Source organism: Salvelinus fontinalis, chromosome 3 (assembly GCF_029448725.1).
Source record: "Salvelinus fontinalis isolate EN_2023a chromosome 3, ASM2944872v1, whole genome shotgun sequence".
NCBI lineage: Eukaryota > Metazoa > Chordata > Actinopteri > Salmoniformes > Salmonidae > Salvelinus > Salvelinus fontinalis.
In genome coordinates, this window is record NC_074667.1 from 34,008,585 (window position 1) to 34,152,763 (window position 144,179).

At 41.9% G+C, this 144,179-nt stretch overlaps 6 protein-coding genes and 1 long non-coding RNA gene across 14 annotated transcripts in view; 4 read left to right on the plus strand and 3 right to left on the minus strand.

Moving 5' to 3' along the window:
• The first annotated feature begins 2,556 nt into the window (after positions 1-2,556).
• Positions 2,557-18,342, plus strand: LOC129845063 (chymotrypsin-like elastase family member 2A). The gene is made up of 8 exons (XM_055913114.1): positions 2,557-2,642; positions 16,069-16,157; positions 16,494-16,591; positions 16,760-16,894; positions 17,162-17,298; positions 17,460-17,605; positions 17,823-17,975; positions 18,286-18,342. Exons 3-8 carry the CDS (start codon positions 16,569-16,571, stop codon positions 18,301-18,303), a joined length of 612 nt encoding a protein of 203 aa, XP_055769089.1. The 5' UTR covers positions 2,557-2,642; positions 16,069-16,157; positions 16,494-16,568; the 3' UTR covers positions 18,304-18,342.
• A 2,332-nt stretch (positions 18,343-20,674) lies between these two features.
• Positions 20,675-33,863, plus strand: LOC129845111 (uncharacterized). Its single transcript, XR_008758030.1, has 2 exons — positions 20,675-20,805; positions 33,486-33,863. It is a non-coding gene; the product is annotated as an uncharacterized LOC129845111 (long non-coding RNA).
• A 1,392-nt stretch (positions 33,864-35,255) lies between these two features.
• dnai1.2 (dynein, axonemal, intermediate chain 1, paralog 2) lies at positions 35,256-67,812 on the minus strand. Its single transcript, XM_055913116.1, has 20 exons — positions 67,598-67,812; positions 66,823-66,888; positions 63,631-63,726; positions 63,325-63,405; positions 63,012-63,138; positions 62,854-62,900; positions 62,549-62,704; positions 62,366-62,425; positions 62,127-62,252; positions 61,871-61,955; positions 61,651-61,768; positions 61,434-61,477; positions 61,107-61,354; positions 60,847-60,936; positions 58,954-59,041; positions 58,782-58,861; positions 55,072-55,220; positions 46,391-46,490; positions 44,044-44,229; positions 35,256-35,728 (listed from the first exon to the last, which is right to left on the minus strand). Exons 1-20 carry the CDS (start codon positions 67,637-67,639, stop codon positions 35,627-35,629), a joined length of 2,091 nt encoding a protein of 696 aa, XP_055769091.1. The 5' UTR covers positions 67,640-67,812; the 3' UTR covers positions 35,256-35,626.
• Positions 67,813-70,064: 2,252 nt separating this feature from the next.
• On the plus strand, positions 70,065-91,724 carry LOC129845122 (protein FAM219A). Of its 4 annotated transcripts, none has more exons than XM_055913117.1 (6): positions 70,065-70,373; positions 75,843-75,942; positions 82,778-82,880; positions 83,714-83,797; positions 85,136-85,211; positions 88,866-91,724. In XM_055913117.1, the coding sequence occupies exons 1-6, from the start codon at positions 70,311-70,313 to the stop codon at positions 89,022-89,024; spliced, it is 585 nt and encodes a 194-aa protein (XP_055769092.1). In that variant the 5' UTR covers positions 70,065-70,310; the 3' UTR covers positions 89,025-91,724. The 4 variants fall into 4 exon arrangements, with proteins under 4 accessions (XP_055769092.1, XP_055769093.1, XP_055769094.1 ...); XM_055913118.1 differs by having other exon boundaries at positions 85,136-85,190; XM_055913119.1 differs by lacking the exon at positions 70,065-70,373 and adding an exon at positions 70,544-70,810.
• Positions 91,725-92,463: 739 nt separating this feature from the next.
• Positions 92,464-101,127, plus strand: zgc:109965 (Nicalin-1-like). The gene is made up of 15 exons (XM_055913121.1): positions 92,464-92,630; positions 92,879-93,069; positions 93,246-93,390; positions 93,606-93,703; positions 93,874-93,951; positions 94,046-94,149; positions 95,583-95,671; positions 96,010-96,149; positions 96,256-96,434; positions 96,596-96,683; positions 96,832-96,870; positions 99,864-100,033; positions 100,159-100,212; positions 100,465-100,543; positions 100,771-101,127. The coding sequence occupies exons 1-15, from the start codon at positions 92,486-92,488 to the stop codon at positions 100,825-100,827; spliced, it is 1,656 nt and encodes a 551-aa protein (XP_055769096.1). The 5' UTR covers positions 92,464-92,485; the 3' UTR covers positions 100,828-101,127.
• An 8,203-nt stretch (positions 101,128-109,330) lies between these two features.
• Positions 109,331-119,893, minus strand: LOC129845185 (GTP-binding protein REM 1-like). Of its 4 annotated transcripts, none has more exons than XM_055913123.1 (6): positions 119,538-119,893; positions 118,880-118,995; positions 117,565-117,898; positions 115,277-115,359; positions 111,184-111,391; positions 109,331-110,682 (listed from the first exon to the last, which is right to left on the minus strand). In XM_055913123.1, the coding sequence occupies exons 2-6, from the start codon at positions 118,889-118,891 to the stop codon at positions 110,405-110,407; spliced, it is 915 nt and encodes a 304-aa protein (XP_055769098.1). In that variant the 5' UTR covers positions 118,892-118,995; positions 119,538-119,893; the 3' UTR covers positions 109,331-110,404. The 4 variants fall into 4 exon arrangements, with proteins under 4 accessions (XP_055769098.1, XP_055769097.1, XP_055769101.1 ...); XM_055913122.1 differs by having other exon boundaries at positions 118,880-119,124; XM_055913126.1 differs by lacking the exon at positions 118,880-118,995 and having other exon boundaries at positions 117,565-117,923.
• Positions 119,894-139,194: 19,301 nt separating this feature from the next.
• LOC129845231 (purine nucleoside phosphorylase-like) overlaps positions 139,195-144,179 on the minus strand; it is an 8,212-nt gene continuing 3,227 nt past the window's right edge. For both annotated transcript variants that reach the window (XM_055913128.1, XM_055913127.1), the window contains 4 exons: positions 143,652-143,755; positions 141,118-141,293; positions 140,665-140,855; positions 139,195-140,358 (listed from right to left, as the gene is read on the minus strand). In XM_055913128.1, the coding sequence (XP_055769103.1) occupies positions 140,141-140,358; positions 140,665-140,855; positions 141,118-141,293; positions 143,652-143,755 (689 nt within the window). In that variant the 3' untranslated portion in view covers positions 139,195-140,140. The remainder of the gene's footprint in view (positions 140,359-140,664; positions 140,856-141,117; positions 141,294-143,651; positions 143,756-144,179) is intronic.

Sequence of the window (144,179 nt, forward strand, 5' to 3'; positions counted from 1 at the left end):
TTTTTTTCCAGCTGTCTTGAATGCACTTAACTGAAGTTGGAAGTCGGAGATTTCCAAGTGCCCAGTTGTTTTGAACGTGACATTATTGTGCCACTTGGGATGTTTGATGTATCAATCACATAACTGTCGAGTGTTTACTGTCATAAATGTCTTTCGCTTTTTTACTTGATATTACATCTGCCAAATATGTACAGTGCATTCTGAAAGTATTTAGACCCCTTCCCTTTATCCACATTTTGTTATGTTACAGCCTTATTATGAAATGTCATCCTCAATCTACACACAATACCCCACTATGACAATACGAAAACAGGTTTTATTTTTGCAAATTTATTACAAATAAAAATCAGACCTTATTTTTACAAGTTAAGTATTATAAGTATTCAGACCCTTTGCTAAGAGATTCAAAATTGAGCTCAGGTGCATCCTGTTTCCATTTATCATCCTTGAGATGTTTCTACAACTTGATTGGAGTCCACTTGTGGTAAATTATATTGATTGGACATGATTTGGAAAGGCACACACACCTGTCTATATAATGTCCCACAGTTGACACTGCATGTCAGAGCAAAACCAAGCCATGAGGTTGAAGGAATTGTCTGTAGAGGTCCGAGACATGATTATGTCGAGTTACACATCTAGGGAAGGGTACCAAATGACGTCTGCAGCATCGAAGGTCCCCAAGAACACAGTGGCCTCCATCATTCTTAAATGGAAGAAGTTTGTTACCACCAGGACTCTTTCTAGAGCTGGCTACCCGGCCAAACTGAGCAATCTGGGGAGAAGCGCGTTGGTCAGGGAGGTGACCAAGAATCTGATGGTTACGCTGACAGACCTCCTGAGTTCCTTTGCGGAGATGGGAGAACCTTCCAGAAGGACAACCATCTCTTCAGCACTTCACCAATCAGGCCTTTATGTTAGAGTGACCAGACGGAAGCCACTCCTCAGTAAAAGGCACATGACAGCCTCCTTGGAATTTGCCAAAATGCACCTAAATTACTCTCAGACCATGAGAAACAAGATTCTCTGGTCTGATGGAACCCAGATTGAACTATTTGGCCTGAATGCAAACCGTTACATCTGGAGGAAACCTGGCACCATCTCTAATACATAGTGGTGGCAGCATCATGCTGTGGGGATGTTTTTCAGCGGCAGGGAGAGGGAAACTAATCAGGATCAAGGGAAAGATGAACGGAGCAAAGTACAAAGATATCCTTGATGAAAACCTGCTTCAGAGCGCTCAGGACCTCAGACTGGGGCCGAAGGTTCACCTTCCAACAGGACAATGACCCTAAGCACACAGCCAAGACAACACAGGAGTGGCTTCGGGACAAGTCTATGAATGTCCTTGAGTGGCCCAGCCAGAGCCCGGACTTGAACCCGATCAAACATCTCTGGAGACACCTGAAAATAGCTGTGCAGCGACCTTACCCATTCAACCTGACAGAGCTGGGGAGGATCTACAGAGAAGAATGGGAGAAACTCCCCAAATACAGGTGTGCCAAGCTTGTAGCGTCATATCCAAGAAGACTTGAGGCTGTAATCGCTGACAAAGGTGCTTCAACAGAGTACTGAGTAAATAATACTCATGTAAATGTAATGGCAGTTGTTTATTTTTTACAAATTTAAAAGCAAAAACCTGTTTTTGCTTTGTCACTATGGAGTATTGTGTGTAGATTGATGAGGGAAAAAACGATTGAATGAATTTTAGACTAATGCTGTAGCGTAATAAAATGGGTAAAAAGTCAAGGGGTCTGAATATTTTCCAAATGCACTGTATGTGTAGGAGCGTTTTCTTCTCATGTAAAAAAAACAAACAAAACAGAATGACAATACAGGAATAAAAACTTTATACCGACAGAATGTAATATATTTGAATAGCGACATAATAAAGATGAATTAGTATCAAATGTCTTTAAAAAACCCAAAGATTTTTGGGTTTATGTTCATGTTTGCCATTGACAGGGCATAGCAAGATGAAGGGTTTAGGAGTTGTTCTGAGAGTTTTTTAGTTTTGGTCACAGATAGCTCAGGTTGAACACAGATGGTCTTAATTACTGCCCACAACCTGCTCTGGCCCTCATTCACCCATCTCCCATTCCCCCTGGCTCTCCCCTAGTCCCCTGCAATCTGCCGAGTCGGAAGGATCCTGTAGTTTGATATGTAACAGTATCACCCATCACTGGCTAAATATAGGGACAGATGTCCCCCTGTGGGCTGGTGTTGGGCTGCATGACACACTAGCCTGCTGTGTTCTGCCAAATGTAACTCACATGGACAAGAGCTGACTCAGCTACTACCTGTTGAGTCCCACTATCACACTGGCGCGTTTTGGACTAACCCCTTTAAAACATTGTGTGTTTGAGCTACAGTCTTCTAGTTGTACCATTGGATTTGTCTATTCTTCTGTATCCGCTGATACCAACCATTAGTATGTGTGATTAACGGGGGCTGAGTTAGAGCAGTGTTTGTGAGACAAGCGCAGAAGGGGTCCGAGGCGGGGTCAAGGGGCGGTTCTTCTCACAAAAACGTCTGTAGAGTCCGAATGGTGAACTACAAACTATTATGAACCATCTATGAAAAGCTGAGACTCTGAAGTTTTTCTCTATGGTGCTTACAAGCTACACAAGAGTCGTTAGAAGGTAAGGGGTTCTTCTACATAGAAGATCATAGGAAATCCCAGGAAATAATGTCTATAGTACTGTAATAAGCTCACATAGTGGCTGTAACAAACTCCAAAATCCACACAGTTGTCACTGACTAGTTGGACATTCATTACCCACCGAGTAAACAATTTCTGTACTTACGGCATTCTTGTAAATTCATTTTTTTATTCGGATTTTGCTTGGCAGACCTTATTTGTTTATTGACATTTGTCAATAAAACTCATGAATGCAACTGTTTATGTCAAATTATTTTGTATTCTACTTGTAGGCCTGGTTGTCCTGAAAAGAAAATGGTAAAACGCTTCAATGTGAGGCTACATTTCAGCTTGTTTTGCTGTGGGAGGCCTGTGGCATTGCAATGACAAGTGTCTGCCTTGTAAAGGATGACAATGTCTATAACAGGCTAGTGAAAGTTGATGGCCTGTGCAAATGATTTTCTATTGGCCAATGAGTTTTTAATGCATGAAATAATCACACAAGTCAAAACTGATGTAGGCTTCTGTTTCCACACAACCAAGTTTCACTGTTGTAACCTATTCGGTCCACTTGAGAGTTTGTTTCACTGGACACTTCTCAATATCATGCTTCCCACGCAACGCAGCATTATAACCTAACGGTGATGATGATGAGGGAAAGAGGATAGTCCTGAGAACGTGTTAAGACAAGTGAGGCACACAGGCAGTCAGTGGCTTAAGCCTGAGAGCCGTACGGGAGACGGTCAACGATGGTCTGTGGCCCGGGTAGTTTGACAGAACCTTTGGTAATAAGATGCGCTGGACTACACTGCCCATGCATATTCCCTGCTTGACCTAAAATGGCATGTCATCAGTGCATATCCATCTTCTACCTTTAGAGACTGTCAGAAGAGTAATGAGATGTGGAGTTTGGGTAGTGGGTCACAGAAATCCCCAGTAGTCTGTGGATGTTCAAGATGCCACTGCTAAGACCTCACACACCAACTAATCTGGAGGGTAGATGTAGGAAAGCTGGGGTAGGATCATCTTTTCACAAGCTACCAGAAAATAAGACATACTGATACGTTTTATGGTCGTGTGGTTTCGAATTAGAGCCTAGTGGGGTCAAGTATGATAATATGTTTTTCTTTATGGAAAATAAAACATTGTGTTTTTCAAAACTAAAGGGTATCTCTCTGTTCGACATATCTTGTCTATTTTATCAAACAAATTGTTATCCAAGAAGTGTTTTGCTACAAGTTATAGGTGCTTTTGGATTACATAATGGTGCCAACAAAGGGTACAAACAAAATGTTTGGTTGTACATACTGTATGTATGCCACGAGATGGATTGGTAGATAAGTGGATAAGTGGGTGGCGGGGCTGGTGTGATCAGACGTACATCTAGCGAGTTAGCTAATCAGAAGCTGGAGATTGACTGTCATTTCCATTAAAAGCTGTGTGTTTTGTGGTGTTCGAGGCTGGGAGTTGAGCGGAGAATGTCTCTCTGTGGGGATCGGTCCCCTATTCAAGAGATCATGTCTTGGACCATTGCTGTGATCACACTGGACCAGTGTCTAGTGGTTTCCCTTCCGTCTGTCTTACTCTCGTTTAGCACCGGAGACGGTTCCATTGGTGACGTCATCAAGCTGAGTCTCAGACCGGGCGCGTTCCAGGACAGGGAGCTGTGCGGATCTGGATATCGCCATACAGAGATGTTTATTTTATTTTGTGGGGATATGATCCTTGTCAGACCCCAGAAATCTAAAACCTATCCCGACCCTTTCTGTATGTTGTCTGTCTTTCCCCTTTCTTATTTTGTCCAATGGCAGTAGTCTGTTAACGGGGATCGGCAGAGTATAGCAGGGCCAACCAGAGTGAGATTGCAGTGCTTTTCAATATATTGTTTGCAGTGTCTTCCATTAGAATAACTACAGTGGCTTGCGAAAGTATTCACCACCCTTGGCATTTTTTCTATTTTGTTGCCTTTCAACCTGGAATTAAATAGATTTTTGGGGGGTTTGTATCACTTGATTTACTCAACATGCCTACCACTTTGAAGATGCAAAATATTTTTTATTGTGAAACAAACAAGAAATAAATAAAAAAATGAGAACTTGAGCGTGCATAACTATTCACCCCCCCCCAAAGTCACTACTTTGTAGAGCCACTTTTTGCAGCAATTACAGCTGCATGTCTCTTGGGGTGTCTCTATAAACTTGGCACATCTAGCCACTGAGTTTTTTGCCCATTCCTCAAGGCAAAACTGCTCCAGGTTCATCAAGTTGGATGGGTTCTGCTGGTGTAGAGCAATCTTTAAGTCATACCAGATTCTCAATTGGATTGAGGCCTGGGCTTTGACTAGGCCATTCTAAGACATTTAAATGTTTCCCCTTAAACCACTCAAGTTTCGCTTTAGCAATATGCTTAGGGTCATTGTATTGCTGGAAGGTGAACCTCTGTCCCAGTCTCAAATCTCTGGAAGACTAAAAGAGGTTTCCCTCAAGAATTTCCCTGTATTTAGCACCATCCATCATTCCTTCAATTCTGACCAGTTTCCCAGTCCCTGCCGATGAAAACATCCATTTACACATCCCTGCCGATGAAAACATCCATCCGAGTGTTCTCGGGGTGATGAGAGGTGTTGGGTTTGCGCCAGACATAGCACTTTCCTTGATGGCCAAGAAGCTCAATTTTAGTCTCATCTGACCAGAGTACCTTTTTCCATATGTTTGGGGAGTCTCCCACATGCCTTTCGGAGAACACCAAACGTGTTTGCTTATTTTTCTTTAAGCAATGGCTTTCTTATGGCCACTCTTCCATAAAGCCCAGCTCTGTGGAGTGTACGGCTTAAAGTGGTCCTATGGACAGATACTCCAATCTCTGCTGTGGAGCTTTGCAGCTTATCTTTGGTCTCTTTGTTGCCTCTCTGATTAATGCCCCCGTTGCCTGGTCTGTGAGTTTTGGTGGGCGTCCCTCTTTTGGCAGGTTTGTTGTGGTGCCATATTCTTTCAATTTTTTGAATAATGGATTTAAAAGTGCTCTGTGGGATGTTCAAAGTTTCTGATCTTTTTTTAGAACCCAACCCTGATCTGTATTTCTCCACAACTTTGTCCCTGACCTGTTTGAAGAGCTCCTTCGTCTTCATGGTTCCGCTTGCTTGGTGGTGCCCCTTGCTTAGTGGTGCTGCAGACTCTGGGGCCTTTCAGAACAGGTATATATATACACTGAGATCATGTGACAGATCATGTGACACCTAAATAAAGTCCACCTGTGTGAAATCTAACTAATTATGTGACTTCTGAAGGTAATTGGTTTCACCAGATCTTATTTAGGGTCTTCATAGCAAAGGGGGTGAATACATATGCATTTTTTTGAATTTTTTGAAACAAGTTATTTTTTTCATTTCACTTCACCAATTTGGAGTATTCTGTGTATGTCCATTACATGAAATCCCAATAAAAATCTATTTAAATTACAGGTTGTAATGCAACAAAAGAGGAAAAGCACCAAGGGGGATGAATAATTTTGCAAGGCACTGTGTCTTGTTGCAGTGCCATATCAGAATAATTCAGTGTGCAGTATGTTGCAGTGTCACTTTTGCATGCCAGCTATTTACCTGAGGGAGTCAGGCGGAGGGTAACCTACCTGAGGGGAGGCTCTATTATGTCGACACTATCGCGCAGTCTGCTGTGGGAAACGGGGTCCGACCCATGTTAACCCGTGAATGGAAAATTAAACGTACCTGTCTTGGTCTCCTGTGTTGGGGTTGTGTGCTGGAGAACATTAAATCCTGTGTTGGGTGGAGTAAAAAGGGGTTCACACTTAACTGTGACACCTCTTTAACTTCTTGTGGATAGCGGGCAGAATTTTCACGTTTGGATGAAAAGCATGCCCAGAGTAAACTGCCTCCTACTCATTCCCAGATGCTAATATATGCATATTAGTATTAGTATTGGATAGAACACACTCTGAAGTTTCTAAAACTGTTTGAATCATGTCTGTGACTATAACAGAACTTATTTGGCAGGCAAAACCCCGAGGACAAACCATTCAGATATTTTGTTGTTGTTGAGGTCACTCTCTTTTCAATGAGTTTTCATTGGGAATCCAGATTTCTAAGGAACCTTCCTGCAGTTCCTATAGCTTCCACTGGATGTCAACAGTCTTTAGAAATTGGTCGAGGTTTTTCCTTTGAGAAATGAAGAAGTAGCCCTGTTCAGAACGATGGTCAAGTGAAGTGTACTGTTTGTTAGAGGCGCGTGACCAGAAAGCATGCAACACATTTTTTTCCTCCTGGATTGAACACAGATCATCCCGTCTTCAATTTTATTGATTATTTACGTTAAGTGGCGTTGCGTCGGCACGATTTTTCCATGCACACTTCTCTTGCACAGGGGGCTAATGATCAGCTAGGGGATGGAGCACAAGGGGCAGAATGCTCTAGTCCTTCAGGGGCACGCCCACTACCTCAGTACACTCCTGTAGCAATGCCTTGGTTCATGTGTTCACCCTGAGTTCCCAAATTTGCTGCTGAGAGTAGTGTACTGGGAGTGGTGAGCACAAATGGAAGCAATATTGAGGGTGCAAGGAATGGCAGAACAGCAGCAGATTGATTTCATCATGGGGGCTCTAGATGGCAGTGCAAAGAGAAACCATGTTTAGTTAAGCCCAGAGGAACTCACCTGCTTCTTTGTGGGCTGCAATACAGGACCGATTTGGCAGCCTCTGACCCTACACCAACTCACCAGTCCCGCTTCTTTGACTGTAACCCGAGGGGAGATGAGCCTATAAGAGACTACCTCCTGTGCACATGGGAGTTGTTTAGCTGATAGCTCCAATCAGATCCGGCCGGATATGCCAGGGATGAATAAACTCTTAGAGACCAATTCGGTACAGGTCTAAAGGAGGGCCCTCTGAAACAGGCGCTCCAAAAGTATGCCTAGCGACAGCAAGGGATGACATTAAGGTTAGTCAGAAGGCTGAGTCTCTGGCCAGAGAGATGGGGGAAAAGGACTGCCAGGTTTGCCGTACTGTTCCCCATACAAGTGGCACCCCAGCCGCTGTGAACCACTGCAGACTTTGAGCAATGGAAGGAGGCACGCCCCATGGCCGAGGGAGGAGCCAAGGGGCGTGTAGTAGGCGGGCAATATGTTCCTTTCTCTAATGTAAGGAGAACCCCATTCCAGTGGGACTGACAGGGCAGACCCATTTGTTTGGGGTGTAGACAGCCTGGCCACATCCAATGCTTCTGCTCCACCCAGAGAGATGAACAGGCCCTTTTAAAACAGGAATCCCCTGGCCACTGTAGGGCTAGATGTCGGGGCTACAGGCACCAGGCAGGAGGAAAGCTCTGAGAAGTCAGCTGTTGTGGGAAACTGTCCTCATGTAGAAGTGGAGGTGATCAAAATAAAACAAAACATGTACAGTTGAAGTTGGAAGTTTACATACATCTTAGCCAAATACATTTAAACTCAGTTTTTCACAATTCCTGACATTTAATCCAAGTAAAAATTCCCTGTTTTAGGTCAGTTAGGATCACCACTTTATTTTAAGAATGTGAAATGTCAGAATAATAGTAGAGAGAATGATTTATTTCAGCTGTTATTTCTTTCATCACATTCCCAGTGGGTCAGAAGTTCACATACACTCAATTAGTATTTGGTAGCATTGCCTTTAAATTGTTTAACTTGGGTCAAACGTTTCAGGTAGCCTTCCACAAGCTCCCACAATAAGTTGGGTGAATTTTGGCCCATTCCTCCTGGCAGAGCTGGTGTAACTGAGTCAGGTTTGTAGGCCTCCTTGCTCGCACACGCTTTTTCAGTTCTGCCCACCAATTTTCTATAGGATGAGGTCAATACCTTGACTTTGTTGTCCTTAAGCCATTTTGACACACTTTGGAAGTATGCTTGTGGTCATTGTCCATTTGGAAGACCCATTTGCGACCAAGCTTTACCTTCCTGACTGATGTCTTGAGATGTTGCTTCAATATATCCAGATATTTTTCCTCCCTCATGATGCCATCTATTTTGTGAAGTGCACCAGTCCCTCCTGCAGCAAAGCACCCCCACAACATGATGCTGCCATCCCCGTGCTTTACGGTTGGGATGGTGTTCTTCGGCTTGCAAGCCTCCCCCTTTCCTCCAAACATAACGATGGTCATTATGGCCAAACAATTCTATTTTTGTTTCATCAGACCAGAGGACATTTCTCCAAAAAGTATGATCTTTTTCCCCATGTGCAGTTGCAAACCATAGTCTGGCTTTTTTATGGCAGTTTTGGAGCAGTGGCTTCTTCCTTGCTGAGCGGCCTTTCAGGTTATGTTGACATAGGACACGTTTTACTGTGGATATAGATACTTTTGTACCTCCAGCATCTTCACAAGGTCCTTTGCTGTTGTTCTGGATTGATTTGTACTTTTCGCACCAAAGTACATTCATCTCTAGGAGACAGAATGCATCTCCTTCCTGAGCGGTATGACGGCTGCGTGGTCCCATGGTGTTTATACTTGCGTACTATTGTTTGTACAGATGAACATGGTATGTTTAGGCATTTGGAAATTGCTTTCAAGGATGAACCAGACTTGTGGAGGTCTACAATTCTTTTTCTGAGGTCTTGGCTGATTTCCTTTGATTTTCCCATGATGTCAAGCAAAGAGGCACTGAGTTTGAAGGTAGGCCTTGAAATACATCCACAGGTACACCTCCAATTGACTCAAATGATGTCAATTAGCCTATCAGAAGCCATGACATCATTTACTGGAATTTTTCAAGCTGTTTAAAGGAACAGTTAACTTAGCGTATGTAAACTTCAGACCCACTGGAATTGTGATACAGTGAATTGTAAGTGAAATAATCTGTCTGTAAACAATTGTTGAAAAATGACTTGTGTCATGCACAAAGTAGATGTCCTATCCGACTTGCCTAAACTATAGTTTGTTAACAAGACATTTGTGGAGTGGTTGAAAAATTAGTTTTAATGACTACAACCTAAGTGTTGTGATGGTTGTGGGTTGTGATTGTCAAGGATGACTGTCTGGGGGCTGACCAAGTAATCATTGGGATGACCGTCATAGGCTAATGCTGGAAGGAGCTGTTCCAAGGAGTCTGACTGGGTTCAACGCCACTGTGGGTAGCTGCCAGAAAGGAGTGGCAGAATGTTTTCGCTGTCTGCAGACGAGGCATGCAGACCGATGAGCATGAGGGGGGACCAGGTATTGCATGCCTGTCCAAGAGGGACTCCAATGGAATCCCAGCTAGCAGTGAAAAGTTGCTGTGGGCTGGAGTTGTTGGTGGGACTTCCTCCAAAGACTGTTAAACCCTGGTGGAGGATCCTGATGATGGAGTTGCGTGGCAAGAGTGCAAGGAGAAAGGCTACCCTTGCGACTGCTGAATTCCCCCTTGTGACCCTCTTGGAGCCTTCTCAGATCTGTGGAGAGTGAAACCTGGTGCTACGCACCCAGACACCAGGTAAAGTTGAGGTGGATGTGCAGACAGTTCAGTTACAGCCTGATGGCCAACCCCCTGTAAATTTCCAACCGCTAAAGGGAGCCAACACAGCAACAAAGGCTCCATGCTCTCCTAGCCCATTGGTCAAGTGTGTTCTCTGCCCATGAGGAGGATTTTGCTAAGTCTGATGCTGTCCTACATCACATTCCCACAGGTACTGTCCGCCCCCTTAGCCTAGAGCGACACCAGCCAATATCACCAAGCCTACATGCAGAGCTCAGACTCCTACTGGCACGGATGCTAGTCTAGGGTAATCACAGAAAGCTTGAGTCCCTGGGCTGCAGCAGTAGTACTTCTTTCACCACGCCCTTTGGGCTGTTTGAGTTCTCTGGCATGCCATTTGGACTCTGCAACGCCCCTGCCACCTTCCAGAGCCTCATGCAGAAGTGTCTAGGGGGCAAGGTAAACAACTTTCTTTTGATCGACTTAATGTCATTATCTACTCAACTGACTTTTATACCCATCTAGACCATGTGTTCAAGAGGCTTGCCAAGCATGTCCTGATATTGCAGCCTACAAAATGTCAGCTCTGGCAGAGGGAGGTGGTCTACTTGGGGCATGTGGTGAGTCAAGCAGTGCCCCAATTCTGGCGTATGCCGACTTCAGTAAACCATTTCTCGCCTACACTGATGCCAGATTGGGGTGCCTTGGGGCAGTGCTGTCCAAGGTGACAAGGAGAGAGTAATTGCCTATGCCAGACGGAGCCTGTCTCCTCTGGAGAGGAATGATCAGAACTATAGTTCATTCAAACTTGAGCTACTTGCCCTTGTATGGGCAGTGACTAAAACGTTCAGAGACTACCTGTGAGGGGCGAAGTTCACAGTTTACACAGACAACAACCTGCTGGTCCACCTCAACACTGCAAAACTGGGGATAGTTGTGCAGCACTGGGTGGCCCAGCTGTCCAGCTTCCAGTTTTCTGGTGAAGTACCACCCCAGTTGCTCTACCAGACTGATGATTTTCTCTCCAGATTATCCAGCACGGACGGGCAGGTGTGTCTGATTCAACAGGAGCATCAATACCTTCTATCATTAGCAGAGAGGGTCAACCGAGGTGAAAGGCCCAACGGAGGCAACGGGCCTGTAATCGGTTTAATCAAACATTGTTATCTCTCCTTGGGTCCCTGGGGCAAGATGAGAAGATGGGTTGGCCAGAGCAGTTACCTATGCTTCTCCAGGCATACAAAAACACTGAAAATGGCAGCACCAGTCTTACCACATACTTTGTAATGAGTGGCAGGCATGCCGGTCTTCCTGTTGATGTGACTTCAGGTGTGGAGGCCACAACGCTGCAGATGGACCTTGATGGATGGCTGAGGCACCATCATGACCAGCTACGACTGGTCTACAGTCAGGTCGAGGCATGGACCCGACATTAGCTGGAGCGAGACAAACAGCGGTACAACAAGCGGGGAAAGGACCTTCCATTGATGGCTGGTGACCGGGTGCTCCTGCAGAACTTCCGATCACATGATCAGGGTAAACTAGCCCCCCGATGACAACGGCAGCCTTTTGTCATTCTAGGACACCTTCGGCCTGACTGGCAGTCTTTCGTATCCGACCAGAGGGAGGAGACCAATGCGAGAATTCATCTGAACCATGTGCAGCCTTGCCCCTATCGACCTTCAGATCGCTCCCAGATGCAACTCATGGGTGGTTTCCCTGATGACGAACTGGGGCTGTGGAGTTGAGTGGCGATCCGAGAGCAGAGGACAGAGAGAGGCGTTGGTACGACACAAGTAAGGGACGTGATTCTTCCCGTGTTCCATTTACATTACTCTTGCTCTCTCTGGGCCGTTTTGCCCTGCCGCTGAAACCCACTATTGTTGGCATGTTTCCCTGCTGTCTGTCTTCCTCTTGTTTAGCACTGGAGGCGGGTCCATAGGTGACGTCGCCAAGCAGAGTCTCAGACCAGGCGCGCTCCAGGACAGGGAGCTATGGAGCTCTGGATATCGCCATACAGAGACGTTTATTTTATTTTGGGGGGATATGGTTCTTGTTGGGCCCTAGAAATCAAGAATCTATCCCCACCCTTTCTGTATGTTGTCTTGTCTGTCTTTCCCCCTCCTTATTTTGTCCCATAGCAGTAGAGTCATTTAAAGGGGTTGGCAGAGTCGAGCAGGGCCAAGGGTCGGTCCCATATTGTATGCAGCACCAGAGCGACATTGTAGTGCCTTTCACCATATTGTTTGCAGTGCCTTCCATTAGAATAACTATCTTGTTGCAGTGCCATATCAGAATAATTCAGATTACAGTGTCACTTTTGCATGCCCGCTATTTACCTGAGAGAGTCAGAAGGAGGATAACCTACTATGAGGGGAGGCTCTATTGTGTCCGATCCATGTTAACCCATGAATTTAAAATTATTTACCTTGAGCATACTTACCTGTCCTGGTCTTCTGTGTTGGGGTTGTGTGCTGGAGAATATTAAATTGTCACGTCTACTCCTGCAACTCCCCTCGGCGTACAACGTCGCCAGAATACTAACCACCGGTCCTGGGAACCATCATTACGCACACCTGGCACTCATCATTACGCACACCCTGGACTCCATTACCTTCCTAATTTCCTCCCATTTATATGTCAGTCTCCCATGTTCACTCATCAGTTGGTATTGTTCTTGTTTATCGGCATACTGCCTTATGTTAGTGTCGTGTTCTTGGTTTTGTTGTTTTATTAAAACGTTTCACCTGCACCTGCTTCCGACTCACCGCCCCATCATTACATACATCCTGTGTTGGGTGGAGGTTCACACTAAACTGTGACATTTCCTATCTTAATTTGACCAGTTTCTCAGAGGAGGAAAATAATTCTGCAGCAACAGGGAATTATTATGTGGTTTATAATAAATTGACAATTTTGTAGGAGTTGATACATTTTTCATTAGGGCAAATCTATTTTAAAGTGGAAATTATAAACTTTAGAAGCCTTTTTAAAGCTTGAATAGCCTGCAAGTTTACATTTCCTGCTGTGCAAATTAAGATATGACATCTGTACATAGGAAGGGATAAATGTCTTATAAAAATTATGGCACACTGGTAAACAGTTCCCACCCCACATCCGAGTGTCCTCCACTGTCTAAACCCTCGGGATAGAGAAACTATATCCATGAGCTCAGTTCTTGAAAGGAACTCTAACTAACTTCCTGGTTCAGACACCACATCACAAATAGACACACCTCAGGCACTCGAAATGAAAACAGTTTTTAGACAAATCGGTGTGATTGATGTTTTTTTGTTACTCCTGGGTTTGTGATGTGGAACTGGCAGTAAACAGAAACCTGAGACATGGGATCTGCTGCTGCTCCATGCACATATATGCTTCCTGTGCCAGAGGCAACTTAGACTGACAGGGAGTTGTGTTGTCTTCATTTGGACTGAACCACCAAACGTAATTGTTCACTCAGAAATGTGACGAAGGTTGCCGCCGAAAAGTCTCTTTGTTTTGACCTCTGTTGCAAAAAAATAAGCCACTAAAAGTTTTCCCTCCTTCCAGTACATGCCATTTGAACCTAGCACACACATTTATTGTACTGCGAATATTTGAGCTGAGCACGCCAATTTCTCTTTCTATCACTGTGACTTGTTTCTCATACATGTAATTTCAGTAATCTGTAGTTTCTCATATTCAAGTAAAAATAAAGATTGAATTGCGTGTCATTGGTTGTGCTCTCGTGGTTAAACATTTGCAGTGTGGATAGGAAGACTCTGGGAAGTAAACAGGTGTTGCTGACCCTTGAAAATGAAGGCAACTGTATGTTGGTCTTAGAATAGTGCTGTCTGGATGTCCTGTTCCACATTACACTTAAGGACATAATAAATTACCAGTAGTTTTACATTTAGCAAAAAATAGATCATTACAATAATTGTTAGAACAAATCTTTGCTGCTGCATCTCTTTTACATGTGTAGTGAATACAATCAAATCCTATTAAATCCGTATACCACGTTTTCCAAGTCCAGAACATGATTATTCTAAGGCTGCAAGAATGCACATTTGGATTTGGGTTGTCTTTGGCCTGACCGGATAGCAGTTCAGAGTAGGCCCACATGACTTTCGAAGCCGGACAGTTGGAAGAAGGCCAGAATCAATATCTCTGGCCTAAGAGCAATAATGACAGACACACGTTTCTCACACCTTCTGTACTTATCAGTTGGCTTATCAGGCTTATCAGTTGGACAGAATGGGCAGTTTTTTCTAACTAAACCAGTTGGATGAAGCTCACTTATCAGTCACGAATAAGAAACAAAAAGCAGTATAAAGGAGTTCCAACAGCACTCATGACAGCAGCAACATGACTTCTATCATTTTGGTCTTGGCCCTTGTTGCCAGCGGTAAGACCTTTTTGCATTTTTAACAGACATGGCAAGTAGATTATTGTGTTTAAATTATCATTATATCTCAAGGAACAGTGTTTTCAAACGTTTTATATCGACTGACAAGCTATGGTTTTTCCTCCAGCTAGCTAACCATCTCAGCATAGCTGCGGGAAGTAGTTTGGGGGTGGTGGTGCCGCAATTATTTTTGCCAACGATGCAGAAGAAAAAAATGTGCCTGTGCTGAAGACAACTAGATTGGTCCGCTACTACAGGTCTACTTATGTGACAAAATGTAAACTAAATGTATTCGAGTGTTTACCAGCATTTGTAACTTGAGTCTGATAATTATCTGTACAAAACAGTTAATCTGATAATACTTGTAGAATATAAAAATACTTCATTGATATATGTTTTCCAGTTTCTTGAAATACTTTGCAAATGCAACTTCTTTTTAAGTGAAAACTGAAATGGTCTATTCATTCCTTTTGCATTTGAGTAGACACTCTTATTTTTTACTGGTCCCTTGTGGGATTCGAAACCCACAACCCTAGCTTTGCAAGTGCCATGCTCTACCAACTGAGCCACATCCTCACAAACCACTTGTCTAAATGTACTCAATTACTGTATTGTGCAATGTTTTTTTTCTCATGGTGATGGAAAGTCATCAGGTGCAAACCAGCCTATGGACAATACAGTAATGTACATTTACATTAAGTGATTTGTAAGGATGGTCAATTAATATTGAACAAAATACTGTTGTTTTCCATGTTATTTGATCAAGAAAAATATTTCATTTGATGTGGATGTTTTGTGTCTTTGCCCATAACGTTGCACCTTTTGATGTAAATGTTTGAGGACAGGGTTTCGTTCTTTCAGGATTCCATTAGAATGGCAATCACAGAGAAAGGGACAAGGCAACAACTCTTACAAGTACAACTACTTGAATCCTGCAAGATACTGTTCTTAATTATGCAACTACCTTTTTTTGCCAAAGCAGAGATGCTGAATTTTTTGTTGTTGCCCACCTTACAGACATCTATATCAATCCGCTAATACTAGTAAAGTCACAGTGCACTACTTTTGCGTATTAATATATTATTTCTATTCAGATTTTCCCTACTACCCGCAGCTATGCATCTCAGGGACACTGGCCTAGAATAGGAAATCTTGACAGCCCTATACATAGCCTATAACAGGGTTGGGGTCAATTACATTTAATTTCAGTCAATTCAGGAAGTACACTGAAATTCCAATTCTCTTCAATGCTTTTCAATGAGGAACATTTGGAATTGAAATTTGGTTCACTTTCTGAATTGACTGGAATTTAAATGGAATGATCCCAACCTGTAAATGGATCTATGTGCAACACTCCAAAGCTGTTATATTTATGTATGCGTCTCTTTAACCTGTATTTAACTAGGCAAGTAAGTACAAATTCTTATTTACAATGACGGCCTAGGAACAGTGGGTTTACTGCCTTGTTCAGGGGCAGAACGACAGATTTTTACCTTGTCAGCTCGGTGATTCGATCTAACAATCTTACTGGCCCAACGATCTAACCACTAGGCTACCTGCCACCCCTTGTGTAATAAGTCCTGGTTGTCCCTCTTCCTCGTCTGCAGCATATGGCTGTGGAACACCAGCCATTAAGCCTGATACTACCCGCGTGGTCAATGGCGTGGATGCCCGCCCCAACAGCTGGCCTTGGCAGGTGAGGATGTCGAGACATGGGTTTTGTTCAAGATGCTTCAAATGTTAACTAAATGTTTAAAAATGTAAATGGTGCTGAATGTAACTTTAAATAGGTAAAGTGATGGAGGTGCTGACTGACCGCAACTTTTAATGATAATGGACCTAACAGGAATGTTTAGATAGAACAAACTAAAGTGTTCTTTGTATCTACTGTAAATCATTGATAGTTTTGAGTAAAAGTGAAGTGTTTATGATATTGCCTGTGAAGTGTTGATGGAGCGGACTCTAAAATGTTAAGTTTAGGTTAATTAGCTAAGTGCTGTAAGAATCTACTGATCATTGTCAGTCTTTGTAGATCTCTCTGCAGTATGAGAGGAATGGTGAATACAGACACACCTGTGGTGGATCCCTCATCGCTACCAACTGGGTTATGACTGCTGCCCACTGCATTGAGTAAGCCAGCACACACAGACACACTGCGGGTATTTTTAAAGGTGTTAACCAGCACAAAACAGTGAAAGAAATAAGCAATTGTGTTTGACCAATGGGAAGAACGGGTAGGCCTATAGGTCTACAAAATGATGCTTCATGGGCAAGTTTTTTCCCCATTCCTCCATACAGTCTGAAGCTGAATTATCGTGTGGTTGTGGGCAAGCACAACCTGGCAGAGGCTGAGCCCAGTGCTCAGGCCTACTTCCCAGCTAAGAAAGGAATCATCGTGCACAAACACTATAACCCTGTCCTCCTGTCAGTAGGGTAAGTTGGGCAATGGCATGTAAAAACACAAGTGAAACTTTACATTTACACTATTAACGCAGAATATTCAGATTTATAAGGAATAAGGAGTTCATAACCTATTAAGTATTAATTAAGTATTAAATTGTTTATACACATTGGTGGGAAATGTTTCTAAATACTGAACTTATATATGGTTTCAATGGCCATAATAACAGTAAACTAGTAATCAGTAACAGTTTCTGATCTATTCTGATCCATTCAAACTCTAATTTCCCTGACGACCAGCAATGACATCGCCATGATCAAGCTGGCAGAGCATGTGACTCTGAGTGACCAGGTCCAGCTGGCTTGTGTCCCCGCCCCCGGAACCATCCTGTCCAATAATTACCCTTGCTACATCACCGGCTGGGGAAGACTCACCAGTGAGTGATGAGTGGTGTGTGTGTGTGTGTGCGTGTCCGTGCATGCTTCTGTGTCTCTGCCTGTATGTAATTGCCTGTATGTAAGACCAAGACAGCATACTGTATGTCTGTTCTCTTTCATTACAATCATGCTCATTATCCCCCTGCTGTGTGTGTTCCAGCCGGAGGCCCCACCCCCGACACCCTCCAGCAGGCCCTGATGCCCGTGGTAGACCACAATACGTGTACCCAGAGCGACTGGTGGGGCGTGTCCATTCGCAGGTCCATGGTCTGCGCCGGAGGGGACGGAGTGGTAGGAGGTTGCAACGTGAGTCAGACACACACACCCATAGGGCTCTGGTATAAAGTAGTGCAATGTAAAGTGCATAGGGTGTCATTTGGGGAACAGACAATTAGATATACAGGAGATACAAGCAAAAAAATTAAGATACAAGAAATTCAAGCAAAGCTGATGAGCATTATATTTTCATCAACCTGTGTGGTAAACATTTCAAAGATATGAAGTGTTTTGTGTTCTGTTTCAGGGTGACTCTGGTGGCCCACTGAACTGTAAGAACTCTGCGGGAGTATGGGAGGTGCATGGCATCGCTAGCTTCGTCTCCGGCCAGGGCTGCAACTACATCAAGAAACCCACCGTCTTCACCCGCGTCTCCGACTACAATGAGTGGATTGATGAGGTAACCAGAGTTGCTGATGACCAGATCACTAAACACATCGCTATACATCACCACACAGGGTTGAGGTCAACTCCATTGCATTTCAGTCAATTTAGAAACTCAAATTCCAATTCCATGTCCACATTTTCCTCATAGAAAATAATTGAAGAAAATTGGAAAAATTGGAACTTACTTCCTGAATTGTTGAAATGAGCTTGACCTCAACCATTTCACTGTTTGAGTGTTTTGGTGTTCTTCTTTAGTTCTGTTTCAAATGTGTTTGGTTTGCCTTGTGAAACTCATCTGAGCCTGTATTTTGGGTTTCTTTCAGACCATGATGGACAACTAAGACGTGTCTGTGTGCTCTTCAAATAAAGACCTATAAATACATGAGAAAATATGTTATTTTATTGAAATATTGTCCTCAATGTTTTGATTAACGTCAGCTTAAAATATGTGATCATTATTTCTTACAAAGCTGAGAGCAGGGCATATTCCTTGTTCTAGCTTGAAAGTTAGGCCCCAAAATATAGATATTGTCTTGACCAGTAGGGGGCCTCAGACACTAGTGAATAAACATCTCAGATGGTACAAACCATTTGAGGTTTCATTAAATTGCAGAAATTTCTGATTCAGATTTCCTCCTCATCATGCCAGACACTGTGTATAATCTTAATTTCTTCATTTGAACATAATTTCTTCGTGGCATCAATTAGCTCCCAAATAGGCCTATTTTTCTAATGGTTTAACACTTCCAACACTTTTGTATCAGGGTTGACATTTGTATTATATAAGGTCATGGACTACTAGTGAAGCACAGTCCTCCTCTCAAAGCATTATGCCACAATTCAAGCATATGCGTGTCATTCCACGAATAGAGTGCCTTTTGGGTAACGTACATTTTGTCACCTAGTTATGTCACCTAATTTTAACGTTCTGTCATAAAGAGTACGTTCAACTTCCAAACAAACATGTTTTCCGATCTCAAGATGTTAAATTAAGAGAAAAATTACTATAAAAGTTGACATAACAGAGTTGACGATTTTATCCTAAATCAGCCATAACTGTTACGCGGAGTGGAACAAGGGAACCCAAGAGCAGACTCAGACGAGAAGACTAGGATGATGTAACCAAGGTATTTATTGAAACATAGGGGGGAGATGGAGTGCAGGTCAGGGGAAGCTCGGGCGGGTTGCTGGAAACCAGGTGCGGAGGCTGAGGCTGGAGCGAGAGGGGTTGAGACAAGGTAAGCAGGTCCGTAGGGGAATCCAAGGGAGTAGTAGAGCAGGGAATCCAGGACAGAGTAGCAGGATGATGAGACGTGGGACTGGAGACAGGGACCAGAGTCAGAGCGGGCAGAACTGTAGCGGAAAACAGCGTCAGGCAAGGAAAACAGGCACGACAGAATAACAGGATCTGAATAGTAACAAACGGCTAGAACCGTAGACTGACTGAGCAGAGATTACAATCTGGCAGCGTGGAAGTGGCAGGGCTGAGTATTTGTAGAGGTCTTGATTATGGAACAGGTTGCAGCTGGTGGGGATCTGCTCTGACTCCAGCACACCTGTCTCCGCCCACACAATCACACACACAGAGAGATAGAGAGAGATAGAGATAGAGATAGAGGGAGAGAGGGAGGGGGAGAGAGAGAGAGAGAGAGAGGGAAGGAAGGGGAGAGAGTACTGGGGGAGTGGCGGCAGGTCAAGGAGACACAGGATGATCAGTAGAGGGTGTTGCTACCACAGCATGCATATTAAAATGTATACAATATTTTCCTCAGAAACTGCCTTGCCTTGCAGAGTATCTTGCAGCCAAATGCCACATATCCCCATTCAAAAGGGAAAATGTAATTAAAGGACATTGCATGCTTCTTTTCATTGGCTCAGTCTCTCCGGCTATGTTCAATTGAGATTGCAGCCGCACACCTGACACCAAAACACCTGTGTCTGTCATAATGAAATCCAATTCCTTTTCACTTTGGTCCAAGACAAGTAGACATTTTGTATGGTTTGTAATGTTGAGTTGAAGAGAGAGGGGTAACAAGCGAAGTAGACTAAGAAACAATAGCAAATATGAAGTGAGAGGGCCTTATTTGTGAGGCCCTCTCGGTCCTTGTCAGGGATGGGCTATTGCAGCAGACGACCACACTGGTTCCACCACTATCAACTAAAAACATGAAGAAGCGGCTCCAGTGAGCACGTGATCACCAACACTGGACAACTGAGGAGTGGAAGAACATTGCCTGGTCCTACAAATCCCAGTTCCTGTTGCATCATGCTGATGGCAGAGACCATGGCCCCATCCTGCCTGGTGTCAACGGTACAGGCTGGTGGCGGTGGTGTAATGGTGTGGGGAATGTTTTCCTGGCACACGTTAGGTCCATTGATACCAATTGAGCAACTTTTCCTTTTCTTGTAATATTTAATATTTTAATTTAACTTATTCCCCTGTTTTTTTCTGACAACAAACAAAAAACATACATAGACAATTGAGCAATGTTTCCATGCCCCGAATAATTCAGGTTGTTCTGGAGGCAAAGGTGTGTCCAACATGGTACTAGATGGGTGTATATTTGAACGAAATGTTCTTCTAAAACATTTTTATATGTTTTATAAGAACACTTTCATTTTGAAGAGGAGCTTTTATTTTGAAGAGAAATCCAGAAATTCCCTTACATTTTCTGGCTTAACATGTGACAAACCATGTGACTGAGAGTAGGTTACAGGCATTTCACTGCGCAGACTGGAGCCAGACAGTCCCTGTGTCAAGAACAGTTGGCATTTCATCTGCTTTGCTTTGAGAATGAATTCAGATGCCTATCCCGAGAAGAATCTGCATCTGTGTTCAAGAGGTAGGCTATGTGCTCTTTGTTTTATTCTATTTTTGGTCTCCCTGTTCGGTTTAGTTGTCTGATAGTAAATTGATTATATTCCAAAGGCTGTAGTGTAGTGGGTTGAGAGATAATGCCTGCACACATGCTTATCAAATGCAATATTTACAGCTGTTCAATGGCATTTTATTCTTCAAGAATATAAGTTAAAGCTTCATAATGGTTACACCTGTCTTATCCTATCATAACCCAGAGTATTGATAGAAATATATGGTTTTACTCCATTGTTTGCAAAAATTAACAATGTCTTTGTAAAAAAAAACGATAGTTTCCAAAAAATAAAGTCTAATTTCATATCAAATGTATTCGTCAATATGCTTCGTAAACAACAGGTGTAGATTATCACAGTGAAATCCTTACTTATGGGCCCTTCCCAAGAATGCAGAGAGAAAGAAAATAGAGAACTAATAGAAAAGTAAAACATAATAATAAAAGTAATAATAAATGCATAATGAATAATGATAACTTGGCTATATACACGGGGTACCAGTACAGAGTCGATGTGCAGGGATACGAGGTAATTGAGGTAGATACAGTTACATTCGGAAAGTTTTCAGACTTCTTGACTTTTTCCACATTTTGTTACATTACAGCTTTGTTCTAAAATGGATTAAATAAAACATTTTCCTCATCAATCTACACACAATACCCCATAATGACAAAGCGAAAACAAGGTTTTTAAGAAATGTTTGCTAATTTATTACAATTAAAAAACAGAAATACCTTATTTACATAAATATTCAGACCCTTTGCTATGAGACTCGAAATTGAGCTCAGGTGCATCCTGTTTGGATTGATCACCCTTGCGATGTTTTACAACTTGATTGGAGTCCACCTGTGGTAAATTCAATTGATTGGACATGATCTGGAAGGGCACACACCTGTCTATAAAAGGTCCCACAGTTGACAGTACATGTCAGAGCAAAACCCAATCCATGAGGTTGAAGGAATTGTCCATAGAGCTCTGAGACAGGATTGTATCGAGGCACAGATCTGGGGAAGGTACCAAAAAATGTCTGCAGTATTGAAGGTTTCCAAGAACACAGTGGCCTCCATCTTTCTTAAATGGAAGAAGTTTGGAACCACCAAGACTCTTCCTAGAGCTGGCTGCCCGGCCAAACTGAGTAATCGGGGGAGAAGGGCGTTGGTCAGGGAGGTGACCAAGAATCTGATGGTTACTCTGACATGTCTCCAGAGTTCCTCTGTGGAGATGGGAGAATATTCCAGAAGGACAATCATCTCTGCAGCACTCCACCAATCAGGCCGTTATGGTAGAGTAGCCAGATGGAAGCCATTCCTCAGTAAAAGGCACATGACAGCCCACTCAGAGTTTTGTCAAAAGGCACCTAAAGACCCTCAGACCATGAGAAACAAAATTCTCTGGTCTGATGAATCCAATATTGAACTATTTGGTCTGAATAACAACCATCACGTCTGGAGGAAACCTGGCACAATCCCTACGGTGAAGCATGGTGGTGGCAGTATCATGCTGTGGGGATGCTTTTCAGTGGCAGGGACTGGGAGGCTAGTCAGGATAGAGGGAAAGGTGAACGGAGCAAAGTACAGAGAGATCCTTGATGAAAATCTTCTCCAGAGCGCTCAGGACCTCAGACTGGGGAGAAGGTTCAAAGTTATCCCAGTCAAGCATGCATTTGACTTGCTGAAGAGGAGACTGCAGTCAGACTCCCCCACATGCAACAATTGAACTGAACATGGCTCTGCAAAGTAAAGAGTAAAGACTGAATGTCATGACGTATCTAATAAATTAAGATATCAAATTAGGTTACAGCCTTGCAAGCTTGATGTACTTATTTAAGCCTGCGGGGTAAACGTAGCCTTGAGACTGGCAATGTGAGACTAGAGCAGGGCTCTCCGACCCTGTTCCCGCAGAGCTACCATTCTTTAGGTTTTCAATCCAACCCTAATCTAGATCACCTGATTCTAATAATTAGCTGGTTGATAAACTGAACCAGGTTAGTTACAACTGGGGTTGGAGCGAAAATCTACAGGAGGGTAGCTCTCCAGGAACAGGTTTGGAGACCCCTGGACTAGAGAGACCTAAACTGAGAGTGACTTAGACCTTGGGAATCATCTCAGATGAATGCCCAGGCCAGTCGTGCATCAACCCCCCCCCCCCCTGCTGACACAGATGGTTCGTTCTTCTGCCTTCAGGGTGAAGAAGGGGTGGTTTGTTGTTGTGGAAAATTCTACGTTCCATGCTTGAGCAATATTCCCGGTTTCTGCTAATGCATCTGCTGATGTAATAATGTCTCCAAATATGAATGAATCCCAATTGTATTTCCTTGATTCCTCGCTTCTTCTCTCCTTGCTTCCTTCTCAAAACGCATTGGAGAAGAACGTCAGAGGGGAGGAACCTTGGATCTTCTCCTCCAATGCATTTTGAGGAGGGGCAAGGAGAGAGGAATCAAGGAAATATATCACCCTAAGACCAATATACATGCTATTATGAATGATTAAGTGGTAGTCCCTGTTTCCAACCAGTCATTTGAGTGACGTTGTGTTTGGGGTCAATGCTGGGCAAGAGGATAAGCTGATCTTGTTATCGTATGAGACATAGTCATCTATTCAATGTGCTTAATTAAAGACATTGAGTTGAGTATTGTATTTATATTGATTTCAATGTCATGGATCAGTGAAGCAGTGAAAGAAAGAGGTTCAGAATCACTGTTCATTGCCTCTGCGTGGAATGGAAACAAAAGAGCGAAAGACCAGTTTCCCGTTACCTCAGCACATCACAGATTTGTTTTCTATCGAAGGAAGTTAATGCAATATTAGGTTAATAAACAGTATTGAATTCATCATTCAAAATGCAATACCAGAGAGTGCAAACAAATATGCCTGAATGCATTGCTCTATAAAAATGACTTCAAATATGAAACACCACTGGCACCAACCCACTGAGGTATCGATGTGGCATGCCTTTAAAAACAACCAGTATTTAGTCTGACATTTTGTGTGCATCCAAAATAGCACCTATTCCCTATTTTGTGCCCATAGAGCTCTGGTCAAAAGTAGTGGACTATACAGGGAATAGGGTGCCATTAGGGACGCATAATTTGTGTTGCTCAACATTCTGACCATGTATACTGCTACCATATACAGCCAAACCGTGCTATGTTTTCTTTTTTCTCTCTCTGACATACGATCCACAGTCCCGGAGGCAATGTGTTCTGCCTGTCTGATGTGCTCCGTAGTACCCCCAGGATTTACAAGACGTTTGTTATTTGTCCTTTTAAAGCTTGACTTTGAGCAGCGACAAAATGGAAGTCAAGCTTAGTATGCAGGCTTCATAACAAACAGAACAGCTGCCTTATGCCCCGATGTTACCGTTAATGTTACTCTTACACCATTTATAAAGATTACAACACCAGTCGTAATACAGTGACTTGACTCAAACTCTTTAGCTCTGTGAGGAGCATACATCCTCCACAAATGTTTTAATAATAAATAATACATACAGTTGAAGTCGGAAGTTTACATACACCTTAGCCAAATACATTTAAACTCAGTTTTTCACAATTCCTGACATTTGATCCTAGCAAAAATTCCCTGTCTTAGGTCAGTTAGGATCACCACTGTCACGCCCTGACCATAGAGAGCCCTAGTTTCTCTATGGTGTAGGAGGTCAGGGCACGACTAGGGGGTATTCTAGTATTATATTTCTATGTTGTGTTCTAGTTTATGTTTTCTATGTTGGTGTTTTGTATGAATCCCAATTAGAGGCAGCTGGTAATCGTTGTCTCTAATTGGGGATCATATTTAAGTAGATATTTTTCCCACCTGTCTTTGTGGGATATTATTTTGTGTTTGTGCATCACGTAGTCATGTGCCATTGTTCGTTTATTTGATTTATTGCTTTGGCTGATGTTTCACTTTTGGAATAAATATGTGGAACTCAATATCCGCTGTGCCTTGGTCCCGTTCTTACGACAACCACTTTATTTCAAGAATGCGAAATGTCAGACAAATAGTTGAGAGAATGATTTATTTCCGCTGTTATTTCTTTCATCAAATACCCAGTGGTTCAGAAGTTTACATACACTCAATTAATATTTGGTAGCATTGCCTTTAAATTGTTTAACTTGGGTCAAAAAGTTTCAGGTAGCCTTCTACAAGCTTCCCACAATAAGTAAGAGGAATTTTGGCCCATTCCTCCTGACAGAGCTGGTGTAACCGAGTCAGGTTTGTAGGCCTCCTTGCTCACACACGCTTTTTCAGTTCTGCCCACCAATTTTCTATAGGATTGAGGTCTGGGCTTTGTGATGGCCACTCCAATACCTTGACTTTGTTGTCCTTAAGCCATTTTGCAAGTATGTTTGGGGTCATTGTCCATTTGGAAGACCCATTTGCGACCAAGCTTAAATTTCCTGACTGATGTCTTGAGATGTTGCATCAATATATCCACATAATCTTCCTACCTCATGATGCCATATTCTTTGTGAAGTGCACCAGTCCGTCTTGCAGCAAAGTACCCCCACAACATGATGTTTCCACCCCCGTGCTTCACGGTTGGGATGGTGTTCTTCGGCTTGCAAGCCGAACATAACGATGGTCATTATGGCCAAACAGTTCTATGTTTGTTTCATCAGACCAGAGGACATTTCTCCAAAAGTACAATCTTTGTCCCCATGTGCAGTTGCAAACCGTAGTCTGGCTTTTTTATGGCGGTTTTTGAGCAGTGGCTTCTTCCTTGCTGAGCAGCCTTTCAGGTTATGTCGATATAGGACTCGTTTTACTGTGGATATAGATACTTTTGTACCTGTTTCCTCCAGCATCTTCACAAGGTCCTTTGCTGTTGTTCTGGGATTGATTTGCACTTTTCGCCCCAAAGTACGTTCATCTCTAGGAGACAGAACGCATCTCCTTCCTGAGCGGTATGACGGCCTGCGTGGTCCCATGGTGTTTATACTTGCGTACTATTGTTTGTACAGATGAACGTGGTACCTTCAGGTGTTTGGAAATTGCTCCCAAGGATGAACTAGACTTGTGGTCTACAATTTTTTTTCTGAGGTCTTGGCTGTTTTCCTTTGATTTTCCCATGACGTCAAGCAAAGAAGCACTGAGTTTGAAGGTAGGCCTTGAAATACATCCACAGGTACACCTCCAATTGACTCAAATTATGTCAATTAGCCTATCAGAAGCTTCTAAAGCCCTGACATCATTTTCTGGAATTTTCCAAGCTGTGTAAAGGCACAATCAACTTAGTGTATGTAAACTTCTGACCCACTGGAATTGTGATACAGTGAATTATGAGTGAAATCATCTGTCTGTAAAGAATTGATGGAAAACTGAATTGTGTCATGCACAAAGTATATATCCTAACCGACTTGCCAAAACTATAGTTTGTTAACAAGACATTTGTGGAGTGGTTGAAAAATTAGTTTTAATGACTCCAACCTAAGTGTATGTAAACTTCCGACCAACTGTAAGTTTTAAATAAGTATTAAAGTGACCTCCACTAGAAGAACCAAATACTTACAGTGGTCAAAAGCCTTTGATTACTTCTACACCACTGTTATTCAAACCTGGTCCTGGGAACCCACAGGGTGTGCAGTCATTTATTCCAGCCCACGACTAAAGCACCCCACTCATCGAATCGACTAGTCATCAAGTCCTTGATTTTTAGAGTTAGGTTTGTTAATACTGGGCTAAAACAAAAGCTTTCCTGCCCTGTGGTTCTCCACCATTGAAGAATGCTGTTCTACCCTCTCTCTGCAGGGAGATGCTTGCTCTTACTCAGCCTCAGTGGTTATCACCAGCTCCCGTGTCCCACTTCTTTGGAACTTGCAGAGTCCTTCCTTCCTGCCCACGCGTTGGCAGACAAAGCGCCTATCTGCTGTGCATGTCCTTCCCACATTCAGGCTGACACACATAGCTGACTCTGATCTCAAGGCTGCCTGCCTGGGTATTGTGAGGTGTCTGCGTGTTTATCTCCCTGGAAATGATTTTGCCCTCGTCTGTCATATTCATCACTAGAGTCTCGTTATTCATAGGCAAGGTTTGTGTGTGCGTGCGTGAGTGTGTGCGTGCATGCGACGGGCTGTCTGTACAGAGGCATTTTTGAAACAACATCCTCAACAACAACATTTACCAACTTGGTGGGAACTATTCCTGGCAAACCTTATAGTCTAAAAGTGGTCCAGCTAACTACTGTTAATGTCTCGGGCACTCAGATCCACTCCACCGAGCCCATGTCTGGGTTTCACTCACAATCTCTCTCTCTCTCTCTCTCTCTCTCTCTCTCTCTCTCTCTCTCTCTCTCCTCTCTCTCTCTCTCCTCTCTCTCTCTCTCTCTCTCTCTCTCTCTCTCTCTCTCCTCTCTCTCTCTCTCTCTCTCTCTCTCTCTCTCTCTCTCTCTCTCTCTCTCTCTCTCTCTCTCTCTCTCTCTCTCGCTCTCTCTCTCTCTCTCTCTCTCTCTCTCTCTCTCTCTCTCTCTCTCTCTCTCTCTCTCTCTCTCTCTCTCTCTCTCTCTCTCTCTCTCTCTCTCTCTCTCTCTCTCTCTCTCTCTCTCTCTCTCTCTCTCTCTCTCTCCATGGTTCATATCGCTTCTGACATATTCTGGCTAACCCCTCCCTGGCCACCTCTCCCATTGGAAGAGGATTTGGAGAGGCCTGCAGTGCCAACTTGCCTTCTTTATCTCTCTGTGCAGTGTTGCAATGGGACAAAGAGTGGGAGAGTTGAGAGGAAAAGAGAGAGATTGAAAGAGAGAGATTGAAAGAGAGAGGAAGAGCGAGATAATTCTACATCCATATCCACTTCCATAACCTGATGATCACTGTCCTTCTGTAGGCTATGCCTTTCTATCAGAAGGTGTAACTGTTCAAGAGATTGAATGTAAGCACACCCACCTGTTTAATTCACCTGTTTGTATCCTGTACAATGGATTAAAGTGAGCTAAAATAAATAAATGTATGCTTCTTTTGTGGATATGCTCCAACTCCTTACCACCTCAAATTAATCCTTTTGGAAGTTTTTCTTGGTGATTCCTTCTCATCACCTGTTTAATTATCGGTGCATCCTTTGCCAGCTCTGCAGGAATGACCACCCCAGGTGATTACTGCAGCTGCTCTCTTCTGTTATTGACACACACACACACACACACACACACACACACACACACACACACACACACACACACACACACACACACACACACACACACACACACACACACACACACACACACACACACACACACACACACACACACACGCACACACGCACACACACACACACACACACACAGCAGAATCTTCTTCTGCTGCTACTAGAGTCAGAGTAGACCATCATTTTGCTACAATGTGGCATGGATTAGGGCTAACTCTGCTCTATCCCGAGCCATATATTTAAATATATAGTGCGTTCGGAAAGTTCTCAGACCCCTTGACTTTTTCCACATTTTGTTACATTACAGCCTTATTCTAAAATGGATTCAATCATTTTTTCCTCAACAATCTACACACAATACCCCATAATGACAAACCAAAAACAAGGTTTTTAGACATTTTTGCAAATGTCCATTTTTTGAATTGTATTTATGTAAATATTCAGACCCTTTGCTATGGGACTCGAAATTGAGCTCAGGTGCATCCTGTTTTCATTGATCATCCTTGAAAAGTTTCTAAAATTTGATTGTAGTCCACCTGTGGTAAATTCATTTGATTGGACATGATTTGGAAAGGCACACACGTGTTTATGTAAGGTCCCATTGTTGACAGTGCATGTCAGAGCAAAAACCAAGCCATGAGGTTGAAGGAATTGTCCGTAGAACTCAGAGACAGGATTGTGTCGAGGCACAGATCTGGGGAAGGGTGCCAAAACATTTCTGCAACATTGAAGGTCCCCAAGAACACAGTGGCCTCCATCATTCTTAAATAGAAGAAGTTTGGAACCACCAAGACTCTTCCTAGAGCTGGCCGCCCTGCCAAACTGAACAATCGGGGGAGAAGGGCGTTGGTCAGGGAGGTGACCAAGAACCGATGGTCACTCTGACATGGCTCCAGAGTTCATCTGGGGAGATGGGAGAACCTTCCATTAGGACAACCATCTCTGCAGCACTCTCCACCAATCAGGCCTTTATAGTAGAGTGGCCGGACGGAAGCCACTTTTTAGTAAAAGGCAAATGACAGCCCGATTTGGAGATTGCCACAAGGTACCTAAATGACTCTCAGACCATGAGAAACAAGATTCTCTGGTCTGATGAAACCAAAATTGAACGCTTTGGCCTGAATGCCAAGCGTCAGGTTCGGAAGAAAATTGGCACCATCCGTACGGTGAAGCATGGTGGTGGCAGCATCATGCTGTGGGGATGTTTTTCAGCGGCAGGGACTGGGAGACTTGTCAGGATCGAGGGAAAGATGAACGGAGCAAAGTATCGAAAGATCCTTCCAACAGGACAATTTTTTTATTTATTTTTTTATTTAACCAGATAGGCCAATTGAGAACAAGTTCTCATTTACAACTGCGACCTGGCCAAGATAAAGCAAAGCAGTGCGACATATACAACACAGAGTTACACATGGAATAAACAAACGCACAGTCAATAACACAATAGAAAAGTTTACATACAGTGTGTGCAAATGAAGTAAGATTAGGGAGGTAAGGCAATAAATAGGCCATAGTGGCGAAATAATGACAATTTAGCAATTAAACGCTGGAGTGATAGAAGTGCAGAAGATCAATGTGCAAGTACATATACTGGGGTGCAAAGGAGCAAAAAAAAAAACAATATGGGGATGAGGTAGTTGAGTGGGCTATTTACAGATGGGCTATGTACAGAAGCAATGATCTGTAAGCTGCTCTGACAGCTGATGCTTAAAGTTAGTGAGGGAGATATGAGTCTCCAGCTTCAGTGATTTTTGCAATTCGTTCCAGTCATTGGGAGCAGAGAACTGGAAAGGCAGCCAAAGGAGGATTTGGCTTTGGGGGTGACCAGTGAAGTATACCTGCTTGAGCGCGTGCTATGGTTTGGTGCTGCTATGGTGACCAGTGAGCTGAGATAAGGCGGGGCTTTACCTAGCAAAGACTTATAGATGACCTGGAGCCAGTGGGTTTGGCGACGAATATGAAGCGAGGGCCAGCCAACAAGAGCATACAGGTTGCAGTGGTGGGGGAAGTATATGGGGCTTTGGTGACAAAATGGATGGCACTGTGATAGACTGCATCCAATTTGCTGAGTAGAGTGTTGAAGGCTATTTTATAAATGACATCGCTGAATTCAAGGATCGGTAGGATAGTCAGTTTTACGAGGGTATGTTTGGCAGCATGAGTGAAGGATGCTTTGTTGCGAAATAGGAAGCTGATGAACCTAAGCACAAGTCTCAATGTCCTTGAGTGGCCCAGCCAGAGCCCGGACTTGAACCCAATCGAACATCTCTGGAGAGACGTGAAAATAACTGTGCAGCCAAGCTCCCCTTCCAACCTGACAGAGCTTGAGAGGATCTGCAAAGAAGAATGGGAGAAACTCCCCAAATACAAGTGTGCCAAGCTTGTAGCGTCATACAGAAGAAGACTCGAGGCTGTAATTTCTGCCATAGGTACTTCAACAAGGTACTGAGTAAAGGGTCTGAATACTTACGTAAAAGTACTGAGTAAATGGTCTGAATACTTGTGTAAATGTGATATTTCAGTTTTTTTATTTATAAATTAGGAAACATTTCTATAAACCTGTTTTGGCTTTGTCATTTTGGGTTATTGTGTGTAGATTGATGAGGGGAAAAAAAATATTTAATCAATTTTAGAATAAGGCTGTAACATAACAAAATGTGGAAAAGGTCAAGGGGTCTGAATACTTTCCGAAGGCACTGTATATGATCCGGCTCTACCACATCCCTGTTTAATAGTGGATAGGTGTGAGTATCTGTTTTACAGGAACGGTCGGTAGGTGTGTGTATGTCCGAGCATGCATGTGTTTGTTGCACAATAGATTATCTTTGTATCTGAACCTCTTTTCTTCCTCATCTCTCCCTCCTAACTCTTTATTTGTATCCTTTGGTAAAATCATTTTTCTTCCTGCTTAGTGTTGGGGTGTGCCCTCAAGGCAGGGTGAAAATTGTGTCACTTCTTGAAATATTATGTTGTTGTTGAGGTCCGTAAGCAGGAAGTTGCCCCACTGTGTATGATGATGTCATGGGAGTCTACCGTTAAACTTATTCTGAAAACTGCACTCCATGCATCTACCTGCCACTATTATCTAGCCATGGAATATCTGCTAAAGCCTTTCAAGCTTGCCATGAAAAATGTACAGGTTAACAAAATAGGGTTGTCACGATACCATACTCGCAAAATCGTGGCAAGGAAAAAAAAACATGAAGAGGACTAGATTTCCTGAGAAAAATGTTGGAAACAAGCATCCTTACGTTGTCCCCAAGAATTATGTTCTTTTTCCAAGCTACAGTGGCTTGCAAAAGTATTAACTCCCTTCATATTTTTTCTATTTTGTTGCCTTACAACCTGGAATTAAAATGGATTTTGGGGGGGGGTTGTATTATTTGATTTACACAACATACCTACCACTTTGAAGATGCAAAGTAAGACAAAATAAGACAACAGAACTTGAGCGTGCATAACTATACACCCCCCAAAGCCAATACTTCGTACAGCCACCTTTTGCAGCAATTACAGCTGCAAGTCTTGGGGTATGTCTCTATAAGCTTGGCACATCTAGCCACTGGGATTTTTGCCCAACTGCTCCAGCTCTTTCAAGTTGGATGGGTTCCGCTGGTGTACAGCAATCTTTAAGTCATACCACAGATTCTCAATTGGATTGAGGTCTGGGCTTTGACTAGGCCATTCTAAGACATTTAAAATGTTTCCCCGTAAACCACTCGAGTGTTGCTTTAGCAGTATGCTTAGGGTCATTGTCCTGCTGGAAGGTGAACCTCCGTCCCAGTCTCAAATCTCTGGAAGACTGAAACATGTTTCCTTCAAGAATGTCCCTGTATTTAGCTCCATCCATCATTCCTTCAATTCTGACCAGTTTCCCAGTCCCTGCCGATGAAAAACATCCCCACAGCATGATGCTGCCACCGCCATGCTTCACTGTGGGATGTTGTTCTTGGGGTGATGAGAGGTGTTGGGTTTGTGACAGACATAGCGTTTTCCTTGATGGCTAAAAAGCTACATTTTTGTCTCATCTGACCAGAGTACCTTCTTCCATATGTTTGGGGAGTCTCCCACATGCATTTTGGCGAACACCAAACGTGTTTGCTTATTTTTTTCTTTAAGCATTGGCTTTTTTCTGACCCCTCTTCCGTAAAGCCCAGCTCTGTGGAGTGTACAGTTTAGTGGTCCTATGGACAGATACTCAAATCTCCGCTGTGGAGCTTTGCAGCTCCTTCAGGGTTATCTTTGGTCTCTTTGTTGCCTCTCTGATTAATGCCCTCGTTGCCTGGTCGGTGAGTTTTGGTGGGTGGTCCTCTCTTGGCAGGTTTGTTGTGGTGCCATATTCTTTCCATTTTTTATAATGGATTTAATGGTGGTCCGTGGGATGGTCAAAGTTTCAGATATTTTTTTATAACCCAACCCTGATCTGTACTTCTCCATAACTTTGTCCCTGACCTGTTTGGAGAGCTCCTTGGTCTTCATGGTGCCGCTTGCTTGGTGGTGCCCCTTGCTTAGTGGTGTTGCAGACTCTGGGGCCTTTCAGAATAGGTGTATATATACTGAGATCATGTGACACTTAGATTGCACACAGGTGGACTTTATTTAACTAATTATGTGACTTCGGAAGGTAATTGGTGGCACCAGATCTTATTTAGGGGATTCATAGCAAAGGGAGTGAATGCATATGCACACACCACTTTTCAGTTTTTATTTTTAAGAATTTTTTGAAACAAGTCATTTTTTTCATTTCAATTCACTAATTTGGACAATTTTGTGTATATCCATTACATGAAATCCAAATAAAAATCTATTTAAATTACAGGTTGTAATGCAACGATATAGGAAAAACGCCAAGGGGGATGAATACTTTTGCAAGGCACTGTATAGCACACAATATTTTACATACAGTAGGTTTTTTAAAGGACCAAAGAATGGGGTCTGCTTCGTGTTTTCCTTTTTGCCCTGGAAAATCAGGTATTGTAGTATCACGATACTGGTATAGTGACAACCCTAAAAAAGATGTGCTAAATATAAATGTGTAAGAATATATGTACAGTATGCCTGCGTCCCAAATGGCACCATATTCCCCTTCATAGTGCTTAACAATATGTCCGGCACATAGTAGTAGTGCACTATATATGAAACATGGTGCCATTTGTGATGCCCTCTATGTAAACAAATGTTACCTAATACATGCTTGATGATGCTTTTCAAGAACATTTATAGGTATGCAAATGTTAATTAGGAAGAAACGGCATAAGAGCAGCTTTACAATTTCACTACTCATAAGCTGCATTCAGAACATCAGCATGTGGTATGTCTCAGGGATGTAAAGTTGCTGAGTGGATAATTTACAGATAAGGGAGCAGATGTTACATGTAAGTGGGACAAAACAAGCAATACGGAATGTCTAAAGGCTACAATGAAGAGACTGCATTGTGCATCAAAAATATATCTGTTTTCTCACAGGCTTTTTTCTCTACCTCCTAACATTTCTCAAATGTTTTCTGTTGCAGGGCAACCACTGTAAAGCCAACCTGCGGAGAGCCGTCCGCCTCACACACATGTCCAGGATGTACCGACATCACTGTGGATCATCATCATGGAGAGCCAGCTGCAGCGGTTTGACCCTTGGGGTCCTGATGACTGGGCCCTGATTGACTCTGAGACATAGCAGGGGCAGTGGTGAAGACTTACTCCAGACAAAATAGAAAGAGAGATTTGAGAACTATAGGACATAAAAACATCTCTCCAATATACAGTGCTGTATCATTAGAAGACATTTCATTTTTTGTTCAAGTAAATCGACGGTTGAATTACATTTTTTCCCCAAAATGAAAGCATAGACTGCTTCCTGGGACTGATACTTTACTCTAATATATTCATATTTTAAAGGTTGTTCTTCATTATTACAAGAATGAAAGCGAAGATGAAGCCTTGGAGCAAGTTAAAAGCTTAAAAGCAGTTGTTACATTTTTGATGGGGAGCCTGAGTCGAGGAACTATATATATATATTTTAAATGACATCATACTGACATCATCTGTCCTGCACAAGTATCACAACATCAAGAGCTCTAGAATCATTCTAGTTGTCGCCAGTCTACCCACCCACAGATATTTGAATACATTCACACCATATACTCTTACTCTGAGTCTACAGTTAAAGAGAGCCCACTCTAGTGTTGGGTGACTCGTTTCAGTTGACTCGGCTCCTGTTTGGTTTGTGTCATGGAGTCCGGGGAGAGACTGGGGCTGTCCACGGCAGCTGTGGTGGCCATCGCCTGCAATGCCCTGGTGGCCATCCTCCTCCTCGTCCTCTTCCTCATCATCTACAGGGCCTGCAAGGTGCCCTCCAGCCAGGAGAGGGTGCCAGTGCTGGCTGTTCCCGCTGGGCAGCCACAACAGAGCAGCGAACACAAGTACTTGCTGACCTCCTGACTGGCAGCTATAGAGAGTGAGCACCATAGCGTATATTAAATGCTCAGGGAGGTACTGTATAGTAGAGGAATAGACTGATCCCCTGTATAGTAGACCGAATAGACTGATCTCTACTAGCCAACTGGCGCCAGACAAATTGGCTCTAACTGCATGTCAACTGTCAAGCAGACAACACTCACTGTTTAAGTATAACTATTCCTCTTAAATTCAGCAGCGGAATGAATGAAACAACCTGTAACAGTTAAAAATGTGTCTCAGAGACAAGTTGGCATCAATAACTCAACTGTTATAGTCCGTTTTGATCTTCTTGGTCCTTGATAGTACTGACATGCATAACGAAATGCAGGCATAAATGTGTTATACACACACACACACACACAACCTAGTGAGGTCAAAGACACATGGTTTAACACAAGGTTAATTCATGTGGAGTCAAAGAGGCTAGAACCTTGAGTGTCTGAGGACTGGACCAGACTTCTCCGAAGGACTGGACTTCTGCAAAGCTTCTAAATGCTTCTCATTTCAGACATTTTCTTGCAAAGAAAAACAAGCCTGTGTGTATTGACGGCAACAGCAGGCTGTGTGGAGGGTGTGTCATGGTCACTCATACATAGCAGTGGTCTGTGAGCGAAGCATACCAAGTGTTATGTAAGGAGCTTAGAGGCTTTGTTCGCTTTGTCCTCTTAAAATGTGGTCCTCTCAGTACTAACCTCCTTTGGTACAGTGTCAATGACAGCCCACACATTGTTGTCGGACAGCACTCCTACAACTCCTATTATGTGACTTGTTCTGACGAGGACATAGCATCTCTTCCCCCTCACAACAAAAATAACAAGACCTGCCAGACATTGGAATGATAAATATTTTTTATGAATATTTCCAAACAAACTGAGCTACTTTGTTTTCCAAAACAAAAAAATATATCCCAAAGCTTGAGTGGTTTTGCCGCATCAGGTAAAGGAGACTTTGCTGGTTGCACAATGACTATCTATATGTTTAGTATAGTGCACAGCGCAAGAGTGAGAAAAACAGTAGGCTAGATTGCAGATTCAATAGACAGCACTGTACTTCAACATGGGAAGGAACGGTGGCTTTAGTATCGCAGGTTTAGAAGACATAAGACAGTAGGAATAAGGCATGAATGGTGGTGGGTTTATAACTGGAGAGCAGTAGTAAAAATAGTGGGCGACTAGAGTCCTGCATGGTGTTGTCATAGTTTCTAAGCATTGCTGTTCTCTGGCTCCCGCAGTAAACTCAGCAGCTTCTCCATCTTGGCGATCTCCACCTCAGGCCCCTTGGGCAGCTCCTGACCCTTCTTCTCCTGGAGAGAGACACAGTAGCACACATGTCAAATACCGGAGGGGAAACAACTTGACCTTAATGAAGAAAAACATACACTGAAAACAAGCTGGGAAGGAAGGGATGATAAACAAAGACAAGATAAAAGACCTGGAGAAATGCAATCCAATAAAAGCCTTTCTTTCCGGAGACTAAGAAATTAGAAAAAGGCAGACTTGCAGAGCGTGCAACTTCCAATATGGAATGTGTTATTGGCAGTTAAAACTCATCCATTGTTGACTTCAAACGTGGCCAACAAGAGGTAAAGGAAGCTGTCCAACATGGTGTCCGGTGGTAATGTGGCCACCTGGCACTTCTCCCATGCTGTTCTGGAGGTTCATCCTTTCTCCCTGGGAGGACATCAAGTACCTCCTCCTTATCTGAGATCATCACTATGGTTACCAACCTAGCTGATGGAACACTGTGTATCCGGGGGTGAGACTTTAACCGAATTAACATCCTTTGGATTATTTACTTGAGAGCGCTGGTTATTTTCAGCGGTCATTGCCCAACCTTGCTAACTGGTAAGGACTAAGGAATTGTATGATTCAATCCAACATGCATTGCGGTACATGTCATGCACAGAGTGCTTTAACACTCTTGAAAAACACTAATGCTGTTTCTATAAGTTGCAAGGTAGAAGTGCGAGGACAGGTGGGCAGACCGGACGTAGTATCTTAATTGGTGCAATTATTAAAATATTCCCCTATCTGTTTAAATATGCCCCCTCTCTCTGTTTAAGGCATTTTATCATATCTGATAGATATGGGAGAGAGAGAGAAAGCTGAATGGGCAGAGATGATAAGTAGTGGAGTGAGATTCATCTTTCTCCACCCAGCCCATTCCTGTTCCTGCTGCCTGCTCCACCCCTCATACAACATCACTATACTATATTATAGGGATCCTCAAAGCACACAGGGCTGGGCTGCAGAGTGTTATAGCACAGAGACCTTCACACACACACAGCAGTTTAACATGGTGGTCTAATATTGAATTTATGGAAATTCAGTGACAGAGCGCTGCAATATTCACAAACAACAAAAATATATTTTGCAAAACTGCTAGAGATGACTTGATGCTGTAGTGGATGACTTGATTTAGGCAGTGGTACAGTGAGTAGATAGCTGACTGGCCTTGAAAAAATACATTTAATTCATAACCTTGTTTAGAAAGCTTTTACTGAGGGGGAGCTTATCTTGTCGGCATGCATGGGACAGAGATCTTCAAATCATGGCACTTGTCCTACCTATTTCAATAGGATTTCTCTCAATGCCGAGAGGTTACGCATATAGATGAGACCCCAGTGCTGCATTGCAGACTAATTAACACATAGGCTCCTAAATCAGGGGCTTGTTCAGGAGGGTGCAACGTTACAGGACATGCAGATAGATATACTGTAGAACAGTGGTTCTCAATTGGTTTTGCCTCGGAACCCAAATTTAACCAGGTTGTCTCAGTCGCAATCCAATATTCACATTGCGAATAATGTTTTGCCAAAATGCAAGCTGGAAAACTATTTTTGATGCTATATTGATAGTAAACGTACCAATTATATGACAACAGTCAAACATTTTTCATTGTCAATAATTCAATTTTGCCAATATTTTTTATGAAGAATGTTAAGGTCACTGTTTGTGATCACAAAATCAACCAAATCCGCTAAATACCGCTGCTAATAATACTGTGATTGAAGAAAAATTGTTAAGATGTTAAATTAAATATGAAAAAATATAGGATCATTATCATGTCTACACTTGTTCTTCCTGGTTTTAGTCACAGTGGTGTAAAGTACTAAAGGAAAATACATTAATGTACTACAATAAATAGTTTTTTGGGGTACTGTATATGTAAAAATAAATAAAAATATGTACTTTACTATTTATATTTTTGACAACTTTTACCTTTACTTCACTACATTCCTAAAGAAAATAATGTACTTATTACTCCATACATTTTCCCTGACACACAAATGATTCATTACATTTTCAATGCTTAGCAGGACAGGAAAATGGTCCAATTCACGCACTTATCATCCCTACTGCCTCAGATTTTGCGGCTTCACTAAACACATGCTTTGTTTGTAAATTATGTCTGAGTGTTGGAGTGTGCCCCTGGCTATCCGTAAATAAATAAAAACAAGAAAATTTTTCATCTGGTTTGCTTAATATAAGCTATTTAGCTATTTGCAATGATTAATACTTTTAATTTTGATACTTAAGTATATTTTTGCAATTACATTTACTTTGATACTTAAGTATATTTAAAACCAAATACATTTTGACTATTACCCAAATACTATTTTACTGGGTGACATTCACTTTTACTTGAAATCAGGATAAGGTAAGACCCAGATGCAGACTGTGTCGAAGTAACAACGTTTATTATAGCAACAGAGGCAAAGGTACAGGACGGCAGGCAGGCAGGCTCAGGGTCAGGACAAGGAGGGCGAGAAAAAGAGAGGCTGGGAAAAGACAGGAGCTGACAGGACAAACGCTAGTAAGCTTGACAAACAAGACTAACTGACAACAGACAAACAGAGAACACAGGTATAAATATACAGGGGATAATGGGGAAGATGGACGACACCTGGAGGGGGATGGAGACAATCACAAAGACAGGTGAAACAGATCAGGGCTTGACACTTGGGTCACTTTCTATTAATGTATCTTTAAATTTACTCAAGAATGACAATTGGCTACTTTTTCCACCACTGTTTAGTCGTTTTCATTTAAAAAAAACGAATATACACATATATTTACAGTACCAGTCAAAAGTTTGGACATACCTACTCATTCAAGGTTTTTTCTTTATTTTGTAGAATAATAGTGAATACATAAAAACTATGAAATAACACATATGGAATCATGTAGTAACCAAAAAAGTGTTAAACAAATCAAAATATACAGTTGAAGTGGGAAGTTTACATACACTTAGGTTGGAGTCATTAAAACTTGTTTTTCAACCACTCCACAAATGTCTTGTTAACAAACTATAGTTCTGGCAAGTCGGTTAGGACATCTATTTTGTGCATGTGTCACGAGCGTCGTCTTGAAAATGACCGGACCAAGGTGCAGTGTGGTGAGCGTACATTTTTCTTTATTTTTAAATGTCGCCAACAAAAAAATAAACAACAAAAAACGAACATGAAGCTCCGTAAGGCTATACATGCATACACGAAGACAACATCCCACAACTAAGGTGACAAAACAGGCTGCCTAAGTATGATTCCCAATCAGAGACAACGATAGACAGCTGCCTCTGACTGGGAACCACACTCGGCCAAAAAAAAAAGAAATATAGAACATAGAATTTCCCACCCGAGTCACACCCTGACCAAACAAACATAGAGAAAAAAAGGATCTCTACGGTCAGGGCATGACAGCATGACACAAGTAATTTTCCCAACAATCATAATTCACTGTATCACAATTCCAGTGGGTCAGAAAATTCCAAAAAATGATGTCAGGGCTTTAGAAGATTCTGATAGGCTAATTGACATCATTTGAGTCAATTGGAGGTGTACCTGTGTACACCTCCAAATACCTTGTATTTCAAGGCCTACCTTCAAACTCAGTGCCTCTTTGCTTGACATCATGGGAAAATCAAAAGGAATCAGCCAAGACATCAGAAAAAAAATTGTAGACCTTCACAAGTCTGATTCACCCTTAGGAGCAATTTCCAAACACCTGAAGGTACCACGTTCATCTGTACAAACAATAGCACGCAAGTATAAACACGATGGGACCACACAGCCATCATACCGCTCAGGAAGAAGATGCGTTCTGTCTCCTAGAGATGAATGTACTTTGGGGCGAAAAGTGCAAATCAATCCCAGAACAACAGCAAAGGACCTTGTGAAGATGCTGGAGGAAACAGGTACAAAAGTATCTATATCCACAGTAAAACGAGTCCTATATCAACATAACCTGAAAGGCCACTCAAAAAGGAAGAAGCCAATGCTCCAAAACCCCCATAAAAAAGCCAGACTACGGTTTGCAACTGCACATGGGGACAAAGATCGTACTTTTTGGAGAAAAGTCCTCTGGTCTGATGAAACGTAAATAGAACTGTTTGGCCATAATGACCATCGTTATGTTTGACGGAAAAAGGGGAAGGCTTGCAAGCCGAAGAACACCATCCCAACCGTGAAGCACAGGGGTGGCAGCATCACTTCATGGGGTTGCGTTGCTGCAGGAGGGACTGGTGCACTTCACAAAATAGATGGCATCATGAGGTAGGAAAATGATGTGGATATATTGATGCAGCATCTCAAGACATCAGTCAGGAAGTTAAAGCTTGGTCGCAAATGGGTCTTCCAAATGGACAATGACCCCAAGCATACTTCCAAAGTTGTGGCAAAATGGCTTAAGGACAACAAAGTCAAGGTATTGGAGTGGCCATCACAAAGCCCTGACCTCAATCCTATAGACAATTGGTGGGCAGAACTGAAAAAGCGTGTTCGAGCAAGGAGGCCTACAAACCTGACTCGGTTACACCAGCTCTGTCAGGAGGAATGGGCCAAAATTCACCCAATTTATTGTGGGAAGCTTGTGGGAAGGCTACCCGAAACATTTGACCCAAGTTAAACAATTTAAAGGCAATGCTACCAAATACTAATTGAGTGTATGTAAACTTCTGACCCACTGGGAATATGATGAAATAAATAAAAGCTGAAATAAATCATTCTCTCTACATTATTCTGGCATTTCCAATTCTTGAAATAAAGTGGTGATCCTAACTGACCTAAAACAGGGAATTTTTACTTGGATTAAATGTCAGTAATTGTGAAAAATTTAGTTTAAATGTATTTGGATAAGGTGTATGTAAACTTCCGACTTCAACTGTAGTTGAGATTCTTCAAAGTAGCCACCCTTTGCCTTGATGACAGCTTGCACACTCATTCTCTCAACCAGCTTCATGAGGAATGCTTGTCCAACAGTCTTGAAGGAGATCCCACATATGCTGAGCACTTGTTGGCTACTTTTCCTTCACTCTATGCTCCAACTGATTCCAAACCATCTAAATTGGGTTGAGGTCGGGGGATTGTGGAGGCCAGCTCATCTGATGCAGCCCTCAATCACTCTCCTTGGTCAAATAGCCCTTACACAGCCTAGAGGTGTGTTTTGGGTCATTGTCCTGTTGAAAAACAAATGATAGTCCCACTAAGCGCAAACCAGATGGGATGGCGTATTGCTGCAGAATGCTGTGGTAGCCATGCTTGTTAAGTGTGCCTTGAATTTTAAATAAATCACTGACAGTGTCACCAGCAAAGCACCCCCACACCTCCTCCTCCATGCTTCACGGTGGGAACCACACATGCGGAGGTCATCCATTCACCTACTCTGCATCTCACAAAGACACGGCGGTTGGAACCAAAATCTCAAATTTGGACTCATCAGACCAAAGGTCAGATTTCCAGCGGTCTAAACTTTACTACATGATTCTATATGTGTTATTTCATAGTTTTCATGTCGTCACTATTATTCTACAAAGTAGAAAATAGTAAAAATAAATAAAAACCCTGGAATGAGTAGGTGTGTCCAAACTTTTCACTGGTACTGTATATACTATATATATATATATCTTCTTTTTTTTTTACTCAGACACATTCAAAACCTCTCTCGACCCAAATTTGTGTTCACCAGTTGAGAATCGCTGGAGTAGAAGTTACATGGATCTCAGTCATTGATGATAGGCTAGGCTGTGTATTATGTCAGCTCTAGGCTATACATTGCATGTCTATCTGCAACGTTGTGAAGGTGGTAACCGTGAATACACATTACAGGTTCATTGGTGTGGCAGTGGACAAAGGAAGAGATGGCTCTGCTGTGTCCTGGGGCAACAGATTGAGTTTTGGGCAGGCGTTTGTCTTTTTTCACTGTCAGTGACTTTGGACAGCCATGGGAGAAGGAGGGGAGAGGCTGGTTGTCACAATGCTCCTAAATAAACATCTGGAGGGTGCTGTGCTGGGAATGGAGTTGGACAGACAAATGTTTGCCCTCAACTATATAACTTGGCTTAGAACTCGGGTCTCATCAACACCAACGATTCCCATTAATGATTCATTTAGTCACTGAGAAACATCAGAGTCCAACTGTTAAATGCTCTGACGTGTACCGGAACTACAGCCGCGGCTAACCCCCAAAATGAGTGTAATTAATATGCCGTGACTTGACGTCTGATGTCCGTGTTGTCCTTTATGTCAGAGACTCCTTCTCTTGGCCTGTGGTTACTGAGCGCACAGTGATTATAAACACCACACCTCATTAGCCACCACTATCAGAGGGTACAACGGGAGTGTGACTAATGAGATGGGAACAGCTGAAGACTCCCGTGTCAAATTGTTTTTTTACTCCGTGAATTGCCCGGACCCTAACCCCCATGTTCTCCAGTGGAGCCCTCAAGAGGGAACAAGAACTGAAACGGAGAATATATATATTCTCACCACAGTACAACGATCATTTAGAAACTGATTATCTAATTAAACAGATGAACAAACAAACAACTACTTCACGATGTGCAACCAAAGCTAATTGGACAGAGTGGGGGAGAGAGAGCGGTAGTCCCATGTTGATCCACACATACTATACACATGATTCAATCAACTGTTTACATTGTACAAAGGCCTATGTGTAAGCACTTAGCGTAAAGAGAGGAGGGGGAAGAAAGAGGTGTGTGTGTGTGTGTGTCGGGGCCTAGAGGAGAGAGTAGCAGAGCCAGCATGACAGTGTTATTTATTGCATTATGCGTTGGGTGTGGGCAATGCTGATGATGAATCATTTGATCTCTTCCCAGCTGTGTAGAACAACAACAAACCTGTATGATTAATGCAAAGGCCAGATACATATCTAGAGTGGGATACAGCCACAGGTGAATAGTAAAGTTTCCCCACTCAAATGAAAGCACAGAATGTACAAGTAGTACACCAATGACGCTAGCAGAGTGTAGTCATTTTAAGCTACGAAGGAAGTGAATCATCTTTGACCATTTTTGTCACGATAACCGCGCGCCCCCTGAAATGTGATTTGTCATTTAGTATACTCTGCTCTTCTATCGGAGCATTGTTGATGCCAATTAGAAGCATTTGGCTTTGGAAGTCATTTTGCTGTCTCATTGTAGCACTGAGATGCAAACAAGTGTGTTCCTTGAAGAAAGGCCATGCGTCAGCATGACATGAAATTATAAGTGACTGGAAAATACGTGGCCTTACTCAACTATCAAAGAATTAATACGGAGAGTATGAAAATGAACATGAGCACCTTAAAAGACCGAACGCTCTACCCTCAAATGGATATCTGCCACAAACAATCCGATACTGTAATAAAATATCACTCAATCCATTTTCGCTTGAGCCTCTAGAGGTGAAAATAAACAAATGCACAAAGGCCTTCAATCAATGGTGTTTTATGGCAGCTAGACACACCAATGATTATAAATGAGGTTTTTCCTTTATGAGAACTGCATGTGACAAGGGCCGGCTCACATAAATGTACAATTGAGTGATACTTTCAATAAGCTCTGCAGCGGCTGGCAATGAACAATTTAGTCCCCGATCGATGGCCGGCCCAGTGAGGTCACGTCATCAGTAAGTGAAGAAACGTCATCTTCTTGTTTCCAAGGAGGGAAAAAAACTCTCATCTCGCTTTGTTGAAATCAGTAAACACTTAACTACTGCTCATCATTAGAGCACTGCTTATCTAATCGTTTTTTAATCATCAGTAGCACTGTGAGCTAGCTTTTCTTTCTGAAAATGGGTCTACAGATCTAAAGTATCCTGAATGGCACCCTATTCCTATATATACTGCACTACTTCTGGTCCAAAATACTAATATAGGCAATAGGGTGCCATGGCCTCCTGTTAACGCAACACATAAAATTATCCTTGGTAAACTAGCGCTTGATTGTTAAACTAACTGTCCAGTGAAAATCTCACTTTTAAAAGTTAATATTCTGTTAACCTATACCCAAGTAATGTTATTGACTCACAATATACCTGTATTTGTGGCCAAAGCATAAATTAGAGAAACAAAACACTTCAAAAACCTCAAACTTGTATCTCAATATCTCAAACAAACTGTTTTAAAAAAGTCTGCTATTTCCTCATGGAGGATGAGCTGGCCAATCAATGGTTTACTTAAATTCATGTTTTTAAATGACTGGTACACACCTAGACCATTCTCTCGTTGGGGTACGCTCACACCATTCCAACAAAGAAAGGCTGCTTTTTTAACATACCAAATTACCATGCTAAGAGTTGCTGACACAGCTCCAGCGCTGCTGGGCTCTTTAGGCTCTTACCTTGGGTTTTTTGCGCAGGTTAGGCGAGAGCTTGAGGCTGGTGACATATCCTCGGTCGTCTCCCACGATGATGATGGGGTAGACGGGGTTAAACTCAATGTGAGTCAGCTTAGTCTTTTTCTTGGCCACCACCGGCTGCTGGCAGATGGCCTCATATTTGTTGATGCTAAGGTCAAAGGTATGAACCTGAGGGAAAAAAGTAACAAATATATAGAAAGTTTGGGAGATTATCGCATGCAAATGCAAGGGGAGTCATTTGGTCAAACCTGAAAAGCAATACAATGTGGGATGGTGGAGAACAGAAATATGGTTGAACCGGCTGCCTTTTGGAATGAGTGTGAAAGCTGACTCATACTGTTTTGTATAGAAAAATATATGAGATATTCTCTAAATAAATTGAGTTGCGCATGTTGTTCCATCCTCATCTATTCCAGCTGGGAACCTCTGAGTGACAAACCAAATCAGCAAGGCAAGAGAGAGAGATTCTCAGTGGGGATGCAACTCGGACCATCTGGTGTACGTACCAGTGTTTGCGCAACACTGAGAGAATGTGTGTGTGTGTGCGTGATGTCTTGTTATTCAAATGACCCTGACAGGAAAAGCTTGCCTCTCCTGACATTTAGCATCGCTGCAGATTGGTCCATTCATCAGTAAATACATGTCAACACACACACACACACACACACACACACACACACACACACACACACACACACACACACACACACACACACACACACACACACACACACACACACACACACACACACACACACACACACACACACACACAATAACAACAAATACCACATCACAGTGTAGAGGGAGTATTTTGGTCATTAGCGTGACGAAGCAAGCAGTCCACACAGCCAGCGGTGACATTCTGAAGAAGGGGTGCCGTTGACCTCTAGGCATGCTATCACTTATAATAGGGATTTTTCATCTCAATGAGACAACTATGAATGACTGTAAATATAATCCAAATGATACAAATTGTAGCAGTCATTAGACAAGTGGTACTGTATAAGACAAAAAACTAATGGTTGTATTTTGACAGTTTCAACCTTAACCAAGAATACTTCATATTCTGGTCTCCTTAGAAACTGATGTTGCTGTGGAACTGCTTGAAAAACAAAATCTAGGCTATGCCATACAAAGTTTTCTAGCAACTAGGAACTGGGTTAGATACAAAACAGGTAAATAACTGGTAATATCATACAATTGGGAAGTCTCTATTCTTCTTTATCGTTGAATCTAGGGAATATAAATGAGTGTAATTCCTTTCAATAATAATTGTGTTGTTATGACTGTTAATGTATTTCATTTGGCATTGCTGAGAATGAGATAAACGTATAGTTTTAATGGAAGGTATCTCTTTGGTTACGTGAATATGGCCTTTTCCATTTCTACAGTAACTATTTATCCAGCAAATGTTGAGGTAACTGGATTTCAGTAATTATTTGCCATTATTGAGGCTATTGTTGTGTTTGTGTTGAGTATTTTCTGGATACATGTTTTGTGAATTAGCCCAGATTTTTTATGTAGGATATTGCATCCTTTTGACTGTCTTTATCAGTGAACCATATCATTCCCTGTCTGTGGGGGACTTGGGAGGCCCGAACCCCTGGAGTACAGGACTCAGTTTTCAGCCATATCAGACACCATGCACACCGCAGAGTTTTCTAATCTGTCTGTTTGCAGACAGTGACAGAGCAGATGGTTCATAGCGCTTCGTCACATTGTTCATCAGCACTAATTTCCTTAATTTCACATGACAGGCGAAATAGAAAGAGAGACAGAGACAGAAAGACAGAGAGAGAGACAGGAGTATGTGATGAACTCCCAGGCAGGCCAGAGAGATGAAACCTCCACAGCTACTCCTGCATCAATGGACCGGCCAAGCCACTGAAGACCAATCACGTCAGTAGACCAACGACAACAGCTGGCTGGCGCGCTAACAACAGACACCGAGATAAACAGAACAAAATACTTGGAGAGTGCTGTAGTACAAATTAGTCTGGGACGTACTCCATCAAACCTGCATTGGCAATGCTTATTGATTTCTTTCTTTTTGATGTCTTCAGTAGGGGATACCCTTGTAATATAAGTTGGTTGTTACCTCTTAGCCATATAAGAGTCATTGTGTTAAACATATTTTTTCGAAAGAAATTAAGATAGACAGACAGACATTAATGTCCATTCACCGTTTGCTGCTCCTCAAAAAAGTTATTTAAGCTTTTGCTAGTTAACAACGTTTTGACTACATTGGCCTTGATGGAGTTTCATAAAAACACCTTTTGAGTGAGAGGACATGCCTTGGTCTCTTTGCCTCTAACTGGTTACATACCTTGCCATCAGTGGTGACTGCAGCGAAGACAGTGGAGGAGTAAGGAGACCATGCCACATCTCCCACAGAGGCGTTCAGGTCAAAGGTGAACATTGGGGTCCTACAGAGACATGGACACTGAAGTATAAGGACTCCGTAATGGATACAAATACTAATACTATAAAGTCAAGATTACTTTATTTACCTTAAAAATAGCAGAAAACAAGACATCATAGACACCTTCTCTAAACTTTTGTAAAAGCAGGTCACATTACTTGTTCATCATAAGTTCAAATAAAAAGTTAGAGAGTAAAGAGTGAAAAAGACGAAGACAGACATTACTCTTCCCGAGAGAGAAAAAGAAAAAGAGAGAGAGGGCTTGAAAATAAAAATCAATAGCACCTCTTCAGGCTACATAGACTCCATTGGGTCGAGCCGATGAGTAAATGCAACCTGCGCCCTCCTCTTATCCCACCAAAGATATCCCCTCCTTCTTGTCAGTGTATTATATTCCTCCTGTGAGGTCTTCAGCGTCTAGAGAGATGAGCTAAAGCGGGGAATGGGATCCAGGATGATAAGTTAGAAAGTGCGTGAACTGCAGTATCTTATATTCCATTCTTTCCAAAGAAAAGGAAGGAGACATGAACAGTGACTGTTATTGCTCCCAATGGTGAGACTGCTTTGTGAACTGTAGGAACAATACAATGGTTTGAAATGTTTGTCCTCAGTCTTTTGAGGTGCAGGCAGGCAGATAAGTAGCGCTAAAGGCATGTGGAAAATAGAACCTGGTCAATTCCATATCGGCAGATAGCCTAGTGGTTAGAGTGCTGGGCCACTAATCAAAAGGTTGCTGGACATTTACTCTAAATCATTTCTGTTTACTAAGATACAAAATAAGTAAGAAATCGAATTTTATTGGTCGCGTACACAGATTTGCAGGTGCAGCCAAATGCTTGTATTTTGTCAATCAAAAAGTGGTGCAGCCAGTCCATAGACTAGAGAGATAGTTATTCTATGTGGATAAACAGACAGATAGCACATGAAGCCACTGAAAGAAGCTAGGATGTCAAGAGAGTGCGGGGTAAGCTGAATGATATTATTAGTTTATCACAGGCTGCCAGGCTGAAGTCCTGATTTCTGTAACCTGCAGAGAAATCTGTAACACCACTTCTGACATTTTGTGACTCAGGCTAGATCTGATCTGAGACGCATGACTCATCACTCACAACCCATTCAGATAGATGGAGTTACAAGGGCTTGTATCAACAGGAAAAAGTAGTTCCGACCTAACCAATCCACATGATTGATTATTATTCAAATTACCATTTAAGTGTGCAGAGGGACTACTGTTCAACTACTGCTGAACTAAATAAGTGGCTCCCTCACCATGCTCCCTAAACAATGTGGAATCAATTTCTGAAAAAGTATTCTGTTGTTGTCAAACCCCTTTCAACTTGATTAAAGATGTGATATCATTGGTGGGTTCAATGGCAGGTCGGAGATAGGTGCTAAACTAATGATTGTGTAGTGATACATACAAGTACTATAACACCAACAGTCTGCCCTAACACAAAAGACGAAAGCAGGCACAGTCAATATCTCAGTGATAATGATCAACATAATGAACAGTCTTGATAACACTGAGGTCAGTTGAGAACCAGTTGAAAATCACTGAACATACGTGTGTTTCGATGTGTTCAAGCCCTCTGCTGGTAGTTCTGTTTATAGCCAAAATCAAATCAAAATGTATTGGTTACATACACGTGTTTAGCAGCTGTTATCGCGGGTGTAGCAAAATGCTTGTGGTGTAGCAAAATGCTAGCCATAAATGTGGACTTCATGGAAAGCGATTAGATAATTATGATTATTGTTCAGTATGAAAATATATCTTATGTAAATATCTAATTGAATTTTTCAAATAATCTGGCAGGCAAATGACATTGTTTCCAGAAAGGGGGTGAGAAAAGTGATGGATATGGTTGAAAATCTTGGAATAGTTTTCACAATTTGTAGTATCATATAATGGTTGGGTGAAAGTTGAAATAAGACCCAGGGTTCTATTTTAACAAACCTAACGCAATGTACCATGACTAAACCCATACGGGAAGAAATATATATTTCAATATATGTATTTTGAATGATAAATATCTACTAAGCTGTATGGAATTATTTTAAGAAGGTCATACCAAGGATCATTTTGCTATTTGATTTAGAATTTTAAGACCCCTTGAAGTATCAAAAAAATACATAAAACAATTATTTTATGAAAAGTGTTATTTGGCCTTACTGCTAATAGCCCATACAAACACATTAAATAACAGATTCACTGCATGGAACAACAGATAGTCCCCCCAAAAAAAATCTAAAGGAAGTTTGTTCTGAAGTGTCTGTCCTATATATGAGGGATATAACAAAGATCAGGAAACAGTATATAAATACAGTACCAGTCAAAAGTTTAGACACACCTACCCATTCAAAGGTTTTTCTTTATGTTTACTATTTGCTACATTGTAGAATAATAGTGAACACATCAATACTATGAAATAACACATATGGAATCATGTTGTAACAAAAAAAGTGTGAAACAAATAAAAATACATTTTATATTCTTCAAAGTAGCCAGCCTTTGCCTTGATGGCAGCTTTGCACAATCTTGGCATTCTCTCAACCAGCTTCACCTGGAATGCTTTTCCAACAGTCTTTGAAGGAGTTCCCACATATGCTGAGCACTTTTTGGCTGCTTTTCCTTCACTATGCGGTCCAACTCATCCCAAACCATCTAAACTGGGTTGAGGTCGAGTGACTGTGGAGGCCAGGCCATCTGAAGCAGCAGCTCACTGTCCTTGGTCAAATAGCCCTTACACAACCTGGAAATGTGTTTTGGATCATTGACCTGTTGAAAAACAAATGATAGTCTCACTAAGCACAAACCAGGCAGGATGGCGTATCGCTCCAGAATGCTGTGATAGCCATGCTGGTTAAGTGTGCCTCTAAATAAATCACTGACAGTGTCACCAGCAAAGCACCCCCACACCTCCTCCTCCATGCTTCACGGAGGGAACCACACATGCGGAGATCATCTGTTCACCTACACTGCGTCTCACAAAGACACTGCGGTTGGAACCAAAAATCTCAAATTTGGACCAAAGGATAGATGTCCACTGGTCTAATGTCCATTGATCGTGTTTCTTGGACCAAGCAAGTCTCTTCTTCTTATCGGTGTCCTTTAGTAGTGGTTTCTTTGCAGCAATTCGACCATGAAGGCCTGATTCACGCAATCTCCTCTGAACAGTTGATGTTGAGATGTGTCTGTTACTTGAACTCTGTGAAGAACTTATTTGGGCTGCAATTTCTGAGGTGCGGTTAACTCTAATGAACTTATCCTCTTCAGCAGAGGTAAAAATGGGTCTTCATTTCCTGTGGCAGTCCTCATGAGAGCCAGTTTCATCATAGTGCTTGATGGTTTTTGCGACTGCACTTGAAGTAACTTCAAAGTTCTTGACATTTTCCAGATTGACTGACCTTCATGCCTTACAGAAATGATGGACTGTCGTTTCTCTTTGCTTATTTGAGCTGTTCTTGCCATAATATGGACTTGTTTTTTTACCAAATAGGGCTATTCCACCCCTACCTTGTCCCAACACAACTGATTGGCTCATGGCACCGGAGAAGATGGCTGATGTTTTACGTGATCCTAACCAACTGTGTTTTTTTGTTCATTTTTTGCGTTGTTTGTAACTTATTTGTTCACTTATTCTGTACATAATGTTGCTGCTACCGTCTCTTATGACCGAAAATAACTTCTGGACATCAGAACAGCGATTACTCGCCACAAACTGGCAGAAGCTTTTTTCCCCCTTTAACGAGTCCAACGAGCCTGACGTTAAGGACATACTGCTTTCCCGGGAACAGGCCCAAATCCCCGTTATTTGCGTGAAGAGAAGAAGGAGAAAAAGAGGACGGAGGTCGGGCTGCCTTCTGAGAATTCATATGCGATCGAATAAACCCACACTGCCTTCTGTTCTACTAGCTAACATGCAATCATTGGAAAATTAAATTTGATGACCTACGAGGAAGATTAAACTACCAACGGGACATTAAAAACTGTAATATCTTATGCTTCATGGAGTCGTGGCTAAACGACGACATTATCAACATACAGCTGGCTAGTTATACGCTGTATCGGCAGGATAGAACAGTGGCGTCTGGTAAGACAAGGGGGGGCGGACTTTGTTTATTTGTAAACAACAGCTGGTGCACAATATCCAAGGAAGTCTCTAGGTTTTGCTCGCCTGAGGTAGAGTATCCCATGATAAGCTGACCACACTATCTACCTAGAGAGATTTCATCTGTATTTTTCATAGCTGTCTACATACCACCACAGACCGATGCTGGCACTGAGGACACACTCAATGAGCTGTATTCCGCCATAAGCAAACATGAAAACGCTCATCCAGAGGCAGCACTCCTAGTGGCCGGGGACTTTAATGCAGGGAAACTTAAATCCATTTTACCAAATTTCTATCAGCATGTTAAATGTGCTAAAAAAAAAACTATAGACCACCTTTACTCCACACACAGAGACGTGTACAAAGCTCTCCCTCACCCTCCATTTGGCAAATCTGACCATAATTCTATCCTCCTGATTTCTGCTTACAAGCAAAAATTAAAGCAGGAACACCAGTGACTTGGTCAATAAAAAAGTGGTCAGATGAAGCAGATGCTATGCTACAGGACTGTTTCGCTAGCACAGACTAGAATATGTTCTGGGATTCTTCCGATGGCATTGAGGAGTACACCAGTCATTGGCTTCATCAATAAGTGCATCGATGACATTGTCCCCACAGTGACTATACGTACATACCCCAACCAGAAGCCATGGATTACAGGCAACATCCGCACTGAGCTAAAGGCTAAAGCTACCGCTTTCAAGGAGCGGGACTCTAACCCGGAAGCTTATAAGAAATCCCGCTATGTCCTCCCACGAACCATCAAACAGGCAAAGTGTCAATACAGGACTAAGATCGAATTGTACTACACCGGCTCTGACGCTCATCAGATGTGGCAGGGCTTGCAAACCATTACAGACTACAAAGGGAAGCACAGCCGAGAGCTGCCCAGTGCAGACCCACTCCCATTTGCATACCGTCCTAACAGATCCACAGATGATGCCATCTCTATTGCACTCCACACTGCCCTTTCCCGCCTGGACAAAAGGAACACTTATGTGAGAATGCTATTCATTGACTACAGCGCAGCGTTCAACATCATAGTGCCGTCAAAGCTCATCAATATGCTAAGGACCCTGGGACTAAACACCTCTCCGTCTGCAACTGGATCCTGGACTTCCTGACGGGCCGCCCCCAGGTGGTATGGGTAGGTAACAAAACATCCGCCACGCTGATCCTCAACACAGGGGCCCCTCAGGGGTGTGTGCTCAGTCCCCTCCTGTACTCCCTGTTCACTCATGACTGCACAGCCAGGCACAACTCCAACATCATCATTAAGTTTGCCAATGACACAACAGTGGTAGGCCTGATCACAGACAACGACGAGGCAGCCTATAGGGAGGTCAGACACCTGGCAGTGTGATGCCAGGACAACAACCTCTCCCTCAACGTGATCAAGACAAAGGAGATGATTGTGGACTACAGGAAAAGGAGGACCAAGCACGCCCCCATTCTCATCAACGGGGCTGTAGTGGAGCAGGTTGAGAGCTTCAAGTTCTTGGTGTCCACATAACCAACAAACTATCATGGTCCAAGCACATCAAGACAGTCATGAAGAGGGCACGACAAAACCTATTCCCCCTCAGGAGACTGAAAAGATTTGGCATGGGTCCTCAGATCCTCAAAAGGTTCTACAGCTGCACCATCGAGAGCATCCTGACTGGTTGCATCACTGCCTGGTATGGCAACTGCTCGGGTTCCGGCCGCAAGGCACTACAGCCCAGTACATCAATGGGGCCAAACTTTCTGCCATCCAGGACCTCTATACCAGGCGGTGTCAGAGAAAGGCCCTAAAAATTGTCAAAGACTACAGCCACCCTAGTCATAGACTGTTCTCTCTGCTACCGCATGGCAAGTGCTAAGTCTAGGTTCAAGAAGCTTCTAAACAGCCTCTTCCCTCAAGCCATAAGACTCCTGAACATCTAATCAAATGGCTACCCAGACTATTTGCATTGCACCCCCCCCCCCCCCCCCCCCCCCCCACACACCGTTATTATCTATGCATAGTCACTTTAATAACTCTACCTTCCTATACATATTACCTCAATTACCACGACTAACCGGTGCCCTCGCACATTGACTCTGTACCGGTACCCCCTGTATATAGTCTCACTTTTGTTGTTTTCCTGCTACTCTTTAATTACTTGTACTTATTCATATTTTTTAAACTGCATTGTTGGTTAGGGCCTTTAAGTAAGCATTTCACTGTAAGGTCTACACCTTTGGTATTTGGCGCATGTGAGTAATACAATTTGATTTGATTTGATTTTAAACACATTAACAAGACACACCTGTTAATTGAAATGCATTCCAGGTGACAACCTCATGAAGCTGGTTGAGAGAATGCCAAGAGTGTGCAAAGCTGTCATCAAAGCAAAGGGTGGCTACTTTGAAGAATCTCAAGTATAAAATATATTTTGTTTTCTACAATGTAGAAAATAGTAAAAATAAAGAAAAACCCTTGAATGAGTAGGTGCCCAAACTTTTGACTGGTACTGTATATCTGTATTCCCAGTCATGTGAAATCTATATATTAGGGCCTAATGAATTTATTTCAATTGGCTGATTTCCATTATGAACTGTAACTCAGTAAAATCTGTGAAATTGTTACATGTGGCGTTTATATATTTTTTTCCAGTGTACACTGCTAAACAGTTAATCACATGGCTATCCGGACTATTTGCATTGACTCCCTTTTATACGCTGCTGCTACTCGCTGTTTATTATCTATGCATAGTCACTTTACCCCTACCTACAGTGCATACTGTACTACCTCAATTACCTTGAGTAACCTGTACCCCCACACATTGACTCAGTACATGTACCCCCTGCATTTCACGGTAAGGTACCTGTTGTATTCGGCCCATGTGAAAATGTATTTTTGATTTGATTTGTTAAACATAGGCCATAGCATTTACTGTACACTGATATATGTGCTAGGCGAACTGTAAATACAGTCTGGACATGCCAGACGTAGTCAATATGCATGGTTAAAATCACTAGGCTATTGATAAGGCCTGAAAAAAATGCGCATCATTCTAATCAAATTCTTATAAAAACAAAACAACAACTTGTTTTAAAATAGGCTATGTCTAAATACAGTTCCAGGAACCATAATTGCTCCCGGTAGGCGTATAATACAGACAAGGCAACTTAGACTATTGAGGGTTTTACACACATCCAAACCTTTGACAGGAGCTGTATTAAGATCCAATATAAAGAGAAAGGGGGAATGTCCACTCACCGTTATACTGCCCGCAAATGTAATGTTTTATAAACATCATAGAATAATCTTACAGACCACATTTGCACATCTCCAGAAATAGCAGACAAAATTGCATTCGAGCCATGTACAGTACGTTCTCACCATAAACCCATGGAAGGTGAATCTTTCTAATATGTTTGGTTTTTAATCAAATTCAACAAAAAACAATCAATCTGTTTTTTAAACCAACAACAATATTTCTAAATAGGATTGGGTCAGAAGCATGATGTCATAAATCACTTTCTCATTCCATGGCACTGTGTGCACAAGTAGGCCTAAATGTCTTTACGTATAACATTTGCACGTCTACAAAATACTAGGCTCCTGTCAATTGTATCGTTGCCTAAGTGCGAGACTGATTCTCCAAAAAATTGCCCATTGATATAGCATTACCGGGGGACTGAATAGTTTGGAAGTACGTGTCATTGGTAATCGAGCGAGGGGCGCTCTTTGAAAATGGAGATGGATGCCTACTTGAACAAGTGAAATGCAGGTATGTGAACTGAAGCACTCAGTAGACCATTTAAAACCCCTTTATTCATAGGCTACTTTTGGCTAATGGCCAGGATACAAAGACAAACCTATGTGATGCTGCTAAACCACTCTTGATTAAGGGGAGGGTAGGCTATGCTTGGTATTTAATCAAATGAAACAAAATGGGGGGAAACCAATAGTTTTTTATATTTATAAAAACGAGAATCACCATGTGCACTGCACGTCATGGCTGGCTAGGCTGCACATCCGCTCTCAAAATCCATTCGTTACCGTTAAGACCTGCTTTTTTTGGGCCTTAAAACGTCCAATTAGCGCATTATGACATTTTCTATTTTGTGCTTGTTTTTAAGGACAGGCCTCAGATATTGCCACCCCTCCCACCTCAGCGCAATCGAGCTGATGTTAGAAAGGTAAACTGCGGAACCTGACGTTGGAGCTGGAAAATGCCAGGCCGCCAGTTTTTACATCATAAAATTGGAAACTAACTTGTGCCTCCTTAGTGGCAGCCAAAAATAGAGCCCCCAGGGATCAAATTTATGTTTTTGGGGTGTCATTTTAAAACCAGAATTATAGCCTGACATAGATTTGGAACAGCGAGACCTTTTTGAATTTAGCTACTCCTCTAATCTAAGCTGGCCAATGTGAAAATAAATATCAGTGACAGCATAGTTTGATTCGGGTGGGCACAATAGTGTGATGGTGAGTAGACTTACTTGATGGTGTGGTCCCAGATCTTGACGGTCCAATCAGAGCTGCAGGATATAAAGACCTTGGTGTGGAAGTGGTTCCACTTAACTGCGTCCACTGCCATGTTATGGGCATTGTAGGTCTCCAGGAATTGGCTGGAGTAAGCCTTGGAGCACTGGAAATGACACGGCATTAATATGGAGTCAGTCCTCACATTCCCCCATAAACCACTCCAGATAGACATAATACTGTAGCTGTGAACCAAACTTGCTCTCTACTATTATTGCAAGCTACATCATTTGCATGGTGACAGAATGACAGGAGTGAAAGCACAGAGAAAGTATCAGAGTTAAATTAAAGGGATAAATTAAAATGCAGCCCAGGCCTAAATGGCATGTCCCCCACTGGGCAAAACTGGTTGAATCAACGTTGTTTCCACGTCATTTCAACAAAGAAATTCATTATTAGGAGGTTGAATCAACGTTGTTTCCACGTCATTTCAACAAAGACATTCATTATTAGGAGGTTGAATCAATGTGGAAAACAGATTGGATTTGCAAAAAGTCATCAACGTAAGGGATTTTTTTTTTTTTTTAACCTACATCCAATGTCATGGTGACATGTTTTGTTGATTTCGTGTTAGTTGACAACTCAACCAAATGTAAATAAAAATAGATGTTGAACTGATGTCTGTGCCCAGTGGGGTTGTTATATAAGGGGATATGTAGTGAATAAATCACAGCAGAGATATTACATTTTTCCCAAGAGCTCCCGGAGTTGGCTGTTTTCCAACAAGAGGTGACAGATTGGAACTGATATCACACACATAGCTGTGTGTGTGGGTGTGTGTGTATTTGTGCGAGTTTGCATGAATCAAAAAGTGTCACAGACAAGGAGCTAGCTAGAGCTAACAAGGAGGAGACAAGGAGCTAGCTATAATTAATCCTATCTATGAATAAATAAATAAAATTATAATATAAATGATACAAAAAACTTTTTTAAATCATTCAAATTACTACACCAGAGAGCATGATTTATCCACAGAGGACCATTAGCTTCTTTTAAGAAATAGCTGTGGATTGTTTTAAATCACAAGCGCATAGCTGTTTGTTGAGTGCGGCTGTCAGTGAAATGCATCTAAAATAGTCCTAGGGCTATCGCAATATTTCAAAATACAATCGCGGGACAAACGCTAAAGAGAAAAGAGAGTAAAAGCTATAATCTGTCTTCAGTTACAAAAATTCTCAATTCTTAAATTGAACGAAACAGTAGGCTTATTGCCCATCGTATTAGCACTAGTGGAGAACATATTCACTGTCTTTATCATTCGTTGTGTGAGTCAGTGCCACTGGAAAGTCATTTTAGGATAATCTAATTTCCTCCTCCAGGCTAGATGGACGTCATATTGTACAATATGGTTGCATTCAAGACAAGGTTGTTTTTATTGTTGTCAGTTTGTCAGCAGAGCAGGCTACCCTGTCATTTTTGTTAAAGATTAGGATTCTGTTAATATGTCGGCAGTCATGTAAAGTGTCGTAGAATTGCATGAAATGTGTTTCTAAAATGAAAAAATGTATTCCGGAAGCCCCCCAAAAAATCCTCTAGCTAGGGCTGAGCTCTGAATCTGTGCAAAGGAGAGAAAAAAAGCATTGTTCAGAACCTAATTATTTTGCAAATATTTAGTTATATTATAATCCTAATTTATGACTATTCAATCTTCTCATCACATTAGAAATAGTAGGCTATTTTACGTTAGTCTGCAAATGGGATGATAGATGCATGCTTTATCTTAAAGGTGATTTTTTTGGGGGTGAAAAGATAGTTTCCCCAAACTTGAAACTCCTGTGCCACCTATGATCTTTTCTCTCAATTTTATCCTGATATAGAGCACACGATCATGAGCCTGATGAACGTCTTAGCATCTTCTACAACAGTGGTTCCCAAACTGTGGGGCGGGGCGCGGCTTTCAACTTACTCTTGAAAGTTGTAATAGTAGAATGCACTAGTATAATTCTCTTGTCATGTCAGTCATTGCATACCTTAGAGAGCTATTTACAACTTGTCAGAAATGTCCAGATCAACTTGCCCATGTCAGCTAACATTTTTTTAGCTTGTTTTTTTTGCCCATAGATTTTGTTGTAATGTTTGTGTCACCCAAATATCACATGAATACACATTAGACATGGCAAAATGTATAGAATTGCAAGAAAATTTGCTTTAAAACTGAAAATTCTCTGCACCTCATGACAAAATGTGTAGAATTGCAGGAAATAAGCTTTAAAACCTACATTTGTTTACAGTGCTTATGCCCATAGAGATAAACGTGGCAGGATGTTCCCCAATGCTGTAAGGGGGGCCTGGGAGAAAACGTTTGGGAACCCCTGTTGTACAACATAAAAGGCCTTCATTACAATGTAATGTACAGAGTTTTCAAAAACCCTTCATGTAGGCATATTAAACACTAAATACTGTAGGTTTATTGTGACTTAGACCCCAGTGCATGTTTGTGATGAAACTATCTCCCACCCGATGTTGCAAAAACGCCACAACAACGAGACACTGAAGAGACACTAATGAGCTTGCACAGTCAGCAAGATCTGGAAAATCAGAATGGGCCTTTGATGACACACTGCTACAGCGAGCTCGCAATCAGCCAAAACCCTTCATTAGCATGTGCGCTTACCGAACCATAACATTGCAGGGAGCTAGCTAGCTAACACAGTGGGCTAAGGCTCACAATTAGCATAGCCTTTAGAGAGAGTAGACTGAGCTGCCTGTCACTTGAGGCTCTGCGTGGCTGTGGCAGTTCTGTAAGGGGCTTCTAAAAGGCGTTTGTCTGTGTGTGTGAGATTGAGTCAATCTGTCTCAAAGCTGTAGCTGAGAGCGATGGAACCTTATTGAATCCATCATCCCGTCTAGATTGAGGCAAAAAAAAGATCCTCTGTAGAACTCTGCTTCAGTGTGTGTGGAATGTGTTCAGAACCTCACAGTAGCGTGTCTCTTTGCACCACTGCTGGATAGAAACTTGTGTGAGAAGGCCAAATGAGGATGGACGCCAGCCAAAAACTACAGCTGTCTGCTGTTAATGAGCAAATCTGGGAGAGGTTTGGAGGCTCTGCCCTCATTTTGGCTCTCATTAAATGCTTAGCACCGCGTGAGAGGGCCTCCCAGAGCGCCAGCCTAGACTGACAAGCCTTTCCTAGACTAACAAGCCTAGCATAGACTGACAAATACAGTAAAACATTTTTTTAATTTTTTTAAAACAGTGTTTAAATTATGCCAATCGCCATGACTACTCCTCTTCTTAAATTTAGCATTCGAAAAAGCCTTCCCTCTGAGCCCCCCAAAAAACACTAAACAAGTTGTAGGGCTGCACCGTTGAGAGCAGAGATAGAGGTAAAGCACCACTTCAGAGTGGTGCTTTACAGCCCGCTGGGAAGAGGCTGTGCCAAGCCCAAAGCCTAGTGCTAATGAGAGAACTTCCTCACTCTCTGAGAGACAAGGAGAAGGCATTGCTTCTGTGGCCAAGCAGGATATCACACACCACACTATAAACACAACAGAACAAGACTCCATTTGATTCCTCAGACGAGCAACTAGCAGACGGTCAGGACACCCAAGACAATTCATATCTCTTTAAGTTGCCGTAAAATAAGTAAACGTTTTGGAGTGGCTGAACACAGCAATAGTCAGTGGGGGATACATGACCGGGGACCATGTTTTAATGTCTTCTCACCTTGTGAATCTTGCCCTCCTCCGTGCCAACCAGGAAGAGGTAGTCAATCTGTTTGTGGAAGTCGAAGGATGTTCCACAAGCTGCGGGACGACAAACATTGTCAAATATTTCAATGATCCTAACAGGTATCAAACAGTGTTGAAATGATGCATCAGTTGATGACAGGTCTTACCCATGATGGGAAGTTGCACGCCTTCTGGTCCTTCTGACACAGCTCCCGCCAACGACAGCTTGATGATGTCTGTGAAGACCAGCTCATTCTGCAACCATTCAAACCCACATCAAAACTACTGTGAGAACAATTTGATACACAAAAATACTCTTACAGTACCAGTCAAAAGTGTGGACACACCTACTCATTCAAGGGTTTTTCTTTATTTTTTCTACATTGTAGAATAATAGTGAAGACATCAGAACTATGAAATAAGACATATGGAATCATGTAATAACCAAAAAAGTGTTAAACAAATCTAAATATATTTTATATTTGAGATTCTTCAAAGTAGCAACCCTTTGCCTTGATGACAGCTTTGCACACTATTGGCATTCTCTCAACCAGCTTCATAAGGTAGTCACCTGGAATGCATTTCAATGAACAGGTGTGCCTTGAAATAGTTCATTTGTGTAATTTCTTTCCTTCTTAATGCACTTGAGCCAATCAGTTGTATTGTGACAAGGTAGATTTACAGAAGATGGTCCTATTTGGTAAAAGACCAAGTCCATATTATGGCAAGAACAGCTAAAATTACTTTAAGACATGAAGGTTAGCCACTCCGGAAAATGTCAAGAACTTTGAACGTTTCTTCAAGTGCAGTCACAAAAACCATCAAGCACTATGATGAAACTGGCTCCCATGAGGACCGCCACAGGAAAGGAAGACCCAGAGTTACCTCTGCTGCAGAGGGTAAGTTCATTTAGAGTTAACCGCACCTCAGAAATTGCAGCCTAAATAAATGCTTCAGAGTTCAAGTAACAGACACATCTCAACATCAACTGTTCAGAGGAGACTGCGTGAATCAGGACTTTATGGTTGAATTGCTGCAAAGAAACCACTACTAAAGGACACCGATAAGAAGAAGAGACTCGCTTGGGCCAATAAACACAAGGAATGAACATTCGACCTCTGGAAATCTGTCCTTTGGTCTGATGAGTCCAAACTTGAGATTTTTGGTTCCAACTGCCATGTTGTTGTGAGACGCATAGTAGATGAACGGATGATCTCCGCATGTGTGGTTCCCACCGTGAAGCATGGAGGAGGAGGTGTGATGGTGTGGGGGTGCTTTGCTGGTGACACTGTCTGTGATTGATTTAGAATTCAACCAGCATGGCTACCACAGCATTCTGCAGCAATACACCATCTCATCTGGTTTGCGCTTAGTGGACCTATGATTTGTTTTTCAACAGGACAATGACCCAACCCACCTCCAGGCTGTGTAAGGGCTATTTTACCAAGAAGGGGAGTGATGGAGTGCTGCATCAGATGAGCTGGCCTTCACAATCACCCGACCTCAACCCAATTGAGATGGTTTGGGATGAGTTGGACCGCAGAGTGATGGAAAAGCAGCCAACAAGTGCTCAGCACAGGGTGGCTACTTTGAAGAATATAAAATATAAAATATATTTTGATTTGTTTAACACTTTTTGGGTTACTACATGATTCCATATGTGTTATTTCATCTTTTTGATGTCTTCACTATTATTCTACAACGTAGAAATAAAGAAAAGAAAAAAAGAAAATAAAGAAAAACCCTTGAATGAGTAGGTGTGTCCAAACGCCTCTTCCCTATTTGACCTAGAGAGTTTGTGTGTATGTATTTATGTGTAGGCTACGTGTGCCTTTTGTAATATATATATATTTTTTATGTAGTTCTGACCTTGAGCTGTTGTCTATTAGTGTTCTGTATTATGTCATTATGTCCGGATTATGTCATGTCTTGTGGAAGAGTAGCTGCTGCTTTTGCAACAGCTAATGGGGATCCTAATACAAAATATGCACAAATGCTCACAAGCAGACATGCATATATTAACACACATACTGAGGAAAGTGAATCTATTTCTCAAGCACCTTGACAAGAGTCCATGACACCACACGGCCATCAGATGACACAGAGAAGAAGTTGTGATTGTTGTCCATGTCGTCCTTCTGCCACTTCACCTGAAAAAGAAATGCCACAAACATAATTTAGCACAATGACCCAGAAAAACATACATCCGCGACAGTGATTTGCAGACAAACAGACAGCCAGACAGACAAACAAAGTCTTAGAACATCATGCGTCAGTGAGTGTTATCCAAAATACAGAACATGCACAAACTAACACAAACCTGCCACACGGGGTCGGTGTGCTTGCCAGACTTGGCGGTGCTCTTATAGATGGGCTGCAGCGTCTCTTCTTTGAGGTTGTAGACGGCCACGCAGCCGTCGTAGAAGCCCACGGCCACCAGGTAGGGCAGGTGCTTGTGGATGTCCAGGCACAGGATGCCCGACGTCGTGGGGTAGATATACTCAGGGAAAGTGGAGTTCTTCAGGGAGTAGAACACCAGCATGCCCCGCCCCTGCTTGGTGAAGTCGTCTGGGTGGAAGAGCTGGGTCAAGATAGCTCAGAGAAAGAAGTAAAAAGGGTACAGGTTTGGTATACCTTGCGTACTTACATGATCCAAGGCCGACGGCAAACAAATCTTTGTAGCTTTCATTCCTATGGAGGAACAGAGAGACTATAATTATTTCATGCATTTCCCCAAAAATATTACGAAGATTTCAGGTTTTCCCAGTGGTCCAACTACTGTCTATAAGCCACACACCTATCAGAACTGTTTCAGTGATAGTAAAGCCGCATTGTCGTTGTTGTTGTAATGTGGGAAGACTGACCAGCAGAGGGCAGTGACAGACAGTCTCTTGGCTTTGTCATACTGAAACTTCCAGAGGGGGAGAAGGGTGCCCTCCTGCTCCCGGTACTCATCAGAGGCATCTTCAAAGTACTTAAAATCTAAAAGAGGGAAGTGACATCTCATATCATGTCACCATGCAGAGACTATCAGGAGGTTTTGTATCAAGGTAAAATAACATGGCACACACAGGAAGGACCTACCTTGTGCAATGTCGTCAAACGTGTTTTGGTTCACCATCCGCTCGATGATCTTGGCCACCTTGGCCACTTTGGTGATGTCATCACTCTAAGAGGAAAACGGGGAAAGTTTTCAGTTCTCTACCTTCAATGGGATCAACAATGTCTGTGTGTTGTTGATTGAGGGTCCGATTTATCTAAGTGTTATCTCCAATTGATTGGCTTGGGGTCATAGTTTATTTTTCATGTCAAAGTGAATAGCTGTTGACTTGAGGTTCACCTGAGTCTCCACCAGCATCATCTTCTTCTTGCCTTTGTCGTCGTCCTTCTTGGGGACGGCTTTTGCCTTCTCCTTGTTCTTCTCCTGCTTCTGCAGCACCTCCAAATACACGTCATAGATCTCCCACTGCAGGAGGAGGAGGAGGATGTTACCCTGTTGTATCACTGGCCTTCATAAAGTTCATGTTTAGGAGCAGCAAACAATAAGAATCATCAAACTCAAAATGATGTATTTCTCACCTGATTGGCAGTAGCTGAGAAGTTTGCACGAGGAGGGGGCTCTGTCTGACATCCCCTTTCCTGAGAAGGAATTCTGAGAATTATTGTCTTGACAATCTTTGCAAGACAGATTTGCCCTTCTACAATATTATAGGCAATTTATGCTTCTTGCAACATAGTCTGCCTTGGCCCTACCCTACCTACCCTGAGTGGGTTGTTGAGGGTTTGGGAGGCCCTCTCACTGAAGTTGAACTGGTTGGTGATTTTCTGCTCCTTCTTGCCAGCCTTGGACTCCACGCTGTCAGCGCTCTCCTCTCCCCCGCCCTCCTCCACATCCCCTGCATCCTCCCCACCTGCAGCCTGAGCCAGAAGAAAGAACCAGAGAACACTTTTCACTATCTTGTCTCCGACTCTTGTTTGGGTCACTTCACTTAAGAGTCACTCAAATTACTGAATGTAGGCTATTTCACAGACTTCTTGGTATGTTAATAAATTAAGTGCTTTCCTACCGGAGTCTCAGGTTTTTCAGCTACAGCGGTCTCAACTGTGGCTTTTTCTGGAATAATAATCAACATCTCATGTTACATTCAAAGTTATTTCAAACGTTTGCTCTTGTAAAGGCAGCATATTTGATCACACAAAAATTCCTGAAGCCCTGGCTATCTACCCTCAGGGAGGCCCTGTTTGGCCCTCTGTCTGCGTGCCTCATCTGAGTCCTGGTGCAACAGGTTACCCTCCAGCACAAAGTGGACAGCCAGCTGATCCACACTGCTGATTGGCTTGTATGAACGTTCCTGAGAGAAGACAATGATACACATGTATTTACATTGGATAATGCTTATGTGTATCCATCATACAAGGTATCTTGAAAATCTTGTTTGTTTACATTAATATCCATTACATGATGGACCCAATAAGGAAGAAGGGAGAAGTTGTTCATAAAATCATGGATTAGACTGGAGGTTACTATAATACTTTACCTTGAAGCTGTATCGGACGATATTCTGAGGGGCATGTGGGTTGTTTGCAGTCAGGATCCTGGTGAATTCCTCTTTTAACTCCTGGTTAAGTGAAAAAAGATACAGTACATCAAACAACTTCTAAACATTACATACAACTGGTAAATGAATGAGCCAGAACCTTAAAGTCTTATGAAGAAGAAGTTACTTATACAGTATCTGTGGTCAGAACTATTCTGTGTATCCTTTATGACTCAATTACAGTCTGGCTCTGTTTGGTGCCATGTCAGGATTCCAGACACCACAGTCCAGCTACAGTAAACTCACAGCCTCGGTGAGATCCAGCTGGTCAACTGGCTTGATCAGAGTCTTCCCTTGCATCCACTCATCTCCTTCACCCGTTTCTGTTCCATCCTCCTCATCCTGACCAAAAAAACATGACCAAACGGACATAACCAACATGTTTGTCTGACTAAAAAAAGTGGACATAGGCTATATTGCTTGCCTAATGCTAACGATGTGATCATGTGGATACAGGGCTCTGAATGAACTTTTTCATTGGTAGCACTGGTGCTTTAGTAATGAGTGTCTTTGATCTCCTAGAGTAGCTATCCAGCCCTTTTCCTATCTTTCAGTGCCATCTAAAAGTTATGGCTCGACATGTTTGTTTCTTATCAAACAAATAGTGAGCAGCCCGCAAGAAGGCTAGTTTATAACGTTGAATTATTATAATAAAATGTGACCCGCGAAGAAAGAAACATTTTAGCTTCAGTAAATGAGTCATAACTTTCGATAGTTTTTGGCTAGAGAGGAGCAGTTTACTGCATCGTAAAGGCGCAACTATGGTCACAAAGCAGAAAAGACTTACCCGTGGTCGTGGTTCTAACAGGTGAAGTGCAAAGGGAAAGATGCATTATGTGAGGAGCAAACTGAAGTGAAGAGAAAATTCAGCAACTCTTGGAGGACAGTGGAAGTTGTTAAAAGTGCATCTTTATTGATAACATAAAAAATGCACTCAGTCTATGTATTTATCAGGTTTTAAAGGTCATGAACTGTCAAAATCACATTTTTTATGAAATGTGATTATATTTGAAGGAAACCAGATCAAAGTATGATGACCAAAGTACGAACAATGACTGTTGCTTCTAAACTGATAAAGTTTGATCATAAAGTTACTGGTGCCCTTCCCCATGTCAAACACTTAGATTCATTACTAAGGGGACAAGGTGACATCATCTTAACTTTCATTTTAATACACCAATGGTAACATGATATTCTCTTACCTAATTTAAATATGTACCGCCTTGTAACCTACATCAGACAAGGCGTGTTTGCAAAGGGGCGTGGTTTATATAACGAGATGGCTACTCTATTGGTGCCAACAATTTACTGTAGGCAAATGTCAGCATATATCATTACAAGTTTACCCCATCTATGGCAAAGATACTTATATGTTTCCCCTTTGTGTCTACTGTTAGCTAGCTACTGGCTAGCTAGGTCTTCAGCCAGCATGGAACAAAAGTGGGAAAGGTTTGTTCAAAACTCAGACGCAGTTGTCAAGTCAACACATTTGTCAGTGCTTCTGTGAACCGCATCATAAGAGAAATGCCAAACTGGAGATTAAAAAAAGACTGTTCAGGACAGAAAAGAGACACGAAGGAGGGTTGTATATACAGTGAGCGCCAAAAGTATTGGGACAGTGACACATTTTTTGTTGTTTTGGCTCTGTGCTCCAGCACTTTGGATTTTAAATTATGCAATAACCATGAGGTTAAAGTATTCAGACTCCTTCCCTTTTTCCACATTTTGTTACGTTACAGCCTTATTCTAAAATAGATGAAATAAAACATTTTCTTCATCAATCAGGCCTTTATGGTAGAGTGGCCAGACGGAAGCCACTCCTCAGTAAAAGGCACATGACAGCCCGCATGGAGTTTGCCAAAAGGCACCTGAAGGACTCTCAGACCATGAGAAACAAGATTCTCTGGACTGATGAAACCAAGAATGAACTCTTTGGCCTGAATGGCAAACGCCACATCTGGAGGAAACCTTACACCATCCCTACGGTGAAGCATGGAGATGGCACCATCATAATGTGGGGATATTTTTCAGCGTCAGGGACTCAGAGACTAGTCAGGATCGAGGGAAAGATGAAAGGAGCAAAGTACAGAGAGATCTTTGATGAAAACTTGCTCCAGAGCGCTCAGGTCCTCAGACTGGTGTGAAGGTTCACCTTCCAACAGGACAACGACCCTAAGCACACAGCCAAGACAATGCAGGAGTGGCTTTGGGACAAGTCTCTGAATGTCCTTGAGTGGCCCAGCCAGAGCTCAGACTTGAACTAGATCGAACATCTCTGGAGAGACCTGAAAATAGCTGTGCAGCGACACTCCCCAACCAACCTGACAGAGCTTGAGAGGATCTACAGAGAAGAATGGGAGAAACTCCCCAAAAACAGGTGTGCCAAGCTTGTAGCGTCATACCCAAGAAGGTGCTTCAACAAAGTACTGAGTAAAGGGTCTTAATACTTATGTAAATGTGATATTTCAGGGGGGGGGTTATATAAATTTGCAAACATTTCCAAAAACCTGTTTTTGCTTTGTCATTATGGGGTATTATGTGTAGATTGACATGGGGAAATAACAATTTAATCAATTTTAGAATAAGGCTGTAATGTAACAAAATTATGAAAAGGTCAAGGGGTCTGAATACTTTCCAAATGCACTACATCTGTAGTCATGGTAGAATCCACATTAATGTAGAAGTGTTTGGAAACATATTCTATTCTTATTTACAATAAAAGTGACTCCAAAATGAAGTAATCATTGTGTGCTTGGAATATGGGACCAAATACTAAATTTTTGACTACTATAATACACATCAGCTCATTTGTCCCTACAATTTTGGTCCCCTGAAATGGGGGGACTACATACAAAAAGTACTGTAATTTCTAAACGTTTTCATCCGATATGGATGAAAATACTGTTAAATTAAAGCTGACAGTCTGCACTTTAACCTCATAGTCATTGTATCATTCCAAGGTGCTGGAGTACAGAGCCAAAACAACAACAAAAAATGCATTCTCCCAACACTTTTGGAGCTCACTGTATTTCAAACTTGCCTCCTATGGTTTCAGTGACCAATCAAAATGGGAATACAACATAAAACATGACGGGATTGGTAGAAAAATCTGACCAATAAGAGTCGATTTTGAGACATAAACTTCCGTCATTTTCTATTAGTAAAACAGACTGTAGGCCTAGAATCTAAAGCTACGGGTGTTGCTTTTACCGAATAGGGTTCATCTTAAAGAACCCCTTTGCTCAACTTCCACTGTCCTCCAGAGATGCTGGATTTCCTCTTCACTTTCACAGGTGAGGTGAAATGAAATGATACAAATGTAACAACTTCGAAGCACACGTGACACGAAACACTAATGAAAGAAGTGTTTTACCTGCTTCCAATGGCACAAATAGAATTTAGTCAATAAATTTGTGTATAGTTATAATAGCCACCTACCTTTTTCTTGCTGGCAGCTTTTGCAGTCTTTGCTGCGGGTGCCTTCTGGGACTGAGCATTTGATCCCTATACAAAACAGACATATTTCATAACTTTGTTTCATGATCCACTAGGGCTGCATCTCAATATTCTACAGTCAGTCAGTGGCTTCGTCTGCTTGTCTTCTCTCCTTTATCTGCAATTTTCTGAAAAGAACAGAGTAGACCATAGCAACCAGACATTTGCCTCTCAGGGTTCTCCCCAAAGAATGTAAGAGGGCTGCTGCTTAACCTTGTGGACTGGTTGTGCCAGTATTTGTTATCATTTAAGGCACATTTCTGCTTTTGATTGCAGAAATTTTATTTATTTATTTTTTATTTTACCGTTATTTTACCAGGTAAGTTGACTGAGAACACGTTCTCATTTGCAGCAACGACCTGGGGAATAGTTACAGGGGAGAGGAGGGGGATGAATGAGCCAATTGTAAACTGTCAGTTACAATGTCAGTTACAGCCGTACTCAGCAGCATCACCTTGGGAGCACCCTGTCAGCTGTTTACTAGTAACTTTAGTTTCTTCACCTAAATGCAGATAAGGAGCGGGAACAAAGAATGGAAGCCACTGTAAACCGTTGAGATGCAGCCATTAATCAGCAAACCAGTCACTTATTGCTACTTGATAGCAACGTAGTTACAATGTATGTTACTGTACAATCATGCATTCAGCAATAGCGAACTTATTAGCTAAAACATTAGCTAACGAAAGCTAATGCTAGCGTTGTAAAACGTTAACGTTACCTGCTTGGATTTCACAGCTCCTGTCTTGTGAGCTACAGGCATTGTGTCCAAGAGATAACAAACTATTGATAAGATAATTGTATAGATTGTATTGTATAGATAACGAACGCTATACAACAATTTTTTAAATAGAGAGATGAAAAGTTTTCAAACTAACTCTACTCCAGCTGCTGCAAGTGTTTATCAGTTGCCGTGCCAACGAACATGTCGGGTCTGGGTCTTGTGGAGCACGAGCGCCTCCAGCTGTCCTTTGCATGTCAATGGTAGTGATATTCCAAATGCAGCCTACATTTTGTTGATGAAGGTATATTGACGGAGGGCAATTTTCAAGCCTTTTGCATGCCCTCAAAGAGTAAAATTGATGGAATGATCCATCAAAATATACCAGACAAATGTTAAGTATATATCTCTCTCTCTCGCTCTCTCTCGCTCTCTCTCTCTCTCTCTCTCTCTCTCTCTCTCTCTCTCTCTCTCTCTCTCTCTCTCTCTCTCTATATGTATATATATATATATATATATATATATATATATATATATATAGGAAAGACAGGGTCCTGAAAAAGGATGTTTCTTTTTTTGCTGAGTATATATACTCAGCAAAAAAAGAAACATCCTTTTTTCAGGACCCTGTCTTTCAAAGATAATTCATAAAAATCCATATAACTTCACAGATCTTCAGTGTAAAGGGTTTAAACACTGTTTCCCATGCTTGTTCAATTAACCATGTACCTGTGGAACGGACGTTAAGACACTAACAGCTTACAGATGGTAGGCATTTAAGGTCACAGTTTTGAAAACTTAGGACATTAAAGAAGCCTTTCTACTGACTCTGAAAAACACAAAAAAAAGATGCCCAGGGTCCCTGCTCACCTGCATGAACGTGCCTTAGGCATGCTGCAAGGAGGCATGAGGACTGTAGATGTGGCCAGGGCAATAAATTGCAATGTCTGTACTGTGAGATGCCTAAGACAGCGCTACAGGGAGACAGGGCGGACAGCTGATTGTCCTCGCAGTGGCAGACCATGTGTAACAACACCTGCACGGGATCGGTACATCCGAACATCACACCTGCGGGACAGCACCAGGATGGCAACAACAACTGCCCGAGTTACACCAGGAAGGCACAATCCCTCCATCAGTGCTCAGACTGTCCGCAATAGGGTGAGAAAGGCTGGACTGGGGGCTTGTAGGCCTGTTGTAAGGCAGGACCTCACCGTCGCTGGACCAGACAGGACTGGCAAAAAGTGCTCTTCACTGACGAGTTGCGTTTTTTTCTCACCAGAGGTGATGGTCGGATTCGAGGTTTATCGTCGAAGGAATGAGCGTTACACCGAGGCCTGTACTCTGGATCGGGATCGATTTGGAGGTGGAGGGTCTGTCATGGTCTGGAGCAGTGTGTCACAGCATCATTGGACTGAGCTTGTTGTCATTGCAGGCAATCTCAACACTGTGGGTTACAGGGAAGACATCCTCCCACATGTGGTACCCTTCCTGCAGGCTCATCCTGACATGACCCTCCAGCATGACAATGCCACCAGCCATACTGCTCATTCTGTGCGTGATTTCCTGCAAGACAGGAATGTCAGTGTTCTGCCATGGCCAGCGACGAGCCCGGATCTCAATAGCATTGAGTACATCTGGATCGGAGGGTGAGGGGTAGGGCCGTTCCCCCCAGAAATGTCCGGGAACTTGCAGGTTCCTTGGTGGATGAGTGGGGTAACATCTCACAGCAAGAACTTGCAAATCTGGTGCAGTCCATGAGGAGGAGATGCACTGCAGTACTTAATGCAGCTGGTGGCCCCACCAGATACTGACTGTTACTTTTGATTTTGACCCCCCCCCCCCCCACCCCCACCCCACCCCTTTGTTCAGGGACACATTATTCCATTTTTGTTTGTGACATGTCTGTGGAACTTGTTCAGTTTTTATCTCAGTTGTTGAATCTTGTTATGTTCATACAAATATTTACATTTACATTTACATATGTATATATATATATAGCCTTTATCTGACATGCTTTAATCTAGACCTCCTATATTGTCGACGTGGTTGTTGTGATCTCCTAAATTTATGTTTTTCAAGCGTTATCTCATATTGCCATCATCAGTCGTCCATGATTGGACGGTGATGTCATGAATAATGTATGAATTTTTCCAGACCCGGAAGATGGCACCGACTAGTGATGGTCATTCCGAGTCTTTTTGGTGAACCGGCTCATTTGGCTCCATTCCCGTAAAAGAGCCGGCTCATTTGGCTCCAAAACGGCGTGGACCAGATTGACGCGCTCTCCCCATTATTTACTTTTTTTGCAGTGAGGATTCACCCTCTTTAGATAATTATTTTGTAACTTATCCGCAGAAAAACGTTGTTTTGAGCTCAAAAAGCAGTATGCAAATCAGGGAGCCAAATGTACGGCTCTTTCACCGATTCCATTATGTTCCCGACGTTCACCAAAAAGACACATCCAAAAAGAGCCGTTTGTTCGCGAATGACAGATCACTAGGACCGACGTAGCTCTGTCTGTTTTGGTTGAGTCACCAGATCTGACCATGCCTTACTGACTGACTAGAGGCAGAAAACAAACGAGAATCACACAAGAATAACAGATCGTTTATGCGACAACCTAAGGAATAAGTCGAGTATTTTTGTGCTTACAAGTATTAAGATCTTACATCGGTTTGGCGGTGTAGCTAGCTAACACAAATCGTCGAAAATGATGAAGGAAGAAGAAATGGATAGGTTCCAAGTACCCCCAGTTACGGAGACGCAGCCCTTGGCAAGTGCAATGTCTTGTTTAGTTTATTGCTAGCTTCATTTGACTTCAAATTACCTTGAAATTAAGCCTATACTAGAATGTAAATGCGTGTACGGGTGTGTTTGTCAAATCCTTGTCAGACAGCTGGTTAGCGACTGCCTGGTGTTGTTTGCTTGGGGTGGGGGTGGGTGGGTTCCCGTTTGACAATTATGTTTGAGTCTTCCTAAGCATTTCTTCTGACCGATAACATTTTATTGAATGGACTTCGTCTGGCCGTCATTGCCACCGAGATTAGTTTCTAACCAAACTGGTGACGTGTTATTAATTGGGGAGGGGGAAGTAGAGCTCGCTTCGAGATGACGACTGCTGGCTGGGTGAATATGCGCTGTCTCCAGCTGATGCCTAGCCCCAGCCCGGCAGCCTCAGTCCCAGCCTCAGCTGATGCATAGCCCGAGATGGTAGGTTCGTCTGGAGGAGAGAATTACAGTACTATACCACTGATAGGCTTAACTCTGGATACAGATTAACATTCGCACTTGCACTGTATATAAGCACACTGGTCTGGACACTGTGTCAGTTCACTTTTAATTTGTGTATTCTGGCTTCGATATATGCATGGTGTTTCAGGAATGACCTTTCTGTACCTCTTGAGTCTCAACAGGGACTGCAGGTGCCTGTCAGTGCAGGATGAGTATAGGTTCACCACCACAACTAGGTCTTTCAGTGTCCTTCATTGTTTCTTTATGGGTTTTCACCATTCAGACCTCTCAATATGCGTAGTGCCCCATACACTTCAGTTCCTCAACTACTCAAATTCATTCCATGGAAGGTCTAGTGTCTGCTGGTTTTATATCTTCTCTTTCAAGGTGCATTGGATAGAAAATACTTTGAATGTGAAAAAGATATAGTGCAACTACACTGTGGGGGCTTCCTTGATATTATTAGGTGCCCCCCCCCACAAAATCAGAGAATAATTTAGACCTATCTCGCTTCTCTTCAACATATCGATTTGATTCACAGTCCATGTTCTCGTGTTTCTCACGTCTGCTAAGGCTGGCATGGATTTAATGCTTTTATCTGGTTACGCCTTAATGTATTTGTGTGTGTTGGTCATAAATGAATGGTAGAGCTCCATCATTGCCATTATTTTCTTCTCTCAGCCTGCTTCTTTTAAATTCTCAACATTGACAATCACCTTTCCTCAAGCCTGTTTTTGTAAAAAGACTTCAACGTACTACTGCTGTCAGTGATTATTTTTTTTATTTTTTTTTAGATTGCTAGTATTGGTTTCTACTTCTAGCCTGATTTACTTGAAGAAAATCCAATGGCTAGGTCTGTTAGGTCTACGTAGACCGCAATGACAACTTGTAGTCTATCCTTATTCAACCCATATCAGAGAGTCAAAGAGCCAGCTGTTCTGTTGCACAGAGAGCTCTGTGCATTCTCATGCTAATCAGTTCATTGTGAATGGTAAAGCAAATGAATCAACTTAGCAACTGCCTCTCAAATGTTCTTAAATTGACTTCAAATTAATAAAACAGGCTGTCCTGTGTAGAATTAGGCTATGGTTTGAGTTGGGTTGTGCCAACACTCCCTTTAACTTAAACAGCACTATAGAAGGGTGACATGTATTTAAGCCAAACGCCACATCCAATTTAACTGACGGGATCTGGAATTTTCCCGCCAACATATTTACTTCACTACATTCCTAAAGAAAAGTATGTACTTTTTACTCCATACATTTTCCCTGACACCCAAAAGTACTCGTTACTTTTTGAATGCTTAGCAGGACAGGAAAATATTCTAATTCGCACACTTATCAAGAGAACATCCATGGTCATCCCTACAGCCTCTGATCTAGCAGACTCACGAAACACATGTTTCGTTTGTAAATGATGTCTGGGTGTTGGTGCTTGCCCCTGGCTATCCGTAATTAAAATTAAAACAAGAAAATGGTGCTGTCTGGTTTGCTTAATATAAGGAATTTGAAATGATTGATACTTAAAACTTCTTATGGCTGCAGGGCAGTATTGAGTAGCTTGGATGAAAGGTGCACAGAGGTGCCCAGAGTAAACGGCCTGCTCCTCAGACATAGTTGCTAATATTTGCATATTATTAGTAGTATTGGATAGAAAACACTCTGAAGTTTCTAAAACTGTATGAATTATGTCTGTGAGTATAACAGAACTCATATGGAAGGCAAAAACCTGAGAAGTTCCACTTCCCGTTTGGAAGGGGGTGGCAGATTTTCAACCAAGCTCTCATTGAAATTACAGCGAGATATGGATGAGTTTTCACTTCCTACGGCTTCCACTAGATGTCAACAGCCAATAGAACTTTGTCTGATGACTCTAATGTGAAGGGTGGCCGAAGGAGACAGGAATTAGTCACCACTGCCACGAGCTGACCATGCTTTCACCATGCGCGTTCACATGAGGAGGACCTCCGTTCCACCACTCATCTGAAGTCAATCTAATTCTCCGGTTGGAACGTTATTCAAGATGTATGTTAACAACATTCTAAAGATTGATTCAGTACATCGTTTGACATGTTTCTACTGACTGTTATGGAACTTTTGGACATTTCGTCACGTTATAGTGGACGCGCTTTGTGACTTTGGAATTGTTTACCAAACACGCTAACCGAAGTAGCTAATTGGACAAAAATAATGGACATTATCGAACAAATCAAGCATTTATTGTGGACCTGGGATTCCTAGGACTGCATTCTGATGAAGTTCATCAAAGGTAAGGAAACATTTATCATGTATTTTCTTGTTTTTGTTGACTCCAAAATGGCGGCTAATTTTATTATATTTCTGAGCGCCGTCTCAGATTATTGCATGGGTTGCTTTTTCCGTAAAGTTTTTTTGAAATCTGACACAGCGGTTGCATTAAGGATAGGTATATCTATAATTCCATGTGTTTAACTTGTATTATCATCTACATTTATGATGAGTATTTCTGTTGAAACGATGTGGCTATGCAAAATCACTTGATGTTTTTGGAACTAGTGAATGTAACGCGCCAATGTAAACTCAGAGTTTTTGATATAAGTATGAACTTTATCAAACAAAACATGCATGTATTGTGTAACATGAAGTCCTATGAGTGTCATCTGATGAAGATCATCAAAGGTTAGTGATTAATTTTATCTCTATTTCTGTTTTTGTGACTGCTATATTTCGCTGGAAAAATGGCTGTGCTTATTGTGGTTTGGTGGTGACCTATCATAATCGTTTGTAGTGCTTTCGCTGAAAAGCATATTTGAAATCGGACACTTTGGTGGGATTAACAACAAGATTACCTTTAAAATGATATAAGACACATGTATGTTTGAGGAATTTTAATTATGAGATTTCTGTTTGAATTTGGCACCCTGCACTTTCACTGGCTGTTGTCATATCGATCCCGGTAGCGGGATGCAGCCATATGAAGTTTAAGTATATTTCATCAATTACATTTTCTTTTTATACTTACGAATATTTAAAGCCAAATACTTTTAGACTTTTACTCAAGTAGGATTTTACTGGGTGACTTTCACTTTTACTTGAGTCATTTTCTGTTAAGGTATCTTTACTTTTACTCAAGTATGACTATTGGGTACTTTTTCCACCACTGCTGTTAGCTCTGGAGGTTATAGCTGACCAGACTAGACAATGGAAACACACCTAGTTTAACTGGTGTATGGTATGATGTCCTTGAGGTCTTTCATCAAGCAGGATGCATATAGAAGATGTATCAGTGTGTGTTGATGATATGTCGTATGACCTCTAACATGTATCCCTCACACCTTCTGCACAATGAGAGCTCACTTAATCAAAACACACACAAAAACAGATGCACCTTCTACATGCATCCATACTAGATTAAAGACCTCAAGGAGAACATAATTCCATAATTTGACACATCATCCACACTTCATCTATTGTGAGTGGAGATTACTTCAATAATCTTTTTTTTCTCTCCAGCTGCTCAGACCTCTATTGTGTGAGCTAAGGTGTGACTCTGAATGGGTAGAAGGAGAAGCTGGTGCTTGGAAAACCTCATAAAGAAAATAATGGGTCTTTGTAGCAGAACAAAAATAGCCTGATGTTTGCAGGCTGTTACAGTGGGAATAGCTCATTGTTGTACTTTTCCATGTCCCTGTGCTCTGTTAGCACCACGTTGTCACTTTGATTAATTCGTTCAGCTTAATGAACAATATTTCACCGGATGAAGCCGTTGTTTGTGTCCAGTGCCGGTATGAATTGTACTAGACAGGGGAAAAAGCTCTGAGTCCATTATTAACACTTGTTCTGGGAGCGAAATAACAGTGTGTGTTAGTGGCTCTGGATGAGTGTCTGCTAAATTATAAATATAGGCTATTACGTAATGACACTTAGGTCTGTCTACAGTGTAGACTACACAGTACGTGTTTAAATGTAATCAACTAGGCTTGTAAAATTGAAGTCAGCAGAATGGGAAAACTGTGCAAGAGAGGGACTGGATATGTTCACTAGGTGCTGTATAGTAGTTTCAAGCTCTGCCTGCTGTACTGCTTGTTAGTGGTCTGTTGTTTCACCACGGCAGCCAGGCAGTTCCCTGGAGAGAATGCAGGGTTCTTTCAGGCTGCCCTTGTGGGATCTCTGCTCCGGCCTACTTTGCTGGCTGTGACAGGCTTGTGGTGAACATAATGCAGGGCTCTGTCAACGGAGTAGGCAGACCAGCCAGCCAGACCTTCCAGCAGCTCTGTTGCGTCCCAAACGGCACCCTTTTACCTTTTATAGTGCACTACTTGTGACCAGAGCCTGGTCAAAGTAGTGCACTACGTAGGGTTCCACTTGGGACACACTCCCGTCCTACAGGAACCCCCTCTGTTCTCCCACGGCCCCCGAGTGACGTCACTCACAGACATCCTCACTGGCCTTCTCCCAGCCCAGTCTCACAAGTAGAATGCTCTGGCAGTGGAAACTGGCCAAGCATAGAGTCACAAGCAGGCACACACTTAACAGTAGTCTCTGTCACAGGCTTTCACCTCACGTGAGCGAAGCCTGGAAGCAGAGGCTAACTAAACAGTAAAATATAAGTAGAACGCCATAGATGAGGGAAGAAGGTGCTCAAGGGGCTGGAAAAGGCCTTTTGGGCATGGTCAAATAATACAAATATTTTCACCGGTTGTGAAGTTAAGCTGAAGTCTGCCTGTTTTGGAATTAAAAATACGACTGTCGCTTATGGAAGCTGATTTGTGCCTGAGGTCAAATGTAAAACAACCACAGTGAATCTTGAAAGTTGACTACTTTAGTTTATCCCACGTGTAACTCTGTGTTGTTTTTTGTCGCACTGCTTTGCTTTATCTTGGCCAGGTTGCAGTTGTAAATGAGAACTTGTTCTCAATTGGCCTACCTGGATAAATAAAGGTGGGGGGAAAAAAAGAAAAGTTGAACACCTCTGACAGAAAATGACAATATCAAACCTGGGAAAGCTAATCATAATTTGTTTTTTGCGGCAGGACCCAGCAGCATCCTCCACCTCAGAGGCCGACTCCGATACTAGAGAAGGGGAAACAGTGGCCATGAACTACAAGCCCTCCCCACTGCAAGTGAAAATAGGTGAGCCTTATAATAGGATATCCACTCCTCATTTTCTGTACAACATCAATGTGTCTGTTTTCTACTAACACACGGTGGCCTTCAATAAGACCATCTCTCTGTCTATAAATTATTAAATCATTCAGTCTGTCAGTCAATATATAACATACAACCACCAGCTGTGGCATTTGAGCAAATGCATAAATTGATGGCATGCTATCAAACTGAGTGAATCAGCTATAGCAATTGGTTAATGTATTTATTAGGGATCCCCATTAGCTGCTGCCTCATCCTGGGGTCCAAAGACACCAAAGCACCCACATTACATCTAAAACAAAAGATAAAACGGTGAACTATGTTTGTACTAAATGAGCTAAAGATGAAACGGTACATCATATAACATCCCTACACCACATATCCACAACACAGAATGTATTAATGAGTCAACGGTGTTATTCTCATTCAGTAGTTCATCTATTTTTGGAGCAATGCTGTGTTCTTTGCGTAAGCACAATAAATATTTATGATAGGCTTCTAGCACAGCGACATGTAGAAAGGCAGGTTCAGTCAGATGCACCAAAGTCATGATTCTTCCTTGGCATGCATCTTTGTAACATTACTCCTTTACCATGTTTTGCTGAATTTGTTTATTGACATAGGCCTAGAGCTATCAAAATAGGTTTGAGTTACTGACTGAAAGTCATAACCAAGATACAGTGCATTCGGAAAGTATTCAGACCCCTGGACTTCTACATTTTGTTACATTACAGCCTTATTCTAAAATTGATTAAATTGTTTTTTCTCCTCATCAATCTACTCACACTACCCCACAATGACAAAGCAAAAACAGGTTTTTAGAAATTCTTGCAAATTTCTTACAAATAAAACTGAAATATTACATTTACATAAGTATTCAGACCCTTTACTGAGTACTTTGTTGAAGCATCTTTGGCAACGATTACAGCCTCGTCTTCTTGGGTATGACGCTACAAGCTTGGCACACCTGTATTTAGGGAGTTTCTCACATTCTTCTCAAGCTCTGTCAGGTTGGATGGGGAGCGTCGCTGCACAGCTATTTTCAGGTCTCTCCAAAGATGTTTGATCGGGTTCAAGTCCGGGCTCTGTCTGGGCCACTCAAGGACATTCAGAGACTTGTCCCCAAGGCTCTCCTGGTTGTCTCGCCTGTGGGCTTAGGATCGTTGTCCTGTTGGAAGGGGAACCTTCGCCCCAGTCTGAGGTCCTGAGTGCTCTGGAGCAGGTTTTCATCAAGGATCGCTCTGTACTTTCCTCCAGTCATCTTTCCCTCGGTCATGACTAGTCTCCCAGTCCCTGCCGCTGAAAAACATCCCCACCGCATGATGCAGCCACCACCATGCTTCACCGTAGGGATGGTTCCAGGTTTCCTCCAGACTTGACACTTGGCATTCAGGCCAAAGAGTTCAATCTTGGTTTCATCAGACCAGATAATCTTTTTCTCATGGTCAGAGTCCTTCAGGTGCCTTTTGGCAAACTCCAAGTGGGCAGTCATGTGCATTTTACTGAAGATTGGCTTCCGTCTGGCCACTCTACCAACGCCTGATTGGTGGAGTACTGCAGAGATGGTTGTCCTTCTGGAAGGTTCTCCCATCTCCATAGAGGAACTCTGTCAGCGTGACCATTGGGTTCTTGGTTCCAAACTTCTTACATTTAATAATGATGGAGGAGGCTACTGTGTTCTTGGGGACCTTCAATGCTGCAGATCCCCAGATCTGTGCCTCGACACAATCCTGTCTCGGAGCTCTACGGACAACTCCTTCTACCTCATGGCTTGGTTTTTGCTCTGACATGCACTGTCAACTATTCCAAATCACACACAGGTGTGCCTTTCCAAATCATGTCCAATCAATTGAATTTACAACATGTGGACTCCAAGATGTAGAAACATCTTAAGGATGATCAATGGAAACAGGATGCACCTGCACTCAATTTCGAGTCTTATAGCCAGTGGCGTAAAGTACTTTTCAAGTATTTCTACTTAAGTCGTTTTTTGGGGGTATCTTTACTTTGATATTTTTGACTACTTTTACTTCACTACATTCCTAAAGAAAATGTTATTTTTACTTCCTACAGTTTCCCTGACACCCAAAAGTACTCGTTATATTTTGAATGCTTAGCAGGACAGGAAAATATTCCAATTCACACATTTATCAAGAGAACACGTGGTCATCCCTACTGCCTCTGATCTGGCAGACTCACTAAACACAAATGCACAAATTAGCCAAGGCCCCTGGCACTCAGATATATCTGTACATTTTAAAAACAAGAAAATGGTGCCGTCTGCTTTGCTTAATATAAGGAATTTGAAATGATTGATACTTAAACTTAATTGATAAAATATACTTACTTTTGATACTGAAGTAAGTTTAGTCCTATATCAACATAACCTGAAAGGCCGCTCAACAAGGAAGAAGCCACTGCTCCAAAACGCCCTAAAAAAGCCAGACTACGGTTTGGATTTTTTACATGGGGACAAAATCGTACTTTTTGGAGAAATGTCCTCTGGTCTGATGAAACAAAAATAGAACTGTTTGGCCATAATGACCATTGTTATGTTTGGAGGAAAAGGGGGGAGGCTTGCAAGCTGAAGAACACCATCCCAACTGTGAAGCGTGGGGGTGCTTTGCTGCAGGAGGGACTGGTGCACTTCACAAAACAGATGGCATCAGGAGGATGGAAAATTATGTGGATATATTGAAGCAACATCTCAAGACATCAGTCAGGAAGTTAAAGCTTGGTCACAAATGGGTCTTCCAAATGGACAATGACCCCAAGCATACTTCCAAAGTTGTGGTAAAATGGCTTAAGGACAACAAAGTCAAGGTATTGGAGTCGCCATCACAAAGCCCTGACCTCAATCCTATAGAAAATCTGTGGGCAGAGCGGAAAAAGCGTGTGCTAGCAAGGAAGCCTACGAACCTCAGTTACACCAGCTCTGTCAGGAGGAATGGGCCAAAATTCACCCAACTTATTGTGGGAAGCTTGTGGAAGGCTACCCAAGTTAAACAATTGAAAGGCAATGCTACCAAATACTAATTGAGTGTATGTGAACTTCTGACCCACAGGGAATGTGATGAAAGAAATAATTCTCTCTACTATTATTCTGACATTTCACGTTCATAAAATAAAGTGGTGATCCTAACTGACCTAAGACAGGGGATTTTTGCTAGGATTAAATGTCAGGAATTGTGAATGAGTTTAAATGTATTTGGCTAAGGTGTATGTAAACTTCAACTGTACATCTGTAAAAATGAGTTTAGGAACTAAAGCTTTGGTTGTCTTCCTCTCAGACTTCCATGTCTTCTCCCTGTCCCTCCTCAATGTCCACCTCTTGAACATCAGACTCTGAGGGCTCATCTTTACTGTCACTTTCCAACTTTGTTGAGGATGGCTCGTTGTCAGGCTCAAAAAGCCTCAAATTTGCCCGGATGGCCACTAATTTTTCAACCCCTGTATTGGTCAGCCTGTTGCGTGCTTTAGTGTTGTGTGTGTGTGTGTTCCCAAACAAGGACCAGTTGTGCTCTGAGGTGGCTGATGTTGGTGGGATTTGGAGGATGATGGAGGCAACAGGGGAAAGAGCCTCAGATCCCCAAAGTCTCTTCTGCCAGGTGGCTAATGAAATATGTTGGCACAACTACCATATTGCATCTCCATCCCAAAGCCCTTGCATGGAAGTGTACTTTGCCAGACTGCCAAGAACCTTGCCCTCATCCAGGCCAAGGTGGCGAGACACGATAGTGATGACACCATAGGCCTTGTTGATCTCTGCACCAGACAGGATGCTCTTGCCAACGTACTTTGGGTCCAACATGTACGCTGCGGCGTGTATGGGCTTCAGACTGAAGTCTTCACACTTTTTGATGTATTTCAGAATTGCAGTTTCCTCTGCTTGGAGCAACAGTGAAGTGGGAAGGGCAGTACGGATTTCTTCTCTTACATCTGTAAGCAGTGTCTGAACATCAGACAGGATGGCATTGTCTCCCTCAGTCTGTGCAATGGCTACTGCTATAGGTTTTTGGTTGCTTACCACTCCCTCCCAAAATACATCATCCAGGAGGATCCTCTTGATGGGGCTGTCCATATTGGCAGACTGTGATATGGCCATTTCTTGGAGAGACTCCTTCCCCTCCACGAGACTGTCAAACATGACGACAACACCACCCCAACGGGTGTTGCCGGGCAGCTTCAATGTGGTGCTCTTATTCTTCTCACTTTGCTTGGTGAGGTAGATTGCTGCTATAACTTGATGACCCTTCACATACCTAACCATTTCCTTGCCTCGCTTGTAGAGTGTATCCATTGTTTTCAGTGCCATGATGTCCTTGAGGAGCAGATTCAGTGCATGAGCAGCACTGCCAATGGGTGTAATGTGAGGGTAGGACTCCACCACGTTAGACCAAGCAGCCTTCATATTCACAGCATTGTCTGTCACCAGTGCAAATACTTTCTGTGGTCCAACACATGATTTGGCACAGTATTTGCAAATGTACACAGCTTTTCCTTCTACATTGGCTGCAGTGAAAATTATCCACACATCAGATAGTGCCCATGGCATTTTTGTGTAAAGATTAGAAAATAATTAGTAAAAAAAACAAATACAATTCCATGTACAGATAAATAGTTAAGCAGTTAGATTAAATAACTCATTTTGTAAGATAAATGTTTTAAAATTAAACATGTATGGAAACAGGTGAATTAACACTCCTCAGTTAGCAGGCTCAAGCAAGCTAAAACCCACATGGTAGAAAAAACTAACTAGTCGAAATTAACAAGTTATAAATGATTTAAACACACTTTGCTGTAGGCTACTATTTACTAGTAAACAGAAAATCATGCATGTCATATTAAATATATTCACCCCACCCAGTATTGTAATCAAAACATACTAGAAAGCATGTAGTCCTTGGCTCAGACAGTGTAGTAGTGTGGGCTCAATAGCATCTCATTAGTGTGCAAGATCTTGAGAATCAGCTACACATGTGATGGAAGAATGCACTGTGCATGCAGAGGGTTGTAATTCCATTGAATTGGGGATAGGTTAACCAAAATATGCCACAATACCTAGAATTGCCTTGTGTATCCCACAAAAAAAGGTTCACTGTTATAAGCAAACTTTTAAAAAAAAAGAAGAAGAATTTTAGCAAAATTCCCAGGCTTAACTTCCCATGGAACATTTCTGGGAATTTTACCAGAAAGTTTTCGACCCTTTGCAACTCTAGCAGGGGTACAGGTTAGTCGAGGTAATTTGTACATGTAGGTAGGGGTAAAGTGACTATGCATAGATAATAAACAGCGAGTAGCAGCAGTGTAAAAACAAGGGGGGTGGAGTGTCAATGGTAATAGTCCGGGTGGCCATTTGATAAATTGTTTAGCAGTCTTATGTCTTGAGGGTAGAAGCTGTTAAGGAGCCTTTTGGACCTAGACTTGGCGCTCCGATACTGCTTTCCGTGTGGTAGCACAGAGAACAGTCTATGACTTGGATGACTAGAGTCTTTGACAATTTTTTGGGGCCTTTTCTCTGACACAGAATACTGAATATTTATGTAAATAATGTTTACATTTTAATATTATTTTTATGAATTTGCAAAAATGTCTAAACCTATTTTCACTTTGTCAGTTTGGGGAATTATGTGTAGATTGGTGAGAAAAATAATGTAATACATTTTAGAATAAGGCTGTAATCTAACAATGTGGACAAAGTCAAGGGGTCTCAATACTTTCCGAATGCACTGTATTCCTATTAAACGGTTTCCACAATAAAGCCTAATAAAGCTTTAGTGTGTTTGATCTCCCTAAACATTGCTGTGGTTGTTTGGGGTATATTGCCTAAAGCCAATACCCAATAGCCATTCTGCCTTTGCTAGCAGTAACAGGATGAAGTTACTCAACATATCCCAGGGCAGGAATTTTGAAAGGGCTTTGAGGTCACAGCTTCCAATCCCATAACCCTATCATGTACTCAGTTGGTCAGCAGCACTGTGCTTCAGAGATTAAATAAATGAAGTGTCATGTTGATGTTAATTAAGCTTTGCATCACAATCATTGTCTTGGCAGCCTGCTTATTCACTACTGGACCGCAGAGGAATTCCAAGCACACAGACGACAGTGTGGAAGTCCCATAAAAGTCAAGCCCAAAGTTTACATTATAAACCCCACATGCCCCTCCAGTAGGGCTATATGAGTTATAAATGACCACAGTGTTCCATATGTCAGCACAACCAGCGTTGCAGTACGGTTGCCTACTATCATTTGTTTTTAGTCATTTTCAGGTAGGAGGTAGTGATGGACCTGAAAGCAACATGTTTTATTGTAGACCCACTAAAGAAAGCAAAGCAGATGAACAATTGAATACATTGTGGAAAAGGGTGTTGGGGCATTGTCTTGCATAAAATAGTGGTGACGACTACGCTGAGGACTGTGTGGCGTCTAGGAATGACACCACCTGTTGGAAGACAATGGGGATGTAGGGGGTGACACTTTCCCTCATTGTCGCCCACGATGAAATTGGAGAGGGGACTTTGGATCTCTCTCTGTTTGTTCCTTCATATGTTAGTGACACATGATATCTTAGACAGCCCTGGTCCGATTTTGAAGAAACTTAGGTGAATGATGCGTCTTGCCGTAGAGATCCAGAATTTGCAAAATGACATTGATTGGCCCAAGGCAGGAGCTGAAGTAATTAGCTGAAATTTGTTAGTCACACGCACTGTCTCAATTGGCCCAAAGTTGGGCGCTGCATCATTCATGGGGGACTACATGTTTACTGTTGCCTTGTTTGTTAATTGTTTCTAACTATGATGTTATCTCCTGTGATTGGCAGAGAAACAGAGAGAGCTGGCCAGGAAGGGATCAGTAAAAAATGGCACCGTGGGTAGCCCTGTCAACCAGCAACCCAAGAAGAACAACGTCATGGCAAGAACACGGTAACAAGCTCAAACGTTATGGTTTCCTCACCATGTTATTATTTTGGGGCATATACATGGAAAAGGACCAATGAGCACCAACGTGAACTTAATTGATCATATCAAATTGGGTGTCAAATGAAAGCTGAGTCTGTATTTTCCGTCTTATAATTTAGCCATAGGTAAAAAGCTTTGATTTCTGGGTAAACAGATGGAAAAGGGGATTTAGAAATCATCGACCAGAAAGTCTTAAATGGTATCAGAAATACACAAAACACATTTTATAAACCATTCATAATTAAACAGGGACTTTAGAAATGAGGGTCTGTGTGAATGATAAATTCAGACTCACTCTAGTTGATAAGCGTATGGGCCTGGTTCAGTCAAACCCACTAACAGGTGCCCTTCCCTTTGTCTGTAATCCTAGTCCCTCGGTGGATTAGCAGAGATGTGAAAGCAGCTCCCCCTACACCCAGAGCCCCAGATTATGTGCAGCACCCATTAGATTGGAGGCTGGCGATTTAGCCAAAAGCGCTCTATCCAGGCTAGGAGAGTACTAACCCCTGCTGTGGCTAACAGCTGCTGCTGAGGAGGAGGCTGGTTCATGCCATTTTATGATATCCCAGATTTGGCCCAGATTTAGCCACAGATCTGTTGTATTCAAGAGATCGGAGGAGAAACCCAGGAACCAGAATATCTTCATTTTGGCGCCACATAACTGAAACTGAGCTAACATTCAAGTTTACAATTTTGGGATATATTGCCCTTTTTATTGAAAACTTGAAAATGTTACTTTGAGGATCCCCATGACATTTTCACACACGTTTTGTGTCTTTTCTTCTACTCTCCTTTAGGTTGGTGGTGCCAAACAAAGGCTACTCCTCTTTAGACCAGACCAGCCCAGATGAGAAGCCCCTGGTAGCGCTGGATACAGACAGGTAACTGTGAATGTAATATTTCTCTGAATGGGATTTCAAAAGGGTGAGAAGAAGATATCCATCTCACATCTTGCCGATGTGTACTCTCTTTCTCTCTGACACTGGCGTCCAACAGACTTTTTCCAGACCTCCGCCTTCAGCCTTTCAAAGCTCAGTCACAGTGCGTAGGGGACTAACTACTTCTACTATTCAATACAGGCTGAAAGAGTAGCACATACCAGAAAAGAGTGATCCGACTCGGGGAAAGCAGGAAAAGTGTAACTGCTCTGTTGGCTGTTACAGCTCCGCTCTGAGCCTCCCTCTCTCGGCAAGCAGGCAGAGTCATTCCCAAATTTAGGGAAAATCCTCTCCCAGGGTGCCGGATTAGGGGGTTTGGGATTTGGACCGCCGGGAAAAGAGGCTCAGTGTCCTCCCTCCTTCAGTGCTCCCTGCCCAGCGTGTGATACAGATGGGATGCGTCCCAAATGGCACCCGTTTCTACCCTTTTCCCTTCATAGTGTTCTGCTTTTTACTAGGTCCCTGGTCAAAAGTAGTGCACTATGAAGGGAATATGGTGCCATTTGGAACGAATACATGGGTCCTGTACCCTGTGTTGTTTTTCCATGACCTTTATCTGCCGATTTGCGCTTTTTGGCACCCATCACAACGATGACGTCATGTTCTCTCTCTCTCTCTCTCACACTCACACACACACAGAGAGAGAGACACTTATTTCAGCTTAAGCATGCACACTCACTTCCCCAATTATTCTCTTTCGGTTGTTCTCATTTGTCTCTCACACTTGCACTCAATTGCACTACCATTGTTGTTCTCTGTCACACACACACAATTTTGTATTATGTCATGTGCCCTTACTCGAAAACGCACACACAAGAAACACATGTATGAAAGTACTTGTGTTTATTGTCTTTGGGCATGTCTGATTTAGTTCAGCCTCATTAAGAAAAGGGCCAATCATTCCTGGAGTCAGGATCAATGGAACGTTCCAGATTGTCTCTGCTGGTTGTCTCTGTTAGAATAAATCAATCCTGCTGAAATGTCAGCTCCTTGTGGTGCCTAATTATCTGCTGGGGAGATGCCTGGAGATCTAGAATATAACACTGTGTTTTTCATAAATCATTTTCTGGAAGGGAACACACTGAAATGCTGGGCAATGTTTTCAAAAGTATCCCGAAATGAGTTTACAGTTCCCTTTTTATTATCTAGAAATGTAAGCTCCATAGCACAATATTGTATTGATTATTTAACTTTTTTTTTTACTGTCCCTATCAATGTTTGTGTTACGTCCTGGTGTTTGGGAGGTCTAGGTGTCAGACTAATCATCTCTTCTTGTTTCAGTGATGATGACTTTGACATGTCCAGATACTCTTCGTCTGGATACTCCTCAGCCGAGGTGAGATGTCTGAGGGACCAGGTATCTATGCACTACATACAGCTAATGTCACCATAAGCTGTCATAAGCACTGCATAACCTGTCATGTCACTTCCCTGCTTATGTCAATTCCCCATGGCTTCTATCCTGTAACCTGTATCTTTTCTCCTCTGATCACCATTCACTTTTGTAAATGTATAACTGGCGTTTCCATCAGTCGTGATTTATCCATACATTTCATCACCATACATTTCTATCCATGTGTTTGTCTATATGTGTTTAAGTAGTCATTTTATTTTTGTCTCACTTGAGTCTTTTTCTTTTTACATCATTACTTGGTGTTAGGTCTGCGACTATACAATGACTAGCACTTGCACGACCCATAGCATTTCTGTAGTCGCTTAGGTTTTACCTAAAACATTGTGACATTTCAAATCAATAATAACGTGTGTGGCTCTTTATTACAGTCTATTCGGAAAGTATTCATACCACTTGACTTTTTCCACATTTTGTTAAGTTACAGCCTTATTGTAAAATTGAGGGGATTTTTTTTTTTTTATCAATCTACACACAATACCCCATAATGACAAAGTGAAAACAGGTTTTTAGAAATTTTTGCAAATTTATTACAAATAAAAAACAGATACCTAATTTACGCAAGTATTCAGACCCTTGGCTATGAGACTTGAAATTGAGCTCAGGTGCTTCCTGTTTCTATTGATCATCCTTGATGTTTCTACAACTTGATTGGAGTCCACGTGGTAAATTTAAATTGATTGGACATGATATGGAAAGGTACACACCTGTCTATATAAGGTCCCACAGTTGACAGTACATGTCAGAGCAAAAACCAAGCCATGAGGTCGAAGGAATTGCCGTAGAGCTCCGAGTCAAGGCACATATCTTGGGAAGGGTACCAACACATTTCTGCAGCATTGAAGGTCCCCAAGAACACAGTGGCCTCCATTATTCTTAAATGGAAGAAGTTTGGAACCACCAAGACTCTTCCTAGAGTTGGCCACCCGGCCAAACTGAGCAATTGGGGGAGAAGGGCATTGGTCAAGGAGTTGACCAAGATCCCAATGGTCACTCTGATAGAGCTCCAGAGTTCCTCTGTGGAGATGGAAGAACCTTCCAGAAGGACATCCATCTCTGCAGCACTCTACCAATCAGGCCTTTATGATAGTGGCCAGACAGAAGCCACTCCTCACTAAAAGGCACATGACAGCCCACTTGGAGTTTGCCAAAAGGCAACTAAAGAACTCTGACTGAGAGAAACAACATTCTCTGGTCAGATTAAACCAAGATTGAACACTTTGACCTGAATGCCAAACGTCATGTCTGGTGGAAACCTGGCACCATCCCTGTGGTGAAGCGTGGTGGCAGCATCATCCTGTGGGGATGTTTTTCAGCGGCATGGACTGGGAGACTAGTCAGGATTGAGGGAAAGATGAATGAAGCAAAGTACAGAGAGATCATTGATGAAAACCTGCTCCAGAGCGCTCAGGACCTCAGACTGGGGCAAAGCTTTACCTTCCAACAGAACAAAGACCCTAAGCACACAGCTAAGACAACAGAGGAGTGGCTTCGGGACAAGTCTCAATGTCCTTGAGTGGCCCAGCCAAAGCCCGGACTTGAACCCGATAGAACATCTTTGGAGAGACCTGAAAATATCTGTGCAGCGACGCTCCCCTTCCAACCTGACAGAGCTTGAGAGGATCTGCAGAGAAGAATGAGAGAAACTCCCCAAATACAGGTGTGCCAAGCTTGTAGCGTCATACCCAAGAAGAATCGATGCTGTAACCGCTGCCAAAGGTGTTTCAACAAAGTACTGATTAAAGGTTCTGAATACTCAGTGGGGCAAAAAAGTATTTAGTCAGCCACCAATTGTGCAAGTTCTCCCACTTAAAAAGATGAGAGAGGCCTATAATTTTCATCATAGGTACACTACAACTATGACAGACAAAATTAGAAGAAAAAAATCCAGAAAATCACATTGTAGGATTTTTAATAAATTTATTTGCAAATTATGGTGGAAAATACGTATTTGGTCAATAACAAAAGTTTATCTGAATACTTTGTTATATACCCTTTGTTGGCAATGACAGAGGTCAAACGTTTTCTGTAAGTCTTCACAAGGTTTTCACACACTGTTGCTGGTATTTTGGCCCATTCCTCCATGCAGATATCCTCTAGAGCAGTGATGTTTTGGGGCTGTTGCTGGGCAACATGTACTTTCAACTCCCTCCAAAGATTTTCTATGGGGTTGAGATCTGGAGACTGGCTAGGCCACTCCAGGACCTTGAAATGCTTCTTACGAAGCCACTCCTTCGTTGCCCAGGCGGTGTGTTTGGGATCATTGTCATGCTGAAAGACCCAGCCACATTTAATCTTCAATGCCTTTGCTGATGGAAGGAGGTTTTCACTCAATCTCACGATACATGGCCCCATTCATTCTGTCCTTTACACGGATCAGTCGTCCTGGTCCCTTTGCAGAAAAAGAGCCCCAAAGCATGATGTTTCCACCCCCATGCTTCACAGTAGGTATGGTGTTCTTTGGATGCAACTCAGCATTCTTTGTCCTCCAAACACGACGAGTTGAGTTTTTACCAAAAAGTTATATTTTGGTTTCATCTGACCATATGACATTCTCCCAATCTTCTTCTGGATCATCCAAATGCTCTCTAGCAAACTTCAGACGGGCCTGGACATGTACTGGCTTAAGCAGGGGGACACGTCTGGCACTGCAGGATTTGACTCCCTGGTGGCGTAGTGTGTTACTGATGGTAGGCTTTGTTACTTTGGTCCCAGCTTTCTGCAGGTCATTCACTAGGTCCCCCCGTGTGGTTCTGGGATTTTTGCTCACTGTTCTTGTGATCATTTTGACCCCACGGGGTGAGATCTTGCGTGGAGCCCCAGATCGAGGGAGATTATCAGTGGTCTTGTATGTCTTTCATTTTCTAATAATTGCTCCCACAGTTGATTTCTTCAAACCAAGCTGCTTACCTATTGCAGATTCAGTCTTCCCAGCCTGCTGCAGGTCTACAATTTTGTTTCTGGTGTCCTTTGACAGCTCTTTGGTCTTGGCCATAGTGGAGTTTGGAGTGTGACTGTTTGAGGTTGTGGACAGGTGTCTTTTATACTGATAACAAGTTCAAACAGGTGCCATTAATACAGGTAACGAGTGGAGGACAGAGGAACCTCTTAAAGAAGAAGTTACAGGTCTGTGAGAGCCAGAAATCTTGCTTGTTTGTAGGTGACCAAATACTTATTTTCCACCATAATTTGCAAATAAATTCATAAAAAATCCTACAATGTGATTTTCTGGATTTTTTTCCCTCATTTTGTCTGTCATAGTTGAAGTGTACCTATGATGAAAATTACAGGCCTCTCTCATCTTTTTAAGTGGGAGAACATGCACAGTTGGTGGCTGACTAAATACTTTTTTGCCCCACTGTATATAAATGTGACATGTAAAAAAATATATATGAATTTTTTTACATCTCTAAAAACCTGTTTTTGCTTTGTCCTTATGGGGTATTGTGTGTAAATTAATGAGGGGGGACATCGTCATCTATTTTAGAATAAGATTGTAACGAACAAAATGTGGAGAAAGTCGAGGGGTCTGAATACTTTCTGAACACACTGTATTATGATTGGGAAATGGTCATGTTTTGTCCACTCTGTCCCCTGCAGCAGATCAACCAGGACCTCAACATCCAGCTTCTGAAGGACGGTTACCGGCTAGACGAGATCCCTGACGACGAGGATCTGGATCTGATCCCTCCCAAATCAGTCAACCCCACCTGCATGTGCTGCCAAGCCACCTCATCCTCAGCCTGCCACATCCAGTAGCCCCTGCCATGACAGATGCTCCCGCCCCTGCCACCAGGGCAGCAACAAGGAAGAGGAGGAGTTGAAATGATTGGGGAGACGGGACAGAAGAATAGGTGTATTGGAATTAGTGTGGATTTGAAAAGGGTGAAAATGCAGAACAAATTTACTGAGTAACTAGTTCCTCCTATGGTAGGACATGTGCATACGTTTGTCTGTTACGTTATAGGGTCTTTATGTCTGAGTAGTATTCAGAAGCAGCTCTCCCTTGTCTCATCTTGGAATATTACATGGAGGGCAATGGAAAGGTCTCAAATGCTGAACTTGTGTGAGATGGCAGTGTTTCGAAGATGGTCTCTTGAGGATTATGTCGTCTTAAACTTTTCTTGACCTCCTGAAAGTCTTTGTTGCTGTTACTGTATGGATAGATCAACAGGGAATGTACTGTGAGCATGGAAAAAGGACAAACATTTGATTGAAGAGCTGTCTGAGTGTGTGTAACGTGTCTAAAATCAAATATCAAACCTTTTAGAATATTTAAGGAGATACAGCAACGAACACAGAGGAATCTCGAATATTTATTTTATGTTTCCAAGCAGGCATCTCACAAGTTAAAAAGCAAAGTGAGTTTTGAGTTGAGTGGATTTGCAGCAGTCTGTCTTCTCACTCCTCTATCTTTTCTGATCAGCTTTTATTTCTCTTCCTGTTGTCGTGATACGTGTTTCACATGATGATGTGTGAACATAACAAATATTTGAATTCTCATACAAAAACATCAGAATAACTATTCCTATTTACAACTTTGATATATGACATGAGAACAGCTTTGCATGCTGCTCACTGTGCCACTTAGATAAACACCCTTACCAATACAGTAACTGGGTGGGGTTAGGCTCTCAACTTGACCCACTGCATCCTTAGCCTGGTCCCAGATCTGTCTGGTGCTGTCTTGACAAACTCGAGTATGGTCAAGGTAAGACAGCACTAACAGATCTGGGACCAGTCTACTGCAACTTCACCCTAGTGCCAATTAGATCGGGTCATTTTCTTGTGCAGTACTTAACTTAGAGAAAAGATATGGGATTCATAGGTCACAAAGCCTGGTTCCAGATCGGTTTGTGCTGTCTTGCACATTGTTTGGCATGACAAGGAGCTGGCAAGATGGCACAAACTGATCTGGGACCAGGCTAGGTCCGATACTGTATGGTGAAGCCAATGTGTATTTAGTGCCATTCTACTACTGTCCACATGAAAATGATAACTTATTTTAGTGGATATTTCTGTAACACTAAATGGTTTGTTACCCCTCAATATAATTGTATATTGGGTCATCCTGCTTATATGTATACTCATTGTTGATTTCACTATGCTGTCTTCACTTGTCTATTGTACTTTTAATCTTATCTTTTTATTTTGTTGTGTAAATTGCTTTGAACTGTTGTATGAAAAGCACATTTTCCAATATGCTCAGTAGGATTAATGTGCTAACAACCATGTGCTAACCATTACTGTACCTGCCATACTATAATACCATTTCCTAGTCCTGGCACCCAGTGGTTGTGGGTACTGTAGTTTAACTGCCAAAAGGCCATTAAAAAAAGTATTTGTATAATAGTGTCCAAAAAAAACAACTTTCATGGGCATAACAGCCATAATGTAACATGAGATGGTGTTAAATTATTGTATGAATATAACAGTTGTAATGGAGAATGTGTCCTTCTGAATTCCTGAGCAGGGATGTTCCCAGTACACTAATGATAGTGGTTTGGCAAAATGTCCGCCTGTACACACAGCAGCCCATGTCCTCCTATAGTGCTTCCAGAAGTAGGCTGTAGCGCCACATTGTGCTTCTCTCACTGCCACTGACACAGTATGTGCAATCACACAGGCATAGTACACATGGCGCACACACACAGAATGCACTATAGAACGCTTCAAATTGGAAATGGCTCCTCGTGTCTAACGATCCAAGACTGTGCATAGCGTACTATATGTAAAGCAAGGGATGGATGAGGTAAAGATGTTATCTACTGTACTGCTTTGGGTGCTTGGTTTTCCAGTGCATTCCACTGTAGTGCAATGAATGATATGAGGGGTTGACTCCAGTTTGAATACACACAAATCAAACAGAAACGGGTCAATTCAAAATAATGAAAATACCTACTGTTTTGGGATGGTGCGAAACAGGGAACACTGTGTTCAGTAGGCAAGAAGTGGAAAAACGCTTTGTCTATATTCAAGGACGCATCATCCAAATAGCAATGGAAATGTATACCTGTTTTGTCTGAGCGCTAAGCATTAGCTTCCCCTGTCATTGTGATCACAAGTTCACACTCCCTGATCACACTCCCTTTCACCCCAGAGTTGTCTAAAGTAGAGTATGCCTTAAGTAATGCATTGTATTGGAAGATATTTATTGCCTGTTTTATTTATTTATTTTATTTGGGGGGGGGGGGGAAATCTACATCTTAACATGGACACAGAGGGCAGCACTTACAGCTGTGAAACTGCACTGAAGTTCTACAGTACTCACAATATTGTGAGTTTAGTGCCATTTTGCGGATGTTAAGTATTGCCCATAGGCTTTTTTGGGGTATCATTCAGACACTCATTGTGATTTTAAAGAAGATGTGAACAATTAAAGTTTCTGTATGTAACAATGTTATTGTTCTGTGTAGTGTTATCATGTCTACAAATAAATATCAACGGTCTGAATTAAAAGTTGTGGCGCAACTTCCATGTGATGTCTGGAAAAAGGAAAAATATGCACAGCCAACGGTCAGGTGCTGGATAGAAAACATATTTAAAGTAATGTCCTCAGATGTTTCTTTTTGTAATGTTTGAGAACCTACAATAGAGCAAATTGTAGGTGATAGCCCAATGACCAAGGGCTTGTACAGTTATTACCTCCACTAGTGATTGGGGTTGTGACAGTAACTATGGGCCAGGCCAGAAGGGTAGGGGAGAGAAGGGAAGATGGGGGTGATTAGCCTGACTTTATCCCCAGGGACAGATGGTGGACAGGGGTTTAGCGGCTTACCAACGAGGCGTCTTGAGCCTTCTCCCTTAGGAGGCTAGTCTATGTCCACGTTGCGAGGAGGTGTGGAGAGAACTCGCTGTCTGTCCACCGAGAGGGAGAGAGCCTAGGAGACAGGTGAGTAAGACATCCAGGCCCTGAGTGTCTCTCCCTGGATAGTTTGGGCCCCAAATTAACTCTGGGCATAGGCCATGGAGAGATTGGAATGTGTCTCTCCTTAGCTGCTCAGGTACTTCGTAAATCCTTTGGTTATAGTGCTATATCTGTTGGTAAGGTGAGGAGTAAGGGAGTTTTCTATTGGCGTATCTGAGGAATCTCCTTAAAAAGAGGAATACTATATGAGCAAACGTGTTTTCAATAAGCACATGTATCATGCTTGTTTTAACAGCCAACCTTCCTCCATAGATTTCTGTGTCAGGCAGTAAGCGGATCTCATCGTGGAGCCATGCTGCTGAGAATTTTGCCCCGAGCGGCTGCACTGCTCATGCTGTGTGTTCAGCTACTGCATGCCTCCGTGCTGCCTGCTGTATCCTCCTACGAGTTCACTGCCTATAGGATGCAGCAGTACGCCGTTCAGCAGGAAAAACATGGTAGGGTCCCTTGGCCAGACATACTAAGTATCTGCACCAGAGAAAAGTTTACACCTGTTATTTTATAATTTCAAAATGTATAGTGCAGCTCTGTGGAGCAGCTTTTTTTATGTGCTGTACTCCTCAAGAAGGTATTTGTGTACTGTTTTCATTATTTAGTAATTTTATTTTCTGTGATTGAGACAGGAAAGACAAAGTGAAGTTTGGAACTGTGTTTTTTCATTTGACCTCTGTGTTGACCTGTGGAGGTTGTCGCGGTGCCATAGTGCAGGCGGAGGCCCGCTCAGCAGACGAACCAGTGTTAACACGACGCTGTGTCATCATGAAGCTGCCGGACTTCACCGTGGAGCGATACCTGGAGGCTCTGAGGCAGAGCGCTGCCGCTGTACTCCTCCTGCTACCCAAAAACATGTCCGCTGTCCCCCAGGATATCATACAGGTATCTTAGACCTTTTATCAGGGTTGGCGGCACATTCTATTGTAATATCAATCACTTGGGAGTATACAACAATCTACAGGTTTATGACAATGCCTGTTTTCTCTACCTGGCACCTTCAAGTTCTGGATATGTGGCACATTAATCCAATATAATGTTAACTCTTTGCTTCCATACAGACCTTCATGGTGAGTGAGAGCGAAGCGTTGTTAAAGGATACCATCATGCCTGTGTATGTGACCCCGGAGGACGAGCAGCTCCTTTATATGTACGAAGAGGTCAAGCACGCTGCAGCCTCTCGCACCTCCTCTATACTAGTCCGAGGTAAGTGGAGAAGGCGGGATGGGAGGAAGAGGGTCTGGAGAGTAGAAAGGTTGGAGAGGGGCATGAGTGAAGGGGATGAAAGAAAGGAGGTAGACTGAGGGAAGAGAAAGGAGGGGGATACAGCGCAATGTGAAATTCGATTTTAATAATAATAAATGTAATAGGTTCAGCATCTTTCATAACACAACTTGAACTTCTTTATTTTACTCTGTCAGTGTTCCGTAGCATGGTCACAGCCACCGTATTTCAGATTCTAGTGAGCAACACCAACCCCATCAAGCCCATCACTGACAGTACAATCATTACTCTGGAGGTGAGTCTCTCTTCAACCCTGTCTATGACCAAAGACATCAGTTAATTCTTATGGCATATGAACCATGGAATGAATTATAATTGGATGTGAAATACTGTATTAGGCCTACTGGTCCCAAAATAGCCAAGTCAGACTTGTATACAGATTGTGATTGGTCACTGTGCCTTCAGGGTGTACTTCCTGGTGCTGGAGAGGATGCGTCCACCATCGTTATCACGGCCCACTACGACTCCTACGGCCTTACTCCAGTAAGTCAACTGCACGCTGCGTATACTAGTGAAATATAAATGTATTCGCAAATACTGAGTTTCAATCAAAAATATTGGTGTGTGTGTAAAACAGTGGCTGTCATATGGAGCAGACTCCAACGGTAGCGGAGTCACCATCTTGCTTGAGCTGGTCCGTCTTTTCCAGAAACTTTATAGCAACCCCCACAGCCAGCCTCCGTGAGTTAAACACACTATCTTTTAGTTATTTACAGACGTAAAACGTATGCACGCATGACTTTAAGTCGCTAAGTGGCATAAATGATTACTATATACATGTATATTAAATATTATCACTATTCATTGATCAAATGAAAATAATTAATCACATATACAGTGCATTCGGAAAATCCCCACAGACCTGGGGAAGGGTACCAAAACATTTCTGCAGTGTGGAAGTTCCCCAAGAACACAGTGGCCTCCATAATTCTGAAATGGAAGAAGTTTGGAACCAACAAGACTCTTCCTAGAGCTGGCTGCCCAGCCAAATTGAGCAATCAGGGGAGAAGGGCCTTGGTCAGGGAGGTGACCAAGAACCTGATGGTCACTCTGACATGGCTCCAGAGTTCCTCTGTGGAGATGGGAGAACCTTCCCAAAAGACAACCATCTTTGCTGCACTCCACCAATTTATGGTAGAGTGGCCAGACGGAAGCCACTCCTCACTAAAAGGCACATGACAGACGGCTTGGAGTTTGCCAAAAGGCACCTAAATTACTCTCAGACCATGAGAAACAAGATTCTCTGGCCTTATGAAACCAAGATTTAACTCTTTGGCCTGAATGTCAAGCGTCATGTCTGGAGGAAATCCCTTACGGTAAAGCATGGTGGTGGCAGCATCATGTTGTGGCGAAGTTTTTCAGCGGCAGGGACTGGGAGACTAATCAGGATTGAGGGAAAGATGAACGGAGAAAAGTACAGAGGGATCCTTGATGAAAACCTGCTCAGGACCTCAAACTGGGATGAAGGTTCACCTTTCAACAGGACAACGACCGTAAGCACACATCCAAGACAATACAGGTGTGTCTTTTGGAAAACAAGTCTCTGAATGTCCTTCAGTGGCCCAGCCAGAGCCCGGACTTGAACCTGATCGAACATCTCTGGAGAGACGTAGAAATAGCTGTGCAGCAACGCTACCCAGCCAACCTGACAGAGCTTGAGAGGATCTGCAGAGAAGAATGAGAGAAACTCCCCCAAATACAGGTGTGCCAAGCTTGTAGCATTATACCCAAGAAGAATCGAGGCTGTAATCACTGCCAAAGGTCCTTCAACAAAGTACCGAGTGAAGGGTCTGAATACTTATGTAAATGTTTGCATTTTTTATACTTTTACAAAAATTTATAAAAACCTGTTTTTGCTTTTTCGTTATGGGGTATTGTGGGTAGATTTATGAAGTTTTTTATAATTTAAAAAAATCTCATTTAGAATAAGGCTGTAACGTAACAAAGTGCAAAAGTCAAAGGGTCTGAATACCTTCCAAATGCACTGTATATTAAATTTCTATTACATTTCAAATATCATACACTTTGAGTGATAGGCCTTAGTACCTTATTCAATCAGGTTTTAAGGGAATGTTTGGGCATTTGAAATGACACTTGTGTTCTTTGTGTTCTAGATACCATCTTCTTTTCTCCCTGACTGGCGGTGGGAAGTATAACTTCCTGGGTACCAAAAGGTTTATTGAGGAGAATATGGATCATGCCGGTGAGTTGTTGTTTCGATTGATCGTCTTTCAGTTATGGAGTCGAGACCAGAACTATCGAAGACTAGACCAAGACCAACCATCTCAAGTCAGAAACATAAAGCATCTACACCCTAAAAACTTTACCCACTGCATGTACACCCAGCTTCTACAGTAGGGAGGTAGGCCCCCTAACACATGTTTTCATACCTACTATGCCACATACTTGTGTTTTCATCTGCTGCTTAGTGGGTGAACCATGGCTGGGAGGGCACTGCTACAACAGCCCTGCAGTCTGGTTGATTGTAGCCGTGCCTTATGTCTCAAGTTGATTCTATCTTTGTGGTCTGTTTCCCTCCAGAGACCAGCCTTCTCCATGACAATGTGGCGTTTGTTCTGTGTCTGGACACGCTGGCCAATGGGGACAACATGTTCCTGCACGTGTCCCGCCCCCCCAAACCTGGCACCCCTCAGCATGCCTTCGTACAATATCTGGAGCAGGTAACTCCTCCCACCAGCAGATACTGTAGGAAGTGTGGAGGCGCTTGATGGCCCATTGTCACTTGTATGAACTAAACGTACATGCATCCCACCACCTTCCATGTAGGTAGTTTCTTCCCGGTTCCCTTTGGTGAGGTTTGGGATGGTCCACAAGAAGATCAACCTGGGGGAGTCCACTGTTTCCTGGGAGCACGAGCGCTATGCCATGCGCAGGATACCAGGCTTCACGCTGTCTCACCTGGAGGACCCCAAAGCTGAACTGAGAGGCTCCATCCTGGACACTGTGTGAGTGGCACTACTCTGTTTTATTTTAGGGTGGAATGACAACATTATATTAAATGCAAATTCCACAAGATTTTCCCAGTCTAGCATCTGACTCTTAGACATATTGCTATTATTACAGAGTCTGGAAAAGGTCCATATTGAGGCTGTTACCCTCCCAACAGTTTGCACGTGGACTTGAGGAAGATGAAGCGCAATGCCATCGTTATTGCAGAATCGCTAGCTCGGTTTATGTATAATCTCTCTGACAAGGTATAAAACATGTACTAACGCACATACACACACACACACACACACACACACACACACACACACACACACACACACACACACACACCAGAATACTTTATTTTAATCAATGAGGAAACAAATGAACTCATCTCAATTTGTTTTCCAATAGGGTTCGCCAAAAGACATACAGGTCTTCAAGGGTGAAATGGTAAGATTACATTTTTTACCAGAATCTAGAAAGGCAACTACAGTCATGAAGGGAACAATTCTGTCCTCTAGTTTAGTGTACACTGTTGCATCAGTTCCAAGCAGATTTATCAGAAGTTGACTGTCCTATGCACAGTGCAAACATAATGCAAGGGGAATCGTTAATCTGATGACTGGTGATTGGCTGAGAGAAACTGATAATAAAATTATTGTGGGGGCTGTCTTGTTAGACTTCAGTGCAGCTTTTGACATTATCGATCATAGTCTGCTTCTGGACAAAGTGATGTGTTATGGCTTTACACCCCCTGCTATAATGTGGATAAAGAGTTACTTGTTTAACAGAACACAGAGGGTGTTCTTTAATGGAAGCCTCTCAAACATAATCCAGGTAGAAGCAGGAATTCCCCAGGGTAGCTGTTTAGGCCCCTTGCTGTTTCCATTCTTTACTAACGACATGCCACTGGCTTTGTGTAAGGCCAGTGTGTCTATGTATGCGGATGACTCAACACTTTACACATCAGCTACTACAGTGACTTAAATGACTGCAACACTTAACAAAGAGCTGCAGTTAGTTTCGGAATGTTTTGCAAGGAATAAGTTAATCCTAAATATTCCAAAACTTAAAGCATTGCATTTGGAACAAATCATTCACTTAACCCTAAACCTCAACTACATCTCGTAATGAATAATGTGGAAATGTTGCAAGTTGAGGTGACTAAACTGCTTGGCGTTTCCCTGGATTGTAAACTGTCATGGTCAAAACATATTGATACAACAGTAGCTAAGATGTCCATAATAAAGCGCTGCTCTGCATTCTTAACAAGACTATCAACAAGGCAGGTCCTACAGGTCCTGGTTTTGTCGCACCTAGACTATTGTTCAGTAGTGTGGTCAGGTGCCACAAAGAGGGACTTGGGAAAATTGCATGGCTGGCCCTTAAAAGTACACGGAGAGCTAACATTAATGATGTGCATGTCAATCTCTCATGGCTCAAAGTGGAAGAGAGATTGACATCATCATTACTTGTTTTCATAAGAGGTGTTGACAAGCTGAAGCTACTAGCACACAGCTCGGATATCCATGCATACCCCACAAGACGTGCCACCAGAGGTCTCTTCACAGTCCCCAAGTTCAGAACAAACTATGGGAGGCGCACAGTACTACATAGAGCCATGACTACATGGAACTCTATTTCACATCAGGTAACTGATGCAAGCAGTAGAATCAGATTTAGAAAGCAGGTAAAAATACACCTTATGGACAGTGGGATCTGTGAAGTAACACAAACATAGGCACATACACATGCATACACACACAATAACATACGCACTATACACACATGTAAACATGGATTTAGTTTGTAGATATGTGGAAGTGGAGTATGGGCCTGAGGGCACACACTTAGAGTGTTGTGAATTATGTAATGAATGTATCGTAATGTTTTTAAAATTGTATAACTGCCTTAATTCTCCCGGACCCCAGGAAGAGTAGCTGCTGCCTCGGCAGCAGCTGATGGAGTTCCATAAATACAAATACAAATCTAACATTCTTAAGGAAACACTTGATTGCCACTTTTTGTGTGAAACAATTCCGTCTTGGAGTGCCTTCATAAAGTATCCATACCCCTTGACTTTTCCACACTTTGTTATGTTACAGCCTGAATTCAAAATGGATGAAATATATTTTTTCTCACCTATTTACCCACAATACCCCATAGTAATTTTTGAATTGTTGCCAAATTTATTGAAAATGAAATACGGAAATATCTTATTTACATAAAAATTCACACCCCTGAGTCAATACTTTGTAGAAGTACCTTTGGCAGTGATTACAGCTTTGAGTCATCTTGGGTATGTCTGTATCAGCTTTACACATCTGGATTCAGGCATTTTTCTCTCAGATTTTCTTAAACTCTGTTAAATTAGATGGGGCGCAGTAGTGAACAGCAATCTTCAAGTCTTCCTTTACACAGATTGTTAATGGGATTCCAGCATTGCTTTGGAGGTATGCTTGGGATCATTGTCCTGTTGGAACGTAAATATTTACCCCAGTCTAAGGTCGTTTGCACGGTTCTCATCAAGGATTTGTCTGTATTTGGCTCCATTCATTGTTCCCTCTTCTTACCGGTCTCCCAGTCCCTGCTGCTGAAAAGCATCCCCATAGCATGATCCTGCCACCACAGTAGGGATGATGTTAGACCTGGTGATGAGCTGTGCCTGTTTATCTCCAGACATAGCGCTTTGCATTCAGGTCAAAGAGTAACATTTGTTTCATCAGACCACAGAATCTTTTGCCTTATGATCTCAGTTTTTTACGTGCCTTTTACTAAGGTCCTTCTTGCTCAGTTTGGTCGGACGGCCAGCTCTAGGCAGAGTCTGGGTAGTTCTATACTTTTTTTAATTTCCCAATGATGGAAACCACTGTGCTCTTGGAAGCTTTCAACATGCTAGAAATAGTTTTATACCCTTCCTCATATATATATATACACACAGTATATGCTTCATCACAATTCTATCTCTGAGATCTACAGCCAGTTATTTGGACTTCATGGTACAGTTTCTGCTCTGACATGCATTGTCAGTTGTGGGACCTTATATAGACAGGTGTGTTTTTTCTAAGTCATGTCCAAACAATTGAATTGGCCACAGGTGGACTCCAATGAGGTTGTAGTGACATCTCAAGGATGATCGATGGAAACAGGAAATTGGTTGAACCTGCACTCAATTTGGAGTGTCATAGCAAAAGGGTGTGAATACTTATGTAAATTAAATATTTATTGAAATGTCAATACATTTTTCCCCTTTGTTATTATGGGGTATTGTGTGTAGATGGGTGAGAAAAAATATATACATTTCATCCATTTTGAATTCAGGCTGTAACACAACAACCTGTGAAATGAGTCAAGGGGTATGAATACTTTCAAAAGGCACTGTACCTCTAACCTAAACTTATACAGTATGCATCCTCAAGTGTCCATCTCAATCTCTGGTATAGGAGTTTCAGGACAGTCGCATGTCTAGCCTGATGTCCTTCCTGACGTCAATCCCACGGGCAACACAGCTGGAGAAGGATCCCAAACACGCCATACTGGTGAACACTCTGGAACATGAGCTGAGGTACTATCTGCACCAGGTCCACAGACACACCTTCCGCCAAGACAAGAGGTACAAGACAGACGCACGCACGTGCGCATGCACACAGCCATAATGAACATGTCTTCCTACCTTTCATTCCTTGAAATTATGATTGTTAATAAGAGTGAATTGGTAATATTTTGTTTCTCTTTCAGGGATCCTGAACTTACCTTTTTTGACCAAATGGAGCAACCAATGATGATGTATAGGTATGAGGACTAAATGTGCAAAACAGTTACATTTTAGGTGCTAGTCCAATGAGGAAAACAATATCCAAACACCCACACTTGCAAATCCAAAGACTAACCTTATATTTTTCATATTTTTTTTATACGAAATAGTGTACACAAATTAAGTAAACAATGCATTTCATAGTCTGTGTTTGTGAGGTTTGTTTCCATGTTTTCATTATGTTTGGTAATTGTTAACTGGATTTTGTTCCCTACATGTTTTATCACTAGGATTAAGCCAGCAGCCTTTGACCTCTTCCTTGGGGGCTGTATAGCTGCTTACCTGGCGATAGTCTACTATGCCATCGAGGTTGGTAGACATTCACAGTTCACCTTGGTATACATAGACTGCCCATTTGCCAACAAACCCTGTCACTGGATCCAAAAAAGTGAATTTTCCCAACAGGGATATTAAGCATATTATTTTATTGTGAGATTATGCAATATTAATTATGCATTAGTGCCAGGGTCTGAAATTGTTGCTCAAGAAACACTGACCATGTGCTCATTTATCCACTTTCCTTCTTCAATTCTAAGAATTGTGGATATCTCTACACCAAACTGAAAGCAGCTGTGAAGTCCAAACAGAAGTAAGGTGGTGACCAATGCTTTGAAGACCTGGAAGTCAGAGTTGGGTTTTTTAGGTCCAATGGAAAATACTTTTGTGCAAGAGCTGACACTGACAATGAATAGGGAATTGTGTAGGCCATATAGTGCATTTCTGTTTGAAACCATCTCAACTGAACAAGCCCTTGGAGCATTGTTGAAAAGGTTATTTAAAAATAATTTGTAGTCCATGTTAATGGTGACAACAACAAAAATGTCTCCAATTTGTATGAAATGCATTTTATTACTTTTACGGTTGTTTTAAATAAACAGAAACCCTCTGAATAACTATAACTGTTTGTTTTATTTTCAAAAGTTTAGCTTTTTCTATGAATAACATTTGTAGCTACATTTGGATTATCATATATGGAAAAACTCTCAGCCGGAGCCATCTTTAATTCCTTAATGTATCTTATTTGAGTTTTTCTAAAGAGCAATGAACTGCACATTGCATAACTTCAAGCCCTTGTCATGCTATGGGACTGTGCACCCCCTAGTGTATGTATTTTTCTATGACACTGTTGTTGAATATCCTTGAATGTCCTCTGTAGTTTTCGATAAACTTGTGATCACACCTCAGTGGTTGAGATAGAGAGCGTTAGCAAAATCTCTGCCATTACTCTTGCTAAATAACTAAAGCAAGTCATTCAAGTGTATCAAACTACCTTTCCAACGTGAAGGCCGTGCCCTCGATTTGTTTTACTTTCACAGGCTCGGCTACACTTATTTGAAAGGACATGCGAGCCAAAAAAAAAGAAGAACAAACTTCTAGACAAGTGGATCAGCCAGACACAGCATCAGAATGTCAGCTAATGATCAGTGCCAACATGAGGGAGTGGAGAAGAAGACTACACTAGAGGATCGATTTAGCAGTAATTGTAAAGAAGAACAACAAACTAAAATGAACTCCTGTTTACTTGCCTGAAAAAATGCCCATGTTGAGTTTATTACAGTTGCTAATAGCAGGCTTTTTGTTGGGGATAAATGGGGGTTGGATGGATACTGTGGGGTTTACAATAAGGCACAATGTGTTCAAAAATGTCTAACCCACTTACAAATAATGTGCAACACTAGGCTAGACAGTGGGCGCAGCAAGGCATTCGTGTGGTACTAAACTAAATCTCCCTCCTTGCTTGGCAGGTAGTGGTGTAAAGTAACTAAGTAAAAATAAGTAAGTAATTTTTGTTGTTGTTGTTGGGGGGGGGGGGGGGGGGGGGATCTGTCCTTCACTCAAGTGTATATATATTTTTGACAACTTTGACTCTTACTATATTCATAAAGATAATATGCACTTTTTCCTCCCATTTTCCATGACACCCAAAAGTACTTGTTACATTTCGAATGCTCGGGCAGGACAGCAAAACGGTCCAATTCGCGCTTATCAAGAGAACGCATGGTCGTCACTACTGCCTCTGATCTGGCGGACTGACTAAACGCAATTAATATGTTTGTAAATTATGTCTGAATGTTGGAGTTTGCCACTGGCTGTCCGTAGATTAAAAAAAAAAATTGGTCGGTCTTGTTTGCTTAATGTAAGGAATTTGATGTATAGGATGTAATTTATACTTTTGATACTTAAGTACATTTTAAACCAGATACTTTGAATATTTTACTCAAGTAGTATTTTACTGGGTGACTCACTTGAGTCTTTATTTTTAGGGAGTGGTCGAAATTTACGCAATTGTTACCTGGAGGAAAATGGGGGATGGTCATACTTTTTCAATTTCAGCCAGGGGCAGGGTTTCGTATTATTATTATTATTTTTTGTTCAGGGGAGGGTCGTGTCATTTGTAATCGATTAAATGTCAGTATTTTTCAGCATTTTGGAATGTACATATTGAATTAGACCATATGTAACTTTGGTTTACAACCTTGCTCTCTCATTCTCCTTGCTAAGGCCAGCATTGGTGGGCTTTTCGCTTTTACCTTTCCATTGGCTGTTCGATCAGTCCATCTTTGTGCTTGGCGTATCAAGAATGTGGGCTTGTAGAGAACCTAGCGAATCAAGTAGCGCTTGTAGTGATGATATACAGTGGTAGAAATGCGTTCAATACAACTGGGAACTCTGAAATTTCAGACTTCCAACATCAGTGTGTTCAAGACAACTGAGAACTCGAGGAAACAAATCAGGTCATGTAATTTGTAATAGATTTTTTTGTGATTATTTTGTTGCTTATTATATATTGATGTATATCCCTCATCTCTGATAAATTCAGCAGCAGTGCACGATAGGCTATAGGAAGTGCAAGATTGGAGAAGCACAGGGCAAAGTTATATAAGAAAATGTACTTCCTAAATAGATAGGCTATTTATAGTACATTGACTGGATAAATAACAGTACAAGTCCCTAGGAACAGTACAGACTGTATGCTGGCATTTAGTACATCCACCAGAGGGAGCCAAAGACTAAATCTTTAATCAGTCATTGTTACACCACCTCGTCTCCATACCATTTCGACCTAGGCCTGGACTCTTGGAAAATCCATCTGCAGTCAGCAATAGATATATTTATATACCTGGATCTGAAGTCTAGATCAGTTACCAACCGTATTGTAACTTCATAAACTAGCAGACACAGTGTCCCAATACTATTACATGATCTTCCTTGATAAATACATTTTTCCAAGTGATGTTTGGGAGGATGAGTGGAAATGGCTGTGTGGGTTAAGTCGGAGCCTTACATGGCAAATTGGCACTCTTTCCTTACAATTCATCTAGGAAACAATGTTTTTGAGTACAGTATGACAAGCAATTCATTTGTATTGATACCAGTTGCACGTTCTCCCTTAAAATAGTCAAATTTTTTCACTTTTGAAACTACATAATCCCCATTTTATTACATTTGATGTTATGTCAAAGTCGGGGGCAGGAAATATTACTTTCAAACACAGTGTCGTTTGAGAGTAATATTCCCTCGAGTTTGATTACAATATTTGATTTTCAGATGGGGAGCAACAAGAAGTTGACATACTTAGCATTCTTGCAAGTAACAAGAAATCCTTCATGTTTTATAGGGCTTTTTGTTGGCTCGATATCCATGGTTTTGGATTGCTATCGTGAATGTTATTTTGAGATTTACAGTTCAAGGATAGTTAATTAGCATGATTTCCATGGCGCTGGTCCACACAGGAAGTGTGGGAGAGGGACAGAAAGAGGACAAGGAACAGTTGGCCTTAAAACTCTCCCAGTAGACTATCGAAGTCAGTGAGAAATTACCCTGAATATATGTATGGATTATAATATTTGCATGTCTTATATTTTAAAAACAAAAGATATAAACAAAATGAATGAAAAAGATACTTGCCCTGAAACAAGAGCCCCAAAGTACACCTTTATTATGACCTGGAGATCACCCCTCCCTTACAAGTTATCCTTGTTACAACCAGTCTGCACTCCTGGACAAACTAGCCAAAACATTAGGAGAGGAAGTTCACCTTTTAGAGGCTGAGGAGCATGATCATTACTCATCTTTTTTGTCTTAAACTTTATTACCCTGCATTTTTCTGTGTTTAATCTTATTCTTTCCGTTGTGTCCTGCCACAGCTTGCTCCTCTGCTGGCTGCCAACTTTCCGTAATTATCTCTCTTTCTCTCTCTCTGTCCCTCTTGCTCTCTCTTTCTCGCTCACGTTCGCTCTCCTTCTCCCCTTCTCTCTCTCCATCTCTGCTAGCTGTTCACCAGAGAGCAGGGCCGGCGAATTAAATCTCTCTGGGGGATTTGCCCAATATAAACATGACACACATCTGGAGGACGCCAGATTCTTGACACGTAACAAGAACCAGCCTTGCGACTGGCGCAGGAGCATTCATCTTCTTGTATTCCCCGCCACCTCCCTTCTCCTCTTGCTCTTATTCACTTTTTCCATTCTGCTCTCTGCTTTCTGTTGTTTTGTTGTCGGTGCTCCGCAGGCAGTAAACTCTCCCCAAAACTCTCGAGTTGATTATCAAATGACTGATCTTTTTCACTGTTACTCATCCATTAGCTATTCTACTAAGAATAGCTAATGGTGGCATCTATAAACTCTACATGGTGATTGCACAACAGTTAGACAGTACAGTAAAAACATATGGTGGATTTAGTTTTTCATAGATGACTTAGTGTGAGTACAATAATTCACCTAATTGTCCACAACCATTACATCAGTCACAGAAGATGGATAATGTCTAATGACACCATTATTTCATTCAATTTATAATCTTGGCTTCATAACTCCAGCTAACGATATAATGCAAAATTAATGAAAGGGCTTAAGAGTGTTTGATGTGTGTGTGTTTCTACATGTCTGCGTGTGACCTGTGACATCCTGTTTGTTTGCATATATACGTATGTCAGTGGGTCTGTGTGTGCGTATGCGTGTGTATGGTGCATGTGTGTGTTCGTTAGGGGTTGTGCATTCTTTCCATTACCCAGACCAAATCAATGCAGTGAGCTCAGAGCCAACTAGCACCCCCCTACATCTCTCCTCCTCCTCCCTCTCTGGATTTGCTGTGCTGTGCTAGGGGGGAGAGTGGAAAGAGCTGACCCAACCCTGTCAGGCCAGGCCTGGCCCCAATGTAGCCCTGGCCCCCTGCCTGGCCTCCTGCTGCTGCTCATGGAGCTCGACACACACACACAGACAGTGGCTGTCTCAACACATGCGACCCAGGCTCCAATAACATTTACACACACACTTACACAGCCTTGCATGCACACATAGACTATTCACACACATTCTTAGTTCTACTGTTTGCTTATGTTTCTTTTGACTATTCCTGTGAAATGTGTTGGTTTTGGCACCTTATGTGAAAGGTGAGGTTTGTCAGAAGTGTAAAGCACAGGAGGCTGCTGAGGGGAGGACGGCTCAAAATAATGTCAGGAACGGAATAAATATGCCTAAAAACTGAGATATTTCGTGAAAAAACAAGTGAGGCATTCTTCTGAATAGAAAACTGAGTAGAAGAAGCTAGTCAAAATGATTCAATGACCCTTTGGGTAACAGGACATGACTTTATGGCGCTGGAGGGAATAGCAGGCGTTTTACGTGCTCCTGACCAATTGTGCTATTTTGTGTTTTTGCGCTGATCTTATTTGTTTCATTTTTTTTTTTTTTTTTTACATAATGCTACTCCTACTATTTGCAATGACACCCTTTTTTTGCACTGGCTCTTGTACACTCACTAGACTCTACCCACACACTCTCACATACTACACTGATACTCCAACACATACACACATACGCACATGCATATTGATGCCACACACACAGACACTCTTTCATACAGCACACGCTGCTGCTACTCTGTCTATCCTGATTGCCTAGTCACTTTTACCCCTACTTACATGTGCATATTACCTCAACTGCCTCGTACTCCTGAACATTAACTCGGTACCAGCACTCCTTGTAAATAGCCTCGTTATTGTGTTACTATTTTGTTATTTGTGTGCACATTTTTCTTACTTTTTAGCTTTGCATTATTGGGAAAGGTCTCGTAACTATTTCATGGTAAACGTCTACATCTGTGTTATTCGATGCGTGTGACAAATACATTTGATTTGACATAATAATTCCATTTAGCAGACACTTTTATCCAAAGCAACTTAGTCATGCATGCATACATTGTACATATGGGGGCTCCTGGAAATTGAACCCACTACCCTGACATGTAGGCCTATAAGCATTTCTATGAGTGATCAAATAACTTGTATCAATGCTTTTGGGGGATTTGAACACTCAAATTTGTACTTTCAAAATTATACTTTTCACTGCTGCTTACGGTGGGTGGTCACCATATCGCATCATTTTCAACTTTACAGTAATGCTGATTTGACTTTATATGCAGTGGTGAGCCACAGTAATTCACCTCATCAAACCTTTATAAATCAGTTTATATATTGAACCAATCCTGGTGGTATAGCACAACAATCAATGCTGCCATAACATGAGGCCTTTGCTGTAACTATGTAGAATCGGAACTCTCTTTTAGCATGTTGATCTCAAATTCTATCAAACCCAGATGCATAAAACATTTTCAGAGGTTCAGCCAGGAGCAATGCTGTTTTATGGATTCCAGTGTTCCATATTGGTTGAATTCTTGGAACTTAAAGATATTGCACATCGGGCCTCCTTAGTGGCGCAGCGGTCTAAGTCACTGGATCACAGTGCTTGAGGCGTCACTACAGCATCGGGTTCGATCCCAGGCTGTGTCACAGCCGGTCATGACTGGGAGACCCATGAGGCGGCGCACAATTGGCCCAGCGTCATCCGGGTTAGGGGAGGGTTTGGCCGGCCAGGACTTCCTTGTCCCATCACGATCTAGCGACTCCTTGTGGCGGGCCGGGCGCCTGCAAGCTGACTTCGGGCGCTTGTAAACTGACTTCGGTTGGCAGCTGGACGGTGTTTCCTCCGACACATTGGTGCAGCTGGCTTACGGGTTAAGGGAACAGTGTGTCAAGAAGCAGTGCGGATTGGCAGGGTCTTGTTTCGGAGGACGCAGGGCTCTCGACCTTCACCTCTCCCGAGTCCGTAGGGGAGTTGCCACGATGGGACAAGACTAACTGCCAATTGGATATCATGAAAAAGGGGTGAAAGTACAAAAAATATATACACTGCTCAAAAAAATAAAGGGAACACTTAAACAACACAATGCACATTTGTGGCCTGCTGGAGGTCATTTTGCAGGGCTCTGGCAGTGCACCTCCTTGCACAAAGGCGGAGGTAGCAGTCCTGCTGCTGGGTTGTTGCCCTCCTACGGCCTCCTCCACGTCTCCTGATGTACTGGCCTGTCTCCTGGTAGCGCCTCCATGCTCTGGACACTACGCTGACAGACACAGTAAACCTTTTTGCCACAGCTCGCATTGATGTGCCATCCTGGATGAACTGCACTACCTGAGCCACTTGTGTGGGTTGTAGACTCCGTCTCATGCTACCACTAGAGTGAGAGCACCGCCAGCATTCAAAAGTGACCAAAACATCAGCCAGGAAGCATAGGAAATGAGAAGTGGTCTGTGGTCACCACCTGCAGAATCACTCCTTTTTTGAGGGTGTCTTGCTAATTGCCTATAATTTCCACCTTTTGTCTATTCCATTTGCACAACAGCATGTGACATTTATTGTCAATCAGTGTTGCTTCCTAAGTGGACAGTTTGATTTAACAGAAGTGTGATTGACTTGGAGTTACATTGTGTTTAAGTGTTCCCTTTATTTTTTTGAGCAGTGTATATATATTGTACGAATGACAAGAGAAAACTGTTATTTCTATTCCATCCTGTTTTTGAGTTTTATTTTGTTCAGGAATGTTACATGAAGCCTCATCAATGCCATTAAATGGCAGTGCAATAAACTGTGTTAATGAACACTGAGTGAATAGCCTCCTATTGTGAATGTCACTTGAGGACCTCTCAGCACACTGTAGTTTCAATGATACTGTCTGCATGGTTGGCTAACATTGGGCTCTGGTTGTTTGTGAAAGTGTCACTTAGGGGTTACATCCCAAATGGCACCCTTCCTTATAGTTCACTACTTTTTATCAGAGCCCTATGGGGGGGGGGGGGGGTCTGGTGAAAAGCAGTGTACTATGTAGGGAATAGGGTGCAATTTGAGACGCAGGGAGAGTATCCACTTATGTTGTTACTCTTAAGCCAGCAACTAATCATGGAAATCCACGTATAATTCCAAGGCCTGATCTAAACTGTGTCAAATGACAGTTTTGGGGATAAAATAAAATATGATATTATCCATAGAATAATCCAGGGTTGACCAGTTCATATGTTTTTCTTGTTTTCCTTTCATTAATTAAATATTTAGATGTAATTCAAATTTGATTAAAAAATGTAACAAAGGAACATGTAATATAATAAGACTGGATCATCAAATGAGATCAGTATTTCTTCCATATCAAAAGAAATTAAAGTTGCATTGAACAATTCCATATTTTTCCCAACACGTTTGTGTCTGGACATGAATTTCATGCAAACATGAGCTTCTACCCATCTAGGGGTTTAAACCACAACATGGGCATTGTCATTAATCAATGGAAACCTCCTGATCATCTGTACTTTGTCAACGTTACGAGGCAGCCATACTACTCCATATGGAACACAAACAGACGGTGACCTATGTCCCAAATGGCACCTTATCCCTATATAGTGCAATACTTTTGACCAGAGCCCTATGGGCCTTGGTCAAAAGTAGTGCTCTTTTTAGGGAGTAGGGTGCCATTTGGGAAGTAGACATTGTAAAACTGTTCTCTAGTCGCCGATTCCTTTAGCAGGTTTATGGAAGGCTCTGGCCTAAAAGGTGCCCACCAGAATCAGCACAACTATCACTTGTACTTTTAAAGCCATTAAACTCTATGCTCACGTTGTTCAGAGTGTAATATGTAGCCTGGTCTGGTTTTACTTCAGCCAAATTGTCAATTGATAATGAGGAAAAAAGCAGAAAGGTAGCACAACTATATATATTTTTTATAAAAGCTTACAAAAACGTGACAAACCTTAAAATCCAGAGCAGACAATTAGTGGTAATGTATTTCCTACTCCTTTATTTCCTCATAAAAATCCTTGACATTTATGTACTGTATTTACAAACTCTGTACAAAAGTGATTAGAATACCTCTCAAACCCAACTAGGACACACACATTCACACACATTGAAGACTCAACATTTTTCTTCTTGTGTCTCTTCAGGACCGTGTTTTTTGACTGTGGTCAATCAGACCACGCCTCTTCAAAAGCATCCATTACAGTTGTACTGTTAACACCCCACTGGTCCTTCCAGCGTAGGAGGTGCTTGTAAAGGAAGGTGTGGACGGGATAATTTGTTTGGAAAGTTCACGATGGTGTCTATTTCCCAACATCGGCATTCACATGTCATTTAGCTGTCAACTGAGGGGCTCATAGACAGAACAGAAGTCTTAAACCAAAGCTCTCTTGGTTGTTGTAGAAGAATGTCCATTGATTCCTCCCAACACATGACTGTCTCCCATAGTGCAAAACCTTGAAATCAAATCGTTAGTGACGTTTGCTTAAAAGTAAGTAAGTGGGCATTGCTTTCCTCATGGCAAAAATACATCATACAGTGTATTCAAAGCACTTTCTTTGGTAGAAAATAAAACGATTATTTCATACCTCAATAATCTTAGAAAACCTTCTCAAATGAGACCGTAAAGGACTTCAAATGCCAGATCTATGTCTGGCATTTGTGTCTGGCACACACTACAGTGTGCTACACTGGTCTAGGAATCTATTGACTTAGATGTAAGGCAAACAGTTGATAAGGTGTCTGTTTAGCAAACTCGCTCTCAGCGGATCTGTGATATAGCAACAAAAAAAAAGTCTAAATTGCCTCACATTTTCTCATCCCAATTGCTTTGAATGGCTAAAATAAATAGGAAATAACGTCCTTCCCCTTTACCACTAGGGGGTTGGAGCATAGAATTAGTCTCTCTAGACAGTACAATACAGCCGTTGGTTGGTTTAAGGATTTGACCCACAAGATGGCCACCCGAAGAACACAGCGTCAAGGCAAAGAGGAGAGTTGAAGTCTGCAACCACTGTTGGCGTGTATCCACTTGGCCACACAGCAACCGTTACAGCACGGCCAGGTCGTGGCAGGACTTGGAGCGAACCTTCAGCGCCATCTTCTTGTTGTTCTTGGCCACCAGGCGGTCCAGGAAGCGGCGGGCCTTCTTGGCGAGGCTCTCCTTGCGCTTGTAGACGGAGCGCCGGCGTTCGTTGGTCTCTTTGCTGTCTCGCCGCAGGCGGATCTGCCGGACGATGCCCTCGAAGAGCTCGTGGACGTTGTGATGGAGCGAAGCGGATGTCTCGATGAACTTGCAGTCAAACACCACGGCGCATGCACGGCCCTCTGGGAGAGAGCAGAGCACAGAGGAAGAAGAGGTCATACGAGAGGTGTTTACATGTGAGAGGTCTACGTTTGATTCTTTATTAGTCAGGGATCAGGTGAAACTCGTAACATAAATACATTTAATCCATTGCACCAGAATTAGCACAAGCTTATTCTCATCTGCAGAACAGGTTAAATATCATGAATTACAGTGACATTGTAAAATACAGTGTTAGTGTATGAGATGTGTGCTGTAAATCCAACTCATGGAATGTTAAGGGAACAGCTTATAGTATTGTGTGGACTGCAACATTTGATATATGATCATGTTCTGTAGTTGTAACTTTTGCTTGTTTATTTGACTATGAAGGCCAAAGAAAGTGCAGTACAGACTATTGTATGCCAAACTGTTTGTCTCTTTTATAAGCAGAGTGCTGCTCATATTGTTAAATGGCTCTCATCAAGTCACTGTTCAGAAGGTGTGGAGAGACGCTTTAATGATTACATTAGAATCAACGTTACCTTCTACAGCCACTTCTCTGGAGCGGACCAGGTCACTTTTGTTGCCCACGAGGATGATGGGAATGTTCTCGGCCTGCCGTATGCGCCGCAGCTGGATGCGTAACTCAGAGGCACTCTCGAAGCTGGTGCGGTCCGTGATTGAGTAAACTATGACGTAGGCGTTGCCCACCTGCATACAGTAGTCCTGGACCCATTTCTCATCCTCCTCCTGAGAGATACAGACAGAGAGAAGTTCAACATTCACCAACAGTCATATTTGGGTGCTCGTCCAGGATCTGGACTTTGATAGCACCTTTTTTTCCTAATACTCTATAAGAAGGGCAATTCCAACCAACTCAATGCATCAAGTACACATGTCGATCAGGAGCTCGCCCAGGGCATTCCTGTTAGTTCTCTTATATACTGCAGACAAGTCATATTTGCATGATTTTAGCTTATTCATCATTCATAATTAATTCATTAACATTTGCTTCATTCATGTGACCGACCAATACTGGGTCATACATGTGACAGACCAATACCTCAAAAGGCTTCTTCTCTAAGCTGAGACATCTTTAGCTCTCAAAACAAGGGTCTGCACGTACTGCCAAATTGCAGATACTGATAGTGAGGATTCGTTCAGTCACTTGCATGAACACAGAAATTGGTTATTAAAAAAAGCACGAACATAACATTTCCATCACAGCTTAGACTGTTGACAACATGTAATCTATATTTCGTCTACAATGTTCATTGAAAACAAATACATTTGCACAATGATCACAGCCATATTAGCATTGACATGAAATCAGTCAAAACACCTCAAAACAAGACATGGTATCAAGAACAAGATAAAATTAGCTGAAAAAAGCCACTTATGATGCCCCAGACTCTTGCTAGCAATCTGAAAAATCCAGAAATCACAATAACACGCTGACTTCTACCCCATGGAAGCGCGCGCACCGTTTTTGTGACGTTGTCAGCTAGCCCATCTATATAACACCATGTAAATGGTCCTTCCAAGTACAATCTATAAATGGTTCAACCAATAACTCTTTTATAATCTAAAGGTTCTTCCTAGATGGGTTCTTCCGAGAACCGTTTTATCTTTGGATTCTTTCCAGAACCCTCCATGAACGGTTCCACCAGCTTTATTAGCCTTAATCTTTATGACAATACATTACATATATCATAAGACCTTTCTTTGAGAGCGTAGTCATAACCTAACACAGTGCTGTTAGGAAACTCAAGTAAGTCACATTATGCTGGCATGCAAATTGATGTGTAGTTCCTATTGGAATCCAGCCAGAGTGAGGATATCCAACAATTGGAACATTTGAATCACCTGCAACCTGCATTTAGAATGACTGCCAGGGTAGGAGAGATTGATAAATGAGACAACCTAAATCCTCTAATCTGGAATTACTATCTCAGTAACGGGTGAAATAAATCCAACTACTAACATATTGGATTAGCTTGTGTAGCATAAGAGTAATTATCTAATCAATATACATGCAAAAACAGATATTTAAATAACTCAAAAAATCAACCTGCAAAATAGTGCATGCTGAGAAATTTGGTAATGGGCATGGTTTTGAGTATTCCCATATAGATACAGTTTAAAACAGCACACCTATCTTTTTAAACCGATCAGATAACTCAAACTCCTGTTGATAAACATTCATGCTCAGGCACTATTTAAAAGGGAAAAATTACAATATAAAACTTATTCAGATTCAGAGGGTTCTATGCAATGTTGTGCTGCTATTTTTATTGATTTGGCCAAAGCTTTTGATACGGTAGACCATTGCATTCTTGTTGGTCAAGTAAGGAGTATTGGGTCTCTGAGGGTTCTTTGGCCTGTTTTGCTAACAACCTCTCTTAAAGAGTCCAATGTGTAAGGTCAGAACATCTGCTGTCTCAGCTACTGCCTGTCACCAAGGGAGTACCCCAAGGCTAGATCCTAGGCCCCACGCTTTTCTCAATTTATATTTAAAAAAAACATAGCACAGGCAGTAGGAAGCGCTCTCATCTATTCAAATGCAGATGATGCTGGCCCATCCCCGGATTTTGTGTTAAACACTCTAAAACAAAGCTTTCTTAGTGTCCAACAAGCCTTTTCTGCCCTTTAACTTTGTTTTGGAGGTGTTCGGAACAAGGTTATGTGGTTCGGTAAGAAGAATGCCCCTCCCCTCTGAGGGTTTAGATCTTGAGGTAGTCACCTTATACAAGTACTTGGGAGTATGGCTAGATGGTAAACTGTCCTTCTCAGCACATATCCAAGCTGCAGGCTAAGGTTAAATCTAGACTTGGTTTCCTCTATCGTAATCACTCCTCTTTCACCCCAGCTGCCAAACTAACCCTGATTAAGGTGACCATCCTACCTATGCTAGATTACGGAGATGAAATGTATAAATCGGCAGGTAAGGGTGCTCTCGAGCGGCTAGATGTTCTTTACCATTCCGCCATCAAATCCACCATCAGGAGCATCACCAATGCTCCTTATAGGACACATCACTGCACGCTATACTCTGTAAACTGGCCATCTCTATATACCTGACGCAAGACCCACTGGTTGATGCTTTTTTATAAAACCCTCACTTTCCCCTATCTGAGATACCTACTGCAACCCTTATCCTCCACATAACCCCCGTTCTGCCAGTGACATTCTGTTCAAGGCCCCCTAATACACACATCCCTGGGTCGCTCCTCTTTTCAGTTCACCGCAGCTTGTGACTGGAACGAGCTACAAAAAACACTAACTTAAGTTATCTACATCTCTACATTCAAAGACTCAATCATGGACACTCTTTCTGATACTTGTGGCTGCTTCACGTGATGTATCGTTTTTTCTACCTTTTTGCCCATCGTGCTGTTGTCTGTGCCTAACAATGTTTGTACCATGTTCGTGCTGCTACCATGTTGTGTTGCTACTGTGTTTTTGTCATGTTGTCTTGCTAACATGCTGTGTTGTCATGTGTTGCTGCCATGTTGTGTTGTCGTCTCAGGTCTCTATGTAGTGTTGTCTCCCTTGTCGTGATGTGTATTTTGTCTTGGATTTTTTTTTTTTTTATCTCCCGTCCCCACAGGAGGCCTTTTGCTCTTGGTAGGCCATCATTGTAAATAAGAATATGTTCTTAATTGACTTGCCTAGTTATACAAAGGTTATAAATAAAATAAATACATGTAAAACCCTTCTTGCCTTCCAAAGAATCTGTTTTGCCATCCGAAGAACCCGTTCTTCCAAAAACAGTTCATTGGATTAAAAAAGTTTGCCTTAGAAAAAAGGGTTCCAAAAGGGTTCTTTGTAATGTAGCATGTGTTTTCTGTTGTTATAATTGAATCATTGAAGCCACCTTTGATGTCAAAAATGCAGTCATGCATTCAAAAGATAATTGAGATAAGTGATGGTCAACATGAAGTTTTAAAGTCGTTATTTGAAAAAGCACTAAGCTAAGTTGACTTATGTATTTGTGAATACAGAACTCTGGTCTCCAGGGATGGTTATTGGTCAAACATACATCTGACGTTCTGCCTGTAGTGACACTTGGTGCCCTTTAACACATTGAAACCACTGTCTTTATAGACATCCTTATCTCCCTATATCTCCTCTAACCCGGTACAGACAAGTCAACATGCGGATTGGCCTGCACGCTTCACTCCCCAGCTGTAATCAATACTGGAGTAATTATGCCCCACAGCCATCGGTGTCCCATACAGACACTCGCCTAATGCCACTGGAGCCACCACTCACTGACTCTAGCACAGCCAGGATTCGCCCCACTTCAGCTCGACTCAATGGAGTTTAGCTACAGGCACACAGCGCGAGCACATATATTTTCCCACAAAACCGAGGGAGGGGCAGGGTTGTCCCTAGGAGTCATAGTTGTTTAGAATGGAGCCTTATGGTTCGGTTGGCACAAGCGAATTTGTTTCTTTGCTCTACCTGTGTTCTCATGTAACACTGGAGTAAGATTAAGTTATAGAAATTAGAAAGCTTAAAGCTTTCAGCCCCCTTTTCGAAATAAATCTTGATGTGAGACTATATCATATTCTCTACTGTGCAACACATTTTTTTGTGACAAAGATGTTGATGGTTGGTGTTGTGTCATACCTGTTTCTCGTTCTCCCAGGTGTCCATGACGATGAGGGTGGTCTCCTCCCCATCTACAATCATGGTTCTCTCATAGGTGTCCTCTAAACAAACAAAACAACCAGGAGAGAGAATAGAAAATATATTATTTCCTACTGTACATCAACCTTGGAAAACGTTCTAAGGGAGTCTAGACATTGCAACCTAGTGTAAAAATATAAATACAACTTATTTTATTATTGTAGATAAAGGATTAAGCATAATTTGTCAACTCCTTCAAAACATATCTACTATTGGTTGCAGCCAGCAGGTGTGATGGAAGGTGGGTCTCTCTCCCTCTAAATATAGGCTTGTTCTTTGTGAATGGAGACCTGATGGAGACTTAAGGGTCAAAACTTTGTAGACTGCATGTCAATAAACCACATGGGAGCATAGATTTCAGTGTGCGGAATCTATTTTTCCCTCATGCTGAATCATTTATGCCATGTCCATTTTAAGGTTATGACTTTAGAAACTAAAATAGGTGTTTTACAAATTTGGTTATATATATATATATTATTTTTTTTGACATACAAGAACTACACTTGTGTTTATCCCTACTACTGTTTAAATGTGCAATATAGTTATTACACTTCACTACCATATCATCATGGCCATGGAATATAAGCTGTGGAAAACACCATTGAGCCATGTCTAGTTTAGTCTGATTAGATCATCCTAGCGAGATGAAAACACACTTTGGCCAAGAGTGAAAGAACTTGTTACATTTTCCTTTCAACCCTAGCCTTATTGTAAAAGCTGCTGCACAAGACAATGACAAATGGCCCGTCAAAGCCTTGAGAAGTTGAGGTCTGAGTTGAAGTGACAATCTAGGTTTTTGATTTGAATTTATTAGGATCCCCATTAGCCGAAGCCAATGGTGACAGCTAGTCTTACTGGGCCCCGACACATAACGAAAAATACATGACAGACAAAAGACTATCATTTACATACGTTTAAATACATTAACATGTAGTGTGTGCGTGTGTTTGCGTATATCAGTTACACATACATGTCAGTTCATACACACAAAAAGTCACATGGGGAGAGACTGTGCCGTGAGGTGTTGCTTTATTTTTGTTGAAACCAGATGAGCTGTTCACTTGAGCTGTATGAGATGGAAGGGAGTTCCATGCAATCATGGCTCTGTATAATACTGTACGTTTCCTTGAATTTGTTCTGGACCTGGGTATTGTGAAGGTCAGGACCTGTAAACAAGTAATATGCCTACAACAGAATGTATTGTAACATCCTTGTAATGCCATTTCTTCCTCATAAAACACTTGCCATTCACCACACCAGCTCTAAACCAACCAAGGAGTCCACTATGAAGAACAGTTAAATTGCTGTCAGTGTGACAAGCAAAGTGACACAAAACTAAAAACAACATGACCAGTCAGTGACGGGCTGAAAACAGGACAGCTATACACTTTCTCCTGATGATGTCAGAGGGAGGTCTCATGAGGAGAGACCTTACCACTCTGGAGAGCTAGGAGCTGCCACACACACAGCAACCGATTTCCCTGTATATTGCAGAAACTTTTGACCAGGGGCTATACAGCAACATTCAGCTGGGCTGCCTCACAAATATAACTTTATTCCCTGTATAGTGCACTACTTTTGACCAGAGCTACCCCACTAAGGGGAATAGGGTACCATTTGGGACGCATAGTTAGCCAGTCACGCCCATCAGCCGACCCGACACGCACAAGTCACGACAGTATGAACCTCTCACAAACAAAAAGCAACCGTGTCTAGGCTACCGTATCAGGCAAGACCTAGAAGTTTTCATTATTTATTTTGTAAATATTATGACTTTTATCCTGTCATATTAAACACTTTTAGAGAAATTGGTGTTTCAAAAAGGACAAACTGCACAAATCACATCACTCAGTAGCACAGCTGGATGCCAAAATGCATGGGTCAATATAAGCTGCCAATCAATGCTTTGAGGTCACTCAGTACTACACATGACAGAGACAAGAGTTCAATCAATGTAGTTGTGACAGGTTAGCCAAGGTTGTTAGGGCCAGGGCAATGTCAGAGACCATTACTTTGACAGTCATTGTTGAAGAGATGCATAAAATTAACTCATTGAATAACTCATTAGTGTACATCATTTTAATTAGCAGATGAGGATGGATGATACTGATAGTTTTTTAGGTTACTTATCAGGCAATGACAAACTACTAAATAGTTGTGTTAATAGGCTACACACCATAAATAGCCTCATAATAATCATAAGAATTGTGCTTGGTAAAAAAACCCACCTCCCGTATGGTCGTGAGCATCCTTCTCCTGAATGCCGGCAAAGATATTGGCAAGACTCGACTTTCCAACACCGTGGTCTCCTAGCAAAACAACGTGGTACAAACAATCTGCTCCTGAGCCATCCGAGTCATTATCAGAGTCATCAGATGACCAGTTGGCGCGGCAGTGGAGAGACTTGTCTCCGGGATGGTATGAGGCGGACTGGCCGAGCGGAGGGTGATGGGGGTCGGCTGGCGGGTCTCTACCTCTCGTCCCCGGCTGATGAGAGGCAGGGATAGGAGTACTTGCCCTTCTCCGCAAAGTCTCCTTGCCCTCTCTCTGTGTGTGTGTCATCTTAGCGAAAAGGCAAAGAACATCCCTTAAAAATAAGAATATGTAAAATAATCATAAGATAGAGTCCCAATTTACTAGGACATAAGAGTTAAGCTCAAGGTTATTATAGTTCTGCGTTTTTATATTCCTTTTTATTTCTATTAGTCTTGCGATTTATTTGAAATGCAGTTTCGTTTCAGTTTTCAGACCTAATTAGCTAGTTTTATTTAGTTTAATAAGTTACATAAAAATCTTTTGATTTGATTTAGTTTCAGTTTTAATGTTAGGGCAAGAAAGTATGTGTGTGCCAGGCTAGGAGCCATTTGTGTTGTATAGTCTGCAACTGGGGGGTCAGTAAAGTGATGGGTCAGGTCATAGGTTAGGTTCACGTTACAGTCACTCTCAATGTGACTTGGATTTGAAAGGAATAGCGCTGAGACTGATGTAAATAAATATGGTGGAAGGAGTATCTCGCCCATGTTTACACCAATCCAATGTTTAACTTAATTAAGTAGTACATGTAATCAAGTTAGCGGCTTTCCCCTGTTAGCTGGTGACAGTGATGCACAAGCTAGGTCTTTTTGAAACCATCTCTTAGCCACATTTACCACCCGATTTAGTAGGCTTGAAAACCCCGTCAAAAGCTTGAAAACACTATTGTAATCCCCATTACATTTATACCCAAAGTTTAGAAAAAAAAATAATTCGTGATGGTTTATTTAATTTTAGTTAGTTTTGGAGTCAAATAGTTTGTTTAGTTGTAGTTTTTCAAACGGGGTGTTGATTATTTTATTTCAGGTTACCAAATAGTTTTTTCATGATTAGTTTTCGTTTACTATAATAAACTTGGTTGGGCTAAATAATATAACAAACCACCAAAATTAACAGTTTATAAACAGACACTGCTCCCCGATTAAAGATACATTGTGAAACAAACAAAAATATCACGGCCTATGGACAGTAAATAGCACTGAAACATAATAATGTATGGAATTTACTCACAACTGTAGCCATGAATCTTCTAATTTTGTCCAGTATTCTCCATTGCAGAGCAAAGCACAGACTTCACCATATAGTAAAGTTTTCTCGGGTCGGTGAGCTGTGTCTGAGCTGTCATTCTGTTCTTGTACCAAGGAAAAGCTTCCAATGTATCAATCAGTTTTGTTACAGTGTCCCATCAGCTATTCTATACAAGTGTAACAGTATACCCCTGGAGTCATGGTAACATCCTGCAACGTTCCACAACCCTGTAAAAATGTAAGAGTGGAATCGGAGGTTGCTCGCTCGCCTCTCTTTTTCAATCTCCTCTCTATATCACACAAGAAGGCATGCACACGCACACACACAAAGGCAGACACAATGTTTCAGATCACCTCCTGTGATAACATGCACTGAGACGTAGTCATGGTGTAGGCTAATTCAAATATACTATTTTAAAAACTCGAACACCGCTAACTTTGTTGGTCAAACAACTAAATCATGTAAATGGACAATCATTTCAATATGCACTTTTTTGCTTTTTTAAAACCATAGCGCTTCTATGAACGCTATTGCACTTCCTGTCCAAAAAGTTGTTGGCTAAATGGTGGATGCTAATTTCCAAATGTCATATGGCGTATTTTAATTAGGCTACTTCAGTTTTCTACCTATGTATACTCACCAGTGCTGTAAATTCCGTTTAACGCATGTAGGCAATGCGCGTTCTGGGTGTTTTCAGCGGAGCGTGTCCTTTGATGATGCGCGCGTGCTTCGAATCAGCCCTCATTCAATTCTCTCATTGCTGCTGCAACTTTTCCCTGTGTGAATCTACTTTAATCTCATCGAAGAACCCACCCCGACTACATGACGTAAAAGTAAGTCACTTCCTGTTCTAAACTGTTAGTTCTCTCTTTTACCACAATAACGTTTACCTCCACGGTGCAGATATCTACTAGGGCAGGGTTTCCCAAACTCGGTCCTGGTGCCCCCCCATCTGTGTGCACGTTTTGGTTTTTCCCTTAGCACTACACAGCTGATTCAAATCATCAAAGCTTGATGAGTTGGTTACTTGAATCAGCTGTACTAGGGTGCCTTTAATGATTACACATTGTCCAAGCAGGACAACCACTGCTTTATATACATTTCTATAGAAAATATGGGGACAGGATGCGTCTTGTCCATACAGCCATGTCTGTTTAGATTAGTCAAATCAAGCCCCAGTGTTGAACCCTTTATAAAGTACAAGAATATCTTCAAAGGGAGCCAAGTCTCCATTAAAAGCACTTTTACAAGTATGCTGCATAGTTTCAATTTGAGACAATCAGTACACACACACATCTGTAAATCAGTTCTGTCCTAACACTGTGAGAGGGCAGAGTTCACACCCCTAGCCGCAGACCAGCACTCTCTACCAGGAAATTGTATTCTCTGAGGCTCCGCTGAATCTTTTCCAACTGAAACAACATAAGTAATCAGACCAGTCGGCCGTACGATGGCCAGATGAAGGCCCTACACTGTTTATAAAGCCAACTTCTTTCCCACACTTAAGTAAATCACAGTCAGAGACTTCCCAAAACTACAGTTACAGGGTCTGAGGAGATTTGTGAAAAGAGGGTGGGTTGGAAGTGGGTTTACTCTCACTGAGGCACTTACTGTGGAAAGAAAAAGCAAACTATAAACATTCTAAATATTGAAAATAATTTTCTGTGGACCGGCACACTGAAGAATTTGATAATGGGCAATAAATGAGATTCAACTGGCAGTTATAGACCATAAATTATAGCTGAATGAAACCACACCAATTAACACATCAAACACATCATACACTACATGACCGAAAGTATGTGGGCACCTGCTCATCGAACATCTCATTCCAAAATCATGGACATTAATATGGAGTTGGTCCCCCCTTTGCTGCTATAATTATTCTGGAAAGGCTTTCCACTAGATGTTGGAACATTGCTGCAGGGACTTGCTTCCATTCAGCCACAAGTATTAGTGAGGCCGGGCACTGATGTTGGGCGATTAGGCCTGGCTCGCAGTCGAGGTTCCAATTCATCCCAAAGGTGTTCGATTGGGTTGAGGTCAGGGCTCTGTGCAGGCCAGTCAAGTTCTTCCACACCGATCTCGACAAACCATTTCTGTATGGACCTCACTTCGTGCACAGGGGCATTGTCATGCTGAAACAGGAAAGGACCTTCCCCAAACTGTTGCCACAAAGTTGGAAGCACAGAATCGTCTAGAATGTCGTTGTATGCTATAGCGTTAAGATTTTCCTTCACTGGAACTAAGGGGCCTAGCCTGGACCATGAAGAACATCCCCAGACCATTATTCCTCCTAAGGTGATCTTAGGCTTATGTGTGGCTGCTCGGCCATGTAAACCCATTTCATGAAGCTCCCGACAAACAATTCTCACGCTGACGTTGTTTCCAGTGGCAGTTTGGAACTCGGTAGTGAGTGTTGCAACCAAGGACAGACAATTATTACATGCTACACACTTATGTGGCCTACCACTACGCGGCTGAGCCGTTGTTGCTCCTAGACGTTTCCACTTCCCCATAACAGCACTTACAGTTGACCGGGACAGCTCTAGCAGGGCAGAAATTTGACGAACTGACTTGTTGGAAAGGTGGCATCCTATGACGGTGCCACATTGAAAGTCATTGAGCTCTTCAGTAAGGACATTCTAATGCCAATGTTTGTCTATGGAGATTGCATGGCTGTGTACTCGATTTTTTACACCTGTCAGCAACGGGTGTGTCTGAAATAGCAGAATCCACTAATTTGAAGTTAATGTATATATAGTGTATGATTCCACTCCCAAAAAAGGACAATAAATTAGACTTTTTGAAGTTCCTTTCTCTTTCAAAGAATATACAAATGATTTGAACCTGAACCCTGGAGGTATTTATTTGAAAGTTTTACAATCGATTATTGACCCCAGTTGAGCCGTATTACAATGTGGAACTAGGTTTGAGAAGATGGGCACTCAGTGTAACACACATTCTGGGGGTTGCGCCTAAAAGAGCCCAACAGGTTTAAATGCAGCCAAGTGACACTAGTCTGTCACATCTAAATGGGGAGCCGCTCCTCATGAGGGATGTTTAAGGTCACGGCCATTTCCGGGGTGCATCTGGAATTAACACAACACACATTTAGAACCTTAATGCACACTGAGCACAATTTCCTTTTAAACATACTTAGTATAAGTTTGGAAATGTTAATTGCTTGTGAAGTTGTAATGCCATAAGGAAGAAAGTGTTTTGGTGCCATTTTAAAGTGCCCTTCAAAAATGAAATCATGATTACGTTTTGGCTATTCTTGATGGATATTCAATATTTTAGAAACCTACAGTACTGATATAATGTAAAATATTAAATGTTCACATAAAATGATTCAGACGGGTTGGGTCCCTTTCCCTTTCCTTACATGCATATCAGGTGTGTTCTCCTATTTACATCCTCTGATAGATGTACTGTGGGCTAATTCAATTCTGATGATGGAGACCTACATTTTACATCCTTAAACTGGCCCCTCTGAGTGAGAACAAATGAATGGAAAGTAACATCTCACATTGCCTTAAGTAATTGTAAAAGACAGAATAAACAAGCTGACAGCAGTTTCTCTATGGAAGACTGTATCCTATCACGGAAGAAGGAAAAAACACGTCTGTTTAAATAAACACACTCTCTCCCCAAAAGTGACTTCAGACAATAACAGAGTGAGAGAAAGCAGTTGGGTCTGTGTGGACCTGCTATTTACCAGCCCAGAGAATGATGAGTTTGAATCAGTCAGAGTCAGTACAGCTTATTCCATATGGAACATATGCACTTACAGTTCAACTTCATATTTAGTTCCCTCTCTGAGGCTTAAAACACGTCAGTGCTAAAATGGTGTCTTTGCTAAGTGAGATTCAGGATGTTTACCGAAAACGTCGTAATTTCTCAAACCCCAATTCAACATCGAATCTCCCTTATATAAAATCCCACGTGAAATGAATGTATTCGGAGGGTGTTGAGAGTCATTTTGTTTTGGAACAGGCTGGGGGGAAATTTGACCACCTTATTACCCTTTAATGTCAGACTGGGATTCCGTGAACACAAGGCTCTTCTGTGCTTCTTTATTTCAATTTAAGATGCCGCTGCAAGTCTGTTTCCAAACCTGGGTAATATTAAACAGCGATACCCGATTACTATTTCAGAGACATCGCTTTTGATGGAAAGAGGAAAGAGGTTAAAATCCTGTCACGTGTGTTAGTTTGGTCCAACTGTTTTAGTGACACTGATAGATGTCTGATAGATAAACAACCCTACAGTTCAGATTTTACTCAATTTACTACATATTGGTAATAGTTACTTAAATCAAATAATGTAAGTATATTAGTTTTAGTATTTGTTTAGTTTTAGGGATGCACATTAGACAATGCATCCTACATGACAGGTAGGACTTTACCCAGCCTAGAGGGATACTGCTTAACTCCAGTGCCTCCAGTTTGGATATTAGGAGAGTGTAGTTAACTGCATCAAAGGTCAAGCAGTACCATTCCACAAAGATTTCCCTCATCAATCTCTTTCATGATGAAGTCAGTGAAGTAGACATGAATCAGTGAAGTATGTTTTTCTAAACCCTGACTGAAAATCATACATTAGGCTTTGTTTGTTGAAATATTCATACATTTGCTCATGTACAACTCTCTCCAGGATCGTTGATGTTAAACTGATACAGGCCTATAATTCCCAGGTTCAAACTTTATCCGCTTCTTATACAGAGGTAGAACTTTAACTTGTTTCATGTCCTTGGGAAATATGCCTTGTTCAAGAGAGAGATTAATGATATGCATAATACAAGGGGCAATTTTCTCAGCATATCTCTAAGAAACCTTGCAGGAATATTATCAAGGCCTGTGGCTTTGGAGAATTTAAGTTCTGCTAGCATACTGGCTACTTTGGTTGTTGCTACCTTTGCAAAAGAAAAAGAGTTTGGCTGAACCCCTAATTCAACATAATACTTATTAGTTTCCATACAAACTAGAATTGGTGGGCAGCTTGCTAACCAGCTTGCTGGCAACAGAAGTAAAAATAAATGTTGAATTCATTGGCAACCTCTGCTTTTTCATATCATCTCCCCCCTGATGTTCAGTCCAATACTGTTTATTTTATTTTGGTAGTACTACTACAGCCTAGTTCCTTAAATGATTTCCAAAGCTTTTTAGGGTCATTTTTGTTCTCAATGATTGTATTAGCAAAGTAACCCCTCTTAGCTTCATTCATCCTGCTCTGTGCTTAATTTCTGTGAAATTTATATAGGAGAGTTCTTACATTTCGTAAAGGCCTTATTCCTTGCTTGGATAGATTCTAGGATCCCATGATTAAACCAAGGGCTAGATCTCTCCTTTACTCTGACCTGTCTAATAGGAGCCATCAAATTCACCACATCAAGGAATATACATTTAAAAGCTTCCCAGGCACTGCCTACCTTTGCACTATCCAGCACAGGTGACCAGCCAATTGCACCCACTTGCTCCCTAAACATTTCAACACAGTATTTTTTGAGTGCTCTGATTCTAACAGTTTTGCGACATGTAAATATACCTTTAAAAACACTCCTTGTGCAAAATGTAATAGAATGGTCAATGATTCCTGACTATAACTACATGATCAAAATTATCAATGACTATCACTCCACTCAATCGTACTTTGCACTGTTTCACATACCCTGGTGGGATCTTATCATTTGGATCAGAGCAAGTGATCTACAGAAGTGCATAAATACATGATGGGTTGGGTTATCCTTTTGCAAACATCAGCATTGAAATCCCCTAACAAAATGATTCCCTTCACCAGGGAATCATTACAGTTTGATGAAACAGTTTTCATAGAATTTATTCTGATTGGGCGGCCTGAAACACACCCCACAAAAAAATCTGCTTGGTTTTGGGGAAGCAGATATCCAGCCAGGCAATTCCAGAGCATCGATTAAATTCGATCTGATGTTTTAAGTAATGTCCGATCTTACAAAGCACATATCCCGCCACCGTTCCGATTCCAATCCTTCCTGACAACAGAGTAATTGCCTGAGTCACAAACAGATGAATCCAACCATGTGTCTGTAAAACATATTTTTCATTTTCCATTGGTTTTGTCTTGTCCACTCTGATTTCAGAGGACCTACACAGTTTAGGGTCTGGACCCAAACAGTATTGCCTCTGTTTTACCTAAGTGCAGAGATAGCTTATTATCTCCAAGCCATTTGATAATGTTAGTAAGCTCTGTGCTAAGTATGTTCTCCAACATAGTTTTACTTTTATGAGACACCAGAAGTCTAGAGTCATCCGCATAAAGGAAAAGACAACAAGAACAAGCATCTTTCACATTGTTTATATAGTGGCCCAAGCATGCTACCCTGCGAAACACCACAACTTATCAGTTTTGCCTGAGACGGTGGCAATACTGTTTGGGTCCAGACCCTAAACTGTGTAGGTCCTCTGAAATCAGAGTGGAGTTAGGGGGTGAAGTGCTGACTACTAAAACCTCTGTTAGCTACCTGGGGGGGGGGGGGGGCATGGCCATTAAAGTGGTAGCGAAGGTTAATGCCAGTACCATGTTTTTGGCTAGAAAGTCAAAGCTGCTTGATAAGGACTCCATGAGTGATAGCCACTGCCCTCATTCAATGCCATTTTCATTATGCTAGTACTTCCTGGTTTGGAGGCTTATCTAAGCTTCTGAAGGGGAAACTCCATACAGCCCAGAATAAGCTGATCAAGGTAGTATTGAAGGTGAATCCGTGTACTCACATAGGCAGGAGCGGCTTTCAGGAACTCAACTTGCTGCCTGTTGAGTCTAGGGTGTCCCAGATTAGACTGAGTGTAATGGGTGCGTGTTGGTGGCAGGGAAGTCAGGCGCAGGAGAACAAACTTGGTATAAACGGAGTCGTTTAATAAGTGCTCACAAAACTCAGAAAACCAAAATATAATAAAAGTCGGTACAAAACCCGTCACACACCAAAACATAACTTGCACATAACATACAATCGCCAACAAGGACATGAGGGGAAACAGAGGGTTAAATACACTACATGTAATTGATGGGAATCGAAACAGGTGTGAAGGAAGACAAGACAAAACCAATGGAAAATGAAAAATGGATCAGTGATGGCTAGAAGGCCGAGCACCACCCGAACAAGGAGAGGGACCGACTTCGGCGGAAGTCGTGACACTGGATCTGGTTTACAGGAGTATTTATGGTTCTGTTACTTTCCCCATGTTAGGGATGCACACAACCACAGCACCAGATCAGGTGTTGCTAATGTGTGCTTATACAGGTCCAGGAGTAATGCTGGGAAAGGTACTTTCTTGTATACTGGAGCCTCAGAATGGAATGAGTTGCCTCTGCCCATAAAAACGATGTCCTCTTTCCAGCTTTAAAAATAAAGTATAAAACAGTTTGATGACTTCTGTGCCTATATGAATGTACCCTACGACGTAACTGCAATGATGAGACAGATGTTCTTCTTCTTTGTTTTTATGTTTTATTATCTCGCTGCCATACTGTGTTCAACCGTATTCGATCTTGCCTAGCCATCTTGTCTCAAGAGGACCACAATGGAAATCAATGGACGTCCCAGATTTTATTGTGTGTTGTACTCAATGATTTTCCTTGTTTTTTTAAATGGTAGAATTAATAAACTAAACTAAACTTATCTAATTTGGGGAAAATGTCTTGGAATATGTCTTTCCTGATGTTGGTCTGTGTTGCAGTTCCTGGATACTCTGGATCAGCTCTCTGTTCTTATTTTCCAGCACCGCATTTTCCTGAAACATTGAAAGCATGAGTTATTGACACAGAAAAGGAAGAAAATAAGCCCTTTTCAATTGCAGTAATTTTCAGATAATGCCATGGTAAAAAATACAAATGTTTAGATTTGTATTATTAATCAGGATAAAGTTATAGATGTAGGATCTTCATTTGAGCCAGTTTGCTACAGCAGGAAAATAATCCTGCAGCAACAGGAAATGTGAATTATTATGTGGATTATAAATCATGATAAGAGGTCATCTGCGCTCTTTTAAGGTCCTTACTACTGAATAGTGCCTGTTCCAGTTGTATAGGAGTCAAAATAAGAATACTGGAAGAGATGGAGAACCGCACACTGTTGAAAAAACAAATATATACAAAACTGAGGATTGAATGCAAAATAAAGATGTTTATTAAAACGTCATGGTGCCCAAAAAATCATGCAAGAAAGTGCATAAATGAAAGGTGAAAACAAATCGTTTTCGGCCTCTGGCCATCATCACTGTAAATCGTAAGCACACACACCTGGTTTCTATTTCAAAGATAATTGCATTATGTAAAACAGATAAGAACACGTATTATAGAACACACAGAATGCCGGTGGATGTTCTATTTAAAAACTCTCCACCCAGCAGGCACGAATGAAGAATTGTTATTGAAGTGTTTTTTTGTAACTGATATATTGCCTCTTATTGGTGTTCAATACCCCCATCTAGTGGTCTCTCTGGGTCCCTATTCTTACAATCTTGTGTTATTTATTCTGCTGAAATGTTCACATCTTATATATGTAAAAAGCAATAATTGATGATATTTCTCTGTCTCTGTATATAATCTAGATCATGCATTCTGCATACTGATTCATAGATTTTCTGATGCGTTTTCTTGCTTGATCATGTGAAATGTACAATTATTACATGGTAATAATTCGCATTATTTATAATATTTCCACAAACCCCATAGTTGTTTCTTTGCAGCGTGCTCTGAGTCCATGAGTTCTATATTGTCCTGTCCGATCGGACTGTGGCTCCAGCCGTTAAACGCAGCAATCGAACTCATCCAGAGGAACAGGGTAGACTTTATTTATTCTGGGTACTAATAGTATGCATGCTCCTACATTATTGTATAAACGGGGGTCTCGGTTTACTACAAATTCAATAGTCTCAGTACTGAGCGTCTCAGGGAGAATATCGGGTTCTGTGTCAATATGAGAAATGAAGAGATGTGTTCATACGGTTGTAGCTCTGTGCCTAACTCACTGTTATAGTTAATGGTGGTCTTTGACTTCGAACTCTACATCTATCATATCTACAGTATACTTGGTACTTCTGTACCTGCTTAGATTTAACTTTTGCAGTGCTCCCATTTCCGATAAAACTAAACTATCTGAAAAAAGAAAGACAAAAATAGGGGCCTACTGTGAGACTGACTTTGCGTCAGTCCAAAGAAAAGGGAAAAAGTAGCGGAAATGTGATAGTTGGTGATCATGTGTTTGGCCTACAGATTAAAGTGAAAATGTCTGTCACACCAACTTGCTAAATGTGTATTTACTATTTTTATATGCAAATAAATGGTTGAACATGAATGTACACTAAATGCAATGTTGGCTAATCTTTGAGGAATACTGGCAAAATATAGCGTGAAAGTATTTCTGGTGGTCTATTTGATTTCATCGCATAATGGCCCAAATTACAATCCAGAATGTTTCGTGCATGTTCCAGTAGATGGCGGTCATTCACTATCGTATGTCTTTTTCATCAATTACGTCAGAGTTCAACACATGGGAGAGTCAGAGCTCAGGTATGATAGACGAGTTCCCCACAAGTGATTACGAGTTGGACGGGCGTTCAAGTGGAGTTTTTGCAGTCGTATGCTCGTATTTAGGAATTAATATGCTGCAATCCCAGTAACGGGATCGATATGACAACAGCCAGTGAAAGTGCAGGGCGCCAAATTCAAACAACAGAAATCTCATAGTTAAAACTCCTCAAACATACATGTGTCTTATACAATTTGAAAGGTAATCTTGTTGTTAATCCCACCAAAGTGTCCGATTTCAAATAGGCTTTTCACCGAAAGCACCACAAACGATTATGTTAGGTCACCACCAACTCAAAGAAAAATTCTGCCATTTTTCCAGCCAAAGAGAGGAGTCACAAATAGCACAAATAGAGATAAAATTAATCACTAACCTTTGATGATCTTCATCAGATGACACTCATGGGACTTCATATTACACAATACATATATGTCTTGTTCGATTAAGTTCATATTTATATCCAAAAACCTCCGTTTACATTGGCGCCATGTTCAGAAATGCCTACAAAATATCCGGAGAAATTGCAGAGCCACGTCAAATAACAGAAATACTCATCATAAACTTTGATGAAAGATACATGTTTTACATAGAATTAAAGATACACTTGTTCTTAATGCAACCGCTGTCAGATTTCAAAAAGCTTTATGCCAAAACACAATATTCAATCATCTGAAAACAGCGTTCAGCCACAAAAGCAAGCCATACAGTTACCCGCCCAAATTGTGCAGTCAACAAAACTCATAAAAAGCATTATAAATCTTCACTTACCTTTGCTGATCTTTGTCGGAATGCACTCCCAGGACTCCCACTTCCACAAGGAATGTTCGTTTTTTTCGGTAATGTCCATCATTTATGTCCAAATAGCTATTTTTGTCGCGTGTTTGGTATACAAATCCAACGTCAGGGAAGCGCGTTCACTAAAACCTGACGAAATGTCCAAAAGTTCTGTAACAGTCAGTAGAAACATGTCAAACGATATATTGAATCAATCTTTAGAATGTTTTTAACATAAATCTTGAATAACGTTCCAACTGGAGAATTGCATTGACTTCAGATGAGCAATGGAACAGAGCTCCCTCTCTCATGGTCAATGAATGGTCACCTCATGGCAGACCTGACTAATTCTCCTCTCATCCAGCCCCCCTTCACAGTAGAGTCATCAGACAAAGTTCTACAGACTGTTGACATCTAGTGGAAGCCGTAGGAAAACTCATCCATATCTCGCTGTGATTTCAATGGAAGCTTGGTTGAAAATATACCAGCCTCAGAGTTTCCACTTACGGTTTGGATTTTTTCTCAGGTTTTTGCCTGCCATATGAGTTCTGTTATACTCACAGACATAATTCAAACAGTTTTAGAAACTTCAGAGTGTTTTCTATCCGATACTAATAATAATATGCATATATTAGCAACTATGACTGAGGAGCAGGCCGTTTACTCTGGGCACCTCTGTGCACCTTTCATCCAAGCTACTCAATACTGCCCCTGCAGCCATAAGTTAACGAGATGTTATGAATGTAGCATTAGATAAAAGTTATAAAGTGTGCACCAAACCACACGATCTACCCTTAAAATACAATAGTTTAATAGGACAGGTATTTTCTTTTACATGTAAAAGACAAATAACATCGAAATAGATTTCTAAAAGCCTTTCATTTGCTGATTATGTTGAGGAAGAAGGCCCTTGTGTAGCTGAAGCAGCACTGTGCATCGCTGCAGGAGAGCAAAGTCCGCATCTCATGCGATATAGACAGGACACTCAGACAGTCAGTGGCCAGTGCCAGGAAATTCCTCATCCGGCATAAGAAACTAGGGGTGAGTAAATATATGAAACAAAAATATACAGTTCATATAAGGAAGTCAGACATTTAGGCCCTAATCTATGGATTTCACATGACTAGGGAATACAGATATGTATCTATTGGCCACAGATACAACAAAAAAAAGTCTGTATCTGGTGTGACAACCATTTGCCTCTGTAGCCTCTGCAGCATGACACATCTCCTTCACATCGAGTTGATCAGGCTGTTGATTGTGGCCTGTGGAATGTTGCCCCACTCCCCTTCAATGGCTGTGCAAAGTTGCTGGATATTGGCGGGAACTGGAACACGTTGTCATACACGTCAATCCAGAGCATCCCTAACATGGGTGACATGTCTGGGGAATTTTTACAACATTTTAGAGAAATAAGCTTTTTGTGTGTATGAAAAGTTTTGGGAATATTTTATTTCAGCTCATGAAACATGGGACCAACACTTTACATGTTGCCTTTATATTTTTGTTCGGTGTAGAATCGATAGTATCTTAAGATATCTTTAAACATACCTAAAGATGATAAAGGTAAAATATATTGAAAAATATATTAAAATAAGATCAATTACTTGTATTAAACCTTTGTCAGTGTAGCCATTTACAGTAGTACCCTATATGGGTTGATAACGGCAGATTTTAGCTCTATTAAGGGCCTAAATTGGAATGTAGAGGCTGTATAGTAACATGCTATAGGCCTATAGGCTCTTCGCTTCACAGCACTGTATGGGTTTTGACTGACAGACGTTCTGAATTTGAGCACCCATGCACGACAAGAAGTTGCCCACATCCCTCCCGGTAATTGGGCAACTTTTGTACATTTGTTGTTGTCTGAGTCAGGGAAATCGTGTAAATGAAGATGACTTGATGTATTTTGAAAGATGAGAAATTGAGGATTATAATACAGTGCCTTCAGAAAGTATTCATACCCCATGACTTAATCCACATGTTGATGTGTTACAGCCTCAATTTAAAATTAATAAAAAAATAACAATCTCACCCATCTACACACAATACCCATAGTGAATTTTTTTGTGTGGATTTTTTGCAATGTATTGAAAATGAAATAGAGAAATATCTCACTTACATAAGTATTCACACCCCTGAGTCAATTCTTTGTAGAACCTTTGACAGCGATTACAGGTGTGAGTTTTCTGGGTAAGTCTCTGAGAGCTTTCCACACCTAGATTGTGAAAAATGTGCCCATTATTCTTTTCAAAGTTCTTCAAGCTCTGTCAAATTGGTTGTTGACCATTGCTGGACAACCAATTTCAGTTCTTGCCATAGATTTTCAAGTCAAAATCCTAACTCGGCAACTCAGGAACATTCAGTCACTTCTTGGTAAGTGACTCCACTGACTCCAGTGTAGATTTGGCCTTGTGTTTTAGGTTATTGTTCTGCTGAAAGGTGAATTCATCTCCTAGTGTTTGGTGGAAGCAGACTGAACCAGGTTTTCCTTTTGGATTTTGCCTGTGCTTAGCTCCATTCTGTTTCTTTTTTATCCTGAGAAACTCCTCAGTCCTTAACAATTACAAGCATTCTGTCAGGGTTGTGTGCAGCGAAGTAGCAGAGTCAAATGCAGGACACAGGTGTTTGAGCGAAACATAAAACGTTTACTCAAAATCACAGCAAAAATCCACAAAGGGAAAAAACCAGAAATAACAACAACCACTAACGTAACAAACAATCACGGACAAACAGAAATGAAAGCGAGAGGGTTAAATAGGGAACATGATGGGGGAATTGAAAACAGGTGTGGATAATACAGACAAAACAAAACGAAACTGAAAAGTGGATCGATGGCGACTAGAAAGCCGGTGACGTCGACCGCCGAACACCACCCGAACAAGGAGAAGGGCCGACTTCGGCGGAAGTCGTGACACATACCCATAACATGATGCAGCCATCACTATGCTTGAAAATATGAAGAGTGGTACTCAGTAATGTGTTGTATTGGATTTGCCCCAAACATAAAACTTTGTATTCAGGAAAAAAAGTGAATTGCTTTGCCACATTTTTTTCACTATTACTTTAGTGCCTTGTTGCAAACAGGATGCATGTTTTGGAATATGTTTATTCTGTACAGGCTTCCTTCTTTTCACTCTGTCAATTAGGTTACAATTGTGGAGTAACTACAACGTTGTTGAACCATCCTCAGTTTTCTCTTATCACAGCCATTACATCAAATCAAATCAAATCAAATGTATTTATTTAGCCCTTCTTACATCAGCTGATATCTCAAAGTGCTGTACAGAAACCCAGCCTAAAACCCCAAACAGCAAGCAATGCAGGTGTAGAAGCACGGTGGCTAGGAAAAACTCCCTAGAAAAGCCAAAACCTAGGAAGAAACCTAGAGAGGAACCAGGCTATGAGGGGTGGCCAGTCCTCTTCTGGCTGTGCCGGGTGGAGATTATAACAGAACATGGCCAAGATGTTCAAATGTTCATAAATGACCAGCATGGTCAAATAATAATAATCACAGTAGTTGTCGAGGGTGCAGCAAGTCAGCACCTCAGGAGTAAATGTCCGTTGGCTTTTCATAGCCGATCATTAAGAATATCTCTACCTCTACCGCTCCTGCGGTCTCTAGAGAGTTGAAAACAGCAGGTCTGGGACAGGTAGCACGTCCGGTGAACAGGTCAGGGTTCCATAGCCGCAGGCAGAACAGTTGAAACTGGAGCAGCTTCACGGCCAGGTGGACTGGGGACAGCAAGGAGTCATCATGCCAGGTAGTCCTGAAGCATGGTCCTAGGGCTCAGGTCCTCCGAGAGAGAGAGAAATTCACACAGGACACCGGATAAGACAGGAGAAGTACTCCAGATATAACAAACTGACCCTAGCCCCCCGACACATAAACTACTGCAGCATAAATACTGGAGGCTGAGACAGGAGGGGTCAGGAGACACTGTGGCCCCATCCGATGATACCCCCGGACAGGGCCAACAGGAAGGATATAACCCCACCCACTTTGCCAAAGCACAGCCCCCACACCACTAGAGGGATATCTTCAACCACCAACTTACCATCCTGAGACAAGCCCGAGTATCTGCCAATGATGTTGGATACTTTAGCTTGGTATGAAAAAACACACATTTGAACAAATTATCACTCAATATAAGATATTTAGGATAGCTTCGATTTCACTTTTTGCAGTGAGCTACTACATTGTTGTAGGAATGATAAAAGTACTTTATATGAATTTTTATTGTGAGTACTTTTCACCTCTTTGTTTGTGTTTGTTGTCTCCAAAGTTGTTTATTTCAACAATGTGAGATCTCTGTATGGATGAAGACAACCCCAACCTGCCTCTGAGGCCAGGCGACCATCTCCCATTATCTCCACACCACCTCTCTCTTAGAACATGAACTCTCACTACTCCTATCCATACACATCACCTCGACCTGTACCTACACACCACTTCTACAGAGCTATGTATCCCACTGCCATCACCCCACAGCGACAGTGGCGCAACAACTACAGTCCCATCTTCCATCTATCCCAACCCAGCATCAATTCCCCTTCAACCTGGTCTCCAGGAGCACCAGGGGACCTGATTACAGGGTGTTCCACCACTATCATGGACCTTCCCCCCTGCCCTGGTGTAACTATTGACTTATGTCTAACTCATACTGGAACTACCGCCAGTGCCTCTATGCCAACCCTCCTCCAACCAGGCCCCAGAGGTTCCAGAACCAGGTAGGGACTTGCCCCGAGGCCTTCACCCTGAGAGGAGAGCTTCTCTGGGGCAGGCTGGAGAGGGTGTACGGCCACCGCAGGGAACTGCCCGAGTTTGTGAGGGAGGACCTGCTAAATGCTACTTATTTGTTAATGTTCCATCTCATTATTTGAGTAACACACAGCTACCTCAGGCTACTACAGTACTGGAGTCATTCTGGTCTGGTGTTTTCATAAGGTGGTGTGCTACCATGCACTATTATGATTCATCAAGGTGTTCTGTAACACAATCATTAACATTAGCAAGTTTGCTTAAGGGAGGGGATTACTCGTTTTACTGTTTGCTTTGCAGCTACTGTTATAAACTCCTGTCATTTGCCTCTTATAGAACTCCCTGTCATGCAGTTCCACTCCCTCTCATACATAACCCGCTGTCATTCTAACCCAGGACAATACATTTTCCCTCGATGTCAACAAGACAGAGGAGCTGATCGTGGACTACAGGAAACGGAGGACCAAGCACGCCCCAGAACAACAGCAAAAGACCTTGTGAAGATGCTGGAGGAAGCAGGTACAAAGTATCGATATCCACAGTAAAACAAGTTCTATATCGACATAACCTGAAAGGCTGCTCCGCAAGAACGAAGCCACTGCTCAAAAACCGCCATAAAAAACCCAGACTACGGTTTAAAACTGCACATGGGGACAAAGATCGTACTTTTTGGAGAATTGTCCTCTGGTCTGATGAAACAAAAATAGAACTGCTTGGCCATAATGATCATTGTTATATTTGGAGGAAGAAGGGAGATGCTTGCAAGCTAAAGAACACCATCCCAACCGTGAAGCACGGGGGTGGCAGCATCATTATGTGGGGGTGCTTTGCTGCAGTACAGACTGGTGCACTTCACAAAATAGATGGCATCATGAGGTAGGAAAATTATGTGGATATATGGAAGAACCATCTCAAGACATCAGTCAGGAAGTTAAAGCTTGGTCGCAAATGGGTCTTCCAAATGGACAATGACCCCAAGCATACTTCCAAAGTTGTGGAAGTGGCCAAATGGCTTAAGGACAACAAAGTCAAGGTATTGGAGTGGCCATCACAAAGCCCTGACCTCAATCCTATAGAATATTTGTGGGCAGAACTGAAAATGCGTGTGCGAGCAAGGAGGCCGAACACCTTACTCAGTTACACCAGCTCTGTCAGAAGGAATGGGCCAAAATTCACCAAACTTATTGTGGGAAGCTTGTGGAAGGCTACCCAAAACATTTGACCCAAGTTAAACAATTTAAAGGCAATGCTACCAAATACTAATTGAATGTGTGTAAACTTCTGACCTACTGGGAATGTGATGAAATAAATAAAAGCTGGAATAAATCCTTCCCTCTACTATTATTCTGACATTTCACATTCCTGAAATAAAGTGGTGATCCTAACTGACCTAAGACAGGGAATTTTTACTTGGATTAAATGTCAGGAATTGTGAAAAACTGAGTTTAAATGTATTTGGCTAAGGTGTATGTAAACTTCCGACTTCAACTGTAATTCTGACTAGTATGACTAGTCATTGTATTTCTATGTCTGTCATTGATGTTTATGGACTCTGCTCTTTTCTCTGTCATCACCATGATTCAAGGTTCCATGGAACTATCTTGATCAACTCTCTCAGTGGAGAGATAAGACATACAGTAGTTGGGGAAGGGTGTGTAGGTTGGGTATGCTGAATGGTATTACACTATACAGATAATCCTGAATTAATTGTGAATAATGATGAGTGAGAAAGTTAGACAGGGTCAAAGATCATACCCCCAAGCCATGCTAACCTCCCCTGTTATTGTTAATGGTGAGAGGTTAGCATGTCTTGGGGGTATGATCTTTGACCCTCTCTAACTTTTTTCACTCATCATTATTCACAATTCATTCAGGATTATCCGTAATCATGGAAGCATCCATATTAATGTAGAAGTGTTTAGAAACATGGTCTATTCTTATTTATAATGAATATGACTCCAAAATGACACAATACATTATTTAGCATTCATTTCTATTGGGCACAAATAATTACATTACATTTACATTTAAGTCATTTAGCAGACGCTCTTACCCAGAGCGACTTACAAATTGGTGCATTCACCTTATGATATCCAGTGGAACAACCGCTTTACAATAGTGCATCTAAATCTTTTAAAGGGGGGGGGGGGGGTTAGAAGGATTACTTTATCCTATCCTAGGTATTCCTTAAAGAGGTGGGGTTTCAGGTGTCTCCGGAAGGTAATAATAATAATCTGAAACACAACTAAAACAAACTGCAAATGCATCCAAGAAGTTTGTAGAGTCACAAGCTTGTTATGGGAATATGGGACCAAATACTAAACGTTTAAGTACTATATTTATACTAATTTTTAATGGTGTCAATAATATATATATATATTTTAAGTATTACTTGTTAAACAATAATTCCACCATTATTTTGAGCATACAATATAGCTAATTTTTTTATGATTTATTTTAAACAGTCATTATTTCTCATCTTTATCAAGGGTGTCAATAATTTCAGACCCCACTGTAAGTGTCACAGATTATTTTACAATAAATTAATGTTTGACTGTCAATTATAACCATTGCCACAGTGTTTAAATAAAAAATCATTATAATAAGATTGTAAAGATTAATGAGACATACAGTGTATTTTCTGAACAGGACATGTTTATTTATTTACAAGTTATCTATAAATACAAAATACATACCCAGATTACAGACCTCAGCAGTTTATAACATCACATAAAGCTCAATTGTAATGTGCTGACTACTGTACATGTTATCTACAGAAGTGAAGAATAATTATTTTATTTGAAACCACAAATTTTCCATGGAAAGTCAGAGAATCAATTTTCCTCATGTAAAAGTATAGATGCTGTCTTGTTATCCTGATAAGCAGTGCCTTGTCGAAGAACTGAGCATCTCCATCTCCTCTCATTCTCCTCCCATATTGTGTCTTCCTCAGCTTCTCTCTCCATATAGGCTTTAACACCTTTACAATCCTATAAAATGGCTTCTGTAATACTTGTTTTCTTTCAATACCCCTTTCATGCCGAGGTGAAAAGCCGGCAACTTTACCATGCCGTTAACTTTTTACCGCCTTTTCTTTATATCTGAAAGGTATTTCTGTTAATTAACAAAACATGTACCCTTTATAGTGGTATTATGTTTAAAAGTCCCGCCAATGCCTCAGTGTAAAACGTTAGCTTTCATCTTACCGGTTTTGGCACCCATTAAATCATGAACATTATATTGTGGTCCGACATCAAACTTGTCCATTTCAATCACAAAGCTTCACAGATATGCTTTTAATGGATTTATTATCTCCATTTAAATATATGTAGTTCTGTCCTTGAGCTGTTCTTGTCTATTGTCACAGAAACGCTACGGCATTTAGCCTGGGGGAACGCACCAAACGCGTCTCCCATTTCATATTTGTATCTTGACCTTATATTTAGCTAATAAATGGTGGGTTCAATATGCATACGTTTTTCTAATTTATACAACAAATCACTAGTAGGCTATTTGTCTTAAGCCAAGATAACTGGTAGGGAGTTTGAAATGAAAGAAAGCATGCACTGGTGTGATCACATTGGCTGGTGATGACAAATTTACTGCAGTATTAGGCCTAATAGTTAGCCAGCGGAATGATGGGTCAACAAGAATGAGCTTCTTCAGCTACCCATTGCCTCCCTTTTCCAGATGAGCCTGTGTGCAATTAAACAAGCCACATCGCCATTCCTCTTCTCCTGGAGTGGCAAAAGGCTATCAGGTTACAATACTTTGTTGGATATTTATGCATGTCTTTGAATATTTAGTGCTATTTAGACTGTCTGCTGTCCAAGGTTACTAATAAAAAGCAGTTGGCGAGGACGTTTGCTATCAAGCTATCAATGTGCATGAGATCTAGCAAAGCCGAGTGAGGGGAGGAAAAAAGTATGAAACGTTGATCGAAAAAGCAACTTTCTCAAATGGTCCTACAGAGGTTTATCCAGGTCACATGTTTTATTTCTTTATATTATCGGATTCTAAGGTTTCTAAACCACATACAGTACCTTCAGAAAGTATTCATACCCCTTGACTCTTTCCACATTTTGTTACGTTACAGCCTTGTTCTAAAATGTATTAAATATTTGTTTTGTTCAGCAATCTACACAAAATAGCCGATAATGACGAAGCGAAAACAGGTTGTTATACATTTTTTCACATTTATTAAAAATAAAAAACAGAAATACTTGAAACATGAAAAGACCCCTAAAGACTCTCAGACCATGAGAAACAAGATTCTCTGGTCTGATGAAACCAAGCCTGAATGCCAAGTGTCATGTCTGGAGGAAACCTGGCACCATCCCTACGGTGAAGCATGGTGGTGGTGGCAGCATCATGCTGTGGGGATGTTTGTCAGCGGCAGGGACTGGGTGACTAGTCAGGATCGAGGCAAAGATGAACGGAGCAAAGTACAGAGAGATCCTTGATGAAAACCTGCTCCAAAGCGCTCATGACCTCAGACTGGGGCAAAGGTTCACCTTCCAACAGGACAACAACCCTAAGCACACAGCCAAGTCAACGCAGGAGTGGCTTCGGGACAAGTCTCTGAATGTCCTTGAGTGGCCCAGCCAGGGCCTGGGACTTGAACCCGATCGAACATCTCTGGAGAGACCTGAAATTAGCTGTGCAGCAATGCGCCACATCCAACCTGACAGAGCGTGAGAGGATGTGCAGAGAAGAATGGGAGAAACTCAAGGTGTCTGAATACTTTCCGAATGCACTATACAAGCACCTACAAACTCAAAAAAATGAGGGCATGGGCTCTTTTTCAATATATATATATATATATCTTTGTTATATAACAGCAGTTCCACACATTCCCCTGACACTCAAGTTACTATAAAAATGTGTGCTAACTCTGATCAGGGCAGGGGAATTTAAGTGTGTCTTATCTGTGTAGCCCTTTCCTCCAGTCAAATGACGTAGTAGCCTCATGGGTGGAATGTTATTATGTTCTTTATTTTTATATAACCGCAGAAAATCCTGTGTTTCTTTGTCAATCAGTTTTGTTATATTTCAGTTGTCTGTGATGTATATGAAGTGTAATATTGCCTACTTTGTCTTTACAGGCAACATACCGTAAATCTTGTGTGAATTATGATTTCGGCCACAGGAAAATGACATAACACAATTCTTTCAGAATTCAATGCTTTTTTATTTGATAAAACATTTGATTGTCTGTGCAATCCGTACCCAATATTAGACAAACGTTGACTAACAATATACAATTGAAATAGATTGTACTTTACATGAATGAAACCACCATATAAATACATAAATATGAATGTGCACAATTATATGAATCTATGTAATTCTCTGAATATGTGACATATTGATTTGTAATACATAATAATTAATCATGAATAGAGCTGCATTATAATCTTTCACTTTTATTATCTGTGAACAAGTATTAGCACACAAAGATTAGTTAATACAGCTGAAAAATAATAAGTTAAGTTATCAGTTTGAGAGTGCCGGTTTTTCACACCAAATACAAAATATACCACAGTTAAACCTCAGTAGTGATATCACAAAATACAAATGAGAGTATTTTTATTTGACCTTTATTTAACTAGGCAAGTCAGTTAAGAACAAATTCTTATTTACAATGACGGCCTAGGAACGGTGCCTTGTTCAGGGGCAGAATGACAGATTTTTACCTTGTCAGCTCGGGGATTTGATCTTGCAGCCTTTCAGTTACTGGCCCAATGCTCTAACCCCTGGGCTACCTGCCGCCCTGAATAAAGTATAAAGTTACACAAATAATTTTGTACATTTACACACAGAACAGATTACATTATTGTTGATTTAACCCAAGCAATATTCAAGTCACTGACACGGACACCATGCTTGCATAATAGGCCTACTGTAGCTGCAAGAGTTTGAGTGATTTTGACTAATCTTTTTGGGATCCTTGTTGTGCATCCGAAACGGGCACCCAATAGTCCACTACTTATAGGGAATAGGGTGCAATGGGCTCTGGTCAAAAGTAGTGCACTAGGGAATAGGGTGCCATTGGCCGGGTCGCTGTTGAATGTTTTCATCATGACGAGCGAATTGGAAAGGTTTCGGTGTAGCTTCGCATCTTGCTGCTCTCTTCAGTTCAAGTCGTGTTGTTGTTGATGTCCATCCGGCTGACCAGCTCTGTGACCAGCATCTGCAGCGTTTGCGAGCGCAGCTTGCTGACCTCCAGTACAGCTTCGTGGTTGACAGACTCTGTGTCGTTGTAGCTCTTCACCACCTTGTTGGTGATGAGAGAGAGGCCGAACACCCTCATGCCACAGTGGGTGGCTACCACCACCTCTGGTGCTGTGCTCATTCCTATGAGGAGGAGAGAAGCGGAGAGAAGGAAGATGAACACCTACTGCTACTCACATAATATTATAATGCATTAGAATGGACACCTAGATTTTTATGAACGGACAATATTATTATGTACAAAGCACACCTCAGACACACCTCACACCTCAGACAGATTTTGCCCCAAAATTATATCTTATCATGGCACCAATCACCAACCACTTTAATTGACAAATCTATCTAGAATGCATTGTTGGCATGAGAGCAAAACCGATCTGGGTCCAGGCTAGAATCTATCTGGGAGTGAACAAGCTCTAGATCTCTTACCCACAGCGTCCACCCCTAGTCTGTGAAGGAGTCTGGCCTCTGCGATGCTCTCAAAATTGGGACCTCCCACCATACAGTAAACCCCCTCCTGGACGAACTGAGAGACGCCCATGCTTTTACAGAGGTCAAAGGCTATCTTCCGCAGGTCCTTGTCATACACACCAGACATGGGAGGGAACCGGGGACCAAACCTGGTCAACACAAGACAACAATGTTCAAATTCAAGAATTGTGATGAATATGAATGTGATTGTCCATCTATGAAGCGGAATAAAGAACACCAAGCAATGATGGGCTCTATTGCAGCGTGTAGGCTACTGAACCACAGCACTGAAGGGTCACAAAGCACCAAAGGCTCTTTGGAGTTGTTTCTGGTATTTCGGAGTTGTCTGTGGTAATTAGTAAATAGGACCTAGTGAGAACCACTGACACTAGACTAGAGGATCTCACTCACTTGTCATCATTGGGTCCGTTGAGGGGATTGAGCCCGGCCAGACCAGGGAAGTTGATATGATCTTTGATGATCATGATGTCCCCAACCTGGTAGCTGTCTGCCAGTGAGCCTGCTGCATTGGTCACTATCAGGGTCTCCACCCCCAAGAGCTTAAATACCCGCACGGGAAAGGTAGTCTGTGTGACAGTGGGAGAGAGACAGAGAGAGAGATTTTTGCACTTTGTTATAACACTGTACATAGCCATAATAGGACATTTGAAATGTCTCTATTCCTTTGAAACTTTTGTCAGTGAAATGTTTACTGTTCATTTTTTATTGTTTATTTCACTTTTGTTTATCATCTATTTCACTTGCTTTGGCAATGTAAGCCTACACTACATGGCCAAAAGTATGTGGACAAGCCTTTAAATGAGTGGATTCAGCTATTTCAGACACACCCGTTGCTGACAGGTGTATAAAATCAAGCACACAGCCATGCAATCTCCAGAGTCAAACATTGGCAGTAGAATGGCCCGTACTGAAGCAAAGCACCAAAGGCTCTTTAAAAGGCTCAATGACTTTCAACGTGGCACCGTCATAGGATGCCACCTTTCCAACAAGACAGTTCGTCAAATTTCTGCCCTGCTAGAGCTGTTCCGGTCAACTGTAAGTGCTTTTATTGTGAAGTGGAAACCTCTAGGAGCAACAACGGCTCAGCCGCGAATTGGTAGGCCACACAAGCTTTCCATGGCCGAGCAGCTACACACAAGCCTAAGATCACCATGCGCAATGCCAAGCGTTGGCTGAAGTGGAGTAACGCTTGCCGCCATTGGACTCTGGAGCAGTGGAAACGTGTTCTCTGGAGTGATGAATCACGCTTCATCATCTGGCAAATCTGGGTTTGGCGGATGCCAGGAGAACGCTACCTGCCTGAATGCATAGTACCAAATGTAAAGTTTGGTGGAGGAGGAATAATAGTCTGGGGCTGTTTTTCATGGTTCGGGCCCCTTAGTTCCAGTGAGTGCTACAGGGTACAATGACATTCTAAACGATTCTGTGCTTCCAACTTTGTGACAACAGTTTGGGAAAGGACATTTCCTGTTTCAGTATGACAATGCCCCATGCACAAAATTAGGTCAATACAGAAATGGTTTGTCAAGATCGTGTGGAAGAACTTGACTGGCTTGCACAGGGCCCTGACCTCAACCCCATCAAAAACCTTTGGGATGAATTGGAATGCCGAATGCGAGCCAGGCTTAATCGCCCAACATCAGTCCCTGACCTCACAATGCTCTTGTGGCTGAATGGAAGCAAGTCCTCGCAGCAATGCTCCAACATCTAGAGCAAAGCCTTCCCAGAAGAGTGGAAGTTGTTATAGCAGCAAAGGGGGGACCAACTCCATATTAATGCCCATGATTTTGGAATGAGATGTTTGAAAGAAGGTGTCCACATACTGGAGCCAATAAAGCCCTTTGAACTGAACTGAATTGAATTGAGAGATAGAGAGAGATGATCTGATGGAGAAAGGTAGAGAGTTAAACTCAAAACAAGGTGCAATACAGCACAGCTTCAGTAAGCCTAAAGTGGGTCTACATATCCACTTGAGTAACTGCCTGAGCCTAGAGCCGACTTTATAAAACCTGGAGTTGCGCAAGAAAGACAATAGAAGCATTGAATGGCGTAATGTTGAATTAGCGTGCAAGTGAATTAGCCATGTGATGCAGGTCAACGTGATCACCCAAGGTCGGATGCTGTGACTCATTGGGTGTGTCTCAAATGGTGCTTATAGTGCACTACCACATGGCCTCTGGCCAAAAGTAGTGTATTTGGGGCACAGTCATGGACGTGCTAACAGTTAGCTCCAACAGTACAGTAATATCTAAGAATTCACAACAATACACACAAATCTGGTGAGTGAGTTAGTGAGTGAGTGAGATGGTGGTCAGCCAACCACTGCCTCCCAGTGAGTGATCAGCAGCCCCAGTCACATGGGCCTCATATGCTGCAGATTACTCCCAAGCCAGAGCCCAATGGAGAAAGGAAGACAGACCAGCTACCCTACCAGCTGCTGTTTCATAACCAGATTAGAGCTACACAAGTCCCAGGCATGCCCTGTTCATTGCAACCCTTGACTATGAGCCTTTCCTTCACTTTGGATCATAAATGATGTTGAAATGCAACACAGCATGTCAAAATCATCTAAACAGTAAAACAAATACAGAGCTGTGGGAGAGTGTTGAGTCCCACTGTATCTCATAGCCTTCAAAGGTCCTGATGAAGACCTGGCGGGACTAAACGTCATGCTTTTATTTTTCAAATAATAATACACGTCTGCAAGAAATAACTATTATAGTATTAGTTCTTTCTCTAGTGTTTCTCTATAATCGTGTCCTTTAATGGTATTTACCCTGGGTCAAATGAGAGCAGGATATTAGAATGGTGTGTTTCTTGGTACTAAATTTGCTCCCTGAGTTACAGTGACAGTCTGTTTAGGGGATGTGGGATGTGCATTAACACTTGTTTCTCAATACTTACCACTGTGATCTGGTACTGACCTTACAGAGTGAGTGTCCCTCATACATGTGGAAACGTCCCTGCATGCAAACACACGTCTTCCCTTTCAGCTCCCCAAACACCAGTCTCCCAGCGTGTCCTTGCACTGTGAAGCCACACACACACACACACACACACACACACACACACACACACACACACACACACACACACACACACACACACACACACACACACACACACACACACACACACACACACACACACACACACACACACACACACACACACACAAACAAAGTCAGTTGTTACATAAACAACAGTCAAAAAACACACCTTATACAACGCTGTTAAACTTGTTCCCTATGTTTAAAGTTTAATGCTGGTTTATTTACATGACAAAGATTCCAAGTTAGGATGGCCATTTGTCAGGATGGCCAAAGTGGTCAGCATAGCCATTTGTGGTGTTTTAGGGTGGTTGTGTTGATCGTTAATATTATACTGCATGCTACGATCTTATTGTAACAGGTAGCCTAGCGGTTAAGAGAGTTGGGCCAGTAACAGAAAGG

What these genes read in the sequence shown, in the direction of transcription:
- LOC129845185 (XM_055913123.1), bottom strand. An exon ending in TGCTCACGACCATACGGGAG is followed by an intron (nt 115,360 to 117,564) that starts GTGGGTTTTTTT and finishes TTGTTTGTTTAG; the next exon opens with AGGACACCTATGAGAGAACC. An exon ending in CCTGGGAGAACGAGAAACAG is followed by an intron (nt 111,392 to 115,276) that starts GTATGACACAAC and finishes TGTATCTCTCAG; the next exon opens with GAGGAGGATGAGAAATGGGT.
- zgc:109965 (XM_055913121.1), top strand. Translation starts at nt 92,486, where the DNA reads ATGCTGCTGAGAATTTTGCCCCGAGCGGCTGCACTGCTCATGCTGTGT. An exon ending in AACCCCCACAGCCAGCCTCC is followed by an intron (nt 94,150 to 95,582) that starts GTGAGTTAAACA and finishes TTTGTGTTCTAG; the next exon opens with ATACCATCTTCTTTTCTCCC. An exon ending in AGGTCTTCAAGGGTGAAATG is followed by an intron (nt 96,871 to 99,863) that starts GTAAGATTACAT and finishes TCTCTGGTATAG; the next exon opens with GAGTTTCAGGACAGTCGCAT.
- LOC129845063 (XM_055913114.1), top strand. Translation starts at nt 16,569, where the DNA reads ATGACTGCTGCCCACTGCATTGA. An exon ending in ACTGCTGCCCACTGCATTGA is followed by an intron (nt 16,592 to 16,759) that starts GTAAGCCAGCAC and finishes TCCTCCATACAG; the next exon opens with TCTGAAGCTGAATTATCGTG. An exon ending in CCTGTCCTCCTGTCAGTAGG is followed by an intron (nt 16,895 to 17,161) that starts GTAAGTTGGGCA and finishes CCTGACGACCAG; the next exon opens with CAATGACATCGCCATGATCA.
- dnai1.2 (XM_055913116.1), bottom strand. Translation starts at nt 67,639, where the DNA reads ATGCCTGTAGCTCACAAGACAGGAGCTGTGAAATCCAAGCAG. An exon ending in GTTTGACGACATTGCACAAG is followed by an intron (nt 61,769 to 61,870) that starts GTAGGTCCTTCC and finishes TCCCTCTTTTAG; the next exon opens with ATTTTAAGTACTTTGAAGAT. An exon ending in ACCTGCGCAAAAAACCCAAG is followed by an intron (nt 35,729 to 44,043) that starts GTAAGAGCCTAA and finishes GTCTCTCTCCAG; the next exon opens with GAGAAGAAGGGTCAGGAGCT.
- LOC129845122 (XM_055913117.1), top strand. Translation starts at nt 70,311, where the DNA reads ATGATGAAGGAAGAAGAAATGGATAGGTTCCAAGTACCCCCAGTTACG. An exon ending in AACGTCATGGCAAGAACACG is followed by an intron (nt 82,881 to 83,713) that starts GTAACAAGCTCA and finishes ACTCTCCTTTAG; the next exon opens with GTTGGTGGTGCCAAACAAAG. An exon ending in TGAGATGTCTGAGGGACCAG is followed by an intron (nt 85,212 to 88,865) that starts GTATCTATGCAC and finishes TGTCCCCTGCAG; the next exon opens with CAGATCAACCAGGACCTCAA.